Raw genomic sequence first — 144,179 nt, forward strand, 5'->3', positions numbered from 1 at the left:
GTAAAGGTCAGTACAATGATGAATCTATTTAAACTGATCATATTAATTGTGATTAACTTCTAAAAGCTATATGCACAGAGAACAGGCATGTGGTAGTGTAATTTTCTACTCGATTTACACAAATAATCGATTAAATAATCTAAAAATCGATAATCGATTCCAATTAAATTATAGTTAATATTTGCATGATAGAATAATATTCAAAAAAGTAAGCATTGTTAGTTACATACATCAGGATATGAAAGAAGACTAAATCTTTATGCTTTCATCTTACGCTTGGTTGTCTTTTTGCAAGAGTTTGTTTCCCTACACTCGTCAGTGACCCAGAGCTTCTGTGCTTGGGTAACCGAGTACCAGTTGATTGTTTGGGTTTAGTGTCTAACTGGCGTTTTTAGAGGGACGGGCATAACGTAGTTGGTATACGCAGCTCACCTGGGTTCGATTCCCAATCCCGCACATAGGGTTTGAGATTTTTCCAATGGATATTGCATATAAACACTTGTTTTAATCCACCTAGTGGAGCAATTGTGCCTTTCTCATTTTTCCAAACTACGATTTCATGGCTGTACTACTGTTATATGTGTCATCCAGTCGTATAACGAAGTAAAGTTAGTTACTATAAAAAGAGTTGTGTATAGACGTAAACAGTGTTAAGAAATGTAATCTGTTCAAAACCCGAAGAAATTTAACCCGACCCATAATCCGTCGGGTCTAGGTTTCGGGTCCAAAAACCCGAACGCGACCATCTCTAGTAGCGACCAGAGCTGCTGCGCAGAACCTGATGGCTGTTCGTGTCACGAGTTCGTACAGAACGATATCGTCGGAGGCGGTATGCGTAACTGCCGGTATGATTCCCATCTGCATCACTCTGGCTGAGGACGTGGAATGCTACCAGCGGAGAAATGCACGTAATGCAAAGAGACTGGTCCGAGCGAACTCGTTGGCTAAGTAGCAGTAAGGGTGGACAACGCGGAGAAAGGAAGGTGGACCCACCGACTCATCCCAAATGTGACTGCTTGGGTACATAGGAAGCATGGAGAGGTGAACTTCCATTTAATGCAGTTTTTGTCCGGGCATGGATGCTTCCGGAAGTACCTGCATCAGTTGGTACACGCTTCCTCACCCCTTTGCCCGAAGTGTGTGAACGTGCAAGAGACACCGGAACACGTGCAAGAGACACCGGAACACACCGCAAAAGGACCAACAAAGTAGCGCCATTGGCTTGAACGCCACCGTGGGACCACAAATCAGGTATCGGGAGAAATTGTGCCACCGGGGAACTCTCCGACGATGTAGACGGGGTCCAGTTGAGTAGGACGTGACGTAGCACCGGATTTGGTTCGTCGGAGCGCCAGTAAATCGGACGTCAGGCTTCACCGGAATCACCGGACCGACCTCGATACCCTACCGGGTAGCTCGTAAGTAGACCAGATCCACCGCCGGGGATTAGACCGAGTAGACTAGCAGTGTGTCGTTGGAGCGCCAGTGAACCGGAAACTACGCTCCATCCGGAATCTATGGATGGACCTCAGCACCTTCTGGCTGGCCCGTTGAGTAGGCTAGGTCCACCGCCGGGGACTAGACCGAGTAGAGTAGGCTCTCAGAAACGAACATCGCTATCGGAAACAATCTACAGCCGGGGAATTCACGGTAGGGTAGATTCGCCGCCGTGGACTACCCAATTGAATTGTGATGAAACGGAGAGCTAATTGGCTCACGAAACAAACACCGGAACTCTCAGTCGGAGTAAGATAATATCCGAGTTAATCTCGATAAAGCTAAATGATTCAAGGAAGCGGGTATCGGTATCGAGGAGAATTCGGGGAACGATCGATCGGAGTAGGGTAAGTTAATCGTTGGGGACTATCCAAGTAGAAAGTCTCCAACGGAAGCTAAATGACTCTCGGAAGCATGAGCTAAATGGCTCAAGGAATCAGCGCCTAAACGGCTCACAGAGACGAGACCTAAACGGCGACGCAATAAATGGAAACAACAAGCAAGAGAAGAGTCGAGAGTTAAATCAGAGCTTGCAGGTCGAGCCATTTCATGGACCAACGCACAACGACCCCCCCCCCTCCCTACGTTTCTCTTATTGACGATTTCCAGGTAATACCTGCTGGTATTGGAACATCGAAACCTCGGCAAGAGTCGTACAAGTTCAGTGCGATATATGCCTTTATTGACTGCAGTAATCATTTGCATTTTTTTAGTCAAGGTAATTGTTGACCCGTTGCACTCTTGAGTTTTTAAGCCTAATACCAAAACTTTGTCACTTCCAAAAAAAATAATATCCTTTTATCGATAGGGATTCCAGAGTTCAACGGACTTGTGCCAGCTGTTGATTATATTGTTTCGTTCCAAGATTACATGGCTTGGTTAAACAAAAATATATGAGCAGTAAGTGATTCACTCGTGTTTCTGAAAGACATACCTTCAACATTACAATCATATTCATTAAAATTTAAAAAAGTCGAAGAATTAGGGGGGGGGGGCTATAGCCAACCCCTTGATCCCCCGTACGTTCGTTCATATACTAGTTTAGTACACAAATTTAGAATCTTTAAACGATGCAGGAATGAATGAACAGAGTTCTGTTTAAGTCGCTTCTTATGGCATAGAAACAGGAACCCTGTGGATCAATTCTTGGCTTCTGCCCCGGATGCCACGCGGTCTCAAGGCTAGGTTTGTCCGGAGCAAGAAAATATTGATATCAACCTGCTAAAAACACTAGCCCCTGGAAGTTCGAATACCGGGATTTGAAGAAAGCTTGTAGTGACTGGATTGCCAACAAAAGGCAATTTTTCAACAGCCAAAACATCCAGGGCGAAATTGATGCTGTCGCAGCGGTTCGCAACCCTTTCGTACCAGGAATTCCTCCAAAATCACTTTGGATTGATGTGAACCTCCAGGGTTTAACTTCGATTTTGTATGCCATCAGTATATTAATATTTCAATATCCATACGAAAAAAATATTCTTCGCGGGCCCCCAGCATCTACCTCATGGACCCTAAGGGGCCCACGAACACGAGAATCGTTATTTAAAGGAAGAAGTAAACAGCGGAAGCTTCGAAGTAAGCGTATTCGATGTGGATCCGGTGTACGGTTTTGAATGCTTGAATAATCCACTTTAAGTTCGTGCATATTATACCGGTCGGGATGTAAAGGGAAACTCGATCAACGTCAGCGGTATAAACAAGTATAGATTTTTCAATAATTGCTATTTTTGAATCACATAATACGTGACACATTACCCAATACAGCCTTCCGTAATGGCTTCAGCTTTCGATAGATTATATCTGCTCGTTATTCTTATCTGGTGTATAAGATCAGCAAAACAAAATTACTCAAAAAGAAAATGCGATTCCAGCCATGAACACCGCCGTAGATAAGTGAGGTCAATCGTAACAACTTACAGCACTTACAATCACCGCATTTTTCTTTCACACGGCATATAAAACACAATTAACAATATTTTAACTATGCCTCGCGTTCGCAACCGGCCTGTTGTTGTTACACTCGGTAAAACATTTGGAACAATGACCTTTTGTGCGCACAGATCCAGCACTATAGATTTTGGAGCATTTCGCTCGTCGTTGTTTAATATTGTCTGGTGTCTAAACATGCGTTCAGTATCCATCGGTCTCCGGTGGGTAAAGAGAACTAATTGATTTCAAGTTCCTTTTCAAGTAACAGATTGATACGAACCGAACCGTCATTTGAATCGTAATGTCATTAGGCAAGGGTACTGAAATCTACACAGTCTTCACTATTTTTTTTTTATATTGGGAGGTGCACCTACTTAAATCGAATGGTATGTACTAAGCTAAATAAGGAAACGATATTGGACAACTTGTATACGGGTCATCCCACGCGAAGTGATCAAGGCACGTGTAATCGACCTTAACGGATTTGAACCAAATTTGGAGGAATTGTTCATCTGGGGTTTATACATAAAAACCCAAATTTGTGTGTCAATTGAACCACCCCTCGGGCCATGGGAGCACCCTCCATTTTGACAAACTGCCAAATCCCTTTATTTTCTTTTGAGCATATCTCCGGTTCTATTTACTCTATAATCAAACCGCAAGATGGTTTTTGAAGAAAATTATTCAAGGAGTCTAGAAAAAATATTAATTTTTGGCGGCAGTACTGCCAACTATGCGACTTTTTAGTTAAAACAAAAAAGGCAGTGGTGCGCTGACCATTTTTTCTTAAAATCGCCGTCGTGTAAAAATCATCGGTGGCGGCGGCGTGGCGCGATGGCGCACACCTCTAGCTCCTAATCGACCAGAATTGTTGAAAACTCCTCGTCGGAGGATATTTTAACTTGGAATGGATATATTTGCCATAAGAATAAACATGTGAGTATTCAATAAGCTACATTCTCATTAAATACGCTCGATGTTTTCTGTAGGTCGATTCTCAGTTCTATTAGAAGTGCTGTATTCGTCAGCATGCTAAAGTTGGGACGAAAAGCTGTCCAGCTTGTCTCGTAACAGAACTCATCGGTGACGCTCACAACATTGTGTCCGGAGAAGCCATTCGTTTGCGAAACGGTATTAAACGATTTGCAGGAGAAGATAGTGGAACTCCTTTGCGAATTATTCAGATGGTAGCAGCCGAACACCCAGTAACCGTTCAGCAACGAATGTTCTAGGACGCTCAAAGGAAAATAGTGAACAGATCGAAGCCCAAAACACATCCTGAACCATAAACAATGGCAGATTTCATTGTTCCGGAACAGCTACGGCTTACACTGGATGGATTATCCATTTATCGTAGTGATGCCGAAGTTGATGGTGAGAAATCAATAATTTTTGCCAAGACCCGAAGCGATTTGAAATATCTAAATATTGGGAGGCCGATGCAACTTTTGACACTTGGCCAGGACTGTTTCGACAGGTATTCACGATACACGGTAGCATCGGTCCCGAACACAGTAACACAGTTGTTTTGATGACAGCAAAAATAGAAAACTTGTGCTGCGAAACTCTGACACTCGTTTGCATCTTTGTCGGACATTGAATTAAATCCTTCTGTAATTATAACGGATTTCGAGAAATCGATGCTAAATGCAGTCTAGCTCGAATTTCCGGAAGCCAGAAGAGTAGGTTACTTTTTCTGTTTTTCTAAGAATGTATGGAAAAAATACAAACATCCGGTGTTGTGCCATTATTTGGAAAAAAGGGGAAAAAAATATTTTATTTTAAAAAATCGAAATTTTTATTGATCTAAAACGATGTTAACGATCTAAAACGATTGTTAAATGTTCAAATTTTCAATTCTGCCTCTTATGTGTACCCCGAGCGTATTGAAAACTTTAACCGCGTTTTTCTCGAAACCACATTTTTTTAGATGGCCGGAAACATAACTCGAACAAATGATTTTTGTCGTTTTGAAATTTTTACAGTATTTTCAAAATTGATTTCTCCGGCGGCGTACATAGGATTTTAGTTTTTTATTGGTTTATTTTTTAAATCAACAATTATGTGTCAATTTTTATGACATTTTCAGCGGTTTTTTTTACGAAAATGAGCGCCATTTCGCAAAAAATCCAAATATCGAAAAAAATCTACGTACGTCGCTTGCTATTGTTATAAAAATCAAAAAAAAACTCTCGACAAACATATGATTACGGCCTAAAAGCCAACTGTCAAAATCCACTTTGAATGGAAATTCCGGACAAACCGTTACACGCCAATCACAGATGTTGATAATAAACGAAAGAGAAAAGTATTATCTTTGATAAACTGTTGTGAACTGTGTTCGACTAGTAACGGTTTGTCTGGAATTTCCATTCAAAGTAGATTTTGACAGTTGGCTTTTAGGCCGTAATCATATGTTTGTCGAGAACTTTAGTTTTAAGCTCTAGGTTAAAAATTATGGTCGAAAGGTTTCCGGCAAGGGACACTTTCCAAAAAGAGGCGTCTACGGGAAAAAGCTGCACAACCGCCATCTTGTGACAAAATTACTTGAAAAAAATATTTGTTATGCTTCATAACTAGTACTATAAACCCCAATTGACAAGATCTCGATTCACCTCTTTATTGCGCCAAAAAAATTCCTAAAATTTGCCTATTTTGTCATGTTCTACGGTGGTGTAACCTCTGAATTCATTCAACAGAATTATTTTGTAAATCGTGCACAGCTATATTATTCCGGTATTGTACACCCAAATTTATTCCATTAATAACATATGTGGATTATCTTAACATTCGATTGTTAAATATTTCTTTTGTGATATTTTTTTTGTAATGGATACCAGCAAGTCGGAAGCGGCGGTCCCTTGCAAACCTGTGATTCACTCGTTTGCCCGGATTATTCAAACATATGCTCTATCAATTAGTTTAAGTACAACGGAGTGGTGGCGATGTCGGACAACATAGAAATAGAGTGTGAATATGCTAAACATTATAATTATAAAGTTAAAAAAATCTAAAAAAAAACTGACCATTCTTTTAGTTACAACCACTTTATCACTCTCTTTGGTTTATTCGGCCTAATGACCATTCAGCCTTTTGCCTTCGGATGAATGACCACTCGGCCTATTGTCCATTGTTCCACGACTACGATCTCGAATACGTTTTTTTAGAAAACCCGTTGCGATTAATACGATATCCATAGTTACATTTTATAAACAACTAAAAAAGCTTGAACTATTTCTCCTTTTTAAAATAGCTGGTTATTTCACAGACATTACCCACCATTCCTTTTTACCGAAATATTAAATTTATTACGTTGAAATGGATTCGACCGTCAGAAGTTTTGTTTTCAAACCCGTGGAAAATCGAGTCTGTCTTATACATAGAATAGGTACATAAAATATTCTTTCGAAATCATTAATAAAATAGCCACTTGCGATATATGTCACCAAGCAACGTGGCTCCACGGAAGCCATTACGCTTCCCCATATTGTCCTGAATTTGAAATCCGATAAAAGGTTTCCATTTTCTTTCCTTTTATTTTTGCTATACATTCACCCAATGTGCAAAAGCAATTTTCTAAAGCTTTTTTTTCAGCAGCCTAATTAAACTTATCGCAACCGTGCACAAAACAAAAATCGGTGGCACACTCACAAAGAGTAGAACGGTGATGAAAACAACCGCGGTGGTGTGCTGTGGCGATCGCGCCCGAGTGACTCCGGGTGTGTTTTGAGCTTTCGATTCATGCTGTGTAGTTCGGTCAGTCCCAGTGCAAGTATCAATCATAAACGTTGAATCGTCGCACCTGATGCCGGTCTGGTTCGCTAGTATATTGGCTAGAACGATTCGCGTTTTTTTTCTCGTGCTTCTGAGGCTCTAAGCTCAAACAAAGTGTTTGTGGTAGCAGTTGTTTAAACAATTTATTTTTCTCCAACACCCAAGGCCATTTGAATGGAAAACGTCTGGTGAAACTTTAAATCGTTTTCAAACCTGGTGCTTGCTGGGGCCACGTTGAATGGTTAGTGTTTTATTGAAAATTGCTTCTGTTTTCGCTGGGAAAGTGAACCAAACCAGAGCGTGGATGTTGTGCGGTGTAGTCATTTGTGATAAGGTCAGAAAGCGGTGATAAGGTGATAAGGTTTGAGATTGGCAATACGTTACTCTTTTCAAAAATATAACTGAGAAAGGATTGATTTGGCGTATGTTGAGTTGTTGAGTAGCGCAACAACTTGGTGCCGCAATAAACCGATGCCGGTAAGTTTTCAGCTACCCTACTATGCACCTGAGCATATGGAAAGTTATCAGAGCGTGAAATAAGCTTTGACTATAAATAAACAGTGATAATCCGATTTGATCAACTCCCGATTTTTTTAGCTTTTAGACACGATTTTCGCAACCTGTGGCATTCAACCAAATTTGATGTTTATTAACTGCTTAAAGGTCTAGATTTAATGTATTCATTATGAACATCGACTAGTATTGGGGTTACAAAGAGTTCTTAGGGTTTTATGTGGTCCGTCTATTGCGATAGGTGCAAACGAAGCAGATTGTTATGGATTTTTGTCAAAATTTGCGGTGAAAATACGTGCATCGTCTTATGATATAGTTAAAAATACGCTAATAAATGAATAGCAGTTCATTAGATATTAGCACCGAACGACTCCTTAAGGTAAATGGATTCAAAATAATAAGAAATTATTTTGTGGTAAAGATTATAAACTAAGAAAGAAACATGTACATATTTCAATTTTGTCAGTGTCCCGATATTATCAGCGACCTGATCTGAGCCTGCAAAATCTGGTCACCACTGTATAACAGGACGGTTCGGTGAATCATACCTTGCTAATAATGGCAACGATTGAATGTTTGGTGGAATGTTTTTTTCTTCTCAAAATAACACTACTAAAACACATAGTAGCGCCAATGACTAAATACGAATACAGACTCACTGTTAAGGTCGAGCTAATTTCGATTTTTTTCTGTTTGACTAGGTAATCAATTTGCTTTCCTTGCCTAATATATTTCGATACTCTGAATACATGGAGCAATCACGACTTCAACAACATTGTTTGTAATAACATTTTCCGAAAACTTTGCTAAAGACATTCAATCTCGAACTTAATTTATTTAAAGAGTAAATTTTCCATGATTACTTCCAGGAGGATTGTTAGCCAAAATTGTTTTATCAGTAAATGTACTGTTTTACGTTGTAGAATTCGTCGATGATACTAAATCTCCAAAGTTAATAGTTTCAAAATGATGTGATCTTGACCGTTAAAAACTACTTTCGAATATTTAAGTTACTTTTCTTCTCTATCAATGCGCAAAACTTTTATTTCGCTAATCAATTCAGCACTCAAATTCATTATATTATATATTCACTAATTTGAAATATTTCAAAATTTTTCTTCATATCCAATCCAAAGGCTATTCATATAACCGATAACACAACAACAATCAAATGCTCATAAAAATCGATCCTATGCTAGTAAAAACGCTTTTTTTTTTGTTTTTTTTTTGTATGTGATTATATTGTTTAGTTGTTGCATTTCTATTTCAATATATTGAGTGATGACTTTTGATCCCTAATTAATTATGATTAAGCTATAATATGCTTTCGGAGTTAAGTAATTTTTGCAGCAGGAAGTTTTAATCCTACTTGTCAGTTGTCACGGCAATAAAGGAGCTAAACATACTTTAAAAATTAACTTATAAACTATTTATAAAGAGAGCAATTGATGCGACGATTTTTGTCGGAAATTTCTTTAATTCAGTTCGTCATAATGTTTATTGTTTCTATGTTTGCGAGTCTTTGCAATTCGTTTGTGCTAAACCAGAGAAGACGTTTCAGAATTTTGTTCTGAATCCTTTGATGCGTTTTCTTCCTGGTAGCACAACAACTTGCCCAAATTAGTACTAGGGTGATGAGCCCATTTTCGCTATGTTTCTATTATCACCCTACCCATTTGAAGCCGTTGGTTAGATCAGTGTCTGCCATCTTTGTTCAACGCATTGAGTCACATGGTAGCGCAACAATAGGGGCACTCGATTCGAGTTTTCGTTTCGCTCAAACGCGAAAATTTCACTGTTTTCAACGCATTTGTGTGATAATATTGGTTCTTAACAATGAAGCAAAGCTGTTGATGTCAATTTTTACGCATTCCATTGATTGTTGGCCGAGAAATTGATTAATTAGTGAGGCACCCTGCTTAGTATGGTGAAAATAGGCACTTTACCCTACATAATGCATTGCCGGTCTAAATATTTGTTGATAAATTAATAGTTTGTTCTTTGGGCAGAACCTGGAATTCTTGTTTATGAAAAGGTATAAGCATTTTATATATTTGTTCGTAAATCAAAGTCACGTATTCTACTTTATCTGACCACGTTAAATTAAAACCATTAAATTGAATAATATAGTTACTACAGGTGTACCTCGATTTAACATACATTTTCCGATTCAATCATGTACGTTAAATCGAATTTTATGTTAAATCGAAACACAAAAGAAATATTTGTTTTCGAATAGAATTATTTTTTTTGTTCATCATACGAAATATTTACGAGGATATTACTGATTGTATCCACCTAACAGTGACATAGAAGCCACATTCATAATTTAACAATTAGATTGCTCTTCTGAACATAAACAATATATTTATCTTAACCTTGCCACGTATTCGCCAATTCTAACAGATATTTATATTATGAAGTTCGTCGCAAATTTTTCTCAGAATTCAGGATAACTTATAGGAATAGTGTTATTAGCAGTATTAGTTAATTTTTTTTCACTAGATTCTTTCTAACATCAACAAAGTGATTAACCATTGTGTGCATGAAGAGCACAATGCCTAACTTTAGTAAGTAAGAAAATTTGTGTTTCTATTTTGTCTCATCTTTATCTAGGTAGACAAACCTGTCCGTCAGATAATCACGGAATTCATAAAGAGAACACTACTTGAGTTCACGAGCAAACGACTAGTCACGAAGTTTTGTAAGCTCAGGAGTTCTACTGGCTGAAAAAACAACCAAATCGAGCCATTGTAGCGCTGTAGTTCTCCTTAGAGAAAAAGTTTGATTAAATCATTTTGTACACGACAGATGCAATACCTCAGTTTAAAAGACGAACTCATCAGAATGAATAAGACATTTTAATTACAATACAAAAAATATGTAAAAAATTTTGTTTAATCCTTATGTACGTGGAGGTGGAATTCACTAGAATGTTGATGTCACTATTATCGATCTCCAAAGTAGCCGCGTACCATGTAATGGCTAAAGCCAAGAATTGATCCACTGGTTTCCTGCTCCCACGTTGTAAAAGGCGACAAAGACAGAAATCTTCTTTTCATTTTATTGGATCTATCTCCTTTTTCATTTATTGGATCCATCTTCTAGATTTCTATTTAAACGTGAACCTTTATTATGGTACTCCTGGGGACTATGTATCCAGAGTCTTCGATCATCTTGAATCGTACGCAAATGCCAGTGCAGTTTATTCGAATCCCAATCTTTACTAACGACCATTCTCTACCCGTTGCAGTTGTTGAGAGTAATATATACATATATACAGAATACGCAGTAATATAAAAAGAATATAATCACAATCAGCGTCGGACTAACATTGCTTTTTGTGCTTCCTCTGTTTACATTAGGTAATGACCGGCACCGGTATTGATAAATAAACACCGTGAGCTTGCCAGGAGTCCTACATTGAAGGAAGACTTGTGTCTTCCATCATTATCGTCTATTGAATTTTTTGTAAGAGGAGTCGATCCAATCGAAGTTTTTTTTTGAAAAATGTCCACATGCACTGAGAAATTCACCTGTTCAATGCAGCCTGAGAAAAGATATTATCTTAAGCAGGAATCGAGCTTACGTCCTTTCAAGCTCTAACCACTCCACCATCGAGGAATTCGTAATAACCGCTACAGCCCCAATGCCGATTAGTGGGACTCACTGTCCGCCAATATCTCGTCACCGCCCTATACATTCCATCAACCATATCTTTCCAGTTATCAATTTTTAGCTTATACATAAAAACCCATAAAACTATTAACAGGAAATAACTTGAACCACAAATTCGTGTATTCATTTTGTTGTGCGGTATCAAAATAAGAATGTTTTTGTATCTCGGAATCTTAAACATAATCTAACGAAAAAACGAAAATAAATGATGTTTCTTTAATCATTGGAAGCGGATCATAGAATAAAATTGATATTGATTCTTAACATTTCGTTTTAGTAACATTGATAATGAAAAAAAATTAAATTTTTTTGCATGTATGTTAAATCGAGGCAAAAATTACGTTAAATCGAAATATGTTAAATCGAGGGTATGTTATTTTATTTATTTATTTATTTATTGTCGTCAAACAAGAGTAGACCGTTTTGTTACAACGATAAAATATAGTATACACTTAAAACATAAAATACTAATAACTAAACTAAACACTATCTGGTTTACATAGCACTACTTTAGGATGTTCTTTATAAGCGAATAGAATTGAAATATTTTTTTAATTTGCTTTTTGTCATTGTTAAGTCAATAGCTTCGCAGTGCTTGTTGTAAGTTGCCATCATCTGATTTAATGGTCCAAACTTGGCATAATTTGTACGATAATTGTTTGTTATAAATGTATTTCGGATTCGTAACTGCCGGGAAGGTATATAAAAATTAAGTTTAGATAGAAGTTCGACTGAATCAATACGACACGAAATTATATCGTTTAGAAATGAAACCATTGCATATTCTCGGCGCTCTTTTAGTGTTTGGATGTTAATGAGCATACAGCGAGCTTTATAAGATGGGAGAGGAAATCGTGTCCAACCTATTTTGCGAAGTGCAAACAATAAAAATTGCCTTTGTACTGATTCTATTCTTTCTTCATGTGTGATTGAGAAAGGTGACCAAACTATGCTACAATATTCCAGTATTGACCTTACATACGAGATGTATAATGTTTTAATTGTATATGGATCATTAAAATTGTAACTAAAACGCTTTATAAATCCAAGCATGTTATTTGCTCTATTGATGATTGTGTTGTAATGGTCAATGAATGTTAATTTTGAATCTAGAATGACTCCCAAATCTTTAACTCTTTCGCACTTTTGTACCACTTGATTTCCTAGAGTGATTGAAATGTCAGGTGTATTTCGTTTTCTACTAAAAGTTATTGCATTACATTTTTTTACGTTTAGTTGCAGAAGGCTTTTGTTACACCAGAGGTAAAACATATGTATTTCTTCCTGTAATATCTTTATGTCTTGTTCGTTCCTAATTTCTAAAAAGAGCTTCATGTCGTCGGCATAGATAAGAACTTTTATGTTTTTGAGAATGTATGATATGTCGTTTACGAATAAAATGAACAAAAGAGGGCCTAGATGGGAGCCTTGAGGAACTCCTGATGTGACTTGAATGGGATTCGATTTCTTCCCTTTAAATCTAACTATTTGTTGACGGTTAGTTAAATATGATTCGAGCCATTTGAGAAGACCTGATTCAATTCCTAATTTTTTCAGTTTGAATAATAGCAAGGGTATGTCGATACGATCAAATGCCTTGCTAAAGTCCGTGTAAAGAGCTTCAGTGTAGTTTCCATTCTCCATTGCAATCAATGAGTAGTTAACGAATTCTAGTAAATTTGTATTAGTTGAACGTCCTTTGAAGAACCCATGCTGCATGTTAGTAATTCTGTTTTTGATTTGATTGAATAGTTTTTCGTTAACGATTGCTTCAAAGAGTTTAGGCATACATGACATAATGGCAATTCCACGGTAGTTACATATGTCAGATTTTTTGCCACTTTTAAAAATGGGTACCAGGTACGAGCTTTTCCATAAATTGGGGGAAATGCCAGATTCAAGCGACATGTTAAAAAGCCAAAACAGAGGAGCTGTGAGTTCCAACGCTAAGTTCTTCATAAATACGGGTGGGATCCCGTCAGGTCCAGAACCTTTGGAGGCATCTAGTTTGTTTAGAGCCTCCATAATATCTTGCACACTGACATGATTGACGCCAATGTCTGTGGTGAATTCTGGGAAGAAACCGAAATATTCGCGATCACGATCTTCTTCAGAAAATGTGGTATAGATGTCTTGAAAGAAGGTTGCGAAAAGATTGCAGATTTGTTCCGCGTTGACACCGACATTTTCTTTAAGTTTCATTTTTGAAGGGAAGTTTTCCGATTTTAAATTATTTTTAACATGATTAAAGAAATTTTTTGGGCAAGATTTTATTTGAAGTTCGGTTTTTGAGTTATACTCTTCAAATGCTATTTTAATGGATAGGTTTAGTTGATCGCAAATGTCCAAATAGTTAAATAAGTTCCTTTCATTTCTGATTTTTTTATACTTTTTGTGGGCCTTTTGTTTACGATTTTTTAAATTTTTAATTTGCTCGTTATACCAAACTGGATATTTTGTGTTGCCTTGTCGCCTAATTTTTTTCAGTGGTACTTGTTCAACTATTATATCAAACAATTTTGTGTAAAAGACGTCTACTGAATTTTCGATACTTGTTTCATTTCTAAACAACGTTTGCCAATCTATACTGCTTAGTCTTTGTTTTATGTTGTCAAAATTTGCCAATTGAAATTGAAAGGCCTCTTCGTACTCGCAGTCATCGGGTCATCGGGTTAAATCGTGAGTATGTTAAATCGAGGTATACCTGTACTTGGTTTAAGGGAAGAAGCGCTTATCGTGAAACCCAATCTATTGTATTTGCGGCAAATTAGTGGTAATTTTCCATTTTTCAGAAAATCATTGAAAATATTCATTATTCAAGCTTCGTTGCAGTTGACTGCAAATAACTTTCAGATTCTTACCTGAGGCAAAGATGCTAGTATCATAACAGAAAAGTTACTGAGGGAGTCTTGTAAAATCAGAAGCAAAAATAGTAACCTTTGGTAGATCCCAGCTTTAAGGGGTAGCACATTAGATTCATTATTCTGATAAGATACCTGAAAGGTATGATGAATGAGGTACTTTTTTAAATTTTATTTATGTTATTTTGGCAATCAATCCTTTGTGCCAAGCACTATCGAAAGCTTTTTCAATGTACAGAACAGCAACTTCAGTGGTACGGCTCTCTTGAATATTTTCCTTTATCATGTTAGTTACTCTCACAAGTTGATGAGTAGTCGAATGTCCAATACAAAATTGAAACATTGGTATGTGACATCATTCTAGCAGGGCCGTCCTAAGACCACTCGGGGCCCCTGGGCACAACTGAGCTAAGGGGCCCCTATAATTGAAAAAAAAGTTTTCACATTTTAAATCTGCTTTTCTTCAAAAGGAGTCCATTTTATATCGGTGGCGGTGGTCAGTTTTTTATTATATTCAGAATTGCACATATTTTTTCGTATGTAATTTTAAATGTTCCATAATTTGATGGCATTGTAAGGGAACACGTATCCGCCGGTTGGTGCTAATCGAGCTGACATTTCTTTGGGCTGATCAAACTAATTTCTTTGTTTGTTTAGTGTTTATTTGACCAACTGGGAAACTAATCCACAGGGCAATTTAATGTGCGTGGGGAATACGCATGGTCTTGCCTGAGTGAAATGATGACTGCTAATCAGGGTTGTTAATACGATACATTCTTCACGATAATTTATCGGCGTTACTCGTTCACGATAATGTATCGTCATCGGAAACTCCGTTAACGATAATGTATCGTCGCCTTCATCGTCATCGTCGATAATTGTATCGTCGTATTCATCGTCATATTTGGAGAAAAAAATTGTTCTACACATACCATCAAATCTCAACCGTTACAGAGTTATTGAACTTTTAGTGTAAAAAACTTATTTGTCTTAAAATACCTCTAACTTTAAAAGTATACTTTGTATTTTAAATGTTTTAGTTCCATTCGAAAGGTGAGAAAATTTCGCAGAGATTGATGCCCTCACATGTTTCAGCTAATGAGTTTAAGTAGCCATTTCAAAGTAATTTATTGAAAATTAAACAATTTTAAATGATTTTTCGCTCATTTCTTGAAAATTCTAATAGTTAACCTCATCATTTCAATAATTCAGATTGTTAGTCTTGATGAGCTGCCTAATTCGTTCTTTGATATGATACACTTACCTTTTCTTATTTTCATGATTTTGGGTTATTCAACTTGGATATGTTTATCTCATTTTCACTAGTACCAGCTCTAATTGAAAAATTATGGCACTTATTGTACTTTTTTTCTTTTTATTCGAAAGCCAGGAAAATTTTACAGTGAAAAATGTATTAATACATTTCAGTTAAGTGAATTTAGTATTCTTTTAAAAGCTAATTAGTTTAAAGTTAGTGATATTTTTAGCATTTTCGTTATTTTTCTTAAAATAGTAAATAATAAACATCACCATTATTATCATGGAAATAATGCATCTCAGCAAGTTCTACAGTTCTTTCTTTGACTCCATTCAATTATCTCTTTTGGTTTCGACGCAAAATCGATTTTTATCACATCGTTTCATATGCAAAAATAACGATTTCGAACCCACTACATTTGTGGCGAGCTCATGCTGTGTTAACTATTAAACAGCAGCAAAATGAAAAGAGATATAGACAAAATGTCTAATAAAAAGCTATAGAGAACATTAAGGGGCATCAAATGAACAATAGTAACGATAAATTTCGTTGATTAATAATTAGAATAATTAAAAAACTCTCCAAAAAACACAAATTTTGAGTTATTTCGTTAGTAAAAAATCATTTAGTACACTTAACTAAAAGATATTTGCACATACACTGATAGGACATTTTCTCAGCTCTCCAATGAAATCTTGTAAATAACGATATAAAGCATATTTTTTAGATTAGAGTCTTTTAAGCACTTGCAAGTCGGTTACAGGAAAAGTATAGTAATGAAGTTACAAAGAAATGAGAAGAGATAGAAATATGACGTCCAAGAACAAATTATGAATCGTCCTAAAACCCAACTTTTGGATAATGGATATTGCTATAATCATACTCCATTATTTCGAGAAAATTAGCAAAATCCTCCTCAAAAACACTAACTTTTAACTACTTTACAGCTAAAAGGTAATTAAAACTAATTATTTAAAAGATATGAGAACATCATTCAATAGAAAATTTTCTCACCTTTCGAATGGAATTGAAACTTTTAAAATATAAAGTATACTTTTAAAGTTAGAGGTATTTTAAGACAAATAAGTTTTTTACACAAAAAGTTCAATAACTCTGTAACGGTTGAGATTTGATGGTATGTGTAGAACAATTTTTTTCTCCAAATATGGCAGTCTATCACCCCCCGAGAGATTCTTAACCATGAACCAAACACCCTGTATATATATATATATATATATATATATATATATATATATATATATATATATATATATATATATATATATATATATATATATATATATATATATATATATATATATATATATATATATATATATATATATATATATATATATATATATATATATATATATATATATATATATATATATATATATATATATATATATATATATATATATATATATATATATATATATATATATATATATATGTATTGACAACATACCATTCAAGCACCATTTTAATTCTGTCGATTGATGAATTTTTTTTTTACACGATGTCTTCTGAAGAAAGCTTCGTTGACACTAAAGTAGCCTGACGCTTTATCCTATTGAGCTATCGCCGTAATATTATGGAACGTAGTTTTTAATATCATGTTAATCTACAGGTTTTTGGAATCTTTGAAAATCCCTCGGAATTCCCCTGTTCGAAGATCGTGCAAGATGTTTTCATAAGGCGAACTTTTTTCTATATTTTCGTTGATATAAAAGTTCGCAAGCGATCTTTTTTTCTTCCGATATTTGCTTGAACCGAATAATGTTCCCAAACATAGGCACTCTTGAAGTTCACTGACGATTTTTTCCGTAGCGATATTTTATATCAGTGAACTTTTTATTAGAAAAACGGCGATGAAAAGATTCTGTTGTGAACATTGATATTTTGATATTTTCCCCACTACCTTTTTGATAAAACACCTCATTCAAGAAAGCTATAATGAGGAATAATTTATCACACAAAAATCGCTTGTTTAAACTTGAGGAAACACCTTACTTGTTACTTGAAAATACGAAAATTTCATAGAGATTGACAGAGATTCCGACAGATACTACCAGATACCTAATACTTTGTTTTGCTGTTGATATTACGTGCAATGAATCCGTGCATTATAATTACGGTCTAAAATACTAACTGACGCAAAAATCTAGAATACGTATAATAAACATTGTTGCTGCTGACCCATTTATAACATCCTTTTATGGAACACAAGATTCATTGTTCATTTAAAATAAGCGTGAACACTAGTGGCCTTTTTTCTTGACCCCGAAACTGAGCCAATTTATTTCGCTCATTGACGCGCAGAATCCCTCCCATGCTCTTGAAACATTCGCTTTCGCCTGCTGTTTAAACGATTTCCACGCAAAATAATAGATAAATAAACAAATGAATAACGGGTGTACGCTCAATTGTGATGTTGTATGTAAATTAATTATCGTCACAAGCGTATACCTAATTTTACTGAATATGTCAAGCCTGTCGACGAAGTCTAAGATTTCGTTTTAAACTTGTAGGATTAAGTTATAATAAAACAATTAATACTTATAACACGAGTTTGCATATCAGGTGCCTCTGGTCATTATAAAACTCTCTATACGGTTCTACGTAAAAAGTTTTCCCAATTTGCTCCGATGACCGAGTACTTTTAGTTTTGCAGGTAGTGTAACAATACTTTATAAACTCGTTCGCTTTACCAAGCAACTTGTATGAAATCTTCAGTAGAAAATAATATAAGCTTGAAATAAGCCACCACCATCCCCACAACACAACGCAACAACCTGTGCAAATTAAATCAATCTCACCCGCAATGCCGCTTGTAAGACGAAAACAAACCAAAGATCACACGCCAGTGAATACACGCCAGTGAAACCACGCCAGTGAAACCACGCCAGTGAATACACCACTCTGGGGCGCGCGCGGTGGTGACTTTATCTGAGCGCGCCACAGAGAATTTAAAGAGCAAGAGAGCACGATTATCTCGCACCCAACTACCTCAACACCAGCGCACACTTGAAATCGGCTATACAGCTCCGAAAGAAAGAGCGTTCTGCTTTTTTCTGTGGTGTGGTGTGTGATCATTGTATCCTCTGTGTAGGCATCACACTTACGCGCCAGTGCATCACTAGGGTGAAATGCCATCACTGCCCTTGAGAAGTTGAAAAGGTCGTCTTCGACGTTTTTAATGAACGGGCATTCCAATTTAATAAATTTAAATGGTTATTTAAAATCATTGTTACACTTTGAATTCATTACAATTTGGTAAGCAAATTCCCACCCAGTTCGGAAAGCTTCAAACATGGAAGTAGAATTTAGTATAGCAGTTATCAATTGAAACATTGTTTGCTGCAAAAAGTCAATGTTTCTTCTATTATGATATCTAAATCGGTGTGGTAGTCATTTTATAGCCACGTTATCTGCCACTGAAGCATAAGATGGCGCACTATTGTAGGATGGTGTGGCTGCAATAGAAGAGCCTTGTATAGGTAGAGAAGTTGTATTCTCTAGCGAGAAGCGGATTAACCCGTCTAAACATGTTTTGTTGTAATATACTTGAAGAAGTAGATAACTTTTGTATTTTTTTTTTTGCTTGTTGATGAATTTTTATATATTTTCTCCATTAGGACAAGTCCAGAAATTATATTTGGTGTTTCCATAACAATCAGCTCATTTGACTCTGCAGTTGCTTTCACCGGACAAGTGTCCTTTGTGTACGAATTATCACCACAAATCATACATTTGCAATCTAAATGACAATTTTTAGTGCCGTAACCAAAGCCTTGGCATCTACACCCTTGGGTCAGATGTTGAATTCTGCCTCCATGTTGTCTGTAATGTTCCCACTTTACTCGCACGAGGAACATAAAACCAGTTTTTTTTCTAATGCTTTTAAATAATTAGCTTCAATACGTTTGAAATTAGTAACCCCTTAATTACCGTTATATTTTTCAAAGAATCAATTTTTTTTATTACTTTATCTGAAAATACATCTCTTTGAGAATATTTTCTCAAATTTTTATAGAGATTCGAGAAATAGATCGAAAATTACAGCGCTTCCAAGCGCGCTCCGTCCACCAAGAGCAGCGGCAATTTGAAATTTTAAACTCGATTATCTCGAAATGTCGTTTTTCAAAAAATGGTTTTTGTGTGATCACGATTGCCGAAAAACTACTCAAACGAATTTCTTCAACAAAAACAATTAATTCGTGATATAACGACCTTTTTCACAATTATTCGTAATTATCCATCAAGAACGAACATGAAATATGCTATCAGTTATCTTTTGGCACCAATGCGATAGTCTGAATCGTTTAACCGATACAATGAATTCAACTATTTCCTTAGTATCAAAAACAAGCTTCAGGAAAACCTGAATGACCTACAATCATATGTTATTGCCGAAACAAATCTTCCGTTGTAGAAAAATCATCTAAATTTACCAAAAACGATGGAAACAAGTTTTTTTTGAAATGTTTAGAAGCAGCTATATGCAGTTCTTTGCACATATTAATGATTGCAGATTCGTTATATAATTGAATAGAAAAGAAACTGAAGTGTTGCAAAACATGTTAAATAGTCTTAACCATGCCGAGGTAATGTGACAGCAGTTCAATGATCTCAATTCCTATCGTGGCATATTATTGGATACGAACGTGATAGGACTGCTGAATTACTTCAAGTGTCTGTTATCCATAATAGCTGCAAACTAATGGGATTTTTTGTGACACTTTGACTACGATTATTTCTCAATCTCAGATCGGAAATCCAAATTACTGCATAATTAGTTAATTAGCATACGATGGGTACAATCATATTTGATCAGAGGTTGATGAACGGATTGGTCTGGGCCAGGCGATGAACATCGAAAGGTGCTCCCCATATATGGTACATGAATGATGACACTATCTGGTACCTAGGCTTACCAGGACGTCCCGGACTGGTACATAGAGTGATCTATCTCGTACCCGAAGGAAATCTATTAGTTGGGACCTGGCGTGATAGCCATTCTCACAAACGCAATGATTACTCTCAGCAAGTCCTATACGACGGAAAATGTTGTTATTGACATGAAACTGTCTGGCATGCGTTACACAATTTATCTCTTGTTTTACCATTTGTCTTAGCTATTTCCGGTATACAGTATTTAAGAAAAAATTTATCTACCCCAGTCACAAAATCAAAATTTTTGTCCAATATTCCTAACTAAATCGTTCAAAGGCGCCTTTTGCCTTTCTCATATAGAAAGGTTATGCAATCACTCTAAAAATCGCCAACCTAATCCCGGCCCGGAGGGCCGAGTATCATATGCCATTCGACGCAGTTCGTCGAGATCGGAAAATGTCTGTGTGTGTATATGTATGTATGTGTGTATGTGTGTATGTGGAAAAAAATGTCACCTCTGTTTCTCAGAGATGGCTGGATCGATTTGCACAAACTTAGTCTCAAATGAAAGGTACAACCTTCCCGTCGGCTATTGGAGAACTGGGAAGTACCTAAACCCCCCTCCTCTTCTTTTTATTTCCTGACTTCGTCTATGTTATTCAGCAATTAATTCTGAACATTTCATTCAAAGGTACCAAGTGTCTGTTAGTCATCACAGGGCATAGCAAAAAATTTTTTTTTTTGAATTCTCAAAGGCCCCCCATCTCATATTGTGACAAATGTCAAAGTAAGCTCAGATGCCAAATTTCACATCATTTGGACAATTTTAGACCCCCGCCCACTTCGCTTGAAATTTTTTGAAATTGGTACTATGGGAAAATATGGAGGAAAAATACATTAAATGCTATAACTTTTGAAGTAGCAATCAGAAAATTACAATTTATATCTCTTTTGAAAGGAAATAATCATAGCATTTGAATGGAGATATTTTTGTTTCTAGGAAAATACGGGAAAGTGAGTACTGGGTCATTTTGGCCCCAAAATCTCCTATTTTTAATGATTTTTCTACTCCGTGATGCAAATCATACATATTTTGTAGTTTTTCTAATATGAAAAAATCTCAAAAATCGATCGGAGCCTTTTTGACCTTTGTCCGAATACGAGAAGTTGGGGTTAAATGGCCTTTTGTCATTCATATTAAACTACATCATTTTCTCGTGAACATATCTCCATTATTCTTCACTCAATTTTCATAAACTATACCTTGTTGAACGTAGAAAATCCTTAGAATTATAACAAAAATAGATTCGTTACCGGTAAAATTCAGGAACATCAAATTATCTGACATATAGAGTCAATTTCACATTTTTATCATAACATCACACATATTAACTCCATTTAACAACAAAATTCTTATTTAATTTACTACTTTTAGTGTAAAATATGCTTAGGGATCACATGAGAAAAGTTTTATTCCTATAAAATAGGGGAAGTTGAGGTATTAGGACAAATAATGAAAAAAATGAGCTTTGTAGAGTAAATATCACAAAGTTTGATGTTTTTAAATTTTATCTCTAACGTTTTTATTTTTGTTTTATTCCTCAGAATTTTACACGTTCAACAAGTTACATTTTATGAAAAATGAATGAAGAATAATAGAGATATATGCATGAGAAAATGATAAAATTTAATATGAATGACAAAATGCCCTATAACCCCAACTTCTCGTATTCGGACTAAGGTCAAAAGAGTTCCGTTCGATTTCTGAGATTTTTTTACATTAGAAAAACTACAAAATATGTATGATTTGACTCACGAAGCAGAAAAATCATTAAAAATAGGGGATTTTGTGGCCAAAATAACCCAGTACCCCACTTTCTCGTATTTTCCTCGAAACAAAAATATCTCCATTTAAATACTAAGATTATTTCCTTTCAAAAGAGGTAAAAATTGTAATTTTCTGATTTCTACTTCAAAAGTTATAGCATTTAATGTATTTTTCCTCCATATTTTCCCATAGTACCAATTTCAAAAAATTTCAAGTGAAGTGGACGGGGGTCTAAAATTGTCCAAATGATGTGAAATTTGGCATCTGAGCTTACTTTGACATTTGTCACAATATGAGAAGGGGGGCCTTTGAGAATTAAAAAAAAATTTTTTTTTGCAATGCCCTAGTGATGACTATATTCATATTTATTTAAGTTTAAAGTATCGGTGTCGTGGTGTACTGACAGTGTTGAAAGAAATAATGAATTTCTGCATTTAGATAGAACCATAAGTTCTAAAATCTTTATAACTAATTTTTGAAAACTCGTAGGTAGTTACCGTCTTTGAAAAAGTTGTTAACCAAGGTTTGAACTATAGTTTTATAAAGCTGGTTTTTCATATTGAATGAAATAGCGAACTTTATTAACGTAAATGCAAAATAATTGATTTCCCCATATAAAATCCGATACAAACTTTGAACGCAATGCGCAAACCCGGGAAGAAACCGACCGCTCCCAAACTTTGCACAAGCATTTGGAACCACAAAAGAAACTCAAAAAAGGCAGTGCTGAAAAATGCCATATTCGAGCCACTCTAATAACCAGCCATGGAATCGTAGTTTGGACAAATGAGAAAGGCACAATTGCACCATTAGGTGGATTGAAACAGATTTTTATTTGCATGTTTATTTCTTATGCACTATGTTATGCATTACAAGTATATATACTTGCAAGACTCTGTACTATTGAAACTAGTAGTAGGAAATGAAAAGGCGCAAAAAACAGTTTATCCTAATTAATAAACCTAGTTACATTTTAGCATATATAAAGAAGTTGATGTTATTTTATCTATTGTAAACATTGTAATATATGCATCATTTGGAATTATAAAAGCACAAAAAAACTCAGAATTCTGGATAAAATTCCAAACAAACTTGGTAGACAGCTTTGTAACGTTCGATCTACTACTCGGATCACTATGAAAATTTAAACAATTGGTCTCAAGGAGTGTAATTTTCAAATAAAGCAATAAATTAATTCTCGATTTTTTTAAAACGGTACAACCTTCAATAGCATCAACGTGATATTTATATCTAAATATCCATTCACTATATAACCTAATAAATATCAACAACACGCACCCTTGAAGGACTAACCAAACGAAAGAAGGTCGTATCTAGCAATAACGATTCATCGACGATTTCTTGAGCATTGCGTTGTTCACTATACATAAGTATGTTACCGGCTTCTTCAAGCAACGTCACCACACAGGAAACGGTTTGTTTATTGCGCTCCTGTTCCGGCTCTCGAAAATTCTCTCGTTACCTGGTTCTCTTCTCTCGCACTCTCATAACAAGCAATCTGGTATTTTCCTCAATCACCTCTCTCAGGCCAACAACTAACGTGAAAAAAACTCTTCTTTCGGAAACCATTTAGGCCATTCGCCAGCCACGAAGGTCAACGGCGTGGTTTTGTGCGAAATAGAGCAGTTTAGTAGGAGAAACAGGGAATTCCCGATTTTTCGAAACCACTCTCTGCAGATTATTTCATAGATGATTGTTACCGGTAACACGGTGCTACAGTGATTTTGTACTCTTCAAGTGACCTAGTGTAGGTTGTAGATCTCGCCAAATGCAATACAAGACACTATTTGAAAAATGTTGTATAACCTTAAAATATTGATTTATGGCAAAACAACTATTTTTTGATATTTTGGCATTAAAAAAATTTCTACGCCATCATTTTTCAACCCGTTTTGCAGTTTTTTAATTTTTTGGAAAGAAGAAGACCTTTCTAACGGTATGCTATGTTATGTTCTTTTGTCAAAGCTACTTTGCAGTTTTGGGTCAACAATATGAAATAAACCATATTATTGCGATTTTTCCATGAAAATTATGAAAATTGCTCAACATTCTTCTAAAGAAGCGACTTTGTTCTAGTGAAATTTGAGAGAGAGCTTTCCTTTTCGCATCCACCGACTTATTTATTATCAAAATCGGTTGAAAAATACTAGAGTTATTATTTTTTTTCCAAATTAGAAACTTGCTCACACGAACTTTTAAGGGGTTAGTGAGGTAGTATCTCGCACTATAAAATGCTATAATTATATCTTCCGCTACTTTTTCCAATTTCAAGCTCAAAGTTCACACACATATGTTTGAATGTATACATAATCAAGCAAAAAAATCTATTTTTTTGCTCGATTATGTTGATGAGACTGTCCCGTTAAAGATTCATGCGAGCAAGTTTCTAATTTGGAATAAAATAATGACTCGACCATTATCAACCGATTTGAATCACAAATAGGACGTTGGATGCGGAATTAAATTTTCTCCCTAAATTTCTATTCAAACAAAGACGCTTCCTAATAAAAATGTAGAGCAATTTTCATATTCCTAATGAAAAAATCGCAAAATAATGGTTACTTTCATTTTGTTGTCCCAAAACCTCATCGAACTTTTAACAAAAGTACATAATAGCATAACGTTAGAAAGTTCATTTCTTCTTCTTTCCAAAACACTCAGACAATTTAAAATCTGTTGGAAAATGACCGAGTTAAAATGATTGTCATGCGCATGGTCATGCACTTTTGAACCTTTTTCCTGAGGACACGAATCATCTAGGACTATAGAAAAACGAGATGAAATAAGTTGAAGTGCACAACTTCAGATGTACCCTAGCGCCAAGTACTGAAAGAATTCAAAGCTTCATCCATTCCTACGTGATGATAAACTTTTCGAGTAGTGTTGCAATACTTATTGAAACGATTCCAAACGTTTGACGGGAAATGTATCAGTTATATTTATTTAGGTGATGGGCATAGCGTAGTTGGTAAATCGATTATCTTGTACGCAGCTCACCTGGGTTCGATTCCCAACCCCGCATATAGTGTAAGAGATTTTTCCAAAAGAGATTTATGCAACCCGAAAAAAGAGGCGAATGACCCTAAGGTTAAAACCTCTATAATAAAAATTATATGCTTTAAGAGCATACTTTGGATTCCGATTTCAGCTAAACAATGCAATCCTGATTAACATTACAACTAATGTAATCAAAACTTGTGAAATAAACATATGAAAGTAAAAACATCTTTGTTTGTTTCAATAGTTCTAGTAGAACCACTTCTGATTGTGTTACATACCTAAATGTTTTCATGGCACATCGTCTATAAGCATTGTGGATTCTTTCTACAGTTGATAATACGAAAGTTGAATTTGTTTCCATTAAGAATTTGGCGACAATCGCAAATGTTTTGCTATTTCACATGCTAAATGTGCCATATGGCTTTTAACTAGTCAAATGGTGTCTGTCCTAAGATAGCACATTAGCGATGACACCCAATACCAATAATCTGCATATTGACACCAGTCGTCATCAATAATAATCCTACCTGTGATCCGAAAATTGTACTACTCCTGTTCATAATACCAGGTCAAAACAAGAGTGGTACCGAGAGCCAGGTACCGTTTCTTATGTTTTCCTTTTAGCCATAGCCCGCGAGAGGCTCTCGATGTATGTAGATATGAGTGTGTAGGCTCTGGTGCGCTACCAAAAAAAACGTGGCCTCTCTTTCTCCATGTGATTTTGGGGGGTATTCAGGTAGTTGTAAAACAGTGTTTCTTTGAGTAACATCGTGTAGCTCGAGACGACTAGACAGTTCGCTGGCCTGACTTTGGCGGACTACGTCGGAGAACTTTTCTACTGTGTGTTTAAAAGCGCGCGCTCCAACTGAAAAAAAGCTCAAAACGAATCAAAAATAATTCTCATCAATGAAGTGGATTACATAATTATTTTGTACTTCCGATACAAAATCAATTCAGTCCTATGTAATCTCCACTACTGAGTGTGCGGAAGCCGAATTAATCTTCCAGCGTGAGTGAACTGTGTGGTTTTTGTTCTGATTATGCTGTAGTGACCATGCAGAACTTTAGAGTCGTACTCTGGATACGTCCGATTTGTGGCGATTGTGGCTCACTCGCGTACACCGAACAGTGCAGCTATTAGCACAAGGCAGGTGTTTCCTAGAACATTTGCTTGGCCTACGAGGTGAGTGTACTTGGAATAGAACGGTTTTTTGTGTATTTGCAAATAAATAGCGCGCGAGGACAAATGTGCTGCAGTCACGAATGGTGTTTCGTAACTTTGTTTCGGCAGGAATAGAGCACTGGTTTCGGGAAACACTGAATAGATATCAGTATTTCACCGGCGTCGTCAACACAAAGCAAGTTTTTCATTCAGTGTTTTATTTGTTCAATTATTCTGCGAAGTTGTGCTCCCATCATGGAACGTTCTTGGCCGCGCGAAGGCTTCGGTTGTTATGCAACACCTAGAGAGGGTGATTTTCTGTGAGGGGTTGAATAGAGGGTGTGTTTTGAATTCATGTTATATAAGGGACCGCGGGAGAGAAAATGAGAGTTAAAAGTCCTGCGGGAATGTAATGATAACAAGATATGGGATAAGCTCCTTTTTTAGGAAATAATAAGTTATTAAAAGTTGATTCGTGAGGCCTAAAAACCAAAGGTAGGCAATAGAAAGTACTTTTGTCATATACAAGTCAACAAATAGAATATTTTACTGCGGCTTATAGTACAGTGATAATAAAAAATATACTACTTTTGTTATAGACATTGATAATACATTTTTGAAAATCGTTTTCCAAACAGTTCTGCTGTTTGTATTTGTTATTGAAAACTGAAACTTTTTAAGAAACTCACTTCCCAAATAGACATATATTTCCAACCACATGATAAACACAATTGAACTGAAACTACTAAATTTAACTAAATAACTAACATATTTCAACAGATTGTATGTTGACCTGTGTGTAGCTCGCCAGGAATTTGTTTCGTAAAGACAATTTTCATAATATATACGAATTTTTTCGTACATATGATGAATCGTTCGTAGTTCTATTGAAACATTTTTATTTTTTATTACGAATTTTTCGTGAATACCACGAAAAAACTTTCGTTGGCTTATTACGAAACAGCTTCATTCGGCAAACGAATTGTTCGCTGCTATATACGAACATCTTTGTAATATTTACGAGTACTATTCGTCAAACCGTTAACGTCAAAAAAGCTTCAATAGAGTTAGAATACGTCAACAATTCATCACGACGGTCTCGGTCTGACTATTTAGTAGCCGTATCCGTGCCCGCCGGTTTCAGGAAGATTTCCTGAACCTATTTCGTTTCCAGTTGATCCAGAATCCGGAGCTGTACGGATTCAGCTGAGCCATCGCGAACTGCTCGTTGGTTTTGTATGAATCAGATAGAGTTTTTCTCTGCCGGAGCAATATCAAAATAATATGCCATTTTTTCCTGCTCATTATTTTATTTAACAATTTATAAAAAGAACAAGTTAACGCGCATCACTATCTTTAACCTTTTAAATATACGATCAAACATATTCGTCATCGCACCTATCCACCGCCTTCTAACCATCCTTCTCCCGGCGGCTCAAACAATCTAGTGGCTTTCACCCTTCGTCCCAGCCACCCGCTGGAAGTCATGCATCTTAGTCGTTGCAATCGGTGACCCGATGAAGGCCAAATGATCGATAATTGGTCGTCTCGTCACCAGAATGGTTATCCTTCACGAACAGCTGCATATTCTGCACGTTCTGGAATTTAACGAAGTGCAATGGAATCGGCGATCCCGACACAAGATCCTTCTGCCCCAGTACCAGATCCTGCACCGAAACTTGCGATTCGGCCATATCGAAATCAATGGTGCTTGGTTGATTGATAAAGATTCTCACCTTTTTTCGGTCCGTGAGAGGGCGGTGCTTTGAACTTGATGGCACTGATTTTGACCAGCTGATTGAAGGTAATCGAAATGATCAACTGTTCGTCACAATCGGACACCAGATGACCACCGCTGGAACTGAGCGCATTCGCCATCGGGTGGTCGTTCGATTCGTTCAAACATTCGCACTGGTTCTTCTGGATGAAGGTGTTCAAGTCCAACATTCCATGACCGTAATCTTCTCCAGATTCATACAAGCTGGCGACGTAATGTTTCTGTATTATGGCTTCAAGTTCCTTAATATCTGCACCCTGCATCCTGTCAATCTTTGTTCTGGCTCGGTAGAAAATAAACATTGGCATGGTCGACATGCCCTGGGACGGCGCCGTTTCGGTACATCTGTCGACGTCCACCTTGAGAAACACAGCCTTTGGATATTTCGCCGGAAGCTGATCGAACAAATGCGATATGTTTCGGCACGGTCCACACCAAGCTGCGGTAAAATCCACAACGACCAATTTTCCTCCTGCTGCGGCTAGTTCGGTTTGGAAGTGAGCTTCATCGGTGATTGCTTTAACAGCCATGCTGTATGGTTTCTTGTGCTGCTATCGGTTAGATGCAGATTCTAGTTACAGGGCCACTATTTTACCCGGAGAAATTAGCTACTTAATTGACTTTTAACGTTATGCACTTTACTCCTCACAAAATTTAACTAATCGAGAATGACGTTAGATGAACGATGAAAGATGATTACAAAAACTTCTCTTAGATGAACGAAATGAATTCGTGCGACCAACGAGATTGTTCGTAATATACACAATTGCTTATTAAAATAAGCAAAACATTTCGTTTCATTCACGAAAAATAATGTCGTTTTCAACGAAAACATTCGTGCAATGTACACTAAATAAGTAAAATTTACGAAAACTTTCGTTCATCAAGCGACCATTTCTTCATACCACCATAAAATCGATTTTGCCAGATCTGTTTTATTAATTAGAAAGAATCGGTGTTGTCAAACATCGATCCCAAAAGATCGACTGAAAACAATAAGAGGGTAACAAATACGAAAACTTTTCTAAAATAAACGAAATGAATTCGTGCGACCAACGAAGTCGTTCATAATATACGCAAACATTAATTGAAACAAACGAATCATTTCGTTTCATTCGTGCAATGTACACTAGATAAGTAAAATTTATTAAAACTTGTGTTCATCAAGCGTCCATTTCATCACACCACAATCTTTCTAGTCCTCAATACAGGTGAGCAGGTTGAAATAAAATCGATTTTGCCAGATCGATTCTTTTAGTTAGTTAAAAAAATCATTGTCGTCAAACATCTATCCTAAAATATCGATTGCAAAAATAATGAATACGAAAACTTTCCTAAGATGAACGAAATAAATTCGTGTGAGTAATGAAATCGTTCGTATTATACACAAACGTTTATTAAAATAAACGAAACATTTCGTTTCATTGACGAAAATTAGTGTCGTTATCAACGATTACATTCGTGCAGTGTACTTTAAACGTGTAAAATTTACGAAAGCCTTCGTTCACCAAGCGGCCATTCTTTTTCATGAAATGAACGAAACCTACTAGTTACAATTCACGAAAGTACTTCGTTGCAGAAAACAACGAATGAATTCGTGCATTTCATGATCGATTTCATTATATTTACGAAGTTATATTATCAGTGTATATGAGGGAAATATGTGAATTTCGAAAGGGATGATTTTCTTGAAACATCTACATTCACTAGGGCTATCGGTACCAACAGAACTCTTTTTTATACATTGGCTATAACAATTATTTTAAAACGTTTAAAAATTAATTTTCGTCGCAACTCGAATTTTTGTTTAAAGTACCGCCCTTCTCATTGGAAATGACCTGTGCTAGGTCAAAGGGAACTGTGCGTCACTTTGTGATACAGTACCCTGGTTTGGTGTTGCTTTTCTTTTCTTTCGAACGTCCCAAATACGTTTGGCAAACGTTTTTATATGTACTCGCAGAAAAATTAAGCATATTTAAACCAAAAATATGCGTTATTGAATTCTATCAATTATGGTTTATTACTTCAAAAAACAAACTTAATGGTCTAAAAATATTTTTCTTATTGTAACAACAATAAATTTTTGCTTTCAATGAAAACATTTTCAATTTCAGTAATTTTGTTTTAATTTCAATAAAATATTTATTAAAAAATGGAACAATATTTTTATATTGAAGCAATAAATAAATTTTATTGAATTCAATAAATAAATTTATTGTCCTTATTGAATTTAATCCATATTTTCATTGATCCTACAAATCTTTATTCTGCGTGTAACACAGTGACAGATGTAATACAGCTAAGATGCAACTGTCAAACACATGTACAAGGTGCGCCAGCTGGATGTATCCTTTTTCAACATTGAACAACTACGCCATTTGTCAGCCGATTTCCACAAGTAAACGAGTTTTTTATGCAATTTATTATAAAGCAGGTTAGAATACAACGTCGATTAAATGGCCACCCTCATTTGATATACAAAAAGAAGCTCTTTTGCGGGCATTTTGCATGACATTGGCCAGCATTTCGGGCTTAATCGCTCTGCATGAACTTGATTGTTGCGGCTGCAGTGTGGTAAGGTTCCCCGTCTTGTTTAAAATAGAAGTTTTTCAGACCTTTTTTCTTCATTTGTGGACAGACAAAGTGCCCCAAAATCCAACGACAGCGTGCGCCGTCGATGGTCTCTCTCTCTTTGAAAAAATAAGGACCGATGATTGTTTTGGAGCACACTCCGGCCCAAACAGTTGGTTTCTGGTCGTGCAGTGGTGTTTGATGTATAACGTGTGGGTTCTGTGGCCACCAAATTCGACAATTTTGTTTATTTACTCTGCCGGAAAGGATGAAGTGTCCTTCATTAAATTTTTTTCGATGATCACGCACGGTTTTCAGTTTCCACAGCTGAACGATCGTTTTCAATGCAAAACGCTACGATTTCAGCGCGTTCTTTTGGTGTAAATCGACTCATAGCTAAAATGACACTAATTGACGTTTCAGAATTTCAGAATTATCAAAATCGACTGAAAAACGGCGGAGTTGTTCAATGTTGAAATAGAATACATCCAGATGGCGCACCCTGTAGTAAACAGTTGAGTAGTTTGCAATAGTGAGAACCTTATATCCAACGTTTATCAATTTGAAAGTTTACACATGTTCTTAAATAAATTATGTTCTATCCTAAATGTCTGTTATCTGTGGCTTCACAGTGTTGATAAAGTTGTAGCACTATTAAAAATGTCGAAACGTCCGAACAAGTGCGGTTTGAGACATTAAATGGCCATCATAGTCCGTTGGTGCTCGCAAAAAGTGACTATTCATGCCGTGGATAGAAATGATTTTTAACGCTCAACCAAATCCCACAAAGTTGATTTTCATTAACATATTATGACCCAGCGTCAATTAATACCATATAATTTATAATGTGTATGCTCAATAATCTTTTTTTATAAAATTCCATTGTGTTTTCGAAAGTCAAAGTGCAAACCAAAATATGAACAATACATATTATTAAATTTCTCTTCTAAATCACTAATACTTGAACCCATGGCCATGAGAGGTATGAAAGATCTGGCTCATAGCGAAAAAAAGTGTCTTCCACAAAGTTGTAGAACAGGTATTTTGCAAACATTCTTCTAAATTTCTTTAAAAAAATGCAACTCGTATTATGTACTACAATTCTTCTGAATATTCTATTGAGCTAAACCTAACCATTATCTCACAAATATGTGTAGTTTGTGGGAATCGAGTCCTGATATACAACTATGCTGCTAGACCCCACGAAAAAAGTGACTCAGACTTCACTTCGTTAAAAGTTTAATAACTTCTTTCAACAAAGCCGGATTGACTAGCAGACTTCCACAAAGTTGTAGACAATTAAATTATCTTTCCTATTTCCACTCACGATGAAAATACGATGCCTACAGTGCCACCTAGCGGCGAAAATGCCAGTTGTAAATTGTGGACAAATCCCATTCAAACTTCAGGCACGTTGGTCCGGTTGCTAGACTTGCAAACTTACACAATTACGTCGCACATAATTAGATTGAGCCTCGAAATATTTCAGATTAGTACCACTAACACGAAAAAAGAGAGAGAGAGAGAGAGAGAGAGAGAGAAGAAGTGATCGTTTGAGAAATAGTAGTTGATGGTTAGCGCCATACATTTCGATCATAAATTCATATGGCTATGGTCCACTAGGAGGTTGATAACAGTTTATTATCTTCCTCCGGATAAAACTAGCCTAGAGGCCGGGTGGCATCCGGCGAGTTGAAGTATCTCAGCCAAGAATTGATCCACTGGGTTCCTGTTCACATGTCGTAAGAGGCGACTGAAAACAGGAGTCCTCAAGTCAAAGTGTTTCTCCGTGCCGAGGACTGAATGGCCGGCAGGACTAAAATATGCCAGTCGCGCACGGAGTGTCACGAATCTCTGACACAGTGGACGTTTGTTTCTTCGCAAATCGTGGGAATCAAATGATGGTCATGTCCCTAATACCCATTTAGGGGTTCGCTATAGGCGATTATAAGCCAACGTGTTTGATATCTTCTAGTTTCTGTACAACAAGTGCTGATGATGAAATGTGTAGTGCTGTAATCGAGTATGGTTAGAGTAGCACAAATTAATCTTCAGCATAAACGTACAGCAACTATAAATCTATCCCAGAAAAGCTTCTATAGCTTTGGCTCAATTTCCATAAAGGAAACTTCTATGTTGGAGAGTTACTTAACCCCGTCTTCGTAGCTTTCAACAAAAATCCACGTGAAACGCCTCGTGCCTGTATACTTGCAAATAGTGCTATTGACGCATGTCTTATATCCGACCTCACAACTCGCGATATTTGTGCTGTCACGGTAAATATGACTGTTGACAACATGAACAAAAAATACGTCTATTGTTCGACATATTTGACGCATAATGAACCATCACCTTCTGACGATTTCAAAAGGGTTGTATCATACTGCGGCAGAAATGGGTTTCCCCTCATAATCCGCAGTGATTCAAATGCCCACCACATAATTTGGGGCAGCTCAGATATCAATTTGAGAGGCGCCGAATTAATGGAATACTTAAGTTGTACAAATCTTCACATTCTTAATGCAGGAAACCGCCCAACATTTGCACGAGCTGGCAGATAAGAGGTGTTCGAAGTAACTCTCTGCTCTGTTATCTGATCATAAGTACATCGTCTTTGATCATTTAAACGTCTCACTAGATATCGTCACATATCGTAATCCCAAATCTACGAACTGGGATCTCTACGAAGAGGGCTTCGTGACTAGGTTTCATGGGTATCTTCCGACGATTGATTCTCCAAGTGTCTTGGATGAGGTCGTGGATAAAACAAGCTCACTAATAGTAGCAGGATTACAACCGGAGCTCGCCCATTGCAGTTCTTTGACTCTGAAATTGCTATCGCAGATCAATTTAAGTACGTTGGGGTAATTCTTAACTCAAAACTTAATTGGGCAGCTCACGTCGATTTCAGGATCAAGAAAGTTTGCATGGCCTTCGGCTAATGTAGAAGGGCTTTCGGCAAATCTTGGGGACTCAAACCCAAGTACATTCAGTGGATCTACACAACAATTGTTAGACCAATACTGGCATACGGGTGCCTTGTTTGGTGGCAGAAGGGAGAAGTCATGACAATCCAATCAAAGTTAAACCATTTTCAGAGGATAGTCTTGATGGCGATGACTGGTGCGTTCTTGACAACACCTACTGCTGCTCTAGAGGCACTCTTGAACATAAAACCGCTACATGTGATTCTGAAACAAGAAACACTTTCTTGTGCATACCGTCTTAAGGTTACTAGGCTCTGTAACAATAACCTTATAGATCGTGCAACTAACCACACAAGACTGTGGCCCCAAATGATTACTTTGGATGAGTATACACTTGCTCCCAGTGACCTTACACTCACATGTAGTTTTCCTTTTAGTACTTTCAATATGAGAATTCCTCTTCGCGAGGAATGGCTGTCTGGCTGGATGGATCGAAAACTTGAAGAATATGTAGTTTGTTATACTGACGGTTCTTTGTTGGAGGGCCGAGCCGCTGCTGGTGTCTATTGTCATACAATGAGATTAAACCAATCTCATTCGCTTGGCAGATACTGTACCGTATTCCAAGGAGAAATCTTTGCGATTCTGTGTGGCGTACAATCAGCACTTCAACAGGAAATTTGCGGTAAAAGAATCTATTTTTGCTCTGACAGCCCTGAAAACACTTAGTTCGGCAGATTCGAGATCGAAATTAGTAATCGCATGTCGAACTCAAATCTAAGAACTTAGCATTTCAAATGCTATCTACCTTCTATGAGTAGCTGGTCATTCCGGTATTACTGGAAATGAATGGGCGAACGAATTGGCTAGAGCTGGTGCTGCGACTGACTTCGTTGGTCCAGAACTAGTTCTACCACTGTCGATAAGTTGGATAAAGCCCAAGATTCGCTATAGGGCTGCATCCTAACATGCCAACCATTGGCGTAGCTTGTAAACTAGCAAGAGAGATATAAAAACCTAAAACTTTGCTGCGTTCAGGTCTACCATCACTAAGTTGCTATAGCCACTAAATCTTGCGTTTGCGTAAAACCCTGCTTACAGTATCAGTAAAAATTTGGGCATAAGCAAAGTGCTGAAAGAATGCAACACTGTTATATGAAACGAATTCACGAGGTACATGATCGTATACTGACATACATAAATGGAACCAATGGAATCTTTGGTGGCATTCTGATTCTGTTAACCGGCGATCTTCGTCATATGTTTCCCCTTTATTCCACAATCAACACCTGCAGACGAAATCGATTCGATTCTTGCTCAATGATGTATTTTTTTATAGAATGATTCGTCTGTGCTAAATTTATCAAAAGAACTTTTGTATGTTGACAATGGAGTTTACCAGTCGATCGTGAGACTGTTTGCGTTTCAGGTGATGATTTCTTTGGAAGATCTAAGCAAAAAGTAGCTTCAACGCATATTCACAAACTCCTATAATCGTAATTGGATTTACGATCGAACTATATTTCCGAATGAAAATTAACATTGGTATTTAGTGTTTTTTTGCCGTTCGACGTAGAATAAGTCCAGCAGATTTACAATAAAGTAACCATTAATATTACTGTCGAACAAAATCGATATTACTGTACCGTTATAGTGAAAAGTATGGTTTTGATGCAGTGAATTTCCATTCGGCCTGTTCAAAATTACAGCATATTTTTAGGTTATCATCAAATCATAATCTTATTTTGATTTCAGTTTATACTTTTCAAATATGACATCATGCTATCAACAAGAAATTTCAACATCTTAATATCACTGATAGCAGGAATAGTTATTTTTCCGCTCTAAATTAAAGTTTAACTGATAGTGCCACAATATGTGGCCATCTTTGAAAACGAAAAAAGCAGTTTTCTACATTGCACATCATACAATATCTCTGAAAATCGATCAATGTCCCCGAAAACATATTTGTAGTGTACTACTGATTGATTTTGCCAACTGTTTAGAAAAAATAGCCTTTTGGTTTTCAAAGATGGCCCCTTTTCCAGGTTTTTTCAGTTTAAATTTTATTAATCATTATAACGACCAAAATGAGTAATCATTACCGAAAACATCACTCCATTAAGTTTAGTTTTCAATTTGATATCAGATATTTACTCAAGAAACGAATCAATAAACAATTTCAACAACAACTGCTCAATATATTGATGTAATGTTAAGAGACGACGAATTATTCGATCGTGTTCTTGAACTCGGAAATATCATCAAATCAGTATACTCGGCACCAAGGACAATCATTGAAATTTTGCGATATCCGTTTGAAAAATTCATGTTATACCCAAAAGCAGTTATACATTGCTTGCTCCAGGGTTAAACACAAAAAAATACTCCCCAGATGGTGAAACTTAAAATATTGTTTATCTGAATGTTTTAAATAAATGTTGGTTATTTTCACCATTCATAACATTGTTTCTTTTTCTTTTTATTTAAATAATGGAATTTTCGAACAATGCATATTGTTTTATTTTTCTCTTCCATTGAGGCGTAGCAAAGCGCGCCGGGTAAAAGCTAGTATCTTAAAAATTCTTGGGTCAATTCACAAAATGTTTATGCAATCGTTTTCCACGTGGGCATGTTTTCATACAACGTTATCTGAAATCGATCTAGTTTTTCTCCTAAAACACCAGGTATGGAACGGTTTCATCTTTATCAATTGTAAAATGGTAAATGAAGAATACGAAATTAATATTAAATGTATGATATCTCCGCCGTTCGAGAACGGATTTTTTTTTTATTTTGCTTAAAGAGTTTTTACCCTGACGGTCATTCGCCTATAAGAAAAATATTTTCAATCTTTTTTATTTCTAACCCTCTGTGCAGGATTGAGAATCGAACCCATGTGAGCTGCGTACAAGGCAATCGATTTGCCAACTATGCTATACTCGCTCCTTTGAATGGATTTTAACAATCTATGGCTTGTTCGAAAGGTGTTTTTATAGGATTCCTTATGATATACAAACACGACATATTTGTTTTGTTTGAAATTAATAAATCCAAAACACATGATAAAAACTAAAAATCGTAACCCAAAACACATGAATAGCGCAAAATTAACATATTGGGGCTTTCATTTGAGTTTGTTTTTGTCGGTGCAGCCATTGCTCAGATGATTACGCAACATTAGTATACAATGTATAGTATAGCTGCATCGGCCATACGCGAGCGGTGGGTGGCTAATCTAGTTTACACTTGTATACTGATGGCGCCATTCAAACAGGGCTCCTATGATTAATAATAAAATCCACCTGTTTTGAAGTTTGTTTAGTTAATAAATTTTCACAGCGAATTTTCACAATCTTCCAATGTTCCACGAATATGTTCATTAGAAGAGTATTTATAGAAATATATAGTGTTCTGATTAATTCATTGATGAGGTGATTTTTGAAGAATTTATTTTCAATGTTAACCGATTTTCCATACTAATTTCCATATATACTTTGAAATTTTTGGAGGATCAGTAGACTCAACCGATCGGTACCAAAATTTGCACACTTACTAAGGGCCGATTTCTTCACCCTCACTTAACGCTTAAGCCAGGTTTAAACGTACTGGTGAACCTAGTTTAAAAGATAAGCGAGGGTGAAAAAATTGACCCTAAGGCAATAAAAGGAATCAGTAGAGCCTCTTGCAGCTAATAGTCAAAAATTGAACCAGTCTACTATACATACATACATATACACAATATGAACACACTGGCATCCCAATTCGCCAAACTGAGTTAATTGATATATAAGACTCGGCCCTCCGGGCATCGGATACAGATCTCGAATCCTACAATTTCTTTTGTATGAAATGTAAAACAAATTGTAGGATGGCTCTCGTGTTGCACACTCATTGTTCATAATTGCCAAATAAACGATTAAACATAACAAGTTATGTCCGACGCTGACAGCAATTAAACACATCACGACAATACCGACTATCGAGAGGTCATCCGGAAAGTAGAATGACCCTGCTATGCCAGATTTACGAGCTGCGATTTTGTCCCGAGCAGTTGTTCACAGTTACAGATGTGGTTTTTGTGTTGTTTTCTATTTTCCTACTGTGTATAACCCAGTTTCAAAATTCAACAACAATGTGAAGATTTTTATTTTTTTTGGTTTCCCCAACTGCACCGTTGCACTTTCTTGTTTATGCCAGCCAGTTAGCGGGCAGCGTGCAGACAATTATTGTACTTACCCCTATAGCTACAACTCTATAGATGTTTTTTTTCCATACGGAGCTGCAACAACCGTCCGATTGTTGGAAACAAAAATTGCCGTTTTATTTTGGTTTCTACGAAGGTTGAGGTAGTTGCGGAACGAAACTAACCCAGTTTGAAAACGGTCGATTTGAGGCCTGAAGTGTTTTCATCTAACGGTGCAGATGATAGTGACAGTTGATGGAAGTTTCTGGGTTGCACTGCAGCTCGATAAAAAAATCATTTATAGAACTAATGTTCAGTCATACGAACATATATGATGTTATGATATAACATCCGATTGCTGGACGTAATCAAAAAGTCATCCTGCGGAAAATAGGTAGTTCATTGGAAATGATTCTCTAAACGATAAAAGAAACTGAATACTCTACTCATAAGTACTTAGTGAGCTGCAAAAGAGAGACAGAAAGCAAAATCTGCCTGTTACCCATAGAAAATGCAAACAATTTCCACCTTTCCATCGCCCAGCTTATCATACACTCTTCATACATTCCGTCATTAAAACGTTTTTTGTTTCGTTTCTCTTCCACCTGGACTTGGCGCAGCAGATTACAAGCTTTCCCCGCAGACCCAGTGTCTCATGCAAACACCTAGCGGGGCTTAGATTGTGTGGAAAAACCATAATGATTGTTACCAATGAATGTTCATCTACACGGTACTGTGTTGGTGGTATCCATTCATTAGGAATGATGTGGGTGTGTGATAAAAAACGTCAACTTCACCGCCCAACACCTGGGACTTGACATCTGCTTATTAATATGACATCAATAGTCCGACATTTGTACGGCTCGGCTAGCGCCAAATCTATGTAGTGCTTTCATTAGGTCGTATCAGATATGAAATTACATCAAAATTTTCAAGGACATTATTTTAAAAGAAAAACCGGATGCTTAAGCAATCGATGTTTAAACTTTGTTTGTTTCGAGAAAAAGCATTATTTTCGCCATTTTTTCACTCAATCTTTTTGAAAATCAATGAACGTATTGTTGGAGTACTAGGCTGATTCATTTTCATTAATATTTTGTAAGCGACGTGGAATCACAGCTTTTCAAAGCTTTCTCAATTGAATCCAAGATTGGACCATAATATATCCTAAAGAGGATGCTGTAGGAGGTAAAAAGTTGCTAATTTTTCTTTTTCTTCCTAGGAAAAGACCAAATTTCGTGAAGTTCTACTCTACTATATTTGATTATATATTTAAAAAGCACACATATTTTTACATTTCTTATAAAAGAAATGTATAGAATTCGCTCAAACTTTCAAGATTTTTTCCGAGGCCCGGAGGGCCGAGTCTTATATACCAATCGACTCAGCTCGACGATTTGGGACAATGTCTGTGTGTGTGTGTGTGTGTGTGTCTGTGTGTGTGTGTATGTAACGGACAAATTCTCATTCGCGTTTCTCAGCAATGGCTGAACCGATCTTATCCAAACCAATTTTAAATGAAAGAACTAAAAAACAGTATGAACGCTATTAATTTGTTTTTGATTCTGATGTTTAGTTTCCAAGATATGAATGTTTGAATGCGCAAAAATGGCGTTTTTTGCAGTTTTTTTGAATTATCTGCCGAAATTGACAATATAGATTAACAATTTATATGTTTTTAGACAGCTTTAACGAATACCTTTCGAACAAGCTATAGATTGTTGAAATCTGACTATTATCAAAAGAGATATTTAACATTAAATGCGGACGAAAGATTTTTATCATTTCCCATAGCCAGAAATATGACCAAAAACATGTAATCTATTATTAACGACAAAACGGCTTATTTTAGGTCAATAGTATTTTCGGAGAATTTAATGGAGGCAATATGCCCTTTCTTTTGGTATTGTGCTTTTGCTGATTAATCCCCCTATGAGTGAGATATTTTCACAAATTTTTTTGGAAGTGATTATATCGAAATGATGCCTTCAGCAAATTTGTAGCTCTTACTTTTGCGAATAACTTTACTGAAGACTTCAAATATCTATTTTGAATACTTTAAAAGTTATGGCTTGTTGTTTGTTGATTACTCTTTGTCGCCTATTTATTGTTCAATATAGTAATAATCCATTGAAATAAGCCAAACATTATTTCGATAAAACGAATTTTGTATTTCATTTTACTATCTACAACCGCTAGAAATAATCACCGAACACTTCCAAGTTGTCTGGAAGGAACTTGATAACTTATCAGTACAAAAATGTTCATTTGTGCGAACCTTCTGACTGTAATTTTTCCAACTTATAACCATCGGATCGATCTGAAACATATCGGAAAATGAAAAGCGAAATAAATAACTCCAAGCAACGGCGTAGCCAAGAGAAGGTTTTGGGGTTTAACACCATACAACCCCCCTCCCCCCTCCACCACACCCAAAAAAAATATTGGATTGAAGTTGAAAATTTATTGATGCAGACTGATTTAATTCAATATTACAATAACAATTATCTGATCCGTAGATTGATAACCTGTTGTTGTAAACATTATGAGGACTTTTGATAAATTGTCGGAATGGGGTCCTGATATGTAACTGATCTCTTGGTCTTGATTTCACAGTTATCTAATAGCATCAATATCAAATTTCTGCCTGAAAACATTCCAATAGAAAATTCCAGAGTTCTGTAATCAATCATAATCCTCAGATTTATTTTCAAATTGATCTCGTTTTTGTAGAGATGTACTGTAATAAGGGTCTTTATTTAATAGGAAGCGAAGTTAAAATTAATTTAATGTCTATGAAACATAGAACTGCTCACCAAAAAATGCATAAATTTCAACATTTGCTAAAAATGTTTTTGCCTTTCTCATTCACTCTAAAATTCGTCGATCTAATCCCGACCGGGAGGGCCGAGTGTCATATGCTAATCGACTCAGTTCGTCGAGATCGGAAAATGTCTGTGTGTGTATGCATGTCTGTATGTATGTGTGAGTATGTGTGTATGTGGAAAAAAATATGACCTCTGTTAATCAGAGATGGCTGGATCGATTTGCACAAAGTTAGTCTCAAATGAAAGGTACAATCTTCCCATCGGCTGTAATTATTTTTTTTTTTATTGAGTGGACTCCCGGTCCGGAGTTACGAGTTGAAGAGTGCAATCACACAGCAAATTCCAATATAAACTGAAATGAAAAATTTTCAAAATCAAATTTGTATTTTTGATGCCAAATGACATTATAATGCATAAAACATTGAGATTTGATGTAAACTCGAAAAAATTACGTTTGACAAAAATTGATTTTTTTGGACTTTGGTACTTTTTTGCTTGTTACTATTTTCTGAAAAATTAATTCTGCATAATTTTAAAATTTCAAAAATTACGGTTTCGGAATTATGCCGTTTAGACATTAAGATCGATTTTCACCAAACCCCCACCAATTGTAAAATTGGTATTGTAAAAAAACGTAAGGGCGATACTTCAACGCTGATAGGTGGGACCAAAAAAGTAAACAATCGCCAAAGGGACTATATACTATATATACAATCATTTTGTCAATTTCAATAGCAAACACAAATTTTAATTTAATAATTTCAAATACTTCATGAAGTTTTGGGTTTCGATCACTGAATCATGCAATCTAGGATGTAAAAAACACAATAGTTCTTAAATAGGAAATAAAACCAAGTCTAAAAATATGCACTGTTGATTTTCTTTGAATGGTGGGTTTTTTCAAGAAAAAGCGTTGATTTCTTAATTCTCAGTCGCGTTGGAAATTTGAGTAAAGTATAAACTTTAAATCGATTAAAACTAATCGATTTTTTTTTGGTTCAGTACAATATACATAACCCCTTTAGAAAAATCAGTTTTCCCACCACAATGCATTGATTGAGGAATTTAGATATTTTATTAACAGAGCATTAGCAATAATTCGTTTGTATGTCTATTTTATGGGTCATTTTTTCGCCTTCCCATTGATTTGGTTTGAGATTTCTAGCACTGATGTTGTCCTATGCTGATTTGAGTGATTCTCTGAGTCCTGCCACTATCCCATGTAGTATGTGTTATCAAAAACATCGCGAAGCATCAAGTTCTAAATGTTCTCAAACGATATAACATCCGAAGAGAGTGATAAGAGTTATAAGAAATGTCTCATCACACTGTTAGGTGGATTAATAACGTTTTTTCGTTAAAGATAGATCACAAAATGGCGAAATTATGGGTTGATGAATGGAACATCCAATAACTGCAGTACCCAATTGGCGGAGAAAGTATATACATTTATAGAGATGATGGCTTCGAAAAAATGTAGGTAGTAAGTCGCTTTACCACTCTGCTGAAAAGAATATTTTTCTATCTGATTTATTGAAGAAAATAAATTTCGTAACACGCTGCTAGGGGGATTTTCCTTTTTATTTTTCAAAAAAACGGATTTTTTTATTATTTCATCTAAAAGTACAACTTTTTGATAATATTTTCCCAAATTTTTATAGATATCGGAGAAATAGATCGAAAGTTACAGCGCTTCCAAGCGCGCTTCGTCTACAAAGAGCAGGGGTAACTTGAAATCTAAACTCGATTTTCTCGAAATGTCGTTTTTCCAAAAATGGTTTTCCGTGATCACGATTGCCGAAAAACCACTCAAACGATGTACTTCATTTTTTTTTTTTCAATTGATCGTAATAAATTTTACTCGTACCTTAAAGATTCCTTTTTTATGCATAAATTTTTGTTTTGTAGATGAGAATTTTAAATACATTTTTTAGAGCTTAAAACAGCGATGTTTCAGGAAAAACGTTCCCGAATGCAGGAAAAAATATTATTTATTCAACTAATCGATAAGATACGAGGAATACTTATATACTAATGGATTTTTTTTTAATTTAGGGATTTTATTTGATCTATTGGTTTTCAATCGTGATCACCGCAAACCTCTTAAATAAAAAAGGGTTTTGGGGAGAAGGCCATAATTCTGTCAATTGTCAATATATTTTTAAAATCTTATGCTAGTTTATATTACTGAAAAATGTACTACTAAAATACTATAAGTTTGATGTAATGAAATCATTGCTTTATGCCTTTATGTAAATTCAAATTTTCTTGACATTTTTCGCACAAAAAGGTATGTAACCCTTTTAATCATCGATTCGATGAGACAGTAAAAAAGAGGCTTTATGCCAAGAACCCTACTTAGCGACATTGCTGAATTCAATGTTTTCAGCGCAATCAAAAAAGCCTCCTGGGGTTTGGAACACCAATTCCATTCTCTAAGGATAAACCATTTTGCGTGCCAGAGGCCCTATAGCTGTGACTTAGTATGTCAATGATTGCGTTTCGACATCGTTTCATCATTGATTTGATTTGGTGCTATGTCAGTATCAGGGCAAAGTGTTGTTCTGTCTGATCTAGGTTGTTATTGAAGACTAAAAGTGTTGCTTTGCTTGAAACCCTGTTTTATGATTTGTTTCGTTATGATCATTATTTTCAATTCTTTTCATTGTAGCTATTCCATTAAATGAAGATATTATTCACATTGTTTTCATTTCATTCATAACATTTCGTTCAGAGCAATAATAAATTATATTCATTCGAAATATTTTCATTTTAAGCTGAGAAAAATTGTATTTTCAGATATAACAGATTTACAGTTCAAAAGGTAACAATATACCCTTTCCAAAATTGTGCAATATGTGTACAGCAATGTTTAACAAGTATCGTTTTCGAACCCTGCTTTAAAATTATGTTATTTCGACTTTTATCGCTTCTAACCCTGAAAATATACATATAATCCACACATAAAATATATTTTTGAACAGGTTCTTGATTGCATTGATCGGGTAATTTTCTCACGAGATATTGACCAATAACTGAGGAATTCCACGATGATCCTTCCGAAAATCTTTCAAATCGTGACCTTAGATTCCGATGAAACTTTACACATTTCACCGGCATGGAAGAATAAACATTTTCCACAATCAATAAGATTATTTTAACTCAACAGCAACTTGTTAAAAGGGCGTGAAAGTTCCTACATGTAGCATTCTTGAAAAATTGTTCGATTACCGAATTTGATGCAACAAAACTATCTGAGGAAGAGTTACAGAGAAAGAATACTTCTGTGCGAAGAAAAGATACAATGAAAAAATAATGTTCACAGAAACAAAAATTTACGTTAAAAAATTTAACTGTAAAATGCTCTGTTTGGTTAAAAGCAGTTTCGCAATTGTCGCAAATTGGTAATTGGTTTTGAGTTGTTCTTGCGAATTGTCAATTCGCAACCCTCATTCATCTATCTAACTATTTTTTATTTATCTATATAAAAGTCAATGTTTTTATGTATATGATTTTTAGACTCCCAAACGGCTTAACCGATTGTCGTGAATATTTTTACATAGTAGGCATTTGTCATGGAGCGTGTTTGTATGTTATTGGTTGGGGATTATCTGCCCACTAGATGGCGTTTCGGAACAAATTGAGTTTTCCTCCTATTTCGTTGAAAGCCGCAGCAACGTGCGATGGGTAAAGGGCGAACACGAAATTATTGCGACACCGAAAATGTCATGCCAATTTTCTTATAATGTTTAAAATCAAACCAAAATTTTAGGGTAGTTTTATACATATATTTACTTCAAAAATCAAAAGAAAAGTTAATCGATGGAGCCTTGAGTGTAAAATTAAACGCATTTTCGCTTGATGCCCCCAACAAAGTCTTTACAGTGTCATCCGGTACCAGTTTCTCAGTTTTTTTTCCATTTTCTTAACATGTCATTCTCGTCTTTGACAGTCTTCTTGCTCTTCCGAAGTTCCCGCTTCATCATTGTCCAGTACTCCTCCACCGGGCGCAGCTCCAGACAGCTTGGCGGATTCATGTCCTTTGGAACAAAATGGACAGAATTGGCCTCATACCACTCCAGGACACTTTTAGAATAGTGGCATGATGCCAAAGCTGACCAAAATAGCGGAGCTTCGTCGTGCTGCAGCAAGAACGGCAAATGGCGCTTCTCGAGGCAGATTTGAAGATCTCGCCATTTACTGTGCCCTTTGTCACGAAAGGCTCACTTCTCAGTCCGCAAGAGTAGATGGTCTGCCAAATGAGATATTTGGAGGCGAACTGCGACATTTTCTTCTTCTTAAATTTGTCGTCCACATAGAACTTGCTCTTGCCGGTGAAAAACTCCAACCCCGGAATTTGCTTAAAATCGACTTTTATATACGTTTCGTCGTCCATCACACAGCAGCCATATTTTGTCAGCAGCCATATTTTGTCTCGTAAAGCTTCCGTGCCCGAGTTTTAGCCGTCGATTGTTGCCGCTCATCGCGGTTTGGGAAGTTCTGTACCTTGTATGTATGTAGTCCAGCTCTCTTCTTTGCATTGTGGACGTAGCTCTGCGACATGCCGATCTTTTTAGCCAAATCACGGCTTGAGACGTTGGGATTTGCTTTAATCATCCGCTTCACCTTTCCCTCCGTCTTTTTGTTCTCCGGTCCCGGTTTTCTTCCAGCTCCTTTGCCGTGGTCCAACGCCACTGGAACCACTTCAACACTCTGGAGACGGTTAAATGGTGAATGTTCAACATTTTTCCCAACTGCCGGTGCGACAGGTCAGGAAATTCCAGGTGTTTGGAAAGAATTTGTTCTCTCGACTCGCGTTGGTTCACCTCCATTTTCGTTGAATCGAAAAACACGACTTCAAGTTTGACAGCATGTAAACAATACACATCAATGAAAAAGTGTGCAAAATTTGGTTGATTTTTACCTAATGGTAAAAAAGTTATGCCCTGTTGAATGTGTCGCAATAATTTCGTGTTCGCCCATTATTAGCTAATAATTCATAAGTCATCATTCACTCAGACAAGACCATGCCTATTCCCCACGCGCAATAAATACCCAGTGGATTAGTTTCCTAGTTGGTCAAATACAGTTAACTCTCTCTATGTCGATATTCTCTATGTCGATATTTTTCGCTATCTCGATTATTTCGAAAAAACTCCTCTATGTCGATATTTTCTCTATCTCGATATCTCCCTATCTCGATGTACCTAGCTTTATATTTACCTGCATTATTCTCTCTCTATGTCGATGTGTTTTTTTTTCTCTCAGTACATCACAAACCATATACATAATGAAATGAAAATTGGCGATCAGGACACTAGGTTCTATATCAATATTCTGCATGTAGTGGCAGTAAAGACATGATTTGGGATAAAGTGGATATTCAATTTTTCCTACGAGACTTTGTAAAACGAATTCATCTTCATCAGGTTTTCTAGAAATTATGCATTTTACCTTTAACGTGCTATAAAAATATTTAAAATGCAGCCATCTGTAGCACGGAAATCATTATTTCGTCAAAACAATTTCAAATAGGGGAACATGGAGAGACTTGACCAAACGCAGAATTCTATTATTGGCTATGACGTGTTCTATTAGGTTCTTAAACAAATTTCAAAAATATTTTTATACTAGTTTCGGTCCGTCAAAGTAATTTTAAAAGTTTGGAATGAAAAATTCTTTCCTTATAGAAAAGATTCCGTAATTAATTATTTTGCGTTAAATGATGTAATTTTGTATCAAACTTCGTATGGACATATCTACTCGCCTAATAGTTCTAAAGTACTCATACGTTATTTTATACTTTATGAACTAATGATCGGAACATTGAAATAGTTATTACTAAAATTTGCACGAGATTGAACGCAATACCCAATGTTGGAAAGACTTGACCAAGATTTTATGGGGAGATATGACCAAGTGGCAATAAACCGAAGAAAGATGAAAATTTTCTGATATTTACTATGCTGTCGTACCTACTGTTAGTGTTAATCACGTCACAAAAAATCCCACATCAAACATCAGTCTATATCTTTTTGTACTAGTAAACAAAGTTAGTAGTAATATGGCTGATTTCGTGGCGTGTTAATAAGCAATGTAAGCAGTACAGTTAATCCTTAAAAGAAAATGCATTAAACACAGTCGAAATTTATGAAATGCAACCCTCTTATATTTTTTACTGCTACCTAATGACCTAAACAATATGGAAAAAAGGATTACAGTATTATTCATGCCATTATTTTTTGTTCTGATTTTTCAGAATTCTCTTGGTCAAGTCTCCCCAGGCCTTGGTCAAGTCTCCCCGCAGTGGGGAGACTTTACCAAAAAAAAACGATCTCAGACAAACTTTTATAACTTTTGAAAAAGTAAAATTCCGCAAAAAATTATGAACACGAATAATACCTTTTTACATTATATCTCAATGACTTTGGAAGGATTGAAAACTTTAGAGATTTATGCAGGTTTAGCTGAAAACCTGGTCAAGTCTCCCCATGTTCCCCTACATGTGGGGCAGAATGATAAACTGCAAATAAGGGATTCCTTCTCAAACAGTAAACTTGATGTTTTGCAGTGCGAGTGCACTTTACCTCGTCGTCTACTACCCTACTCCCCCAATACGAGTATCTATCTACATTTCCCGATATGCATTATGATGTCCTGAAGGAAAAGTTGTCTCAAAGAAAATCATTGTGTTCAGCGTTGCCAACTTTATTTTCAAAAAAACTGGAACCTCTCTTTAAAAAAGACTGGAAAAAACTGGATGCCCGAATAACCAAATTTATCCTTGCAAAAGGGAATGTAGTTTAGGGATGCAAAGTATTTTAAAATAAAATGGATCTATTTTTAATAAAACAGGATTCTCAAATATGAAGACAAACATTCAATATGAAAACGTTCAGCTATTAGACAAAATACGAAAACAATTCTCATATAGCAGCGAATTTCTAGTTTAAGATAGTATAAAAGCGATCGCTACTATTTAAATATAACTTTTAGATAATTTCACATTACAAGTTTTAAGAAATTTGAAATGTTAAACGAAAAAATTGGTACCTTCAAACTAACGCACTATGCCATGTGTAATTAACAGACTAAAAAAACAATCTTCATTTTAATTAACAATATCTGCTAATCTTGCACTCCATAGCATATGAATTTCTAATGTGTATTGAAATACGACAGGGTGCAGCAAAATATGGTTACTGAAAAACAATTTCCCTTGTTCCCTAGAGAGGTTGTACTCTTCACAATTTCATTTATTTTATTTTATTATTTATTACTAGTTTATATAGTAAACTACTATTGTAATGCAAATAGTGAGGAAATAATTTTGGCGCACACCTCTGGGAAAAAACTGGATAAAACTGGACAATATTTAAAAAAACTGGACGATTTACACATTTGTCTGTTTGACTGGATCGAGTAAAAAAAACTGGAAGAATCCAGTTTAAACTGGAAGGTTGGCATCGCTGATTGTGTTCTATATGTCGATCTCTCCCTATGTCGATGGTCCCTTCAATATCGACATAGAGAGAGTTAACTGTAAACACTAAACAAACAAAGAAATTAGTTTGCTTAGTCCAAAGAAATGTCAGCTCGGTTGGCATAAATACAATGCCATCAAATCAAAAACATTTAGAATTACACACGACAAAATAGCCTGTGATTGCATGATAGCGAACTTATTTGTAAAAAAGTTTTTCTAACTATAACTTTACGCATGTTGTTAATTTTATTACAGATTCTAAGCATCATTTCAAATCAAAATGCATTTAACAATAACAGGAGCGGATCCAGAGAAAAAATTCGGAGGGGTCCAAAATTTCAACTTTGAAATGTTCATTGTGCAATACGTAATATGAAATATCCTCATTTAATTAAAATCAGGTTTGGTAATCGAATCTAATTTTGAATGATTTTGAACTTGGAATGAATTTAAAATAGAAACCATTTTAAAATTTCTCAAGAACTTCAAAATTTTCGCGGGGGATCCGGACCCCCAAGACCCTCCCCCTGGATCCGCCACTGAACAATAATCTTCCAAAATGCGATAGCTGTAGAGATATTTGGAATTTTGCTGCAACAAAAACAAATTTGTTTAAAATAATTACGTAAATGATATAACAAAAACCTGTTTTAATCCACCTAGAGGTGCAATTGTGCCTTTCTCATTTCTTCCAACTTTGATAATAGCTGGTTCGTACAATATAACATTATGGAAATGTCTTTCATTCTTATTACACTTGGAATATATATATATATATATATATATATATATATATATATATATATATATATATATATATAGTAGTGAGTGAGTGAGAGTATATATATATATATATATAGTAGTATAGTAGTAGTAGTATAGTAGTGAGTAGTAGTAGTATAGTGAGATAGTGTAGTAGATGTAGACTAATAGATTATAGTCAGATAGACACAATCACATCATAACACTCTCACACACTAACTCTAGTCGGTCGCTCGTCGTGTCGTGTGTGTAGTGTGTGTGCGTGTGTGTGTAGTGTGTGTGTGTGTGCACACCACACACACGACTCTTACTACACACACTACACACACACGTGTTTTATATGATATATATATATATATATATATATATATATATATATATATATATATATATATATATATATATATATATATATATATATATATATATATATATATATATATATATATATATATAAGAGCACCTTTTTGCATTCATCGCGGTATCGGTTTGAATCGGAGTTTTCTATGTGATTGCACTCCACAACCCGTAACTCCGGAGCCGGAAGTCGGATGGGGATTGAATTTAATATCAGTTTCCGGGGACGCAACACCATTCATTTGAGACTAAGTTGATCAAATCGGTCTAGGCATTTTCGAGAAACCAATACAACCGTTATTCTGAATTTGTATACTTCAGGATCCGTCGATGGTGGCCAGTGTGGCCAAAGAGACTTTGAATGACTGTTGGTGACCTAGATCTACAAATTCAACAGTTGTGTTTACACTTTGGAAAAAAAATTCACCTTTTTACATTCATCACAGAATTCGTTAGAATCGGGATTTGCTGCGTGATCGTACGTATCACCCTGTAATTCAGGAACCAGAACTCGGATCCACACAAAATTCAACAGCAGCTGATGGACCTTTCATTTAAAATCAAGTTTGTCAAAATCGGTTCAGAAAATTCCGAGAAACCGATGTGGACAAATCAACAAATTTTGTTCTGTAACCATTGAGTTCTTGTCGGCCAGTCTCACGAACACCAGGGCAGCTTACTGGTTGAAAACAATCCCATTCACTTTTGCCGTCTTTGTTTACTATTTTCCACCAGCTAGTAAAGTAGTATTTGTGTCATGTGACGTGTAGGTACATGAGCCGTAGAAAAGTCTATACTCTTCAACTCGTAATCCGAAACAAGATGTCGATTGAAAATGAAATTCAATAGCAACCTATGGGAATATTATACCTTTCATTTGAATCTTAGTTTGTAAAAATCGGTTCAGCCATCTCGGAGAAACCGATGTGGACATTTTGTTAACAAATCTGCACATACACACATACATACATACATACATACATACATACATACATACATACATACATACATACATACATACATACATACATACATACATACATACATACATACATACATACATACATACATACATACACACATACATACACACAGATATTTTGCGATCTCGGCGAACTGAGTCGAATGTTATATGAGACTAGGCCCTCCGGGCCTCGGTTAGAAAGTCGGTTTTTGGAGCAATTGCATAACCTTTCTTTATGAGAAAGGCAAAAGAATAATATTTAATTAGCTTAATCAGCACGAGTTCAATGTTATCTTCATGTGATCATATTTTGAAATGTTGGTGGAATGGGTTTGAAAGTGGAGGGAATGGGGGGTTAGTGGAGTGGGAGTGGAGAATGCGTCAGAAATCCTTCATCTTATTTCGGTATACGGGTGGATGAAGAAAATGCGGCCATGAGGGTGGTCCAAGGGGAGGAGAGTGATGAAGGAGGGAGGTGTAAGGGCAAGGCGAGGGGAGGGGTGCCGACGCAATACTCAACTGCATATTTTGCCTTCCATTTGGGACTTGGTTTGAGAAAATCGGTTCAGTCATCACCGAAGAACCGATGTGACTTTAATTGTGGAATATGCCCGGAATTTCGGACTTCCGGAATCGTCGATAGAGGACAATATATTCAAAGAATGTTTGATTGGCAATCAGTGATCTAGATCTGCGATTAGAAGTAATTTGGTGACCATTTCAATAGTTTTTAGCCTCTGAGGTATTACGATTAGTGATCCAGACCCGCAAACTAGAGTAATGTTACATCAATTTTAATATCTTTTACATCATTTGAACATCATGGTGGTCCCAGTTTACATGGGAATTTGCTGTGTGACCGCACTCTTCAACCCGTAACTCCGGAACCGGAAGTCGAATCAACTAAAAATTCAATAGCAGCTTATGGGAGCGTTATACCTTTCAGATAAAACTAAGTTTGCGAAAATCGGTTCAGTCATCTCTGAGAAAATTGTGTGAGTTTAAATGACACACACACATACACACACACATACACACATACATACACACACAGACATTTGCAGATCTCGACGAACTGAATCGAATGGTGCATGACACTCGGCCCTCCGGGCCTCTGTTAAAAATCGATTTTTTACAGTGATTGCATAGCCTTTCTTTATATGAGAAAGGCAAAAATCGTGAATTTTTGCGATAAGCTCACGCGAAAACGCAATTTTTTTATTTAATTTTTTTTTCATACATCGATTAGTTTCCGAGTTATCAGTGATTTAAAAATGTTCAATTTGATATATTTCATGAATTTAAAAAACTCATGACTTGAAAAAAAATCATATTCAGCCAAAACAAAACATACGTGTCAATTTAGCTAATAAATGCAAGATATTGTTTTGGGAGGAATTTTGATTGTGAATCTAACATGGAATGACCAATATATTATAAGTATCCTGAATATAACGAACATAGTTTTTTAAGCATTTTGCGCACTGTTTAATCTAATACCAAAACTTTCTTGAATGTTCAACTCAAACTCAAACTCAAATCTAGCGACTAGCGGTTCGAGAAGAGATTCGCGAGGAAAGTATATCGGCATAAAAATTCACGTGAAATGTCTCAGGCATACATGCTTGCGAACATAGACGCAGGCCTCATTTGTGAGTTCAGGGATCGTGATAGTATTTCTATCACTGTCAATCTAACTATTAACAAACAGGATTTGGTATTGGTCTAAAATCAATTAGAAGCTGGTGAAAACTGGGAAACCCGACATAGGAAATGCCTCTTGGATTATATAATGTAGATAAATTTATTAAATCAAACTAGGCGCTTTAATGTCCCTTTCCATGTTTCGTATTGGATATCCCGAAAAAGTCAACAAAACTGGTGTAGATGGTCTCAACCAATTAATTTTTTTCTGGGCTGGATCAAGTTATATGTAGAAAAATGAAAGTATTGTGATCACGTAGAACATTGAATAATGATACACCTATTACCTATAGGCCATTTCCATTTTAAAATAGTATACTGAATGCGATCCAGTAATCGATATGAATGATAGGGGGACCGAGGAGATTTGAAACAGAGGAGACTTGCAACAGTGCTCATTACTAGCGAAACAGTACCGTTAGGGATAAAACAATAATGCAGTTGTTTTATTTATATCGTGTCCACAAACCCTGCAATACACGCCAAATACGTTAAATGAGTGATTGAGTATTTACGGTAAACACACTACAAAAACCGATTTAATCCACCTAGCAGTGAGATGAGACATTTCTTACACATATCACTGTTGGATCATTCATTAGTGTGCAGAACTCATGTAAAGTAGCAAATCAAAGTTATAAAATACACGAATCAAATTATATTAGCTTAATTAATGAAAATTTATTAGAAATAAGTATAAGATTAATAGAATAAATTGACTCAAACTAACAAATTGAATGAAATAAATAAATGGAATGACTGAACCTGAAATGAATAAAATTAAAGATATGAACAAAATGAATTAAATGAATCAAATGAATCAAATAAAACAAATGAATCAAATTAATCAAATGAATCAAATGAATCAAATGAATCAAATTAATCAAATTAATCAAATTAATCAAATTAATCAAATTAATCAAATTAATCAAATTAATCAAATGAATCAAATGAATCAAATGAATCAAATGAATCAAATGAATTAAATGAATCAAATGAATCAAATAAAACAAATGAATCAAATTAATCAAATGAATCAAATGAATCAAATTAATCAAATTAATCAAATGAATCAAATGAATCAAATGAATCAAATGAATCAAATGAATCAAATGAATCAAATGAATCAAATGAATCAAATGAATCAAATGAATCAAATGAATCAAATGAATCAAATGAATCAAATGAATCAAATGAAACAAATGAATCAAATGAATCAAATGAATCAAATGAATCAAATGAATCAAATGAATCAAATGAATCAAATGAATCAAATGAATCAAATGAATCAAATGAATCAAATGAATCAAATGAATCAAATGAATCAAATGAATCAAATGAATCAAATGAATCAAATGAATTAAATGAATCAACTTAATTTAAGAGTTCAAATGAATAAAATGAATGGAATGAACAAAGAAAATAAAATGAATAAAAAATAAATTAAATGAATAAATGAAACAAACGAACCAAATAACCAAAATGAAGTGAATTGACAAAATGAATAAAAAAGAAGAAAATGCATTGATTGAAATGATAAATTAATCGATGTTGTAAGGTTACAAATTAATAGAAAAAATAAATTGTGTCAAAAGAATTATTTGGAAGAAATGAATAAAACTGAAAAAATAGGTTAATAAAATGTTCTTCATTTTAAACAAAATGTATGAACTGGAAAAATGAATAGAATGCATTGAATGAAAACAGTGAATAAAATAAGTGAAATGAATGATATGACTAAAATGCACGAAATGAATAAACTGATCAGAGTGAATCCAAATGATGAAACGAATAAAGTAGATTAGATGAACGCAGATGAACAAAATTTATGAAAAGATGCTGAATGAAACAATTAATTAAAATGCAATGATCATTTAAAGTTAAAGTTAAAAAACATTTTTGAATAAAATAAGAAAATAGATAATCCAGATTGTACGAATTTGAGAACCATTGCATCAGAAAGTTATGAAATGATTTTGAAATTGTATCTTCCGAGAAAAAGCTAATTAATACACAATGGGATTTCTAGGGCTTCTATCCTTTTTTTAATCTTTTCGTTTTCACGCTTCTTTACTTGACGGCGTCGTTTTAAGATTATTTAGTGTTTCAACATTATTGATGGACCTTAATTAGTTATCAGAAACCCGGAACGTTCAATTTGCTTTGGAATTCAAAGTTTACTTTTTGGTCACATATTCTCGAAAAAAATTGTGCAGAATAGAATTTGCTGATTCAGTAATTTAACGCGCAACTGAATATAGTAAAGTGAGACAAGATAACATGACACATTCTTTCGTGACGTTTACAACGATTTGACGAATCTTCATTCGACAAATATGTCATAACTTTATCAAATGAACGCCTACATCAAAATTTATTACAGATTCGGAAAGTAGACAAAATCTCACGAAAGCCCTTTGAACAGAGAGCAAAAGATGGAGAATGCGACTCGTAAAGGAGACAAGTAGATATTTCAAAGTTTTCATTCGAATTAAAATAAATAGTGTGAAGTGTCTAGGCTATGTCGATAGCATAAAAGGCGTGCATTCAGTTGATTATAATGCAGTCTCTTTCCAGCCATCCTTATATCTTGCATATTGTTTCGTTCGAAATTCTCGTTCAGGAAATATGGATAAATAAGCCCTGTACAATCCTATACTGTGAAAAAGAAATGGTTCAAACTGTCAGGATGGCAAAAATATAGTCAGATCAACTATCTGTCCAATGCATAAACTCTGATTGTAATCCTCGCTAATTTACTTGTACAATATGGAAAACTCGAACGAAACGTGTGCTGAATTATCCAATGCCTCGCTACTAATTATGACTTCCATTCAAACTTCAATTGAAGTGTACTCAGTGTAGAGCAGATATGGACAACGATAAGTTAGAAGACACCTTGTACTCGCACCCCCCATTGCGAGTGGGGGCTTTGAGAGACTTCTTTTCCCGGATCTAATTCGTGGATATTTTTGGGCTTTGATCCGTTATTTTTCATGAAAGTTCATACCAATACAATGTATGTGCATTTTCAATAATATCATCACAAAAAGATGTTTTTAGTTTTCACATGACATATTTGAGCATATGTTTGATTCAAAATTCAATAGAGATACGAAGAGTTGAAATATCGCATGTGGAATGTCCCACCTCCCAGTTAAGCCACATATTTTTCTGAGATAGCTATGAATTTCCTTTATTATAGTGTTTATACAAGCTTTGAATGGAACTGAATTAAATTTGAGTTGATGTAGTTTTAGATGGTCACCTGTCTACCCATAGTGCAACGTTTCGAAATACCAATTTCACCTTGAAAATAGTTATAGTTTTCCCATTAGGCAAATATTTTGCAAATTTTCTCGGACTGCAAATATTTTATTTGACATGTAGGATGTATTATTAAACTTGTTTCCGCGAGTCTCTTGTACACTAAAATGCAAAGAAAATAATAAGGTTACAGACAAAAAATAGTTTTGTTTTCTCAAACCATCACAATTACATCGCACACATGAAATTAGCTTGAAGATTAATAAAGATTAGCAGAGAATCTTATCACACAACTTAGAAATGGATAGAGAAATAGCAAGATAGATGTGAGTCGTGACAGTTGCCACAAACATGAAGAAAGAGAGAGAGAGAGAGAGAGAGAGAGAGAAAGAGAGAGTGAGATAGAGATGGGGAGGGCATGTGAGGAATGACAAATGATGGTTCATGCCGAGACCTTATTTTTATAGGTATATTATGCGATATATTGATTCCTTACATCCTTATTATAAATAATGTAAGTAATAATTTTTGCGCCATAACCAATATAATCTAAATTTTGCAAAGAGCTAAATTTTTGCTAGAGTTTTGGGATTCAAAAATATAGTTTCTTTCGGTGATGCCACGAGTATAATTGTATGAATATCTTTTATCTCACTAATAGGTGAATTACTTGATGATCTGTATAGTTATATACTATCCAATATTTACTTCACGATTGAACGCAACGCCTAATCCATTTTATTTTATTTTTGAAGTGAACTTACATATTGATTTTTGAGAAATCGTTCAATTATTATATAGGTAATTCACAAAATGTTTTCAAAATCGAATTCCTTGAATCACGTAGATGTGTTTTCATACCTCGATATTCAAAATCGGTTTAGTTTTGTCCCTAAAACACCAGTAAAGCAATTCGGTCTCCTTTTTAATAAGTGAAAATTGGTAAGCGAGGAATAGAAATACAAAATGTTTAATATCTCCGTCGCTCGTAAACGGATTTTGACAATATATAACTTGATAGAAAGGTATTTTTACAAATTTCTAATTATGCACAGGTTGTGGGACAACGTTGCTTTGCTTGAAAGTTATTTACTAAAAACCTGCAATGTTTTGACAAAATGACCTATATCTCAGAAAGTAAACAACATATCGAAAAACAAAAATAATAGTGTCAAATGGGCACGTTAGGCTTTTCATTTCAAACTAGTTTCATTAAGATCGGTTCAGCCATTGCTGAGATAATTACATGACATTTTGTTGTTTTGTTGTTTTTTTGTACATACAGACATTAGGTCATATCAACCATTTTAAAGAATGCAGAATGTTCTAGGGGAAGAACATAATACATAACTAAATATATGAAACAATGGGTTTCAAATTTATTGATTTTACAATAATTATTATAGTTATTATAGTTAATTAGTGGTTAGGTAAAGTATCTTACTGTCATTACTGTTGGGATAAGTTCAGAAATTGCTGCATTTGTGATCAAAATTTAACATTATTTTCAAAACAAGTGTCAGTTTATACGTAGATATACACTGTGAAAAATGATGATAAGGATACATGTCATTTTAAGGAATTATCTTAGTGTGAACGAATAAAAATGACACAATTGTAACATTTGATGCTTTAGAAAAGGTTTTGATAATATTTAAAATAATTGGTTACGTGTTTCAACTCACATTCATTGCTGTTTCAACCTGCCTCGGTATGAGGAGAGTTGAAACAAATAGAATACTGTTACAAAAATCAATATATTGATGCTTTGTTATTGATTTGTACCAGTTATTCTGATGTAATTTGATAAAGCAAAAAACGGAAGTAAGAAATTTAAAAACAAACGATCATCGAATGTCAGTTTTTGACGATTTATCTAACAAAAACAAAAAAAAATTGTTTCAACACTCCTCGGTCTCCCCTACCGTATGTACATACAACATAATTGCATTCGCGCGGACTGCCGTTGATTTTGCACTTATAGGCAGCTGATGCGTTAAAAGAAAACTCATCATATCGGTATCCCACCGAATCGGTTGTGCAACAGTAACGTGATGATGTGATTCAAAGACCGTCTCAATTTTTCAATACAAGATAATATAAAATGTGAAATTATGAAATATAATAATTGAAAATCATAAATTTTCTGCGCAGTATCGTCTTCTTACATGCTGGTGAATTCGAGTTTTACAGTATGTGCCATACAAAATATAAAAACCTCATCACCTTATTTCGAATACTTTGAGACAGTTAATATTATTTGTGGGATCACCTGGATCTCAACTGTCAGTAGATGTAAACAAGCCAGCATTTGGTTCGAAAAGACAGCATATACAAAAGAATAGTTATTTCCCAGTATTGCGCTCGTCCAAAGATTCGCAAATGAATAATTCTAAGCATCCAGAAGTTCTTTTAAGTAAACATGATATTCAAAGCAATTCCTTTGCCTAATCTAATTTAAGTAACTATGTGAATTGTCAACATTAGAATCAACTATCATCAGTGCAAATTTAACTTTACTCACAGTTTGTCAGATGTATCAGTAGGAAGTTGGTAACACTTGATACCAACCAATGTATACTGATTCGATAGGAGAAAGAAAAGTGGTGATGGGCAAGACTAGACACAGCTGCTGCAGCGAAAAACATTACTTTTCGATATACATGCGCACGACTTGAGATACATTAAGTTCAGTGGACTCTATATTTTCGCTTCTACCATCACACGTTTCAAATTCAACGCCAATCACCGCTAGCCACAATGGAACTGGAAGGTATTTAAATGCTTATGAGCAGGTATGGATCGAGTATGGAAAAGAAAACTTTCATTTCATTCCCTGCGAATTCACTCTCATTTGTCAGTGGATAACTACCAAACATAAGCAGTGTTTAATAGTACGTTAAACCCTGGCACTCTTGTGTATCGAGTATCAAATTTCTTCTCTATTAATTTCCCCTATACATAGTGCTCCTTAATAAGATGTTGCTTCAAACCTGTTTCATGTTAAAACTTTGAATGATCGTAATGTAATTTTGACTTTACTACTTTTTTGTTTTCTTTGATCTCAAGACCGTTTGCTTTATTTTTAGCGAGAGAATAAACTACATATATGTGCGAGGATTTGTAATCTTACCAATTACGTTATGCCGCCCCTTCATACACAACCTTGCCGAATAGAAGAAATTTCATAACCAAGGGAGTTTCAATTCTAAACCAAATTAACAACTCATGATGAGAGATCGCTACGAGTTTTAAATTAGCCTTTCTGTAGGCATACAATAGGCTTCTTGCATTTCATCATACGTTCGCTGGTAGCGCATTAAATTGCGTATCATAGCTGCAAGTGAAGCAAAACGCGAAAAATGTGTGCAACATAATCTCGTCTAGGATTAAAATTTACATACACTGCCTGTTTATTTACATTTTTAAATAGCAATACTAGGGTCGCGTAGTGCAGAGAAAAGTAATGGCAACGCACATTAATTTCCTTTCTTTGGTCAACCTATAACACATAAACCCCCAATGAGGTTAAAAACAACTTGTGGACCACCAAATTCGATTTATAGTTTACAAATGTTATAGAATCTGGACTAGACCAAATATTTTCAACTCTATTTAATGCCAGTCAGCATAAACAAACACAATGATTATTTTAAAAAAAAACAATAGATTTGTAAATATTTCATTTGTTTGTTTTTCATAACGTAATAATAATTTCAGCTGACCCGCAACGTGCTCTAATACTTTAAGATGATCCATAAAGCAATAATTCATTTGTCTACAAAAGGTTACGCGAATAACTGCGATCGGTCTGTTTTCATCCATGCACAAATCGACAATCGCCATGGCACTCGGATGCGTTTAATTTGAAATACACAACAACAAAGTCAATGAAGGCGTGCCGCTTGCATCAGCGGTAATCTCACCAACCCACTGCGCGCCACACCGTCACGGTCATCAATCGCGTTTGGTGTCCACGGTGACGCATCCATTCGTGATGGTTTCTGCGAGTATTCGAATCGTGGAAAGCTTCACCACGGTCATTTTTCAGTTTCCCCGCAACTCTCAACGATGCGTAAAATATCGTGGTTTACTAATGTAACCTTTTTTCATCTTCCGCCATTTATTCCAGATCTGGAGAACGTCCGGATCAACTGCAACCGACCAGCCCCGATGGTGTATGACGTCCAGGTGTCGCTACTAGATAACACACTACGTCATAATGTCCTCGAAGCCAGCAACTCCGCTCGAACTACGACGTGCCTTTCCGGGCGAAAGCGAAAGCACTCGGATTCCGGTGCTTTCGCCAACCCCCTTTCGCCGATCCTATTCGCTGCGTATGCGCACTAGCCAGAGCTTCCATGACTACCAACATTACCGTTTGTGCGAGTGTGGTAGTGAAAATATGCATCATCCAACGAATCTGTCCAGTCCTTCGTCGTCCGGCTTAAAAGTGAAAAATTCGTACGCCAATGGGGCCAAATCGAACAGTCATCATCATCACACATCACCGGGCGCCTCAGCGGAGCCATTCGGCACAGGAGACCATCAGTCCAGCTGCAAGGATACTTCCACCGGCGGTAGTACACTGCTACCAAATGGAGTAATCTGTCACGGTAACAGCGCTGGCACGACACAGTCCGGGCAAAAATCTTCATCCTCGCAGTCGACCCGCAAGAATAGTTTGCAGAAAAATGAACGGGGAATGGTAAGTATTGTTTCTTATTTGGTGAAATGCCTCCCGCTTAGAAAATATGCATATCACAAAAAATTATATAATCCGTGCTGAGTTAAAAGGATACCTTGAAGTGACTAGCTGAGTAGTGTAGTTTTCCTCGTTTGACCTATATTCTGCGAGGGGTTTCCCGAATCACCCACACAGCCTCCGTTAAATAGGATATGATAACAAATGGTGTCATTGTGTCGGTGTTATATTTACAGAGCTAAGACACCAGCATTTCAAAAGGAAATTATATTTCAAAGTACGTAATTCTACGTAGGGATTCCAACATTTGCATTCTATATTAATTGAGTCCGGTTTTGTGTTGAACTGATAGAGTTGTCATCATTCGTAAGGAATTGTCGAAGTTCACCTACATCAGAGTGCAGAAGCGGGCTAAGTAGCATTTGAAAAAAAAAAGCAGTAAAAAACTCTGAGCCTAGAGTCATACTAAAAAGTCAAACAAATACCCAAGTGTATCATCGTTACCGTATTGTCGAGAAAATCGATTTTCCTGAATAAAAATGTCTTTCAATATAACATGTTTCCACATGGATAGAAGAGCAGCGAACACGCAAATGTAGCGCAATAGCAATGACTGCTAACGGTCAGCATCACAACAGTAGTGACGCAAACGAACGCACGCAGTTTCTTTGATACGGTAGAATTGGGTAAATTATCGCGTGATTGGTGATGAGCAGTTATGAAGCATTCAAATACTTCGCAATCAGTTGGCGATCCACCGATCTAAAGCTCCCCATATTCGACAGTCGAAAAGGCCAGAAAGTAATTGAGATTTTTTTTTTTCCAAAACAACATAAATCGATTGTAGGGGAAGCTGAGTTCGTTAAAAAACACACACAACTTAACTATCAATTTTATCAAATATAAGTTATATTATGGTAAAAGGCACATAAATGTTTGTTACGTTTAAGATGAGATAAATAATTTTTTTCATTTTTTGACTATAGAGGTGTAAATCTTAGGATCCTTCACCTCTTGTCTGGTTAGATAAATCTCTTTTGGAAAAATCTCTAACCTATGTGTGGGGTCGGGAATCAAACCGAGGTGAGCTGCGTACAAGACAATCGATTTACCAACTACGCTATGCCCGTCCCCCAGATAAATTAATAAGTATTTACACGCATTTAGCAAACGAAAGCCTTGAACCTTGATACTTCAAAACAATACCGCTTGATGAACGAAAGTTTTCGTAAATTTTATATATTTAGTGTACATTGCACGAATGTTATCGTTGATAATGACATTATTTTTATTGAAAGAAACGAAATGTTTCATTTATTTTAATAAACGTTTGTGTATATTACGAACAATTTCGTTGGTCGCATGAATTCATTTCGTTCATCTAAGAGAAATTTTCGTATTTAATAGCATATTATTTTGACATTGCTCTGACAGAGAAAAACTCCAACTTATTCATATAAAACCAACGAGCAGTTCGCGATGACTCAACTGAATCTCAACTGCTTCGGATTCTATATCAACAGGAAGCGAATGAGGTTCAGGAAATTTTCCTGAAACCGGCGGATACGGATACGATTACTAAATACTCAGACCGAGACCGTCGTGATGATAAATAATTATTTGACGTATAGCAACAGGGACTCCATATTCTACCTCTATTGAAGCTCTTTTTACGTTGACGGTTTGGCGAATGGTGCTCGTAAATATCATAAAGACTTTCGTATATAGCAGCGAACAATTCGTTTGCCTAATGAAGCCGTTTCGTAATAGTTTCAAAAGAACTACGAATGATTCATCATATATACGAAAAATTCGTACATATTATGAAAATTGTCTGTGCGAAACTATTTCGTACGATTTACGAATTTATTCTATCAGTAAACGAGACGAAAAGTCGAGTACAACGCACTCTTATTCATCCTACCATTTGTGCTAATCTAATGAATTGAGATAGCAGACACTGCTCTAACTAATGTGTGAAAATGGATGTGATGAATAGAGGTGCTGAGATGAATTAGGTCACAGAACCGTGCCAAAAGAAAACAAAATGTATTAGTCGAAAAGTGTCTCACTCTGCCTTTGTCCTATGTTCATCTTTACCAATACCGCATGTCCATTAGAAATGGTCGGCTTCGGGTTTTTGGACACGAAACCCGAATCCGACGGATTTCGGGTCGGGTTCGGGATTTTTTTATTTCGATTATAGAGGTTTTAACCTTAAGGTCACTCGTCTCTTCGGGTTAGAAAAATCTCTTATGAAAAATTTCTAACCCTATGTGCGGGGTCGGGACTCGAACCCAGATGCGCTGCGTACAAGGCAATCAATTTACCAACTACGCTACGCCCACCCCCTTGGGTTCTGGTTCGGGTTCTGAAATTTAAACTTCTTGGGTTTGGGTCGGGTTCCAGGTTTTCAAACTTGGAATTTTCGGGTTCGGTATTTTTGTTTATGTATACAATTCAGATTTGCAAACTGCCCGAATTATTTTGGTTTTTAATCGAGCACTCATGAGAGAACATTAATCAATAAGTGTTTCACATCAAAAAGCTCTATGCGATTTGTTTTTCGTGATAATCATCAATAAGCCAAGACAAAGAAAATGGAATATGAATTTCGACTTACTATGAAGTCGATATTTAGGCCGCGGACGGAGTAAACGAGCGAAACTCAGCTAAAGCGTACAGCGAATGAACATCATTTTGATGTAAAACTCAGACTGAATGAAGTAGGGAAAAGCGGCCAACTCACATTTTTACATGTGAATTGGGACGCTCCTTTTATATGCATCTTACAAGACGTAAAGTTACAAGACTGTGTAAGATTTAACTATGTACATTGTTAACAGCCTTCACCATATGAGTGTCCTGGACAACGATGGCACTCACGATAATGATATACTAGCGCCACGGCTGAGCCATTGCATGATCAAGATTCTTTCATGAACTTCCACGCTCTTAAAGAATTGATCGTAATAATATTGTGTGTTCTGTTTAAGGTTTAAGCCATAAACGGATTTGTAGAAGTTTGGAGTCGTTCCGAGAACTCCATTGAAAATGTCGAAGCATCTAAGCTGACCAACTCTGACAAAAAAATCCGGACACCTTTCAGCAACGAAGCGTGATCGTTCACAATACTCAGGTAGACGGTCTGAGTGATTGTACGATTTTAGATGAGCCTAGGGTCCAGCTCGGGTGCCTAAAATTTTAAATCTTCGGGATCTTTGGTTGATTCTCTGTATTAAGAAGTCGGGTTCGGATCGAGTCGGGTTCGGGTTTTCAAATTTTTAAATTCTCGGGTTCGGGTCAGGTTCGGGTTTAACAAAATTTTCATTCTCGAGTTAGAGTTTTTCAATTTTCAAATGGTTGGGCTCGGGTTGGGTTCGGGGATTTCAAATATTAAAATTTTGGGCTCGGGTCGGGTTTTTCAATTTTCAAGCTCTCGGATTCGGGTCGGGTTCGAAAAAATTGAAACCCGACCATCTCTAATGTCTATCTTACCCATAGCACTTTTGAAATTACAATTTGAACAAGATTCAAACATTTGGAAGGTTCCAGTAAAGGTCATTCCACTTTTGTTGGATGATTTAAATATATGGTACATTCTTCTCTCAATAGTAGTACATATCCAGTTGAGTTGATGGTGACTTTCAGCATTTTCACACGAATTGACTATTTCTTGTTTGATATTATCATAAGGAATTGAACAATAAAAGCGTGAACTCTAAAAATCACTTTTTTGTTTTGCAGTTCACACAGGGTCCCGCACTCGAAGTGTAACCAACTCAAAAGTCCATAAATTCAATTTGAAATATTATTTTTATTTAATTCAGTATGTGTAAAAATAATCAAAAATTCAGAATCAATTCACGTTAGCTCTAGGCAAAAATGCTGGGCAAGACTATTTTCTGCTGCTCAATGCATTATTTTGCATCTATAATTTAAGGGAAACTTGATGATGTTAAACACATTTTCCATAAAAAAATCCACATTACAGTGCGAAATTTGTTTTCTTCTCGTTTGGAGAATAGGAGAGCCATTGTGTGGTTGTAATGCAGTTCGGAACGTTGGTTTTCAGCCTTTTCACCTATTTTACAGAGCATATCGAAGGACGGTGCTTTGACTTGCATATTATTGGGATAAATCCAGAGAATTCTTTTTTCGATTTTTACTGCGTCACTATAGCGCTTTTCATTTACTTTACAGTACTTATCGTTTTGACAGGTGGTTTTGACTAGCATATTATGCAAAGAGTTGAGGAATAAATGTTAAAGCGACCGAAATATTAACAAAAGAGAGGGTAAACAATGAGAGTCTCTCATCATAGATGTTGTAAGTAGGGGTTTGCCCACTACTCGGGTTCTTGTTTGCCCGGCGAACCCTTCTTTTCAGGGCGGCCTAGGTGCCTCTACAGAATTTCGGATTCTCGTAACAACAAAAAAAACAATAGTAAACAAACAAGTAATTTACTAAATTTACCGACTTGTATTTCGCCGCTTCTCCACTTCACTGCTGCTGCTGCTTTTGATGATGGCGGAAGGCGGGGGTTTATCCGACCGGCCGGGACTCCGACGGCCGAGTTCTCCTGCTGGTATCGTTAGGTGCTATCGCAGCGGTCCTTTTCAATTAGCCAGGGAGGTGAGCAAGGCTCTTTTGTTGGAACCTCCCAAGCGACGTGGCGAGTAATCGCCGGGTCCACTCACTCCCCGTGAATGGCCCAGATAGATACCGCAGTAAACTACCTCAGGTGGATCCGTTGTCCTGCCTGCTTCGCCCTCCTTTGCGATTAACTGTGGAGGAGAGCTATGCTCGTTCGGCTGATCCTCCACAGTGAGGGCGGCGTGGTGTCACTGGGTTCTTTGTAATTAGCCGGGGGAAGCGAGTGGCTCCTTTGCGATTAGCTTCCCGTTCCCGGCGACCCAACACCGCACTATACACTGTGCCCGAACCACGGGCCGACACTTTCCGACGGTCTTAGTTTGCCGTCGCACGCGCGCACTGAAACTTTTCTCTAGTGGCGGAAACTGTCCCACAAAAACTTATTACGGACGTCTGTTATTCGCCGTGGTTCGTCACTTTCTAACCTTTTCACGATGGCCGGCTTCTGCACGACCAAAACAAAACGACATACCGCCTCGATCACTAGCTGTCATCTCCCTTGCAGCATAACCAGCAACCAATTCAACAGCAAGAAGAGAGCGGTGACCTACCTAAGCCCTATGTTATTTATACAGAAATATGAAACAAAATTTTCTACACCTATCTAGACCAACAAAATCGTTCACAAAAGCTAAAACAAACAAAATTTACGAGAAAAAGTGAACGATCATAAGGAACAGCGGTGAGCATTATGTTACATAAATTTTCGTAAACAATACACTCTACGGAGAGAGTACGCACGAAAGGGTATATTTCCACCCAGTGCTAAATTGTTACCCTGACGGGTTACAATATCTTTTTGAAACAAGCCTCAAGCATGGTCTGTGACCGAAATGTTTGTTTGCCCTCGACTTCGAAGCAGTCTGACGTCAAAGTAAATGCGACATATTATCGGGAAAGCATGTTCACGATAATATGTCGCATTTACTTTGACGTCAGACTCGATGAAAACGATTGGAAAGTGGCCATCTGCGGTTACAGCGACCCAAACCATTATTTGTGGCGGGTGCTGCCTCCTGGTGGCTAACCGATGACTCAAATTCTCGTATGAACGGTTGGTCAAGTAAACCATATCGTTTTGAGAATTTGTGAATTGTTTGATTTGAAATTTGAAAAGTTTCAGATTTTCACCGCTTTCGGCCAAGCGAGCCACTTCTTCGCTCTCTCAAGTCTAACTTACTGCTTCGGTGTGAGATAACGGGTATTTTGGAACTTGTAAGGCTTGACCTCCGTTGAATGCTCAATCGCATATTTTCAGTTCTTCAGCCATTTGATTGGCACTTCGTTGCACTATGGGTCACAATTCGACATGTTCTAACTCCAAAGGTGGCAAAAACGGGGAATCATCATTATGACCATCTAAAAAGACTACAAAATAAGGGGCACATGGTTTGTCTCCTAACGACTCCTAGTGTGAAATGTTTGCTTGTAAACTGCTTCTGTACCATGGAGCAAAACTCGATTTTTTGTTGAAAATCAAGTTCTTAAGTTTTCTGTAAGTGCTAAATATTCAGTAGATATTCGGTGTCTTCAAAAAAATGTCTCCACAATAAGTGCGCTTCATTTCGGTGTAAAAATTAGGGTGGGCTCCTAGATCTGAAAAAATAAAAATCTGAAAAAATGAAGAATAAAAATAGAAAATTAAAAGTATTTCTTTACATTTTAACGACATTCAATTAGCTAGAGATTACTGGGTAGGGAAAGTTATGAAAATTAGAGCCATAGTACTCAAGTGAGAGCAAGGATGTGAAGTAAACAGATCGGAAAACTAGAAGTGGCAGGGTCATTAGAACAGGCTTAATATCGTACGGGCTTAATCTTTTGCTTCTGTTAATGAAGGTCGAGCTTAGGCAGTATAACTACGAAACACCCGAGTTCACTAACATGTGTCCTGGTAACGATAGACGTGTCCATCTTTACCGTGACAGCCGACACTCGTTCAGTGAGCCATACGCGCGACTTCAAGAGGTCCAGACATACAGCTTTCAACAAGGTATAACTTCTGAACGGATAATTATGGACAAACGTTTTGCCTTTGTTTTGTAGGTGAAATCCAGGCCTATTAGAATAATTGATAGTATAATTACAGTTTTTGCCGATAGGAAAGCTACACGGGTTCGAAAAGAGGTTAAAATAAAATTAAAATCAGCCATAAGTCTTTACATAGCATTCACAGCTATTTTGTTTCTTCGAAAAAGTTGTGTGTTCTGTAATGATAAAAAAATACCTTCGAACATTGTTAAAGCGAAAAATTAGAAACAAAAAAGTTATAAGTAAAAATAAGAACTGTAGGTCTTCGTCATAGAAAATATTTTATAACTCAATAACTGTGAGTGACAGAGACAACATGTCTTCCGTACAATTTATGAAAATACTCTCCTCTACAACTTTGTTGAAGACGGCCAAGCGCTGTCTCTTTCGGTTCAAAAGTTCAATTTTTTATAGCCTAATATGATCAATTTTTTAAAACAACAATGTTGCCAAAAGATGGCGCTTTTTACACACACACGCACATTGTAGAATATGTAAAATCGCTAATATGAACAGTTTTGACTCCAATGAATTAAGTACCTCAAAACGCTGTTTTGAGCCACTGTGCACTGTGCAAACGTGGGATTAACATGATAATGAAAAATGTTTACACTGTTAAACTTTTTGTTTTAATTTTGATTATAGAGGTTTTATCCTTAGGGTCATTCGCCTCTTTTCATGTTAGAGAAATCTCTTTTGAAAAAATCTCTAACCCTATGTGCGGGGTTGGGAATCGAACCCAGATGAGCTGCGTATAAGGCAATCGATTTACCAACTACGCTACGCCCGTCCCCTTGCACTATTATAGGTATGTACGGTTTTGGCAATCTTATTGCTCACAGCTATTACACTCATGTTCAGCTTCCAAATATGAAAAATTACGTTCAAATAACATCCATTAGCAAAAAACACAACAAATAATCAGGTGTACCCACAATTCGCCATTTAAACACATTTTTGTAAAGTAAACGATACCCTGTGTTTCGCCGCGGAGCATAAAAAACTCGTACCATCAATTAAATCATTCCATTAGGAGAAATAACGAAATGCATATTAATTCAAATAAAACGACAAAAAACAGAACAGTAAATCAGAGTACATAAATTGAAACGAAAACGAATAACCTCAGAATAAAACAATGTGAACAGACCAAAACAGATCCAAAAAAATAAACCGATCAAAAAATACCTTACAAATAAACGCAAACGACATCTCGTTTCCTCTCTAGTGTCTATTTCACATCGAAAATCAGATTCACACCGCCATTAATTATATGTCCTGAGTGCCATGAATTTACTGTTACTTCGGGTATATATCTGAGCATCATTATTGTGCCTCAAACAGTTATTATTCCATGTAATGGACCCGGACACAAAACTAAATAATGTGAGAATGCCAAATAAAGTGAATTTTTCACTTCTCTCACCGTTACTCAAAACTTTGGCTAGCTTCGCTTTTCATGGCAAGATGATTTCTAAATTTAAAATGAGAATTTTATGTGCTCGTTTTTGGTCTGGAAAAATGTGACCAGCTATTCGACATAATTTGCTAATAAATTAAGACATTTATATCCACAATGGGCTGCGTTTCACAGAATAATTGATTCACAATCTAGCCGAATACCAAAGCGTATGCAAATTTCCGCGGTCAAATCAAAATACTTTCCCTCGTGCTGCTAGGCATGTTCGAGTACAGTCAAATATCGCATGTTGTTTAGGAACACGAGTGTTGATCAATACTGGACCTTTCACAACACGTCTTAATGTACCTCACCATTCTCACTGGCATTTTCGTTTTGATTGCACAAACAATCCGTCAGATGGAAAATGAAACGCTCACGTGAGTTGTTAGTGGATAAAATCGACCCAATTTTCTCTTCTTTTTCCAACCAGCCAAACGTAGATACATGTAACTATTTTGATGTTTTTGTTGTGTTTTATCTTGTTCGATACGCCTATCATTCGCACGCATTTTATGCTTCTATATACCACAATATACCAAAACAATGATTAAACCGATTCAGCCGAATAGCGCCAGCTGATCAGTTTCGGATATCTGTGAGGAATGGTGAGGATGGTTTTAGACAAAATTTTGTTAGGTTAATTTTCGAAACCTCTCTTTTTCTCTGAAGTCAATTGGTTTCTTCGACCTTCATGGTTGCGAAAATCATGACCGAACTCTTGAAATTATGAATAATGAACCCAGTTTTTATGGAATGGTATCTCCACAAACCTAGTGCACGTTCAAAAAATCCTGACGTTTCCCTGGAATGCTTGGTTGAGATGGCTTTCAATGTTTCTGTTGTTATACGAACTGAATTATCCTCGAAATTAATCTTGTTCATGATTTGATAAGATAGTTTTCTGAGTTATAACGTCTCTGGAAAAACATGATTTGCGGTGTTACCTGCCATTCCAAATCTACTGAACCGATTTCTTTCGATCTTTGCATACACATTCTATGTAAAAATACCTAATCACTACGTTAAGTTTTTGAGATAAATTTTCAATTAAGAGGGTTTTTTACTTTTTTTATTTCAATTAAGAAGGTTTTAACTTTAAGGTCATTCGCCTCTTCAGGCTAGAAAAATTTCTTATGAAAAATTTCTAACCCTATGTGCGGGGTCTGGTCTCGAACCCAGGTGCGCTGCGTTCAAGGCAATCAATTTACCAACTACGCTACACCCACCCCTCTGGTTTTTTACTCATTTTAAATAAAAATTACTATTTTTCACGAAAAAGAAATCCGCGTTTTTATGAGTAAACACCTCTTTAAATGAAAAATTATCCCAAAAACTCATCGTAGGGGTTAGATATTTTAACATAGAATGTGTATGCAAAGTTTGAAAGAAATCGGTTAAGTAGTTTTTGAATGGCAGGTAACACCGCAAATCATGTTTTCCAGAGACTTCTACAAAAAGCTTTGTCACCGAGTTGTTTGTCGATATTTTTGCAAAGAAAAATTAAAGCGTGTTTTTGAAATGATACACTATAATGTACGAAAGTTTTGATAAATTTGCTTCACGCAAAGTTCTAAAAAAATCGCAAAAAAGTGTTTATTTTTCACGCTGAAACCTTTAAAACACCCCCCTCCCCCCCTTAAAAGCGTTGTTATTGGTAAACAACATGAGCATGAATGGGTAAAAAAATACGGAGAAATGAAATCTGTTATAAACGTACTTGAGGAATTTTTTTCAATAGTATTCCCAAAGGCGTCCGTATAGTAAAAATGCGGTTGACCAAATACACTCCTTCCTATCTGACTTTGAAAGCCAAAAGAAAAAGAAACATTAACTATAAAAATAACGCTGTGCACCTGATTTAGATTTCTACGTACCAGTTCTGTAATCAGGTCAGGAAAGCCATGCTCCGAAGTCACGAAGCGAAATCAACCTACTACAATAATTATTCTCGAAACTAACTGGCTGTACCAACAACGAAGTGTTATTTCACTTAGTGTCTCCAAACCAAAAACCAGCACAAAACTACCGAGATAAATGAATTTGAAACAACGACCCGTAAGGACAAGAGACAAAAAAGAACTTCAATGAAAACATAGACGTAAGCGATAACACGAGAAAACGCAAATGCTCCTGATGATAAATTGTGGGGGTTCGCTTCAACCCAGGATGATTTTAAAGGGGTGCGAAACAGGTTGAGAAGTAATCACTCTGAGTTGCTTCGGAGCCCCACCATAAAATATCGATTTTGTATGTTATTATTATTATTATTATTTTCAGTCTGTTAGGAAACAAGACTTGAAAGTTCAATATCGGAAAATATTTTTTTCTTCGCGGACCCCAGCAACGACTTCACTAGGGGTCCGCGGGCCCCAACTTGAGAATCACTGTATGGGAGCTTATTTGTGATTGCCGTGATTTTTTGTATGATGTCGCATTGTGTTATTCTTGAACCGTATTTTTTAGACCGAGTACTGTGACTCATATAAATCGAGCACGTTTTGATCGATGGACGGCACTTTTCTGAAATTATCGACGTCAGAACCTATCGTGGCACTAACATTGACTCGGACCTGGTAATGGTAAAACTGCGCCGAAAACAACGTAATTAACAATGAACGATATGGACGCCCGCCTCGATATGATTTTGGGCGACTGAACCAACCAGAAATCGCCACAACATACACGCAGAATCGCATCGAGCACACCCTCATACGCAGCGTTGCCGTATGAGGGTGTGCTCGATGGGGCCCATCTTGAGGACTGCTGGAACACTATTAAAGCAGCCATAGACAACACAGCTGAAAGCGTCGTCGGGTATGTGTGAACTGAACTACTGGTTCGACGTAGAGTGTAGAGGGATTTCACAGGACATTGCTGCAGCAGCATGGAACGCGGCTGAACGCAGAACGATACCGGCTGAAGCGAAAGCAATAGACCCGCCTATTCCAGAAGAAAAAAACGTCTGGAAGAAGCAGAGTGCGAGGAAATGGAACAGTTGTATCAGAAGCGCAACGCATCCCGCCAAAGGTTCATTCCGCGAGCCGAAATGTGTAGAGATAAAAATGGAAGATTTCTGACGGATGGACGACACTACTTTCAACACTTTAACGGCAATGAAGAAACGGTTGCAGAAGGCTACGTCAGCACGGGGGACGTTGGAAACCAGCCTATCCACGCTGGGGGAAGTTAAAGATGCCATTCAACAGCTCAAGGACAATAAAACAGCTGGTAAACATGGTATTGGAGCAAAACTCATCTAAATAAGCCAGGAAATAGTATTTTGCCATTTGCCTGCACACACCGATAGTTAAAATCTTGCAAACCGAGCAGCTACCGAAGGAGTGGAAGCAAGGGGTTATTTAGTCCATCTATAAGAAGGGCGACAAGCTTGAATGTGAGAACTCTAGAGAGATTACCATCCGGAATGTCGCCTACAAAGTGATATCCCAGGTTTTCTTCCCACGCCTATCACCTTCGTGGGAAGAATTTATCAAGGGGCGTTCATCAACAGACCAGATCTTCAGCGTGCGGCAAATCCTCCGGAAATACCGTGAATACCAGGTCCCAATGCACCACCTGTTCGTCGATTTCAAGGCGGCATATGATATCATGAACCGCTATGGAAAATTATGAACGAACACGGCTTCCTCTAGAAGCTCACAAGATTCATTAAAGCGACAATGGAGGGAGTGCAAAACTGTGTGAGAATATCGGGTGAATTCGCAAGCTCATTCGGATCCTGCTGTGAACTAAGACAAGGTGATGGTCTTTCATACCTGGCTATACATTGCACTAAAAGGTGTTATACGGAGAACCGGGTTCAACAACCGAGGCACGATTTTTACACGATCCAGCCTAGTTGTATGCTTTGCGGATAACATGGACCAAATTGGGAGAACATTTAAAACAGTGGCTGAGCTTTACACCCGACTGAAACGAGAAGCAGCAAAAGTTGGATTGATGGTGATCGCGTCTAAAACAAAGATCATGTTGATAGAAGGGACGGAACGGGAAAAATCCCGGCTAGGAAGCAGTGTTACGATCGACGGGGATGAATTCGAGGTAGTGGAGGAATTCATATACATCGGATCTCTGTTAACGGCTGATAATAACAACAGTCGGAAAACGGGAGAACTCGGTCGTTGTAATCCCGGCCGGTCGGATGAAACCGTCGCCTTCCTGCCAGCATCAGCAGTATCGGATCAGTTGTGACCACGAACAGCCACAAGGGAAAGTAGGTGAATAAAATCGGTAAATTTAGTAATTTATTTGTTTATTTATTTGTTTGTTTACCTTTTTTTGTTATCTTACGAAAATCCTAAATTCCGGTCCCTACGTTGGGCGCCAAATGTAAGTAGAGGTTTGCCCACTACTCGGGTTCTTGTTTGCCCGGCGGACCCTTCTTTTCAGGGCGGCCTAGGTGCTCCTACCGGAATTTCGGATTTTCGTAACACAACAAAAAAGGTAAACAAACAAATAAAATTCTAACTTTACCGTTTATTCTTCCACCGAAACTCTCCTATGCTGATCGTTCCTTCTAGTCCGCTGCTGCTGAAGACGAGAAGGCGACGGTTTTGTCCACTGGCCGGGACTACAACGGCCGAGTTCTCCTGGATTGTCGGTGGCTGCTCCGGCAGCGGTCCTTGGCGGTTAGCTAGGGAGGTGAGCTTGGCTCCTTTGTTGGAACCTCCCTAGCGACGTTGGCGAATTATCGCCGGACCGCAAGCGGTTCCGGAAGTCACCGCAGTGATATTCCCAGGGGGAACCTTTGTCCGCCCTGTTTTGTTCTCCTTGGCGATTAACTGTGGAGGAGAGCTAGGCTCGTTCGACTGATCCTCCACAGTAAGAACGGTCGGTGTTTGCTCCCTGTTGTTCAGCCGGGGAAGCGAGAGCGCTCCTTTGCGGTTAGCTTTCCCTCTATGGCGAGCCAACACCACACACTTTACTTGTGCTCGAACCACGGGCCGGCACAATTTGACGGTTTTTATCGCCGTCGCACGCCCGTACTGAATACTACCTTCTAGTGGCGGGAAACTGTCCCAAAAAAGTCAAAATTTATCTGGAGGTCTGTTTGATGTTGTCTTATTGCAGCAAGAAGAGAGCAGTGGCCTATCTAAGCTCTATGTTTTTTGTATACAAACATAAAACAAAAATTACTACACCTATCTGATTGCACAAAACCGTTCACAAACGCGAAACTATATAAAAATTTACAAACTAAATGTGAACGGTATCGAACAGCGGTGAGCATAACTTTAATGTAAACAATACACTCTACGGAGAGAGTACGAACGAATAGGTATATTTCCACCCAGTGCTAAATTGTTACCCTGACGGGTTACAAATGCTGGACTAGAATCCTGCTAAAATTGTGTTCTGCTCAAATCCGGCAGGTACAATACGACGAGGAGCACAGTGGGCTAGGTGGGCTGACCAGGTACAGCAAGATCTAGAAGGTATCGGACGCAACCGTGGGTGGATTGACGCAGCCGCGATCCGAGTGTTTTGGAAAAGAATCGTATATCAAATTAATTGATGTAACATCATATAAATAAATAATAACTGTGTCTCATCTTCATGATTTTAGGAGCCTAATCATGATATTCGTGATATCAATAGCTTATTGGCGATCTTCGTAAATTCTCTTTGCGTTACCGTTTGCCATTTTATTTTTGAGTTTGCTATCGAATTTTTCACGCGGAGTACTGACTTGTTGTCAAGAACTTAGTCACAAAAAGTAGTCATCATTTTCGTAAAAACTCTATGAATTGTCGTGATATTTATTCTTGAGTTTGCTATCGGATGTTTAAGGTGGACAAAAGTAATTCCTATTTATGATTTCAGTGTTGTAGCCATTTTCGCAATTATTATTTACATTATGGTGATATTGTGACCAACCACGGAACAAAAGTGAATCCGTGAATAATATTCCATATTTTGTGAAATAGTTCACGTGAAAATTGCCATGAGCAAAATTGCAGGAAAGCGAAACTAATTAGGGATGTTTTTTTAAATCTATGAAATTATTCGTCAGCACGCAAGGTAATTCGTGAATCATCATTACCATATTAATCAAGAAGCAGTTCACGAAGCAAAAATGGATCAATTATGGATATTCTTAAATCTGTGAAATGCTAATCGAGTGCATGCTACATACACTATATTATAAAAGTCTAATCGTATTTCATCGTTTTGTGAGTTATTTACCAGATCATGATCAATATTTTATAAATTAGGAACCAGTTCACGGAAATTTCAAATTCCGTGAATAATATTCCAAATTTTGTACAATAGCTCATGTGAAATTACTGCAAGCCGAAATCTGTAATAATAATTTTTAATTACTCTTTTGAACTTGTAATACTAATGTATATTTTTGGAATAATCCATAACCTTTTTTCTTTGCGAAAGACAAGAACTATAAAATTAAGTTGCAAATTGCTAAATATATTTTCATCGATTTAACATGGCTGGAGAACACTTACACACCGCTTTTGCTCATCTATAACTTACACCCCATATCGATCATGTGAAAACATCTTTCACGCCCATAAACACAAGATAAACGTGCTTTCGTTTTCTGTCTAAAGCGATCTACTTGTCTATGCAGTTATTTCAAACACGTGTCATTTTGCGATAGTATGCTTTCACGTTTTTTTCTCCCATCAGGATGGGGCAGGCTAGCAAACATAGTTCACGTGCCTATCGCTAGTATCTATTACCCACCAACAAAAGAAGTAACAAAAACACGACTGTGTAGGTAAGCTTTTTTCCAACAAAAACCCGCCGATACTCCAATGTGCAGTGGGTACGATCTGTCCAGCTGTTGTGGGTGATGCCTTTGATGTTATGGTTGTTTTTTATACATATTTTATTTGCACAGACTATTCTGCAGCAAAGCTACTTAGCTGACTACTTTTCACATGTTCGTTCTGCATTCGTGCAAACGAAGCCCTGTAAAGATCTAGTACATATTTACTATTATGAGCAACCGTAGGACCATGAGCTAGTTTTTCTTTCTCTACTAGGGATGGTCATATCAATTGAGGAATTCGACCACTAACAAAAAAGACTGCAACCCGAGGTGCTTTAAACGTTTTACCGCATCGTATCCGAATGAATTCAAAAGCTCTATCGATAATAGATCTTTCGCGCCAAAACTATGTGCAACTTTTCTTGTTTATCATACACAGTCTTTTAATTTATTAGTCGACATCACTCTCACGGTAGCAGATTTTTCAGTTTTACATCATATTTTAGAATTGCCAGAAAACGTCTCTGACTTTGTACGATGGTGTCATCAGTAAACCGAAATACACGAACTCATCGACAAGCTTCTTCTCCATTTATTGATATTCTCGGCTAATGTGTAATGAGTAATACTTCTTACTTCGAAATTCATGCTCTCATGTATTTAGGCTTTAACACATTTATGATCAGTTCAATTCACTTTGATTCAACTATCAGTCGGATGTACGTCGACTCAAAGTCACGTGCCACAATATCAATATTGTCGCTAAACCGAACAGACTTCTGGAAAATCGTGCCACTCGTTTTAATTCTTGTTTCTCTAATCACACCTTAACATCTCGTCGCGGGCAACTGTCACAGATACGCTTCCTCTTCTCGCGAAAAGCCTCTTCATCCTCGGGTCTCGCTTCGTGTGGACAGCGCACGTTGATGATGCTGTAGTTTTTGAAACGGCCTATGATCCTCACGCCCATATCGTTTATCGTCCACCCCTTCATCACGCGTTGGCGAAGCCGTGTGGTGTCCGGCGGGCTGAAATCTTTTTGCACTATATCAACCAAGAATAGAACCTCTGGGAACTGCTCCCATGTCGTAAGAGGCGACTAACAACATGCTAGGAGTTCCTAGGCCGAGGTTTTGTTCCGTACCGAAGACTTAATCTGGGCGGACCTTAAGGTTTTCCATATTACCCTCTTTCCAGTCTGTATTTAGTGAATCACTGACATATACCTTTTCTGATTCGCCTTTCTTGATTGTGTACCAACGTTTTAAGTTTCTTCTGGCGGTTGTATATTAGCCGTAAATGACGAAATCTAATTCTACACTAAGTAACAGAATATATTAATATACCGGCACTTCCACGCCAAGGTTTAACTTCCAAAGCTTTGGCTTAAAAACCGTTTTTAAAAAATGGAAACTTTCATGCAGGAAATTTATTGAATTGGCCTAAGATGGAGCTGTCGAATTTCACAAAAAGCTTTTTATGTTGCAAGTGATCTGTAGTTGTGTTAAATTAGGTATTTTTCTATTATATTTGGAACCGTCTACCGACAAATCTACATTTACGAATACCTCCAAAAGTGACTTCTTGAGGTCTCATGAAGGCCTGACACTAGCTTTATGATACTTTTGCTTTTCTAAACAGTAATAAAAATCTCAACATTCAAGAACTTCACTTTGTCAGAAAATGTAGGGCCATCGGAAGCTAAAACTTCGTAAAATCGCACTCCTGGTCCTTTTTTCAGTGCAGTACTCTACGTCACTCGTTCAAATTTGCACCGCTCTTATGGTAGTCGGTATTTGCTAGTATTACTGTTCTCCCATCCATTCTGGTAGTCAAACGGTGGGATAGCAAAATTCTTACAAGTTTCCTATCTCATGCCTCCACGCGATTCTAAGTCTATTGATGACATTTGGTCCTTAGACCGCAGAATGAGAGGGTGCGAACAGAATGAGAGGGTGCGAACAGATCTAGTCGAGAAAACATTGCCGTAAAAATGAATAGTTGATCGGAAATTAGCCCCAATACGACTAATCTGACTAGTATCTATGAACACGGCTCAATACGTATTGAAAATTCGCCGCGTCTGTTTTTATGAACCTAATTTAAAGCTCCGTTATTGCTAACAAGCCCGTGCATCAGATTAACAATCCTTTATATTTCCCTTCAGTGTTCGGTATTATCGCTCGTATACTTGTATTCCACAAACAATCCGATATGGAAAATAAGAAATATTTTCCTTGATTTATAACATCTCGCGCTATTTTTGCCAGTATAATATGCTGTCACTTGGTAGTTTTCAAGCCAATAAATATATCGTAGAGAAGAAGTAGCGAGTTCTGTCCAAATACTGTTGCAATAAATAGTGATCCGGCCCATTACGCAGATAAGATTAGCTTTTCCAGGCAATACTCCCACGATCGGCTGTGTGGAGTTCAAATTGTTTTTGTTTAGGGAACATAGTATACTCTCGGTAGCCGGCTGCCCAGAGTTTAAAAATAACCAAAAACTAAACAAGATCATCTCTTTTTCGAGTGATCGTGCACTCGAAGACTAACTAAACAACTACCTAATAAAATATGCTTTACAGGTCGCATCGTTTGCTTGGAGCGAATCCTAGACCTGATACCCTTCCAAACCACCAACTCCGCGACACCTATGGAAGAGTCTGATGAATCGTCGTCCTTCCGTTAAGTAGGTGGAGCATCAACACTTCCTGTCTACCTTATCCTTTATCCTTCCCCGTGAACGATGGAGATGGGGGCGGCCGGCAATGATGGCTATCATGCTGTTGAGGTTTTAATATGGGTCGGATTGGTATGAATTCCTACTTACCACTTCCTAAGCAACTCTTATTAGATAATCAGCAGTCAAACATGATGAAGTCAGTGTGCAATCCGCCAAAATCATCGTCACAACGCAACGCAACGCAACGCAACGCACCCCTTCATCACGCGTTGGCACACAATGAACCCGGTTATCAGTTCGTCCGTTGGTAGTTTAGCGGATCCACACCGTCAGCCCCGACAAATAAAGTTCATGCAAATTAAAAATTTGCAACATGCCGTGCAACATCCGGTCGAACATAGGAAAGCCAGCGATTCCAATTCCATGCTACAAGTTTCCAATCGTAATTTTTGTTCGCCTCGAGCGTCATTGTCAATTGTTCTGATCTATATTCCCTTCTCGATTGTAAACAACGTGGTGTTTTTCGGGCCGGCACCAACTAGCACCGCGGTATTTAGTTCTGTCGACGGTAGGTTTCATTCCCATGCTTTATATGAAAAAATAAGGTATTAAAACAGCTGCTGCTGTAGGTAAGACTTTTTTAAAACAATTAATAAGGATGATAACTGGAACGATTGCCTTACGTTCGAGCATTAACAGTTATAGGTATTATCAGCAGAATTGTAGATGTTGCAATTAGTTTGATTGGAATCCGCTGTAGCAGTGCTGCCAGGGATAGATTTCATTATCGGTGAATAATTTAATTTAATATATCTTCGTTGTCCGCAAAATCACTAAGGGGCTTGTCTTCGACTACTTTCTTCATGCAATTGGCATATTCTAATAAGCATCGGAAGGTAAAAATTGACCAGCTTCTAGCACTGCAAAAGAGGCACCTGTCTTGATCAAAAATGTTGTTCCAATTTTTTTATTGGCCTATTTTTTTATTGGCGGTCTTAAAAATGATATTTAAACCTATGAAAGGCGACAATAATAATAACAAATGATTTTTGATTATCCTGAAATTTTTACAAAATATTCCAAATTACATTCTCTAACAACATACGTACATTGATTGTGTAATTTTTTTAATAAGCAATTTTGGGTTGATTTTGAATGATTTTCAGCTTTTTCTATTAAAACGTGTGCCATTCCGCGAAAAAGCAAAACATGCAAAAACGTACGTACGTACATACGTCGCTTACTATCATTCTAAGGAACTGGAAAAAACTTTGGTTTTTGGCTGTGCAGCAGCCGCCATCTTGTGATAAAATTACTTGAATACATTATTTATTGTATATCACAATTAGTATTATAAAATCCATTTTACAGGATCTCGATTCATCCCATTGTTGTGCCAAAAATGATTTCCGAAACATGCATATTTTTTCGTGCTCTACAGTGATGTAACCCCTTAAGAGAAAATAGTTTTGGAACCCCATAGGGAAACTGTGTCTAAGACGACTCCGACTGCTGCTCTTGAGGCACTTCTAAATATCAAACCATTACACATACACTTAAAACAAGAAGCACTATCATGTGCATACAGACTGCAGGTTACTGGGCTTTGGAACAATAATCATGTTGATCTTGCTACCAGTCATACACGATTGTGGTCACAAATGGTTACATGGGGTGAAGATATTCTTGCTCCCAGCGATACTACACTCACTTGTGGTTTTCCTTACAGGACATTCCATGTGAAGATTCCCTCTCGAGAGGAGTGGTTGTCTGGCTTTATGGAAAGACAACAACAAACGCAAGTGGTTTGTTACACTGACGGTTCTCTGATGGAGGGACGTGCTGGTGCTGGTGTCTACTGTCGTGAAATGAGACTGGAACAATCTCACTCACTAGGTAGATACTGTACTGTATTCCAAGCAGAAATCTTTGCGATTATGTGCGGGGTGCAATCGGCCCTTCAACTGAGTTTGTCCGGCAGAGTTATAAACTTCTGCTCCGATAGTCAGGCTGCAATCAAGGCCCTTAGCTCAGACAAATCCCGGTCCAAGCTAGTGATCGCGTGCCGAACCCAAATCGAAGAACTAAGCATTGTCAACACTATCTACCTTGTCTGGGTGCCCGGACATTGCGGTATTACTGGAAATGAATGGGCTGACGAATTGGCCAGGGCAGGTTCAGCGATTGACTTCGTTGGTCCTGAGCCCGCGCTGCCAATTTCGACAAGTTGGATAAGGGAAAAAATACGGTCCTGGGCTTCGTCCGAGCACCGCAATTATTGGAGAAATCTACAAACGTGTCGCCAAACAAAGGCGTTTCTAGAACAACCATGCCCAGTGGTTTCGAAAAATCTCTTACATTTTTCGAAGCTCCACTGCGGCATGCTGACCAGGGCTTTAACCGGCCACTGCAAACTCAATTATCACATGGCAACTATTCAACGCGCTAAGTCTTTTTCATGTGATCTTTGTGAATCCGACTACGGAACCTCATATCATCTGATATGCAACTGTCCAGCGGTAGCGCAATTGCGATTTCGAGTCTTCAGCCGTCCTTATATAGACGAAACCATGTTTGGTCGACTGAAACTCAGAGACATACTAAAGTTTCTTATCCAATGTGGTAAAGAGCTTTAGGCTTATTCGCAGGCAAGTTGAACTACTTGTGATTTTAACTTACCTGTTGTTTATTTTTGTTTTGTGCTGTTATTTTCCCCACCCTTCCAATTTTACTTCCCCACACCTCCTTGTCCTTTCCTTCCGCTCAGGAAATGATGAAAACACACGGCAAGGCACAAATCCCCGACTATGTACGGGGAACGTGCCATTTGAGCCGATATATTCTGATTCCTGATTCCTGGGTAAGATGGACAAATTGCGTTTCTCACAAAATGAAAAATGAATGATGCTGATACTATATGATTTTTAAAAGATTTCAGATGATTCTGAAAGATACTGCAATTATTCAATATGCGAATTATCAGATAATTAAGCAAAACATTTTTTTGCCTTTCTCATATAGAAAGGTTATGCAATTTTTTCTCGAATACACGCTAATGGACATAATTTTTTGACGCCAGAAAATAACAATTTAAACCTGAAACCTATTGATCCCGGTAAAAAAATCAGGTTGACATGATGTTCTGGCTATTTAACACTTGACAGTTTAAAAAACAGAAATTAATAAGTCGTTCATGATTAAGAAACATTTTTAAAATTTGGTATCATATTGGGTATGACGGACACAGTACGGTAGGGAAAGATGGATATATTTCTTAGGAGCAGTCTTCCCAAATAGACATCGAACACCATGTTCGCTCTAGTTCTGTGCTCATCTTTTACCCACATTTCGTGTGCAAACTCGAATACGCTAATGCGTACCAAAACACAAACGTGCACGTGTTCGTCTACACATCCGAACCCCATGTACGTACGCGGTGTTCGTACACACAGGATCTTGACACTAGTTTTGTGCTTGCCTTTCTTGTGTACGCACATGGCATACGCACTCGGTGTTTAAACCTAAGGCTTGTACATCGTTCGCTTGGGTTCGGTGTTCGGTGCAAACCCGTACACAAAGGCAAAGCATGCAAATTTTGCACACGGGTGCAAACTTGTCGATATTCATGGGAAGACTGCTTAGGAGAATACAATGCCGTCAAACTGCATACCCTTGGGTTTTTTTATTATCTCTAGATTGTGATTTACCGACAGAAAACAAAATTTATTCGCCGAGAAGCGCCTCTCATTACCTTTGTCCCTTGTTCATCTTTACCAACGCTGCATGTCCATCTTACCAATACCACTTTCGAAATGACTATTTTGCGCTTCATTTTCACAACAATTTTAAACATTTTTCTGTTTGAAATTTTGTTATCAGCTTTTTAATGGAAAGAGATAGAAAGATGGTATCTACGACAAAGTTGTACGTCAGGAATCTATAAGGAAACCTGGAGCTATTCGGACCTACCTAAGCAAATCGCCGTTTTAGGTGGATAGATGTGAAATCCTTTGGCCTTTTGGTACTGATTGTTAGCTTGAAACCTCAGCTACATTTTGGAGCCATAAAAAATCATGAGCACTACTCTATGGCAGCATTAGACGACAATTTGCACAACTCAACGTTTTTCCAGCCTTTTACAATGTTGTCGTAATTCGGACCTCCCTGTGGGCAATTCAGTCATGTTTAATGTTATTTGCAATGGAATTATATTTACCTATGAAACACTTATTGTAGAAACTCCTCCAAAAGCGGAAAAAAATTGTGTTAAAAAAATAATCTGGCACAGCAGTCGATTGGCGCATCATGTATTTTCTTTGCTGTGATGCAAGCAATCGTGTGCGCAGCCGCTGAACGGCGGTTGATGGAATAGGGGGTCCGAATAGCTCCGTACGCTCATTTCGCACAAAAGTGATGAGAATCGTTTTGATTTGCTGCTTGTAGACGACGAATTGCGACCTGTATCGTTCCCCCAGCTGAGGTCGGTTTTAAAATCACCTTTTGCTGTAGCCGCCATTTTGGACGCCATTTTTGACACCCTACACTCGATTTTTTTATTTTATAGATGAAACCTTAATAAACATTTAACATTAAGTAATAAACATTTTTCAGAAGAGCGCACATGTCTAAGTCATTTTACTTCTTCAAAAAAAATTATCAAGCATTTGGTACTTTTGGACAATTATATAAAAAGATCCTTAACATCGTATAGTTAGACCGTAAACAATGTTCATAGATTAATAAATAAATTCGCGAACCAATATTTGGATTACGAGTGATGTTCATAAAGTTGGTAATGACTTAGTGAAAACCGTGAACATGATTACAATAGAAAGATTTTTGTTCACGGTCCTGCTTTCGTTATGTAAAAATGAATCATAAGTTATGGCGCTTAATTCACGAGCTAAGGAACATTTTTTTCCGTGCGATGTTTTCAACATAAATACGATAGAAGCAAAGCGAGTAATCGGGAGCAAAGAGAACTGATTCCTAGTAGTTTGACTTATTTTGATAAAGGATAATTCGATAATCGTCATGGGAAAAAAAGTGTCAGCGGCGCGCCACCGGCCTATCGTTCGGCGTCACTGTATGCTAAAAATTACCGGCGGTGACACACAGCTAATAAAACACATATTTAGTGTAGTTGGTATTTCCTCAGAATAGGAAATTCTATTATTCCATTTGAGAGTAAGCATTGAATGATCTTTTCAACATGAAGGAAAATAGTTGCTTTAAATTGCATTTCAACGCTTGCGCTTCAACTCTTCGTTCTTCAAAAGCATTAATAAAAGATCGAGTGTTACTCTTTCCACCACATACAGTGTACCTTCCCCACTTAATCATCTATGTTTCAATGGAAAATTAGGTATATACAATCTGAAAAATATCAGTGATTTAAGACTAGTTTCATGTATATCTGTTATCTGTGAAAATCATGATTTTTTGCATACCTATTCCAAGAACCACCAAACATCGCTGATATACCAACTACCCTTTAGCAGTTCTTTTTTGTAATTCCATGTTAATAATTTTACGGATTTCCCGGTATCCGGATTTGTCATAAAAATACATGCACCAAGCTTTCTTTCTAAAAACCAATGGCGAAGATTAAATTTCGTTCTAGATCAGATTCTCTTACTAAATCACGGAAAAAAGATTTCGACATCTCGACACCTCAACCGTCAACTTCTCTAATTGAACACCCCCACATCGCGGCCAGTTCCTTAGCTAATCGAGCACGACTAAGAAGATGTACCTACAACACCAACTACCAGCTCTCACACCAGCCGACCATGTACCAGCTCTAGTAAGCCAACAACAACCGGTGCCGTGGTGTGCCTCCCCCAATCCCGGACATTTTATCATTTCAATTCCGAAGCGAGAAGAAGCTCGTGCCTACGTTAGTTTCGTTAAGGCACTCGCAGCAGTGAAACTGACAACGCCTTTCAGGTCCTGGCGTAGGAGGATTAGTGCTAATTTAACGCTACTGTTGCCAAAGTTTCGCGTTACGCGTCTGCCGTTTTACGCGGTCCTGTGTTTGGCCGGAATCGCCAATCGGTTTGTTGTTTTCGACTTTCAACCAATCATCGGTCGCGTGTTGACGCAATTGTTGGCGAATTTTCGCGTTTCGTTGAGAACTTTGACTCTTTCGGAGCGTGACGTGGTGAACCTCAATCGGATGGATTTTTTCTGCAATTGATGCTCCTAACATCAGTGCCAACCGAGATAGCCTTGCAGTAGCATGTGCTACCGAATTCGACCACCGTGGCCTCGGGGTCGATCCCCGAGGTGGGAATAAGTGCAATTAGCGAGTTCGGTTGTGGTTTAATACAGAATATTTAGCAATTTGAGCGGAAGTTGAGTGCACTGTTCAAGTGATACAAACGACCAAATATATTAGTGTGCACCCGAAAATAAATTAAGAGCAATCGAAAAATTTGAGTGACCCTGCCAAAATCAAGCTACCAAAAATCTAACTTTAACTCATTGAAGTGAACGGCGAAGAATTTGCTTTACTTTTTATTATAAAAGTTTTCGCGTAATTTTTTCATTGATCGATACTCAGACAATAGCTGTACAGCGTAGTGAGTTGTGCCTTTGTTCAACTGGAGAAGTGTAGTCTCTAGCTCGTTTCTTGTTAAAGAAAATTCTACAATTACTCGTGCAACTTCTCAGCTGTAGTGAAGTTTGGTATTTGAGTGATTCCACGAAGGCTGTGTAACGGAGGTGTATTTTTGGAAGGCAACAAATGATTATGGATGGATACAGCAAATATGAGGGTATGCTTTTATAACCTGTAACAATCTGCAATGATAACAAATTTTTATAAAAATGTTAAAGGTTTTTTGATATCTACCATATGTAATTTTGGTGGACTCGATTTCCTGAACAAAATTTTTGATTTTCGTAAATCACATGTCATGTATTTTTCCAAAGATTTTTTGCTGTGACCACGATCTCAGATACCAATTTAGCTAAGAATCTCAAATCTAAAGCACATTCTTTCTACTCTTTGCTGGAATTCTCATGTAGATCGGTAGTGTAGGGTAGAGTGTGTACACTTGATTCCACTTTTGTTTTTTTCTCATAATTTTTCTATCAAATTAAAAAAATTATTGCAGAATTTACAATTTTCTAGTCTATTCGAAGTATAAGAGATATGAATAATGTGTAAATCCGAATACTATGTCCTATCAGTAATATAAACAGTTTTCAAAATTATGCCAAAACGTAAAAACGTGTGATAACTTGATCCCCCGCCGACTTAGGCTAAAGGCACAAAGCACACTATGACTAATGTATACAAAAGTTTAGCTAATCACCCATCCTGACAAATTGATTAATTTGACTACCTTCTTAGATACACGACAAACTTTAACCACAGTACAAAGTTAAGACAAGTATTTGGGGTAAACCAGTGCTGTTCAACTGGCTTTTCCAACCTTCAATATAATAATACCATAATTTGTTCACGGAAAAAAACATTTTTGATCAAATAATAGTGATAGATACATTATGAAAATGATGTTTTCCTATATCTATACATTTCGAAAGTGTTTGAAAGAATTAATGATAGGAATCAAGAATACCCAGTGTTACAGGAACCAGAGATACCTGTTGTAAAAGGTGAACAAAATTTATTTATTTTTTTGCATATGCGTTAAACTTTTTATTCGAAAAACCTGTTTTTCTAGACAAAAGCCCTTAGAAAGTAATCGTACTTGAAAATATTCATATATAATTAGTTCGACGATCTCATACAACCGTTCAAAAAATTTGTAAAAAGTTGTTCGAGATGGATTTAAACACATATTTTCTAAAATATTATATATCTTTTCCAAACCAATTGCAATATATTGGATTTGTTTTTTGAACACCATAAACCGCCAAATATTTCCATTTCTTTTTATATTGTGATAACTTTCTGTGTATAGATTATGAGATATGACGAATCTGTAAAGAATTGATGAAAGTTTTCGCAAAATAGTGGCTTAATTCTGCCTATTTCGGTGTGCAGTAATATTATGTAGAGGGCTAAGGAAACTATGGTGCTAATAGGTTAATTAGTAGAGTGTTGTAGATAGAAATGGGCCACCCGATTTTTTTTTGAATACTAGTGACATTAATGTCAAACGATGAATATCAACTATATTTTGAGGTGAACTCACTTTTTGTAAGCATTTGGAGGTTGTAGACCTGCACTCGCATTGTGCAGGATGTCGGGCTGCACATTTTTCCGAAAAAGTTCCTAAACTTGCTTGCATTAATGCAATTTCTCATTGAGCTAGAATCACAAATACAAACAAGTCGGGAAATAGTTTATTATTTTTTTCTTAATTTAGATATCAATGTGATACCGGTTTATATGAGAATTTCATGTACTCTCTCTCACTCTTCAAACCGTAACTCCGTACCCAGGGATCCGATCCAAATAAAATTTTATTGAAGGCTATGTCGATATCACCTTTCATTCGAGTATAACATTATTAAAATCGGACTAGCCACACACACACATACCAACTTTTTCCGATCTCGACGAACTGAATCGAATGATGTGAAAGACTCGGCCTAAAGGTACCGAATCATCAACTTTGTTAAATCGCATCAAACCATGACCTTTCTAATCTTCAAACTTACAGCCAATACATATAGGGTAATTTGGGGAGAGATGCCGCACATTTCTTAAAATCGATCCTGCATCGAAGTTAACCATTCAATATTTGATAAAATCATTTTTATCAATTGCGACAAGTATCGAAAATCCTGTGAAATGGTTTTTTTTCTTAAAAAAAATCATCAAATTTCCATGAACATTTAAAAAAAAGGTCATTGCGGGAGAGATGCCGCATGTGCGGGTGAGATGAGCACCATGGTCACAAACTGAAAAATGGTGAACAAAAATATTTTTACCTATCATTGATGTTTTTGTGATAAGGGGTCTTCAGCTGAGTTTTATGAAGTTTGATTACACCTATAAATCGGCCAGCACCTTCATTTTTCTTAATGGGGTAATACCGTTTCTAGAAACATTTTTTTATTCAACATTTTAAAAATATTTTGTTTTTGCAACCTTGTGTAACGGTTTAGTTGGAGTAACTTAATTAAGGGTACTGTTTATTTATATGTTTGTACGAGCGATATATTGGTAGGGGTTTAAAAAAAAGCATCAATTCGTCGAAATTTTCATTTTTATGCCAAGATTGACATCACTACAAATTAATTCCGTTTACTAAAATTAGTACCTGAAACTTTAAAGAATAAACCGAAGAAACTAATACTTAGATACATATCGCCCGCTCAAATATATAAATAAATAGACTCATATTCCTATATGCCGCTGTTTTAGGTCCGTTAGTTTGTGGAAAAAATGCATTTTAGCTACGTATCCTCCGCCATCGAGTGCGGCATCTCACCCGCAATATTGATGCGGCATCTCTCCCAATTGTATGGGAGAGATGCCGCACGACGACATTTTCCTCTGAAATTATGGATGACCGTGCTCATGATCAGAATGCCTTCTAAAAGGTCCCAGCTACTCAACCGATACACGATTTACCAAAAAAAATCGAACAATTTAAAAAAACGAAATTTTAATGTGACAGTGAAAAACTTTCGACACTCCGTAATGCAACTGGACGCACATAATCATTAATAAAAATTTTGTAAGTTAATAATCAGGATTATTTTACACCTCCAGTGTTGTAATTCTTCAAAAGACAAACTCACAATATCATATTACCGTATAAAAGTGACCCTATATACAAAATATAGAAAGTGCGGCATCCCTCCTGACGCGGCATCTCTCCCGAAATTACCCTATGGATCCTGGAAAATTACAAACGTTCGCCTATATTTTTTCTTCAAAATGTAGACTAAATATGTTGTTTAACAAAATTAAGATTACAAAAAAACTGGTATCACACAAAAACTATTGCTAAATAATTTGCGGCCAATTACAGGACGTTTAGTATAAAGTTGCCGTACTTAGTTATAATAGTAGCTACTATCTCGTAAAATACCCCGAAAGTTTTACATAATCTTCCCAACATGAAAACTGACCCAAGCAGGGGCGGATCCAGAAAAAAAATCGATTTTGAAATGAACATTGTACAGTACGTAATACGTAAAAACCTAATTTAATGAAAATCTGTATTGATGATTGAATGTGGTTTGAAAAAATTTTGAGTTTGAAACTAATATAAAATTCAAACTAATTTAAATTTCTTAACAAGCTGAAAATCTTCAAGGTGAGGGTCCAGATCCTCAGGACCCTCCCCCAAGATCCACCACTGGATCTAATGGTTTATATGCAGCAAAATTTTCATTCCCTCATGGCATTTTCGTTTATGACAGTACCCTACACCGGTGTAGTCAGTGCTACACTCATTCAAACTTGTGCGTAATCAGTCTAACTCTTTTTTCCACTTCACGAAAACGCTATCAGTCGTGTCTCCAGAAAAGAGAGTAAACTCTATAAGCAAATGGTTTTTGCTATAGAGTTTGGATTTTCCCCGATCAAACCATTCGGAATTTCATTCGGAATCCTGAAGGGAGTCAGTATGGCTTCCAGCTCAAATGCAGCAACCAATTCCGAAACCGATTGAATCGGATTCGTTTTTTTAATTCGGTTATTTGATACGGTCTATAGCGGTCGCTTAACGGAGCCGTGAATCTTTGATATGTTTTCAATATGTAAAAATAAAACTAAAAACAAATATTATTGATTATCCATTGGATCTCGTGCTCGATCTTTTTATTGTGCGGATACCTTCTTTCGCGGCGGGTAAACATTTGTCTGCACGCCTACTGCGTTATGGGGGTCATTAAATTCTCTCCTGTGTTTTACGTCAAGGTCATCATCATTGTTTAATATTTGTTTAATAAATCAACAGGCATATCAATCACATTAAATCTGTTTCGGTGCTCTCGAGCAGATGTTCTCCCCTGAGTCTAGTACTTTCTAGTAACCATACATGTACGTCACACAGAGGAGTAATTGGGGTCGAATCCTGGCCAAAATTATTTGCTGCTGCAATTGATATTATTATGTCTTAATATGAACTGAAAATAGACAATTACTAGTTTTTGGAACAATTTGGTATCTACCCACCTACCAGTGCAGAGGCCAATTTTCTATATCCTTTCGAATACTAGTAATTTCTAGGTGATCTTTGTTTTCCAGTTGCATAAACATTTGACCAGTGGAAAAGGGAGAACAAAAGGGACGCCTATGCATATTTTCATAGATACATTTTGGCAAACATAGTATTTGGCCCAGCATTTCGGTGTACCTAAAATTAGTAAAAAATTTAATATTATTAAATCGCTTGGGATTGGTGGATCGGATAAGATCGTAAAATCTGAAGCTGAAATCTTGTTTTGTTATATTGCTTCAGCAACTTTGCCGGATCTAGCCGTATAATTTAATTTTTTTATAATTAAAATTTGGAATAAAATGTTTAAAAAAGGTATTTTTTAAAGTTGGTGCAATGCACAGCTAGTCTACTTTTTTAGTTAGTTTTAAGCAGAAGTTAAACAAACGGTTGTGTTGAACTACGTTTGTAGTAATATTGTCTTATTTTACAGTCATCATCACTAGAAAGCGATTTTGCTGCATATACAGGGTGTTTGGTTCATGGTTAAGAATCTCTCGGGGGGTGATAGATTGCCATATTTGGAGAAAAAAATTGTTGTACACATACCATCAAATCTCAACCATTACAGAGTTATTGAACTTTTTGTGTAAAAAACTTATTTGTCTTAAAACACCTCTAACATTAAAAATATACTTTGTATTTCAAATATTTCAGTTCCATTCGAAAGGTGAGAAAATTTCCTATTGAATGGTGTTCTCGTATCTTTTAAGTAATTAGTTTTAATTACCTTTTAGCTGTAAAGTAATTAAAAGTTAGTGTTTTTGAGGAGGTTTTTGCTAATTTTCTCGAAATAATGAAGTATGATTATAGCAATATCCATTATCCAAAAGCTGGGTTTTAGGACGATTCATAATTTGTTCTTGGACGTCATATTTCTATCTCTTCTCATTTCTTTGTAATTTCATTACTATACTTTTCCTGTAACCGACTTGCAAGTGATTAAAAGACTCTAATCTAAAAAATATGCTTTATATCGTTATTTACAAGATTTTATTGGAAAGCTGATAAAATGTCCTATCAGTGTATGTTAAAATATCTTTTAGTTAAGTGTACGAAATGATTTTTTACTAACGAAATAACTCAAAATTTATGTTTTTTGGAGAGTTTTTTAATTATTCTAATTATTTATCAACAAAATTTATCGTTACTATTGTTCATTTGATGCCCCTTAATGTTCTCTATAACTTTTTATTTGAAACCTTGTCTATATCTCCTTTCATTTTGCTGCTATTTAATAGTTAACACAGCATGAGCTCGCCACAAATGTAGTGGGTTCGAAATCGTTATTTTTGCATATGAAACGATGTGATAAAAACGATTTTACGTCGAAACCAAAAGAGATAATTGAATGGAGTCAAAGAAAGAACTGTAGAACTTGCTGAGATGCATTATTTCCATGATAATAATGGTGATGTTTATTATTTACTATTTCAAGAAAATTAACGAAAATGCTAATAATAGCACTAACTTTAAACTAATTTACTTTTAAAAGAATACTAAATTCACTTAACTGAAAGGTATTAATACATCTTTCACTGTAAAATTTTCCTGGCTTTCGAATAAAAAGAAAAAAAAGTACAATAAGTGCCATAATTTTTCAATTAGAGCTGGTACTAGTGAAAATGAGATAAAAATATCCAAGTTGAATAACCCAAAATCATGAAAATAAGAAAAGGTAAGTGTATCATGTCAAAGAACGAATTAAGCAGCTCATCAAGACTAACAATCTGAATTATTAAAATGATGAGGTAAACGATTAGAATTTTCAAGAAATGAACGAAAAATCGTTTAAAATTGTTTAATTTTCAATAAATTACTTTGAAAAGCCTACCTAAACTCATTAGCTGAAACATGTGAGGGCATCACTCAATGCAAAATTTTCTCACCTTTCGAATGGAACTAAAACATTTAAAATACAAAGTATACTTTTAAAGTTAGAGCTATTTTAAGACAAATAAGTTTTTTACACAAAAAGTTCAATAACTCTGTAACGGTTGGGATTTGATGGTATGTGTAGAACAATTTTTTTCTCCAAATATAGCAGTCTATCACCCCCCGAGAGATTCTTAACCATGAACCAAACACCCTGTATAATGAAAACGATTAAAATATCCCTTAAAATATCACCATTAGGCATGCATGCAAATATTCATTAACAATTTTTGATATACTCATAATTTTGCCACGTTGTACAGTAGGTTCTTAGGTATGTAAAAAAATATAACGAAACAAAAAAATCGAAAAAAAAATATTTTGGTTATTGGCCAATAATTTGTTTTAGTTACTCCTCTGTGCGTCATATGTTATAACATTTTTCTTCGATGTTTCTTACAATTGATTTTGGGTGCTGGGTTCTTTTTTTGGGGTTGTCATTATGGCCAGAACATCTGCCACAAATTTGGCTATCGTTTGTAGTTCAGGTATTGGTATTGCATTGGGTTGGTTTACCGTAGATGCGTTGGCAATAGGTTGAGACTAATTCTCCTCTGCATTTTCCGCGTAAGGTTGTCCATGTTGTGCTATCTGGTTACAGCACTTGCGCGTAGAAATTTGCCTTTGATGGATGCATAACGCAGTTTGTTTAGTAGTAGCTCCGTGAGTTTTGAGTTTTATAGTGCAGTAGGAGGGAATAGGTCTTTCGACACGCATCCTCACAACAAGAACACCGGTAGGAATACCCGGGTAGAAATTTCTCGACGTATTGTAACGGATTTCACTTCTAGATTGCCATATGCATTCTGCAATTAGGTCTGGAAAGGTACGCGATGGTAGGTTATGTAGCCTTACCTCTATATGTATACTACCCATGATCGCATATTTGTCCCGTTTTCTATGAGATTTCCTATCTTTATGGGACTGACTTACGATCATAGACAGTATACCACCCTTGATCACAAATTTGTCTCGTTTTATATAGGATTTCTTATCTTTATGGGTCTGATTTGCGATCAACGTACTTTAAGTTGTTCTGTAAAACGAAACGTTCGGCTTGAACTAATTCGGGGATGATGACTGAAGTTTTTTCACGCTGAAAACCTTAAACTGAAAGTCAAAAAGTGATTGGCGTTTGAAAGTCATCGAGCTCAAGGGGCTCATTAGTTGATTCCTGTGGATACCTAGAAAAAACATACTTTGAAATCCAATTGAAATTTGTTTTTTGAATTCATATGTTATGAATGTTTTTAATGAAATAAATGTGTTAGATGTTGCGCTTGTTCCATTCAGCATCAATTAATTTGTGTCGTTGTGTGTTAGTTGCTATCTTCTTGGAGGTCATCTCTGATGTATTCAATCACATTATCTAATGATTTTTTTAGTTAGTGATAAAGCGCAAGTATCGTTTTTTTTTTCTTCTGGCGGCTTATCCATTTCCTGTTTTATGTGAAGGAACTATTCAAAAAAGTAATTAATCGCAAAAAGAACACCAATTACATACTTTATCACAAAAATCAACTTTAAACTGGGAGGAAACAGCCAACTTTCGTGAACCGCAAAATATTTCTTTCGATTACACGGTGCTGCAGTGATTATGTATCCTTCAGGTCAAGCAAATTTCCAATTTTTAAAACGAACAACTCTGGCATTTTTCAACCGATTTAGATTATTAACAAGTTGTTGCCTGCGGAATGAAATTTTCGCTCTAAACAATTATTCAAACAAACACGATCCTTTATAAAACTATCGAATAATTTACATATTTTTCACTAATCCTCAAAAAGGCAAGGGGTCTCAGAGGCCCGGCTAATTACAGTTCTCTAGTTTCAATGAACTTGTGATTTGAAATCCAAATGAATGAGCGATTTCGAGCTTTTGATTTTCTCACTACTAAAATGACAAAAAAGTGGTTTTTTTATTGACGTAGGACTACGTCTTTGTTTTCGATATGGGGGTGCACTGTGCAAATTCTACAAAAATGGTATGTAACGAAAAGTGGTCCAATTTTAAACGCATATAATTCAGCCATCTCACGATAAATTTTCAATTTTTTTGCACAAATCGCCCCGAAATACTTCTAAGAATAGATTCCAATAGACAAACCCAAAGATTTTTGATATCATAGCATTAAAAAATTAAATAATATACAACCTTGTCAAAATATCGCGCATTAACACACAGAAGATAGCGCTTCCCAAGCCCTGTACGACGGATTGGTGTACCTAGCGCGCAACGCTTCTATGAATGACGTCATCATCGACTATTTAAAGAACGGGCTTGACCAGACACGCTCAGTTCCCTGTTGAACGGCTGGCGAAGCAGATCACTGCGCTGTGTTTTTTACAGCCAGTGTAGCTGAGCTAGAAGTCCGTTACACTGGCTGTGGAGGGATGCTACCCTGTGTCGTCCTACAGGCGACCGCTCCAACTGCTTCCCAAATGCCGCTGTAATGTTGCCAGTTAATTTTTGGTTTAACTAACACATGTATTTGCTATTTTCGCTTGAAATTAAGTAATGTAGTGGTAGTAATAAGCTTCCCATTTTGGTTTAAACGCAAGGACAGTTTTTAAAACAGGATTTGATTAATTAGTTTAGCTCATCTAAGCAATTTTATCAATTCTGTAATTTAAAAGGAAGTTTACGGAACTTGGTGAATTTGGCCCCACTTGCAACTGGTATAATCAACCTGCACAAAGTGTTGCATAACGCAGGGCTGTTTTTGGAACAAAATCATTCAGCCTTTCGCTATGCAAAATCACGATATTATGACAGATGGGCTAAGCGCGGCCGTTCCTTTCAATCGGGAAAGGCCGCGTGAAATTTTGGTGAAACTGTCTGCTAATAGTGTCGTGGTAGTACTAGTTGTTTCTTTCGCTCTACCCATCATCATCAGCGTTGACTCATTTTGCATTGTACGCTTGGGTTCAATGTTTGGGGCGAATGTGTTGGTAGGTAGGGAAACTGGCGGTAAAATGAACAGCAAAGTCATTATTTTCTAACTAATAAGTGACTGAGATATTACAATCACCTTATGTTTCTTGTTAGACATGTTTTGTACATATCTGGTAAAAATACTTCGCCATAAACACATTTTTTCAAACATGATTCTTGATTTCTGAACATGTCCAAAAATGAGACATGTTTATAGCGAGTGGGTAAAATGAACAGATTCTGGTGACCTGCAAAATGTCCTGTATGTATGCAATGCGCAGCGTTGAAAAGCTTCTTCCGATCCATGCTAATATCCCAACAAATCATGAGCTTTGCATACACACAGAGCATTTTGCAGGCAAAAAAAATTGTCAGGAAGAATTGAATTTTCATGACGTAATATTAACCATTTTACAATCCTGTGGCATCGAAACACATCTACAAACTTGGGGTTATCCATGGGTGTTTAAACTTTTAGGATCTGTTTGAGAGCAACTGGAAAGCTTGTTCTATACATGAGATGTGATTATGTTGCACAAAATTTGATTTTTCTTCACCGGTCCGGGTGTTTTTTCCCACACACTAAGTACTAAGAAAATAAATATTTTACATTAAGTAGTATAGTCCTACGTCTACAGTTCGTGCAACCCCATAGGGCTGCCCCTTGTAGTTTTTTATTGGGTCTTAGGAGCGATGCTTCTTGTAGTTTTTAGCTTGCCTTTTTGAGGGTTAAAAACGCAATGTAATTTATATCTTCATATTGTTGTCCTAAAACTGCATGGTATTTCTATCAAAAGAACATAACATAACATCCCGTTAGAACGGTCTGTTCTTCTTCTTTCTAGAACAATGAAAAAATTAAAAATCGGTTTAAAAATGATAGCGTAGCTAATTTTTTAGTACCGAAATTTTTGAAAGTGTTTTTTTGCTATAAACCAAAACTTTGCAAGCATATTAAATTATTCAAAGGTGGTTTTGAGTAGTATTTAACCAGACCTACAACTGAAACACATCACAAAGTACATTCAATATTTTTATTATTTTGTATCAAGATATTGATTGATTCATTCTCCGTGCAATTTTATTTTTTTTCCTTTTTTATTTTGACTATGTTAGTCACATTTTCTTTTTTATGTTTTAACGACATTCAATTAGCTAGAGATTACTGGGTAGGGAAAGTTATGAAACTTAGAGCCATAGTACTCAAGTGAGAGCAAGGATGTGAAGTAAACAGATCGGAAAGCTAGAAGTGGCAGGGTCATTAGAACAGGTTTAATATCATGCGGGCTTTACCGTGACAACCGGTCGGTTGTCACGGTGAAGATAGATACGTCTACCTTTATCAGGACACATGATAGTGAACTCGGGTGATTCGTAGTTATTCTGCCTAAGCTCGACCCTCATTATCAGAAGGCAAAAATTAAGCCCGCATGATATTAAACCTGTTCTAATGACCCTGCCACTTCTAGCTTTCCGATCTGTTTACTTCACATCCTTGCTCTCACTTGAGTACTATGGCTCTAAGTTTCATAACTTTCCCTACCCAGTAATCAGGCACGTAGCCAGAGGGGGGGCTAGGGGGCTAAAGCCCCTCCCGAAATTTTTCAAAAATGAATTTCAAAAACCGGCGATGTTTAACAAAATTTGTTGCTCATTTGGTTTGAACAAATCTTTGAGAAAAAGTTGAAGAAGGCTATTTCTAACCACCAAAGGCAATGGTCACGAAATTCAGTCACTTTATGCTTTTACTCGAGCCAGTGCGACGCGAACGATAAAAATAGTAACTTTTATATTGTGTGTCTTGTCTAAAGAATAAAAGAAACTGTTACTATAATTGTTGCTGTAGTAATCTGTCGAGAAGCAAGAAGTGGTGCTCCAGCCAAATACGGTGATTATAAAATTATTGATGATTCGCTTAGGACCGAGTATTCATAATGTGGAACATTTCCTGAAGGTGTAAATGGAGGTTGGACTTTCGGAAGCGAGTTCTACCATGTCAGGCATTTAGCGCTCAACAAATTAGCCCAGATGAAACCATTCATTTCGAACAACTTAAAACACATGGTTGAAAGTGACAATGCTATAATTAAGATCCTCCTATATATGGACGATGAGAACATCAATGTTCCGCTACAAGATCGGATATCGCTTACTCGCAGATTAATGTCATATTTGGGAGAAATGGAATCCATTCGGAAGGATAATTATTGAGAGCGAGAAGCAAGGAACAAATCAGACATTCGCAAACATAAAGTCAAAATTGACGAATTGACATAAAGTTTTGCAAAAGTTTCACAGGAAACGGATAATTTGCTGTGATTTGAAAACAGACAACTCTAAAAGAAAGCCACTTTTGAAAATTAGATGTAAGTGCGATGTGTTCTCTTCCATGTGTCGGAAGCAAGTGATGCTGAAATTATTAAGCTCACTTGTGTTTATAGTTTCTAGTTATTTTGGTGGTGATATATTTACTTAATTTTACGTAAATTAGAAGCATTCAGAATCAGTGCTAAGTAATTTTCTTTCGATTAGTGAACAAGTTCTGAGCAGTTTCGCTCAGTAGATTAAATTCTGGGTAGTTTTCATTAGTAGATTAAATCATTGAAATATATATTTTACATTGTCCAAAAACCCATGAAATCCGAAATAATACCTTCAAATGTTCAAATATAATATTTACTTAATCTAGGTAATCTTCTCAAGTTCCAACGGTTTTGCAAAATTCTGAACGTCAATGAGCTAATGAACTTATTCTTGCATTGTAGTGGAATCAGTAGTTCTTTGCACTCACTTTACATTTTGACTTTTACTATAGTTTCAGGGATCTAGGAAAATCAGTCTACGATATTTTTAATTCATAAGTCCAATGATATGAAAGTATCTAAAAAGAATCTACTTAAATAAATAAATAGATAGTTATTCTCAGTTGCCTGATAATATTGTCGAAGATAGCGTTTAACCCATTCCCCACGAGAGTCAAATGAAAAAAACATGTGTTTTTCTCAGGATTATAATTACGCATACTTCGGATGAAGTCACAGAACTAGTAATAGTAGCCTGATCATGAAAATAGGAGTTGAAGTTCACTTTGTTCGGACATTCTTTGCAACGATAAACTTGGATTTCACACTGATATATTCCTATCCATTGAGACAACCTTGACGTTGGTTTCGTTCTCCTGTTTAGCAAATGCGTGTAAAGTTTCGTTAGGCGGGTTTTTGGATATTTTTGTACTCATTCCAATTTAGCGTCTTCTACACCTTGTAAACGTGTAGTCTAGAATGCGTAGCATTTTCAATCAGCCCTAAATACTTTGATCTCTTGATGAATCTTGAGAGAAATTTCTAACTTATAAACTAATAATAATCAAATTTAATTCGTCGATGCACTATAGCTTTTCTTGTAACAGACAACATATTTTTAGGGTTTTTAGTGTCTATTGTCTTAGTTATGGAATTGTTTTCACTAAGAACATTTCATAATTACATTCAGTTTACTGTGACTATCTCAAGTCATCAGAATTTATACATTTATGCAATAATTTTCAAGCCCCTCCCGAAACAAAATCCTGGCTACGGGCCTGCCAGTAATCTCTAGCTAATTGAATGTCGTTAAAACGTAAAAAAGTGCAATTTTAGATAAAAAATATTTTTTCATAATTGTAATCAACAGAGTTTCCTAAGTTTTACTTAAAATATATTAAAGCCCATTTTAATTAGAGCAGTTATTCCAAAGGCAATAGATATCTAAAACTGGCGGAACTGATGTTTTAGATGTTTTAGATATACCTTTTTTGTACCACGGACCCATTCGAAGTTGTCCCGAACCTTCATGTTTAAAAACGCTTTTGCATTTTTGGAAGATTATATCTTTAATTTACTATCCTAGCAAAGGATCTTTCAAATGTTGTGCGATTACAAATATAACATTCATAGAGCGATAATATTGAAACGCACAAATTTTTACAGACTCGTTCAGCCAGGAGCAGATGGTCGGTTTTAAGTCAGACCGGATTAAGTCGCCAAACATCAAAAAATGAGATAACGATAACACCGGATAAAGAATTTCTTCAGCTACATTCGACTTTTGACAGATTTGAAATATGTAACCATAAACGAAAATTATTGCAAAAAATAATTTTCAATTATAACGTAGAGGATGCTACGATTCAAACTTTAAACCCGTTTTTTCGAAATCAATATTTTGTCACTTGGTCCGGTCTGACTTAACAACAACCAGATGTAAGATGAATATGCGTGTTTACCCACGCAAAATACACAGCCTTAAATATTCTTCATCACAGTATGCCGAAACCTACCATTTAAAATACTCTTTAAGAACTCTATGCAAACACTTAGAAAAACATACGCTAAAAAATCAATTCTGTTTTCCGTTCCCTATTTCTAGTCTTTAAATCTGATCAACTCTGGTCACAGTGCCAGTTGTAATAGCAGCGCCCAACGATCGCCGCGCAGGCCACATACGCCCTGTGATTCGGGACACAGCTCGGGACTGCACAAGAGTAGCCTCAGCCCGAAGACGCCACCGGTTTCTCCGGAATCGCCTGTGACCAGCTACTTGGATGACGATCTAGACTCGCTTCACAGCTACAGCAGTTCAATTGCAAGCGGTATGTCGTGTGACCATCCATATGTTGCACGCAACGGAACTACCTTCAGTGGTCGTAAAATGAAATACGTAGTGCACTGTTCGAGCCATGCTGGTCAGACGGGGGAGGACTACCTCACCCCGACCCAGCGGGCTCAGCGTCAAATCAGGCGACTGAAAGAGCTACTCACCCACGCCCGGATGGATCTTGAGCAGCGTGATAGTGAAATCCTAAGACTTACCAAAGAGGTTGTAGAGCTGCGGCTCTTCAAAGCGTCGCTCAGTTCCCCGGAGGAACGCTCGAACTCTAGTGATGCCGTAACAGTACGAGAGAACACAACCAATGATGCGAACACCCCTAGTTCCCAGGGCATTTCGCCGATTGTTGATCAAATCGATGATGGAGTAAAGGCAAGCCCACGACATCATCTTCATAATCATGGCATCCATCAGGTGCAATTCATGGACAAAATGTCCACTTCGGAGATGCAGAGTTCGTTTGCCGATTCAGGCCATTTTGAGGATATTACGACTTCGTCGATTCACTCTAAGGACTCGTACGTGCACACGCAGGATCGTGCTTGCGGAAGTGACGAGGACATAAACGCCGAGAAGCAACGCTTGATTGAGATGTACGAAGCCCGCATTGAGGAATTGGTAAAAGAACATCAGGCCGAGGAACAGGACATCCGCATGTCCAATAATGACCGCGTTGAGGCACTGCTTCAAAAATTGGCTGAATCCAATAGCAGATACTGTGATCTGGTTCCTGACTATGAGCAGGTTAGTGAACAACTGTGGTAGTAGTGGTAGTTGAGTCTAAAATTAGCTTTAAACGACAGTAGGGTTTATTGTTTCACTTTAATTCAAATCTCGTTAATTTCCACTTACATTTCCAGGCTAAGGAGCGCATCCGCGAGCTAGAAAAGCAGCTCGAAGAACTCCACGCGCAGCTCCAGAATCAGGAGCACAAAGCAAACAAAATATATCTGCACATGTACGCCAAGGGTCAGAATGGAGAAAATTCGCAGCATACTGATCGTGCTATTGAAATGGCACGTCAATCCCCCAGTCGGGTTTCGGTACCGGAACTGATGCAACAACTGCAGGTGACCCAGGAGGAACTGGAGAACATACGCGTAAGTTAGCACTGACGGGTAACATTTGGTCAGCAAGTTGAGACTTCGAATAGGGGGTCTAGTTCGCTAAGCGTTGCCTAAACTCAGAGCTGACAGCCATTACTCGGAAGTTACAAGCGATGACGAGCTATTTCGTATTATTTATCTTTTACCATATACCTAACTGCTCTACCTGGGGTACCGTACGTTTTTATTTTTTGTAAACTCACGTTGCTCTTGTCGTGCTATTTTTGCTCATGTTTTGGCAATGAATCAGCCATTTACTCAAATGAAATTTACCGTCCAGTATGTTTTCTCATATTTGAGACGCCAGATAACTCAAATATTTGTACTATTTGGGTAGAAATACAATTAGTCGTTATACAGTGATGGCCCGTTTTCATTAGCCCCATGGTACATTGACAAAATCGGGAGATAAATTTTAAAATATTATTCTTTGGTCCCTAAACAAAATCTTATGCTGTCTGATTATTTAGAATAATTTTCCCTCAAGGGAGTCTTCCAGTGTAAAATTTAAAAGAAAAAAACTTCTTTGTTTTTAACGCAGTTTCAAAATGCACATCTTCATGCTTTGACACCTGTTAATTGAAGACCATTTCGTAACGCATGTAATTTTTTTACTATTTGAGTAGAAGTACAATTAGTCGTTATACAGTGCTGACCCGTTTTTATAAGCCCCATGGTGTACTTTACATTTTAAAATATTCTTTGGTCCCTGATTATTTACCATAATTTTCCCTCAAGGGAGTCTTCCAGTGTAAAATTCAAAAGAAAAAAAATGTGCGCGGTTTTAAAATGCACATCTTCATGCTTTAACACCGGCGTAATTAAAGACCATTTCGTAACGCATGGATAAACGTTACACGTTTAATATGATAAATATTTCTATTTAATAATTGCTCAATTCGGAGATTGATGCAAACCCACGCATGAATGCTTCCTAGCATGGTTCCAGTATATCGCCACTGTTGTGCTATCTTATGACAAACGCCATTTAGTACATTTCTAGAAAAAAGATTTTTTTTAATTTAAAATTTGAGATTGAGTATTAGACCGGCAACAATTTCAACTTTTTTCGGAACACTGTTAAATCTAACGGTAATTGACTACACACACCATTTGTCAAATATGAGCTTTTTCCGAAAACTTTAGTTCATTCACAAGAGTTTTCAAGTTTGTATGTGAAAATATAAGAAACATAGATAAAAGAAACAACAAATTCAGTAAAAATGTCAGTATCATCTTGTGCATCCCATAATCCACAGATATATAGCTTAAAGTGTAAGGATCAATATTGCCGAAGACTCCAAATTGATCCGATTTTGCAGTAAAAAGATATTCTCATATAAAGTTATATGTTTATTTATTATTATCATATCAAGCAGCGTAAGACTATTGTCTTTTTATTGCTACAAAACTATTTACCGGTAAATTGCCTGTTGCCTCTCTTTCTCGCACATGCTTAGAATAGGAAATTTCAAAAAAATCGGTTGGTCTTCAAAGTTAAATAACTTTGTCGGAGAAACTCCAATCAATATGCAATTTTCAACAAAGCTGTTTGTTATAAAATAAGCTATGTGACCATAAGTTTTGAGGTATGTAGAGTTACTGTGGAATTTTTTATTTGATTTTAAGTTTTTATCTCCGAGTTTCCATATATATGTTACCATAAAAACTTGAACCCTCTTGGGTGTGAGCTAGAGTTATCGGAGAAAACTTATAGTTTGCATATGATTTGTGCATCCAGTTACCATTTGAATTAGTAGTGTTTTCAAAAAAAGTCAAAATTGTTACCGGTCAAATTGAGTATCTAGAAACTTATAAATGGTAGAAACAATTCAGAGAAGATACTTGACGCTTCTATCTATTTTGTATTAATCTCTCAAATATTACGAAGATCGGTTGACTATATTGAGAGTTTTTGCTAAAAATGTGAACAAAAGTCGCCCTCATACGTGTCATAAGTGATGACAAAATGTGTATGACGTGTCATAACTGCGCATGGAAAATTTTCTACATAAATAAAGCATCAAATATTAACTTTTATTCATATCATCGGCTTTTCTTGGTCTAGAAACAATCGGTGAGATGCATTTTACAAAAAAAATTTCAAGGAATCTAGAAAAAAATAGAAATTTTTGACTACAGTGTTGCAAACAGACAATTTTCTCGCAATACACGTATTTGAATTTTGAAATTTGTTATACCATTATGTTCCTAAATTTCAAAATTCTGAAAGCGCCATCTTGTAGAGATTTTTCAGGCGAGTAATGTGGCTATGTAGCTCAGTTTACCCAAAATGGCGTTTGTCATAAGATAGCAGAACCGCAACGATATAGGATGTAGTGTACGACCATCCAATAGGGGACCTTACACGCGCAATAAAAGTGTCCTTAATAAGTAATGACATGACTGGAATTGTACGGAAATTCCATCGTTACTCACCTTACACGATCATTAAAGATGACATTACATCTCAATAATGACATTACTAGCGCCCCATGTAAGGGGCCCTAATGAGGTTCAAATAACCATCTGTGAACTAAACAATCTCCTTTGAGGTGAGAAAAATCAACAAATGTTTGCACCATTGGTTTATCAATAGGATTTGACATAAGAGGAAAGGATTAACTTTGCTCATCAGTAGAAAGAGAAAGTCTGGTTCCATCAGTGGTCCTTACCCGTAGCGCTAGATAAAAAGTCACATTCATTTGTCGTTTTTGTATTGATAATACTGGGCAGTGAATTTAATTGGTGTTGTACTTTCAAACAGAAGTGACAATGACACATGACTAGACAACTGGAACTTTGCTCGAAAGTGCAATCATTCGCAACGATGCTTTTCAATGAAAAACATAAATTGAAGCCTACTTGTACAATCTAGTGTTACACAGTGTTTAATAACAACTTTTTCTACACAAGAATTTGTAAATTCATATTTGCGAAATAATATGAAATGCTGACATTCAATTGAATTAAATTTAGGATAATGTGTATATTTTGGCATTTGAGCCTATTGGTACTCTATTTCGTAGCTCTGGATTTCGCTCCAAGCATATAACATAAACAATATCAATCTGGGTATGCAATAATAATTGAAAGTTATATTCTTGTTAAGAACTATCGACTAAATCCAACTTTTAGTTGAAATCTAATTACCTTCTGCTACTTTCACTGGTACGTTCCCCATGTTTATCGAAGACTTGTGCCTTGCCCTGATTTGTCTTTTCATTGAGCAATTCATGAAAATGTATAACCTCACTTTTCTGACAGCTCAGAGAGCTTGTTTACATGGACTTAGAAAATGTTTGGTTTCACCCAGTACAAGAAACTCGGTTTTACTCATATGACGTCATCTTGCAATGTCCCATTATTTTTGTGATGGGAAGGACTGACGAAGTGGTAAGGTTATGGATAAGAAAAATAACGAGACAGAGAATATAAATAATACGGAAGTATTCCTCATTCCCAAGGGAATAAAAGACACTTGTCGATGACCGGATATATCAACACCCCCGAGGGGATATTAAGATAATAGACAGACAATACACCCGAAAAGATATTATCATTTAAATTCGGCTTAAACCGATTTGGGTTTATAAATTTTAGACACCCGTGAAGATCTTTAAGCAGATCATCCTTCAGCACATTCGAAATGTCACCTTGCTTGTACTCGATTAGTATTGAGACTCGAAGACTCTATACAATGAGCCGATGCATTGTTCGAGAGAGCACCTCTATGGTGCTTTTTTCTTTTATTTTTATCAAAATGTTACCCATTGTTGGTCATTATTCACACCTGATGTTGTGGAAAGTGACTCAATTTTCGATTTACTGAAAATCCAAATAGAAGTGGAAATTATCTCTACGCGTCAGCGGCTTGATCAAAAAGAGTGAGAATTTACTAGCAAAGTACACACAATTAAATCCAATTTTGTACTATTACTACTACTTATTCAAAACTGAATTATTACACGTTTAAATGATTAAAGATGTATGTATGTACGTCAGTTTGCTAACTTGCTCGTAATTTAGTCAGAGCAGAGAGTTACATTTAACACCTCTGCCAAATCATGCAAATTGGGGCAATTTTCAACATGAAGTATATGCTACTCAAGTGTACCATCAATTCGGTGTTTCTCAAATTGATATCTGAGCAGCCAAAAATTATGTGATGGTGGAAACATATTTCTGCAACAGTATGATGCAATCTTTTTGAAATGATCAAATGATGTTATCAACACTCATATTGACTGTGACAGCACAAGTATTATGAGTTGTGAGGTCGGATGTAAGAAGCTTTCCTTCACTGATAAAATATATTCGTAAATCGCTAGGCATTAGTTTCGTACAGAAAACTTTAATAAAATATACGAATTTTTCGTACATATCATGAATCGTTCGTAGTTCTATTGAAACAGATTTATTTTTTGTTACTAATTTTTCGTGAAAACCACGCAACGACTTTCGTTGGCTTATTACGAAACAGGTTCGTTCGGCAAACGAATTGTTCGCTGTTGTATACGAATATCTTTATAATATTTACGAGTATTATTCGTCAAGCCGTCAACATCAAAAAGCTTCAATCTGGAGTTATTGTTGTTATACGTCAGATAATTGTTGATCATAACGACGGTATCGGTCTGACTATTTAGTAGCCGTATCCGTGTTCGTCGGTTTCAGAAAGATTTCCTGAACCTCTTTCGCTTCCAGTTGTTCCAGAATCCGGACCAGTACGGATTCAGTTGAGCCATCGCGAACTGCTCGTTGGTTTTGTATGAATTAGTTTGAGCTTTCTCTATCGGAGCAAAGCCAAAATAATATGCTACTTAATACGAAAACTTCTTTTAGATGAACGAAATGAATTCGTGCGACCAACGAGATTGTTCGTAATATACACAAACGTTTATCAAAATAAACAAAACATTTCGTTTCATTCACGAAAAATAATGTCGTTTTCAACGACAACATTCGTGCAATGTACACTAAATAAGTAAAATTTATGAAAACTTTCGTTTATCAAGCGGCCATTTCTTCATACCACAATAAAATCGATTTTGCCAGATCTGCTTTTTAATTAAAAAAAATCGGTGTTGTTAAACATCGATCCTAAAAGATCGAATGCAAAAATAAGAGGAAAATAAATACGAAACATTTCTAATATGAACGAAATGAGTTCGTGCGACCAACGAAGTCGTTCGTAATATACACAAACATTTATTGAAATAAACGATTCATTTCGTTTGATTCACGAAAAATAATGTCCTTATCAACGATAACATTCGTACCATGTACACTAGATAAGTAAAATTTACTAAAACTTTTGTTCATCAAGCGTCCATTTCTTCACATTATAATCTTTCTAGGTCTCAATAATGATGAACAGGTTGAAATAGAATCGAATTTACCAGATCGATCCCATTAATTAATAAAAAAATCGGTGCTGTCAAACATTGATCCTAAAAGATCGAATGCGACCAACGAAATCATTTGTAATATACATAAACGTTTATTAAAATAAACGAAACATTTTGTTTCATTCACGAAAAATAATGCCGCTATCATCGATCCCAAATGATCGACTGAAAACAATAAAAGGCTAATAAATACGAAAACTTGTCTAAGATGAACTAAATGAATTCGCGCCACCAACGAAATCGTTCATCATATACATAAACATTTATTGAAATAAACTAATCATTTTGTTTCATTCACAAAAAATAAAGTCGTTATCAACGTCGTCCTGCATTGTACACTAAATGTGTAAAATTTACGAAAACTTTCATTCATCAAGCTGCCATTACTTCAAACCACAATCTTTCTAGTCCTTAATGGAGGTGAGTAGGCTAAAATAAAATCGATTTTGCCAGATCGATCCTTTTAATTAGTTAAAAAATCGTTGTTGTCAAACATCGATCCAAAAATATCGATTGAAAAAATAATATGCTAATGAATACGAAAACTTTCCTAAGATGAACGAAATAAATTCGTGAGAGCAATGAAATCATTCGTTTATACATAAACGTTTATTAGAATAAACGAAACATTTCGTTTCATTCATGAAAAATAATGTCGTTATCAACGATAACATTCGTACAATTTAAACTAAATAAGTAAAATTTACAAAAACTTTCGTTCATCAAGCGGCCATTTCTTCGTACCACAATAAAATCGATTTGGCCACATCGATTTTTTTAAATTAAAAAAAAATCGATGTTGTCAAACATCGACCCCAAAAGATCGACTGAAAACAATAAGAGGATAACAAATACGAAAACTTTTCTAAGATAAACGAAATGAATTCGAGCGACCAACTAAATCGTTCGTAATATACAGACACGTTTATTAAAATATACAAAACATTTCGTTTCATTCAAGAAAAATAATGTCGTTATCAACGATAACATTCGTGCAGTATACATTAAATGTGTAAAATTTACGAAAGCTTTCGTTCACCAAGCGACCATTCTTGCTTATGAAATGAACGAAACCTACTATTTAGAATGCACGAAAATACTTCGTTGCAGAAAACGGCGAATGAATTCGTGCATTGCATGATCGATTTTATTACATTTACGAATATATATTATCAGTGTTTCTGCTCAAGACGGGATAGATTCATAGTTGCTGCACGTTTATGCTGAAGATTTATTTGTGCTACTTTAACTTTCATCATCAGTACTTATTGTACAACAGCTAGAAGATACCAAACACGTTGGTTTATAATTGTTTTTGAATCCCGCGATTTGAGAAGAAACAATCGTCCACTGTGTCAGAGATTCGCTTAACACAGCAAGCGTAAGACGCACTCCATGTTATGTCAGCCAATCAGTCGAAGAAACACCTCGACTTGAGGACTCCCGTTCTCATTCGCCTTTTACGACATGGAAGCAGGAACGCAGTGGATCAATTCTTGACTGAGATACTTCAACCCGAGGGATGCCACACGGCCTGAGGCTTATAGAATACTGATATGTTATACTTTTTGAGGAAATTTTTCGATTTTTTTGGAACAGTAACTACAAAAAAAAACAAAATTTTACTTCACCATATTTTTACGAAGTGTCTATTTTCTAGAAAACAAATAAATCTTAGATTTTAACAAGAGTAATAAATTCCAAGCGAGGCTTTAATTCTCTTTAGAGTAGAATAGGTCAAACTTATTTTTAAGAGTTTGCTTGTTTTAAAAACATTTTTTGTGAAAGTAGTTCAAGCTAAAATTCATAATGTTTTGTTATATTCAATACTCAAACGTGATAAAATGGATGAAACTCTTTGTACATTGATAAGCCACTGAAATAAAACAAGTTTAAAATGTTTTCAGATTCTTTTATATTATTGTTTTATTTATTATTTTATTTTATTGGTTTAAACAAACAATTGAATGGTAAAACCATTCAGTTTTGTACATGATTTAAAAATATTAAACTTGAAAAAAATGTGTCGCGTCGAAAAATATGTTATAATTACTTCTAAAAGCGATCAATCTTACCCCAGTTTACGGAATTTGTACCACGTTGCGTCTGTGTTAACTAATTTATTATTATTATTAATTTATCACATTCGAAAATAAACCTTATATTTCACATACTTTTGCTGGAATAATTGTCAAAGAGGCCAATTTCTGAGACTAAAACAGCTGTCTAATAACTTCGTGTCGTGTCTTAACTAGTATCACACGGTTTCGTCGAAAATCAAATCGTTCTGAAATTTTTCCGAGTTGTATGGAAAAAGAATATTGTTACATTTGGAATATAGAGCTCCATTGAATAGATTTTGTTCTCAATTTAAAGCCACTATTGACTATTAACTCTTTTCCATATCAATTGACGACTCGCGATATAAAAACAATTACCATGTCAATATGTTTTTGTAGGAACGTTATTTGAGGGATTATTACGATAAATTGTTAAGGTGGTGTGTCCAGGCTCATATACGGATACGAGAAACTCGTTTTTTCATGCTGTGTTAAAAGGTTTAAGCTCAGCTGATGTCGGATTATAAGCAACTGATACCTAATCACTTTGTTTACAGATCTCGTGTAGTAATTCAATACGTAGTGAGGTAATTGAAGGAGCTTTTAAAAATACCACTTTTAGATCTATAAACAACCCAAGTAACAATTGAAGTTTTATAGCACGCTACAAGTGCAATCTAAGTTTTATCAGTGGCTTTAAAACTACCATAAAACCTCAATTGTTACTAGGGAAATACTTTTCATAAAACTTTAATTTACTTTTTTAACTTTCCTGCAAACGCGCCAGGGCAAAGAGAAGTGCATGCAAAATCCTAGAACTTCATCCTACTTTTATACCTTGATTTCATTTTGAGGCATAAAATAAATATTTTTCGGAAATCAAAGTATACATATAATTTTGTTAAAAATAATCCAATATGACGCTTCGGCATCAGATTGTTCGGTACCCAATAGACCGCTTTACATCCATCATTGTGTAATTGAAACGAAAATCAGTTTTGAAGACGTTTCGTATTATGTTTTCGCCAGTAAAGCGAGGAATAAAGACTTTTTAAAACAATTAATGATTAAGTTAATGATTAAGAAAATTAATCAGCAGCGCTCCTTTATTTCGTTTTCAAAAATGACCAATTTTTAGAGCATCCTCTTTCGCACCTTAATCTGAACTTTACTATTCTTGATGTAAGAATAATCCTATCATATCTGAAAAAATCGCTAAATTTATGCATACACATTTTTTAATGCTTACTGTTTGTTCGAACATGAGTGGTGTGATTTTCATGCGTCCCTTGCGTAACCTTTCCTATAAATATGTTTTGTCAATTGTTGAATTGCCAAATTTGAGCAATTTCAAAGTTTTCTTTAAGTTTATTTGCATGGAAAAAAATCGTTTATTCAAAATGTTTTATTATATCTTAGTTTTTAACATTTTTGGCGCATAGCCCTGAGACATATTCCATTGCGAATCTTGTTAATTTTCAGCACGTACAACAATCATTCGGTAACCGGGCACTCTTTAACTGGTTGCTTTTTAACTGAGCGATCGGTAACTGCGCTGCACTGCCCATGATCGCATATCAGTCCCATAAATATATGAAATCCCATAGAAAACGGGACAACTATGCGGTCATGGGTAGTGCAGCCCAGTTAAAAAGCAGTTGACCACAAAAAAGACACCGAAAGTGCTTTGATATTTTGATGTTAAATTTTGCGAATGGAAAGTAAGAATGATAGATGAATATAAATACAATAGAGAACCGTTTTTATCAGCCGCTGGGTGAATTTTAGACTGATAAAACGGGAAGTGACAAAATCGGTATATATATTTTTATTTTTTTTAATAAGCAGATACTCTTATAACAACCCTTTTTGATTTTTTAGTTTAAATTTCCCTTATAGTGCAAAATTTAAAAAAAAATTTAAAATGCCGTTCGATGAATGAAATGAAATCGTGCGACTGACGAAATATTCGAGCTTTAGTAAAGCTTTAGTAAAATAACGAATAATTTCGTTTCACTCATGAAAAATAGTTTTGTCTTTGGCGATAAATGTTATGCAACGTACACTAAATATATGAATTTAGGAAAATTTTCGCTCAAATCGCGGTGTGAAATGAATGGAACCAACTATTTACAATGCACGAAAATTCCGAGGAAAATGTTTCGTTGCAGAAACGACGAATGAATTCATGCATTGTATAATCGTTTTCGTGTATTAGACAAAGGCAGTATTAGTTTGATCGCTGCTGACCGCAACGTATCGTGGGATCGTAGTAATTGTCTTACGCTATGAATCAAATGCAAATTCTATTGAAGCAGTAGGTTAAATTCCACAACGGAAACATTCACGAATATAAATACAGGACTTTTTTCATTCATTCGCTATATTGCCACACTGATAAAAATGTAAACGTTATTCCTATTGATTTTACACATAAATTTTTGCAATTAGCGGTGGCTTATAGACACTATTTGCTGACTCATAAACCCAATGTGTGTATTTACAAGAAACACTACATTTGCCCTGTAGATTATTTTTTTGTTACGAGCTTCTAGCACTGAGGAACGAAGTGCCTCGTATGAACCGCAGCGGCATACTAGAATAAATTGGTCAACCAAACCACAATCAAATCCGTTAGATGTAGTACTTAAGCGCACCGTTTTCCTAAAATCTTTCGATCTATCTGTCTTTTACTTTAAAATTTTTGTATCGATTTCAAGTCAGCTGAAACACATACGCAAACTAACTCTAATGATTTTATTCTAACTTTTACATCCTTTTCCTCGGTTCCCGTTACTTCTCCCTACAGGATACAAACTATCAGCCAGAAAGTGGAACTTCGCAGGTTTTACTGAGCGCAAAAGAAGCAATCTCACTTTGGCTTTTGGGCGCCCGGAAGGTTTGTAGTCAGAAAGAAATAGAAATCTTATACAGAGTATCAGAAACGTTTCGTTTTGCTTAGAATTGACCGATTTTATTTTAGTTGACAACTTGTTTGTTTCTCAATAAACGTCCTCAGTTTGACCCTTTTGCGAGACCTGCTCTACTGTGGATTAATGCATGTGTTATTATCAGCTCAAGATATAATATTCGAGATCACAATGCAAACCTATAGGTTTACTTCAGCCACCTGGCATCTACTCTGGCATGATATTTTCTATGATTTGTCAAATTTCTTAACCTCTATGCCCTATGGTTAACCTAACTACCTAAGCACTTTTCCGTTAAAACTTTCCTACTTTCTGCACTTCTATCGCTTTGCATATCGTTTGAAAATCGCATGCATATTGTAGCCTTCATTTGAAAACACTTGTTTTCACTTTCCCTTCCAGACCATGTACAAGCGGCTGGTAGATGCCCAACAGACAAAGAACAAGGTCGATCCGGAAGTTACGCTACAGTTCCTCAAGAGTGCTATCTACTACTTTCTCACGGACAAGGAAAACTCCCAGGGTCATTTGAACGCAATCGAGAGCATCCTCGGGTTTTCCGACACGGAAAAATCCAACATCGACAAAGCACGGACTTATAAGTGAATGAACACGTTCGCCCAAATAAGGTGAAAACGAATTGAAGAGAATGAAAAAACAACGTTGTTATCTTAGATAAGATTTTAATGTTCATTATTAAAAAAGGCAAAGAAAAAATAACAGCAAAATACTAGGTGGTAAACTCACTTGCAATAGTAGACAGAATAAAATGAAACAAAATATTCCAAACTTTTATGATATTGTGATTGTTTATGTTGCTTTATTTCTATTATACGATATTTTAATAAGTTCCTTTTATTTATGGTATACTTTACCCAAAAATGAAGAATAGTAAAATTCGTTCAGCGATTTTAACGACTGCGTGTTTATGCTGTAGATTACAATATATTTTAACTTGGTTAACGCTATTCAACAATTTGGGTTCTATTATTCAATAGATTATCTTATCTTGATGAGAGTATTATAAGCGACATTCTCCTTCTTCTTAACCGTTTAGGTTAGGTTTTTGCAATTATTTAAGCAAATGCAGAAAAAACACATTAAATTATTGCAGTTGAACTTAGCTACCGACAGTGATTACCATAACACTATAAGAATTATATTTATATATTATCGCTTATCACATCTCGATAAAAAAAAATTAACAGATTCGTCCATTAGCTGTCAGGAAACTAAACCTCAAAGCAGATTGTAGTGGCAAAACACGTTATAATTTTCTAGAAGTACACATAAATGCTAAGCGTGCTGGTTGTTTTGTATTTAACGAGTGATCTCAATTTTTGGAGGCAGTCGAGCTCTCGACGTTTTGTAAACTGTTTTCAACAAAGAAAAGCCGTAATTGACTAAGATGTGGTTTTGTTTGTGCCGATTGATTGGTATTTCCGTGGAGCACTATTATATAGAGCTGTTCATTCATTTAATTTCAATTTTGTTAAAAAGTGTTTCACAATTTTTGGTTATTACACTTAAACGGTGCCTAGTTTAGGAAAAACTAAAATAATGCAAAACATTAATCTATTCAGAAATCCTTGTAACAATGTTCGATTCAATGTTTTTTGCAAAATCTTAAACAAGTAATGAAGATATAATGAAACCAATACAAGCCTGCAAAATGTTTCACTCGAAAGTTGCAAACATGAAAGCTAAACTAGTTACAAATGTAGAGATTTGAGGATGTGAAGAATAGAATATCAAAAACGATTAACATCGATGCAAGAGAGAGCGCGCTGGCAAAACATGGAATATTGCATTGAAATGTATCAAATGTTGCATACACAGCACACACCAAGATAGGACAATGAAAGTTAAGTAAAGATGAATAAGTGAGTTATTTATTTTATCCGAAATTCTTGGCGTTTAAGAAATAAATCGTCTATTAATCCATTCATATCCAACTTTCAGAAGCGGATCCAGAAAAAAATTTCTGAGGGGGTAGAGAATTTCGTTTGGAAATGAACGTTGTACAATTGTAAGACGTAATGACCTCAATTAATGGAAATCCTGGTAAGATCCTAAATCCGGCCAATATAGAACAGAACAAGGTCCTAGTTGCGATGTCTACAAGCCACAAGAACAGATTGCCTTCCCCAAGAGATATTTCATTGCAAACTTCGGCGGCTTAATGTATTTGATAATCTCTGCCACCTTTTTATTAATAAACAAAATTATAATTGTCTTGTTCATAGTCTGCCTTGGCGTAGGATCTGTCATCCTGTACCACACAATCAAACTTCGTAAGCACCTTCATGAACACCCAAATAGCAAATAAAACATGCAAAAATCAAAATTATCGAAAGATGAGGCTCATTAAAGGTTTTTATGTTCAAAAAGTTCAAATTGTTTCAGTCAAATAAAATACAAACATGTATTCGTCCCACTGCGGTCCATCCGAAAAAATCTGAAACAAACCAATATTATGTTCTATAATGATATCAAACTCTTCAAAAACCTAGTTGGGCTGGTACCAAAAAAATTTCATATACCTAATTCATGAATTTTGTAAATTCTACCACTCTGAAAATCAATTGTACAACCGTACAATCGGAGGATCGTATCTCATGTACCATTCGGCTCAGTTCGTCGAGATCGGCAAATGTCTGTATAACTTCAAAAATGAAAATACTATTTGTGTTTCTGAGCACAAATAGTATTTTGTGAGATGCCCCGCAAGCAAAGGAGTTCTAATTAGACCTGTGCGCCGCCGCGCTTAGTGATGTCTTTTTTTACTCGATTAACGCAAATAATCGATCAATAATCTAAAATAATCGAAAAATCAATAATCGATTACAAGCTTTCGGTATAATCGAGCAAATCGAGTAACTGCTATCAATTAATCCAGAGCATAATTAATGAAGGGTGGCATTGAAAATGAAAGTCGCAAAGCAAAAATAGTATAACCAGACTTCTTCAAATTTTTCAAAATGTGTCGAGCGACCTTTTTTTTGGGTTGACAAACTAGGATTTACTAAGTAATCGATTATTGATTTTAATCGATTATCTTGTTCGATTAATCGAATGAATTAATCAAGCTCTCAAAAATTATTCGATTAACGGATAATCGATTATTTGCAAAAATCAGACATCACTAAACGAACCAAACATTTCATTCATAGCGACGGGCATGAATTGAATTTTGTTTTCTTTCAAGTTCACGCAGGGATGTCAATTTTTCAAGCTCGGGCTCAAACTGATATTATTTACACCAAGCTATCCGCCAGTTTTCATATAACAATCGATTAAACGGAGAGATTGTTGGTAATAACGGTAGGTTTAGCAGCTCTCAAATCAAGAGATAATCGTTGTGATTGGAAATTGCCAGGTATAGCGCAGGGAAGCTACTTGGGATCGCTGATGTTTCTGATTTACGTCAATGTCGTGTTTTAGTACTGAAAACTCGCCGGTTCTGCACAGACCATCTCAGCATGAAACGTTTGCTGATGGTGGTGTAGCAAGAACTATTTATTGTGTAAATCCGTAAATGTAAGTTCTTGGTGATCGAATTCCGATAAAAGACTTTCTGACAGAGCTCTTCCTCCCAGACTCCGAGAACTTTTTTACTGTCGAAGCTCTGCCAGCCAGACCCCAGAACTTTTTTTACTGTCGAAAACATGCGGAAAAGACAGTGTCGATTGAGGGGTAACGGGGGGAAGCAGTACCCTTTTGACTGTCCTGGTTTTTTACTCGTCTGATATGGTCACCCTATATTATATAGCGCGAATATGAAAATAAAATGAAACTGCGCGAGTGAATCCATGCGCGCTGGGAAAGGATAGAATCGAGATGCATTATAGTATAGGTGTTCACATTCGTCAAGTTTGAGTGTGTTGGTTTGTTGTTAGTGAAATTAATCATGGCGGCCCAGGACCGCAAAGCACATAATCAACAAACTGACCAATCGAAACGAAGCTTGTAAGCACGTGGTAAAAATAAGTATGGCGTCCGGGATCGCGAAAGAGCAAATGTTTACATCACTAACCAATCAGAATGAAGTATGGGACCACGTGCTTCTGTTTTCTTCATCATTTCTTCTTGTTTGCCCGAAAAAAGTGACAGCTGATGCACACATAGAAAAAAATGTGTACACCTGTATACACCTCGGGATAGAATAAAACTAAATTTACACCTATCCGATCCGCATCAGTGACGATTTAGTACCTCGCACGGACACCAACATTCTTTCATACACATCAAATGCGAGCATTCACACTGAATCGGATCAGATAGGTGTAAACTGAGACAAGACATGCATATAGCAAAAAAATCGAACGTCAAATGCAGCAAGGGAGTACTGTCAAATGCAGTCAGTCCATTTAAACTATGTGAAGCAAAAAGAGAGGCAATGTGAGACGAATGATAGAATGCACAGAAAAAAAGATAAAGAAAACATCTATCGACAAGTCCCGTCCCAGGGTGTAAATAGTACTTAAAGAAACAACCGATGTGATGTTTCGTTGGTTGTTATAGGTTTGGCTGCCGTGTGACCGCAGTGACAGGTTGATATGCATCATTTACAGCTAACAGAATGCATCACAACTCAACAAAACGTGATTGTGAAGTGCGAATCCCGCATCAATGTGTACCATATGCCAACCATTGAATCATGCGTTGAAAAACCATTTTCAATTTGGTTCGTTCAACAATAAATTAACCATTACCTGGTATAATATTGAACATAACCAATGTCGTTTTTCCATGCTCGACAATACATACAACGGGTCGTGAAGAACAGTCACCATACCAAAACATGCTGTTTTCCATATACATTTTGACAACATACCGTTTTAAAACCATACAGATTACGGTAACATGCATATTGTAGATCAAGCGAGCCGTATAAATAAATACCATTCCAGAAATCTTTGGAACCATTTTCAAACTATTCATATAATACTCACCATATTGGGAATACTACTGATATATTCCACCATTATAATTGAACTATTATACTATACCATACTCATTTTAGTTACCATTTCCAATATCTTCCGTGTATCCTATATTGAAGATTTGTATACTACATTTTACTTTTGCGCCAGAGGTTAATATTGCTTTGGTGATCTTTGTTATGCGTATATCTGTTTGGCTGCTCAAAAAACCTGTAGCTTAACATGATCAAAAATCCTTGTATTACAATATTACGGCGATATCTCAGTTCGATAAAGCGTCAGTCCACTTAGTATCAACAAAGCTCTCTTCAGAAGATGGCGTGTAACAAGATAAAACTTCATCATATGATCTAATATGATAAACACTAGCGCCGCCACACCAACCTATCCCAACTATCCGTCAAATCCATTCCGGAACCGGTTCGAAATCCTGGCTGAATTCAGTATGGAATCTTGCTCAAAGAAAACAACCGATTCCGACTCTATCGGTTGCTGTATTTGAGCTGGAATTCATGCTGGAAGTCCGAATCGGTTCCGGACTAGTTTGACTGTGTAGAGTAATAACCGCTGTCAATTCTGTCGAACTCAGCCACAAAAAAACATAACCACAGTAGCGCACCTGGTTTGGTTATCCCAACTACCTTCGAAACCGTTAGAGATTTTACACAAGTTGAATGCTGAAGATGTACGTCTGTTCTCTATGGTTCAATTATAATGGTGGAATATATCAGTAGTATTCCCAATTCCCAATGGTGAGTATTATATGAATAGTTTGAAAATGGTTTCAAAGATTTCTGGAATGGTTTTTATTTATAGGGAATGAACGGCTCACGATGCTATTTTACCCTGCTTGTGTAAAGCGCCAACAGATCTTCTCACAAAATAAAATGACACAGCAGGCCCTAGTAACAATTAAGATTTCATGGTAGTTTTATAGCTGCTCATAAAACTTAGATTGCACTTCTAGCATGCTATAAAACTTCAATTGTTACTTGGGGGGAGGGGGGGGGGTGCAATCGAGATGCATTATAGTATAGGTGTTCACATTCGTCAAGTTTGAGTGTGTTGGTTTGTTGCTAGTTAAATTAATCATGGCGGCCCAGGACTGCGAAGCACATAATCAACAAACCGACCAATCGAAACGAATCTTGTAAGCACGTGGTAAAAATAAGTATGGCGTCCGGAATCGCAAAAGAGCAAATGTTTACATCACTAACCAATCAGAATGAAGTATGGGACCACGTGCTTCTGTTTTCTTCTTCATTTCTTCTTGTTTGCCCGAAAAAAGTGACAGCTGATGCACACATAGAAAAAATGTGTACACCTGTATACACCTCGGGGTGCAATGATGTGCGGAAGGATTACTTGGCAATATCCATACAAAAGAATAAACCTATAGCATAAAATTCTTTTGTATTTTACCAAGTATTTTACACTACGATTTCGTGCTATCTTTCCCTTACTACATGATGAAGGTACAAAAAGCACATGTGTGCATCACACATATTTAGGTTCACTTTATTACACACGTACATATCTCATTTTTAGTAAAAAAAGTGGAGAGATAAGAAATTAAAGGGCATGTCGATCTGACCCTATTAATTAAATTAAATACATTTCTTTCCATGAAGATACACATCCTTAATATATTTTGTGTTGCGTGCAATGTATTTTGCGCTGCATGCAAGACGTGAAAACCTTACAAAACAACTAGCCCTACATTCAACAAAACGTCAAATAAAGTGGATCAGGGTAGGACATTTGATAAACAAATTTTTCTGCGAGGGAGTTCAAAGTTGATGCAAAAATGGAAATTAAATGCATTTTTTTCTAATTTGATGCTAATTTCTATACATTCCTCGAGTGATCTGCCTCTAGATCTTAGCCCTATGGGGTGTCAGTTTTACCCACAGTGCCTGGAAGAAGCCATTTTATTTTCCAAGTTTAGCAACCAATTTTTTTTATTAAAATTGAAATTTTTAAAGTGCTGACAAAATTAGGCATTGTTAATAATTTTCCAAAGAAGAATTCTGTGCATAAACTATATTTTTTGGTTTTGTGGTTGCTTAGAAATATGTGCTTAAGGTGTGGATTTTAGCCATAATTCCCCAATGGTTGTGCAGTTTTTTGGTCTCCAGTGTAATAACAATGGAATATTTATAATGGGTGCAGCAAAACATGGAGTCTTAATTTTAATAAATGAGAAAGGCAAAATTAAACCATTTGGCGGAATTAAACTGATTTATTTTCATTTTTTTCTTAGATTTGTTTTTGAAACCTTTGGTTATATGCTCGAACTCTACTATGTTGAAAAATTCGAACAGCAAGAATGAGTGCCACCCTTGGCAATATGCACATTATGTACCGTAAGGAAATTAGAGAATTAGTCTTCGTATGTTTTAGCGATAGTTTAATAAATTTAAATGGCTATTTAAAGTGATTTTAGAATTTTAAACTCACTACTATTTTGTTTGCAATATCGCACCCAATGTGAAATAGATATATCTCGAACATGGAGTTTAGTTCATGCGACTTTTTGAAATATTGTGGTCTCATTTTAAAAAACGCCCCTCGAAAACTTGCTCGCACTCACAGCATTTAGTGTCACTATGACATTTCCAACTCGACAACCAGTGATGACAGATTTGCGGATAAATCAGTAAATCTACCGATTCTTTAATTTTCTAACGAATCCCCGCAATTTTTGCACCGCAGACATTAGAAAAGTTGAGCCCTCAGCAAAGGAATCCTTAGCCGAAAAGTGACATTTGGTTTGCTGTGAGCTGAAAAATATTTCGCTGAAAATCAGTAAACTAGAATCACTTCGATTCATGATAAAAAATAATCAATTAATACTCGTAATAATTATTAATTAAATCAACAGTATATCGATATATATTTTTTACATGTGGTGCTGATACTTTCTCTAGCATGGCGAAATTTTCTAATCAATGTGTTCGAAAAAGAAATAAATTTTCTGTTGATTATTTTTCGTTTCTTAGTTTGCTCAATCTGTCACAAATTTCTTTTCAATTTCTGAAACTCAAAGTAAGTCATATGAAACTTTGATAACGTTGCGCAGTCTGTATTCTGTATTGTTAAGATACACAACCACCTCTATTTTGTACTGTAAAAGTCGATTTTTTTGCAATGAGATTTACTATATAAACGTTAATTTTCTTTGTTTTTACGTTTAATATATTCAATGTTATGCTACACATTAAATATTGCTGTCAATTATTGTAAAATTACTGTACAGTCAAAGTGAAAATTATATCTTTGCAACTGTATATTAAAAGAATTTAGTACATTAAAGGAAAAGAAATTTTCTATTCTGGTATACATTTCGGTTTAAACCGTATTTAGTATTCAACAATTTTGGCTAGCTTTTCTGAATCGTGCGCTCGTTATTTTTAAAAACAAATCTGGCATCTATATGGGCAAATTGCCACTGACAGCGTATCATAGAATGTACACATACCACCGAACACAAATAACCTGCCAAACCGACACGGGGCGATATGTAATGCTTTCAATGCGACTGCAGCATAGCAGCACTGATCTAGTGCGCTCATAAAAGTAGTGAACGTGAAAGCGAACGGTACGGTTGTTACGGTGCTAGGTGTGGTGTATTTTCTCTATCGCGAATTGTTCCAATTAGATTTTTCATAAACCGTAACGTGTTGAACTGGATGAACTAATTGATGGCCCAAGTACCTAATCAAAATAATTGTTAGCGATATTTCTGAAAAAATGTGGAGAATGCTGTGAAAACATGCTGTTTCAACGTCATATTTCGCATTTTTATTGACACCGTGTCAAATACGACGGTTGCTGTGTGTAAGTGAAAGAGTTGTAGATTTATTTTTTGTTTTCTTTCGTGTTGAGAGAAGGTGCTGGTGTGCAACTTGGAATATTGTTGGAAACGCGTAGGCTATGATTGGTATTGCAACGCAGAGATGTCTATAGTAAAATTTGAGATATACCTATAATGTTGCGAATGAATACTCTTGGGTGATTATCGTTTAAAGGTGAATAGCTCGTTCCAGCAGGAAAACCCAATTCCACTTGGAAAATATAAATTGTGCAAGGTGGAATCGACTAACCGCTGTAGTGTGCCGAGAAAGTAGACAGAAAAGAGAGAGCAATTTTTGGGAATAAGGTAAAAATAATACCTACTACTTAAATATTTGAGTTTAAAAAGTGATGATCATTGAATCAGTGTGATGATAATTTCTATTTATTATTGACACTTCACAAATATTCAAAAAGTAAATAAAGTGTACATATTAGCGAGAAATTAGTGGTTTTCGAGGCCGGCACCAACTACAAGCAACGAAGAGAGTGTGTTAATTGAAGCAGATGAAATCGGAGTGATGGGGGTGAAAAGTTGATTAATTCTTGCAGCAAATCTCCGAAAAGATGTACGTGGTTATCATTCGACAGAGCAGTAGTGTCGAGTTGCCGACGTTGCGAGTTGCATTCGGAAGTGCTCTTGAACCGAGCGCTCAGTGCTTTCTGTAATCTGCTCTCCTCGGCTATTATTGCGGTAAGTGTGTTGAAGGTTAACCGCATTATAAAACCAGACGATGATCGTATATTGTCGGGGTCATTATCTCATCTAATAATTTGGCATATCCCGCATACAAGAGAATGTACTAAATTCACTATTACCGTTAGCGTTGTATTTATGTGCCTGTATTTTGAAGGTGTTGCAGTAGATGGGCAGATAATATTGTCAATAGTTAAGAAAACCGTAAATGATCAATAAACCTTAAAGTATAAAATCCTCTCATTTTTAATGCCTTGGAATTGTTTGTATACAGTAAAGACTCGTTTTTATAAGCCCCTTGGTAAATTTTAGGCTGATAAAAGGAGGACATTGATATAATAGGGACATATATTTTTCTTTCTTTTTAAGAAAAATATTCTTCTTTAGTCCCTAGATGTAGCCTTAAAACCTTTCCTGATTATTCAGCTTAAATTTCTTCGTAAGGGGGTCTGATAAAACAAAATTTAAAAATGCATATTTCGGATCTCTAAGATAAGAAAAATATGCTCAAGAAAAGATTGACTCGAATTCAATTTGATTCGTCTGCTAGAGCTAATCAAGCTTTCAACTACTAATTTTTATATGAAGCTGATAAAATCGGGTCAAAAAGCTGATAAAATCGAGAGTTGATAAAATCGGGGGCTGATAAAATCGGGTCTTCACTGTATTACGTGGCAATTTGCTAGCGTGCAAGAGGCGATTTGATTTTGTAACACGCAAGCAGTTATTTGATACTTAACATCACGAACAATGTTTTTTTACGCGTATGATCTAAGAAATAGAAAATTGAATATTACTAAATAGATGGTCAAGTTCCATTGGTAATGTGTAAAACTTGCCCTATTTACATTTAAGAAGGTTGAAAAATGCGCCAGATTTTTTTTAATTGTGGCATGTGATACGTAATTCTGGTTAGTTCCGTAGTTTTTGCAATTTTAATGCTGAATATTTGGCATGCTTGCTTGCCTCAATTTATCGAGACAAATTGAAATTCAAATATTAAACCAAATAAACTGGCTAGGAAAGAAAATCTTATTAGTCTATTCGCAGTAGATTCTTCGGAGGAAAAACGTGTTTTGCAAGCTTGAAATTGAACAAATCGAAAAACTTGCATATCCCATAACCGCATGAAGATTGTACTTAGCCCTGAAATTTATTTCGCAATTTTAAAGCAAATGGTATTTTTCGTTACACACTCAGGTTTTTTGCAGACCGCGTAAATTGAAGAATCCGCGTTGATAGAAACCTCGTTAGTGGATACCACGTAAATTCAAAAATCCGCGTAAATAAAAACCGCGTGAATTTCAAAAACCGCAAGAATTGCGTGAATTCACAAATCCGCGTAAAAAAACCTGAGTATATTTTCAGGTGACCCACAATATAATCCACCGGAACTCATTTTAGGCACATGTGCATACCAGACTTTAATAAGCGGTGTATGTGTTGTTAGCTCTATTGCTAATTTAACATCACACGCATTTTAATGGCGTTAAACGTTTGTTGCCGACTTCAAATATATTTTCTGTAATGATGGATGACTATGTACATTTGTGACACGGACTTTATTGATATTTTGTATAGGAGAAAATAAAAGAATAAACGATTTCCTTTGGTTTGGTTCCACATGTTTTTATAATAGCTCCACCTTTTCACGAGGTGGGTTATTTATATTTTTAACGCCATTACACATAGTAACGCGTTGTTTGTCCTTTTATGCTCGTGCATAAAGAATACTAAATCTCATCACAAAACCAAAAGGTTAAAAAATGTAATTAATAAAAAAGTAGTTCATCTATCCCCACTCTCCCGTACTCCAAACCTGTATAAATGTACAAAGCGAAGGAGACAACAAACCATTATTTCCCAAATCGTACTCAAACAAAACAATTGAATAAGCTCATCTTCCGCAAAGTTAATTAGCGGGTTGGATCTCTGCCGTCGTGGCCCTGGAAATAGTGTCACACAAGAGAAAGTATATTATTCGGGCGGCAGCATAACCCACGCAATTCGCCGTCACAGACTCGTGCAGAACAGCCCCCGGTTAAGTATCAAGTTCAAGTCTGAGAATACGATTGTGCATTGTTTTGTGTTTGTTGTTTCCCCTGTCAGACTGTGAGAGGTTGGAATCGTTTCACACAGCTCACGGCCGCCAGCATCATGTTTACAAGCCAGATTGCTCCAAACATGTGTTTAGTTATGCTAAATTTAACTGTATTAAAACTGCCAAATGGAAGTGGATCTCATTGAAAATGGCTTTCATGTTGCACAGCACATTTTATAGCTCGGATGTTTCAATTTATTGACCGCGGTTTTCCTTGCTTTGATTTGATTGGAGAAAGTACGTGCTATTGTCAGTTGTTATACCGAAGAGTGCATAACTGATTGCACTTAATCAATGTTGATAAACGGCTGGCGTCAAACGCAGTATGTTGAAAGTGTGTTTTGCTATGTTTCAAAAAAAAATCATTGGGAAAAAAAGTCAAACCAGCAAAGATAACGACCAATGTTTATAGTGATGCCTAGATAGATAGGAAGAGCTAGTGATAGATTTATTCATAAAAAATAACACACACTTAATTGCATTCTTTAATGTTGTCTTTTATCGGATTCACTTATCTTTCAGGAAACGAATTTCTATTAATTAGTCATGAGCAAATGATCCCCATGACGTAGCAGGCGAGCCGTGAAAGAAGGTCTCCATTCGCAATAAAAAGTTGCGCGCACGAGATATAACGAATAATCAATTATATTTGTTTTGTATTTTTATTTTTACATATTGTAAACACATGAAAGATAAACTACCGCTATGAGCCGTGTCAAATAAACGAAACAAAAAAGTCATGATTTACATAAGCTATTTAATTCCATTTTTCTTGCTTTTCTCATATAAAGAAGGCTGTACAATCACTCTAAAATCGACTTATGAACCGAGAGCCGCAGGGCCGACTCTATTTGATTCAGTTTCGACTTCCAGTTCCGAAGTTACAGATTGAAGAGTGCGGTCACAGCAAATTCCCATATAAACTGGTACCACCATGATGTCCAAATGATGTAATACATATTAAAATGGGTGCTACATTACTTGAATTTGCGGGTCAAGATCACCAAGTAGCTCTGACAACATTGGCCACCTATGTCTGTTTATGATGCCCCCGGGGAATTCGCCACGTTCCTAAGCTGGTAACACACCTAGCCCTAGGAATCTAGCGAATTCTTGACCGATTTTTACAAACTTGATTTCGAATGAAAAATATAGTAATTCCATTGCCTGCTATTGAATTTCATTCAGGTCTGACTGAGTTCTGGAATTATAAATTGGTTACAGCGGTCACAATAAAATTTTCCGTGAAAGCCGGTACAATCGTGGTGACTCGGCCATCTGGACCTCAGATGGTGGCCCATCATAACACATTAACCTGGACCAACGATTTTACTTCACGTTCGAAGGAAAACGTTGGAAACCACAGATTGTTCACCTCTGAAAATCTCAACGACCTCAATTGGAATTGAACACAGAGCCGTCGGGGAGAGTAGCGATCAAGCTTAGCACTCAACCACCAGCATCGTCATCATGGGTTTTGCCTTTCTCATATAGAAAGGTTATGCAATCACTCTGAAAAACGTCAACCTAATCCCGGCCCGGAGGGCCGAGTGTCATATCCCATTAGACTCAGTTCGCCGAGATCGGAAAAAGTCTGTATGTGTGTGTGTGTGTATGTATGTATGTGCGTATGTGTCAAATAATGTCACTCATTTTTCTCAGAGATGGCTGGACCGATTTGCCCAAACTTAGTCTCAAATGAATCCCATCGGCTACTATTGAATTTTGGATCGATTGGAATTCTGGTTCCGGAATTACGGGTTTCAGAGTGCGTCCACACAGAAATTTCTCATATAAACTATAGGAAAAATTAAAAATAGAATTTTTATTTTTGATGCTAAATGTGTTCAAGGTGCATGAAACGTCGGAATTTGATGCAAACTCGAAAAAAAAACTTGACGACGATTCACTTTTTTGGATTTTAGCACATTTTTGCCTTTCTCATATAGAAAGGTTATGCAATCACTCTGAAAAACGTCAACCTAATCCCTAAATTTTTTTTTCGACTCGCATAAGGTTTCTGGATTTTAACAGGGGCGTAGTTGATGGTTTACGGAGAGGGGTTACACCCCCCCCCCTCTACTGTTCACTCCCCTCAGTTAAAAATCTCCTTAAATCACCCCTCAGACCACCACCCCATCCAGCCCTCATACCCCTCCCTTTCAACCTCATCATCTTTAAACCACCACTATATCACAAAGCATACCAATTTAAGCTGGAGAGTCGTTCGTTCATGGGACTTTCGACCTCCTCACATACCCACCCCCGCATGACAAAATGAGTTAGCAAGCAGATAACATTGATCTAATGGAGTATGATATTTTTTTGTTTCAAGTGTTTCACCGTCGACACGTAGCTCATCAAGTTCGTGGCTGGCATGCCATTGTGTATAAGTGCAAAGTGTACTAAGAATGTAATGGACATTTCCACAATTATGTTGAACATAAAAAGCCTCCGTGTTTAGAGAAATGAGAAAGGCACAATTGCACCGCTAGGTGGATTAAAACAGGTTTTTTATTATGCATTTGGGAAAGCACAAGAAAAATTATTCGCAACTTTTCCGGAACAATCATTAAGCGTTTCGTTGTTTACGGTATCCTGTATTTCTTGCACTTTATTACCACATGGAAAAAAGATTGTTCCCGAAATCGCGAATGAAGTGCCATGAATTCTGAAACAAAACAGGACTATGAACAAAAATCATGTGCTTTATAATTATGTTAAATTTCTCTTCAGTAACGAACGCATAACGCTTTTATTAGTGTAAAATACAGACACTTTATATGACAGACTTGCGGAGAGAAAAAAAGTAAAACTAGCAACCATGAATGTAAAATGGCGTCACGGAAGCTCCCATAAGCTTTGCATGGGCTTCCTTTTGTACTTTCTTTCTCAAAACCATCATGCTCGTTTAGCTGCAGTTTTTTAACAGTCCGTTTGGCTGCAATTTTTCGCTAGTCTGTGTATAAAGTGTCTTTAGTGAAAACATTTATTTTTGTTTTGCGAACTTCAGTCGCGGTATCCCTCTCGCAGGTTGATGGGATTGACAGTATTGTAAACATCATCAAGCCACAATAGATTCAATAGAGTTATGTAAATATAAGGCCCTTCGCTTTTTTAGTTTCTATTTGCACCAAGTTCTACTACTAGAGGTTAATTACTTATCATGTTAATCCATCAATCATTATGACTACTCAGGATTTGATTTATATAAGAAGCCCGCTACAAGATGTTGATTACAATACGCCTCGATAGTGGCGATCGAGGAGGCCAGGAGGGCTGATGTGAGCCTTTTTTTCTGTTCTATACCTTTCCTCTATTTACCCGCTCATAACCAACAATCGACCAGTAACAAATAGATAATTGAGAAAGGATGTGCTATGTGTAGTGGTCTTGGCGACATGACCGGGAACCCCATCGATATAAGGGATGGATCGCTCTCTGCCAGAATTTTAACCACACACCGAAAATTTAATATCAGACTCACGATTCAAGAACACACGCAAATATGTTACAAAATCACGTCAGCATACAAACGTTAGAGCCACTCGCGATTTTCCAAGCAACCTACGCCCACGAACTCGCAAACATGATTACATGATGTAATCATGTTAAATCATGTCAAGGTAAACTTACCAACGCGATCTCAAGCGTCAACCTACAAACTCCCGTGCTTGCGCCATCTTGAATCAGGATCGTCCGGAAGTCTCTATCCTCGGTACCAACAGTCTAGGTCCATGTTAATCATTAAAAATAATAAGATTGAAAAATTAAGAAAAAAAATAACTCCAACTTTATCAAATGAACGCCTACATCAAACTTTATTACGTATTCAGAAAGTAGAAATTTCACAAAAGATTCAATCGACATAAACTGAATATACTGGAAGAGGATTGTTTTATGACCAATAATGTAACGTGACGTTACAACGCGTCACAAATTAGAACCTTCAGCATATTTCATTAAAAGTCAAAATATCTGCTCTAAGATTTTTTATCAAGATCCAATCTTCTATGAATTATTTCTAAATAACTTACGAATAATTAGGTGTCATTAAACATACAGTTTAGACACATTCCAGCGTTAGGGGACAACGTTTGCACGCATCATGCAACTGTTAACAGCTCGTCGTTTGAAAAATCCTACGATGTACGCTCAAAAAACTTAATTGAATACTTTAAAAGTCCTAACACAACGTTAATGTTATGGGTTTGATGTTTTTCAGGTTGTCCTTTCATTCTGAAAGGTGAAAATGTCGCGTTAGGGGACAACAGCGCAAAAAATTGATTTTCCAACCTACACTTGTATTTATCAAAAAACCTGCTCTGTTTCAAACTTTAGAGCATCTATTTGTTCTAGAAATTTGATCATCGATAGTCACAGAACAATACTGTATACTTAGATTTTCGAGCTTTCTGTAAATTTTTTTCACGACCGCTGCGAACACTGCGTTAGGGGACAACACCAAAATGAACACAAACGGTCGCATATGAAGTGTTGTCCCCTAACGCGACTGAAGAATTTGTTGAAGCTCAAACAAAGTGATGTATATCACCTCTAAACCTGTAAATAACTCAAAATAAAGATTTGAAACGCCAAACCAGATGTATTTCTAGTTTCACCTTCATGTGTTTTATTAAGAAATCAAATTAATATGAAATGAGAACAGGACACACCGCATACCACAGTGTGGCGCGGTATAGAAGAGATTGTAGACCACAATCGCCACTTTCTAATGGATCGAAAAAGGTGGTTTCAAGTAGTTTTGGTAAGTTTAATATATTATTGACATCAGTGGCGGATCCAGAGGGAGGGTCTTGGGGGTCCGGACCCTCCCCCTCGAAAATTTTTCACATCTTGAGAATTTTTAAAAAAGTTTCTTTTTTAAATTCATTCTAAGTTCAAAATCTTTGCAAACCAGATTCGATTACCAAAACTGAGTTTAATTAAATGAGGGTATTACATATTACGTATTGTACAAAGAACATTTTAAAGTCGAAATTTTGGACCCCCTCCGAAATTTTTTTCTGGATCCACTCCTGATTGACATAGGAAAAGATATGAAATAAAATTAACTGTTTCTTAGGGTGACTCAATTTTTTTTTTATTTTGTTCACCAACTAAGTTTTTTCATGTAAGTTTGGTGCACTGACTTTGTTTTTTGACCTTATAAAATCTTGAAAATAAAATTGACTGGTGATTAGGGCAGATAAAATACGTCATAGGGTTGTTCAATATTTATTTTCTTGTTACGTTACAAATACACAAATTTGACTCTGAAGCAATTCAACAAAGGAAAGACTGTCAAACGATTATACTCAGTCGAGCAGTTATTATATTTACATATTGTATATAATGTTGTCGCGAAATACTAGTAATACGGTTGAAAAAAAAATTTCGAAAGAGAATATCGCCCTTCCAGTTCATCCTCTGGCGTTTGCACAACTGTTTTTACTCATAGATCTGCAAGATTATTAGTGATGATTGCGGAAATTAATCAAAATGTAGCCGTTTTACGCAATTTTTGGAAAAGAAGGGTAAGATCCAGCTTTTCGAAAATTTTGATATATTAGAGTACAAAAAAATTCGTTAAGAAATTTCACACAATTGCGGTCTTATGGCTCAGATGGCTGGCTTGTCATTGAATTATCTAAATAATAGAAAACTGGAGAATTTCGTAAAATTGTATCTTTTATTAGCGAATTCTAAGAAATGTGTATCCTCAGGATAACAATTTGAATTTAAAGTGCTATAAAACATCAAAAAACTGCATTAAACTACGATGTTTGGTTCATGTTGAAGAAAATCTATCCCGAAAAGACAAACCGGGTTAGTTCCAAATGGTCAATAATTATCCCGCTAATTTGAAAGAATGTGACGACGAGTGAGTGTTATTCCCTATGACGATATTCTTCCGCGCGCTCTCATGCTTATTTGGTATTCTAAAGCGTTCCATTCTATATCTTTGAAATCACTTCGAACTCTGTTCTGAAATTGTTGATATATCCTTAGATAGTTTATTTACTGATATATGCAATAAAAAACTTGATAATTTTTCGATATTATAAGGCCACCCCCTTAATGGAACCCCCCTCCTCTCCCCGCCCCTGAGACCACCCATGACACTGCATAGCTGCGGTATTGCTGAAATAGGTTGGTTATATCTTTTATGTCCATATACTGTTCTGTAGGCTCTCAAAGTAACTCTGCAGAAGGATTTATCGTATTGCAACGGAAAGCGTTAGGAGACAACACTTCAGTGCACCCCTCTGAAAGAACGATTCCAAAGCTTGTTATATACAAATAGCATATTTTTAGAAAGGTATTGATGAGTACTAATAGCTTCTGAAAAGATTTCATAGATAGCGTGCTTTGTTTTTGTGAAAAATTGAAAAAAATGATATTTGCGTTAGGGGACAACGCAAAAATGGTCAATTTTTGCCCCCCTTTTATCCGACGATCAATTCACTCAATAAATCTGCGTTCGAAGATGAAATCTTTGTACAATATGTGAACAATAAAATGGAATTTAAGATTATTCCAAATAAATTTTATTACAAACCTGTCGGTGTGGTACGGGAAAATCAATTCAATTATTAAAAACGAGTCATAAATATATTACTGGTTTTCATCGACCACCGTCATAAAATTCTTTTAAAAAATTTCTATATATCTATGATTTGGGAGCCTTAAACCTATACCAACATATTTCAGAACAACTTTTACTTATATTAGCAGATTTATTTTTATGAGGTAAGCGATACAAGTGCGTGGAATGTGTCTTTATCAGAGTTAAAAATATTCAAATTCATTGAATGAAAATTGATCATATTCAGCCGTATTCATTTTCAATATTCAGTGACGCAGCTGAAAACGTCAAACGAACAAACCGCCCATTCATCCATGCAGATTTTCATTCGTCTCCGATTGTTACACGAAGCGACCGTGCAGCAACGAATCAATCGCATCAAAGTAGGCCCTGGCACAATGTAAGCGATGATGATTGTTGTTTCATATGCTTCACCGGCATTTGAAAACATTTTCCTAGATAATTAGTGAAATGAATATGTTGTACGATATTCAACTGAATGAATAAGCAGGGATATTTGAATGAATATTTTTTCTATTCACCACGAGTCGCGTCGGGTTCATTTTCATCCGTCAAAAAAGAGCTTCGATTATGTTTAACTCTGGTCTTTATTGTTTTGTTTCTTTTTAAGCATTTTTTACTTTCGTGATGTTACAACGCTCCTTTCCCAGGAAAAGCGATATCTCATTGCGTTGTAACGTCACGAAAATCTTTAACTTTTCTATAACTCTGTAAATCACGCTGATGTTATTGTTTTGAGAGAAATTTTAAATATTTGTTAAATTTAGCCATGTAAATGATATTTTACTTGAATAAACATATGGGGTTATCCAAAAATCCCGATTAAGTTTATTTTTTAAATTGTGGTAGAAATAATCGATCAAACTGGTATGGTCAATATGGTAGTTTGACGGCGCCAGAATAGTAGGTGAAGCGAGCACAATTTAAACGCCAGACAGCTAATTTTATCGCCACAACTTTATATATAAGCCCTTAAAGTATGAATAACACACATCATCTTAGATTAGCTCTTACATAAATGTATTGTGCAATTGTCCAAGAAGAAAATATGTGCTCTTGAAGAACAGCTCATGAAAGAAAGAATGATGCATTTTATTATTTATTCAACGAATATAAGAATATTGCTGCTTCAATATTGATTATCTCCTATATTATTAAGTTCAATGATTATATTCTTAAGGCCATCAAAATAGAACTACGAAAATTGTCTGATACGAGAGAGAGTTTATTTGTGTACCGTGACGAGGTACCGAAACGAAAATGGTATCGTCACAATCGTAAAATCTGTAGCCTTAGGCTGATGCTGTACAAAACAGTGCAAGTTTCCATAGGCTCCAACACTAAATGTTTGTTCATTTTTTGGCTTTTTTAATCTTTGGATACAACTGCATTGGTTATACTATACATATAATAGGCTTGAAATGTGCTTGTATAAACTGTTGACTCTTCATCTCGTCCACGGGAAAAAATATTAAAAAAAACCTACAGTTGCAAGGGATAAATATGTCGCATGGTATTTTTCATTTTGGATACTCGTTAAACTCGAAAAACAAGTGTAGAATTGATATCTCTATAATAACGAAAGCCTTGCGATTACTTTTATATTTTTGTGAATTATGCCTATCGTCCATTATGCCTAACGTATATTATGCCAATCGTCCATTATGCCTAACGTATATTATGCCAATCGTCCATTATGCCTAATGTACTTATGCCTAACGTATGTATGCCTAACGTACCTATGCCTAACGTATTTATGCCAAACGTCGTGCACCCGTTATAAGCATATTTGTCCCATGTTCTATGGGATTCCCTATATACATTTGACAATTATGCGAATAACGGCAGTAAACCCCTTCTACAAAAACTTGCATGGAGAAAAATGTTCGCCATCTTGTGATGAAATTGCTCGAAAAAAATATTTGGTGTGATTCAATACTTATGTTATAAATCGCAAAAAAAGGAAAAAAACAAGATCTCGATTCACCTCTTTATTGCGTCAAGAGAAATTCTCGAAATATGCTTATTTTTTCATGCTCTACAGTGGTGTAACCCCTTAATGTGTTATTCTTTTTCTAGGTAAAATTTGAAAAAAACTCCTGTGAATTCATTTTCTAGGAAATAAAAATCGTATGCGCAATACAATGCTATTTCTTGTTTTTTCATCTGCTGTTATTCCTACGCGCAGAAATATAGTTCAGAGCAGTTCAGTGGATTCTCCCTAGGCAGAGAAAATGTATCAAATTACCAGTGCGCTCACAAAATAATGGCATAAATTCCGGCCAAAATAGTGTTTTTTTTGTGTTAAGCTCCAAAATTTGCTAAAGGCCAGTCGAATTTAGCGTACTTTTTTCAACCGAATGGTGCTTTTCACATGGCTCCAAGTGTTTCCCTTTCATATTGGCGCAACAAAACACAACAAGTTATAAACAATAGACTTCAAAGAAAACCTATGCATAGTTTGATTAATTTTTTGCAATATGGAACAAAATTGCAGTCGGTTATAAGTATTCGCCCTTTACAATGAACCAGCCATGGAATAATCACTGCGCACGAAAAGCAACTAGTCTCAACCTTCACATTCAATCGGGTTTCCGTTCTTTGCCTTCTCTCGATCACCGCACCGGTTCTTTTTGCATATTTCTTCTGTTTGAGTTCATAAACATGCTCTTTCGAGACCCATACCCATGTGAGGGCAACCCGCACCCATACGACAGTCTCGTGACTAACCGGCAAATAATTTCGTCTTCAACAAACCGCGGGGTTTCTTATGCATTCGCTGCCATACGTCAGCCGATAAAGTAAGATACATCGTAAATGCCAACTATGCCCGCAGCTCGTTTGCAAACAGTTTTTCTTCTAGCATTATCAATCTCTTCATGACGCTACAGTATGTTACCCACTCAGTTGTGTGATAGCGGTGGCACCCTCGGGTTGTTTTGTAGCAATTTCCGACGTAACGAACCGGTTATCATCATCAAGGTGGTACAACCCCGAGCGTGCCATCCGCCAGCCAGTACTGATAGTGTGTGTGTATGTGTATTTGCCCTTGAGTTTACACGCAGATACCGACGAACCGACCAAGTTCAATCGAACCCAATTCTAAATATTACGCTGTTGTTTAACTGAGTTCAGCTCCGGCAGTTTTCAGTCTGGTCGCAATCGTTCATTCACTTGTGGTCATCATGAGCATCATCATCATCATCAGATTAGTCTGCTACTTTTCTGCTGTTCGAAACTCCGCGCTCTTAGCAAACACATTCATAAACTTATTAGATTGTTTATGATTCGAATTTTAACATCAAACATGCCTGGCAAAAGTCCAACGACTTTCGGGGATTAGAGAGCATAGAAATGTCACATTACCATTGTTATTGTCTAAAACAAAAAAAAGTCCATTTCCATATCGCAAATTAATATAAAATGTTTTATAAATGTAAAAATCCAGAAGATTTTTAATGCATTTTGGCTTTATAATAAAGGACTAATAGAATCCGGTTACAGGTAGGAAACTAAATTGATATAACCTTACTTATAGAAATATTCACCCTAAAACTATATCTTCCTCAGAGGACGATCACATCATATGCTCAAAAGGTTATCTATTATCGCTTTACGGCTACTATACTATTACTAAAAACCCTCTCAGTTTGTCGTTAATAGCCTGCGGCATGAGATGGCAGACGATAACTACTTATCAATTATTTATTTTTACGAACCTGTCCCCGTTGTGGGCCGAGCAGTTTTCTCGTCGATCATATCGCGAGAGACCCGAAGAGTCTGAATAGTCCATGCCCAAACATTATGGACACGTAAGAAAAAGAACCCGCTAGCATCGCAAACTTCCGCCCGTCCTTTTATCTGTGTTTCGCACAACGAGCGTGTACGATTTATTTTTCAAGGATTTTCCTCTCTTCCCGTCAGCTTACCGATATTTATCAGGATGAATAGCAAAGTAAGCAACTGGAACCGTCCGGTAGTATAGCCAAGAGGACACCAATCTTCAGCATAAAAATCGGCACTCCGAGGAAAGCGTTTTCTTTCCATACAGTCCATTAGTTGGACTCAGACGCTGCCCTAATTGGATATATCTTCTCAAGGATGGCTGTTACTGATTCCATTGTCTACTGTTCTTGCTTGGCGATGTGTTTCAAGTTCTTGGGGAAGATGTTTGTTCTTACCAGAGCTTCCCATACTTTTCGTTTTAGTGAACCAACTTCACCTACCTATAATAGTTGGTGGTTGCTGGTTTTGAATCGAAATTTGAACAAATCTAATGCTTTCCGAGTTTCAGCTGTTTTCGGTGAACATATCAGAATGATTGACTGGAAATTCCTCGTTTAATATTAGCTTACCGGAGGCTTTGCCTCTTTTATGTAGCAACTGTAGACTATAAAAGAATTCAAAGAATTTATCATACTTGAATAACTTAAATAAGAATTATTTTTATTTAGTTTATTTAGTATCATTCTGCTGGGACCTCCGCAAAGCGGATTTTCCTGAAATATAACGAAATCATCCAATTTTGTACAGCAGGTTTACAAAAGTGGATCAGTTCATATTTTCAAAACCTCTACACCAAAATTCGAATCGGTTAGAAATTGCCCTAATAATGAGCGCTACGCTGTCCGCCTCTTGAGGAATAAAAATAACCAAGAGCCAGATCCACTTACTACATCGTCAATTTTTATGTTACTAAAACTTAACTTACTGATGTACTGAAATGTCACTAATGCTGATTTCGTTTTTAGAATCGAGTCGCTCTAGGTTCGCTCTGAGCTGTCACTTTTGTATGGATTTTGTAAATATTAGAGCGAATCTAGGGCGACTCTAATATAAAACCGAAATCAGCATAAGTCTCCAGTTTCAGTTATGGAAAACACATAGAATTTTTTAAAATGAAATCTGCAAAAGGTACCCGTATACCCTGCCAATACCTGGCGATAATGCTTTCATCCTCTGCCTAACTATTGAACGTCATCAGTGTAGAGTTTCATTCAGTTCGATGGAACTGTATTAAAATGGCTTCCGTAAGCTCCAGTATCGCATTTTCATCTTCAGCGAACAGGAAGACGGATAGGATAATATTTAAAATCAACAGCTACTGTGTTGAACCGATTTGTACTCCCATTTTTCTGCGAAGCTTCCTTCATTCGATCAACATGCGGCATGCAGACAAACGATAACAATCGCAAAAATAAAATCAACAGTATTTTATCCCTCACGTTAGATCGTGACTATTGTTATCTGTCGATTGCTTTACTTAATTATGGCACTCGCTTTGACAGAGGTAGAATGGTGCTATGCGTATTATGGTTTGCTCCTGTTGCAAGATTGCACCTATAAACATTTTTAGAGGGTACTCATTATATACATTGGCGAATTGGTGGGATAAATCATTAGTAGATAAACGAGAGGCTAATGAAATGTTTGTATCAAACTTAGCAATCTTACCAAAAAACCGTAGATCATTTAAACAATTGAGTGAAATATTGTAATGATTTTTTAGTTTTTCTCTTGATTATCCGACTTTCAATAATTTTTCCGAATTTTAACTCCGTTGTTACAATCGTGAAAAGGTTGATAAGAGTCTAAATTTATTATATTGACAGCGTAATTTACTTGAACATAAAGAAGTATCGTATAGATTCCAAAAATGTCAAATAAAATAAAATCGATTTTTCAAACCGCCTTGAATAACATTTCATGCAAACGAAATTGCTTAAAACATAAAATGTCTAACTTCTATAACTGTCATATTATAAATCATTTTCTGTGATAGAATCTTCAAAATCTGTTTTCCATGATAACCCTTTCTTTACACTTTATGTATTTTCTAAAGTAGTAAATAAATGATGCACAAATAAGCATTTTTACAAACCCCCTCCCCTAGGTTGATGAGTTTGACGGTATTGCAAACATCATCAAGCATATTTTGTGCATCTGTGCTAACGAACATTTGACAGACAATTGCCTTAAGATGGTTAATGCATTACGCCTCGATAGTGGCGCCTTTTTAATGTTTTGCTTTGTTTTTTTTTCGTATTCTGCACCAACCTCAACTAACGATGAATCCTGTGCTCGCTGGCTAGGTCGACTGGCGGGTCGACGTGGATTAACCTTTGCTGTGGGCCGTGTATGCAAACACTGCTCCACACTTTAATGGTGGTGTTGGTAGACACAGTGAGTCGCAGGGGGTTTCATTGTGTGTAAATAAATGTAAAAGCAGGAGCCTATCAGTGTTCGTTTTGCTAAATTTAGTTTTTAGTACTAGTGCATAATTGTTACATGCTAGTCATATGGCTATCTGTGTTTGTGTTCGCCTGAGTAGTTGTGACCAGTGGTGCAAATTTTCATTTTCAAATGCCAACTTTCAGTTCAATCAAACCCAACCATGATTCAAATTCAAAGCCTTCCTCAATCATTCACTTTCAAGTTGGCGGGATTTTCATAACTAAATCGTACGTCTTCATTTCAAATTGATGTTTTTTCATTCACCAACCAAAGCTGTCATCTGCTCTGTAGAGGCCAGTTTAGGTTAAATGTCGTCATGTTTTGCGTTTTCAAGCTTACATGGACAGTAAGAACTATGTTCAGAGTAGTTTTGCTTGAAAACCTAGTCAATACCCCAGTAAAGAGATATTCACAGGGTCAATGAAATTGAAAATGAATGGAAAATGATTGAGCAGGGCGTCTGTTTGAATGAATAATGGAAACGAACAACTGCGAATTGAACATAGTAGGGCATGATTTGAGAATTTTTCCTCCTTCAAGTTCAAAACAAACTGTTGAAAATTTGACGCTCTGGTTGTGACAGTTGGGTCAGAGAATGGATGCAGAACTGGCGTATATGATAGAATAGTGGGTAATCCTCCCTAGGATTCGTGGGTCAATTTTTCTCGGTGTTCAATTCGTGCATTCGATTCGACTCATTCGGGAAGATAGGATTGAATAAATTAAGGTACGATTAACCGATTACCGACGCACGTGAATCATCCATTCTCGACCACCTAGCATGATACAATTCTAACAGAATGCAATTTTCGTTAATGGTCATTAAACATCATGTGCTAGCATTTAGACGAGTTCAAGTAGTTGGATGATATGTTACATATGTTATTTTCTTCTACTTCATTAGTTTGTTCTTGTTGTACTTTTAATTTGCTTTTGTAATTTTCATGTATACCAAAAATAATCTCGGTCATTTAAAACACATCTAACTAATCTCCTAGCATTTTTGTTATATCTCCTATTATTACAATATCTTAAATTATTATAATTATTCATTATTAACATTCCATTAACCCTCCGGAAGTCGCGCATGTGGCCCACTAAACGAGCAGCCGCTGGTGCCCTAAGACGATTTCGCTAGATTTTCAGAGCAGCGTGCACTCAGTGCACCAGCGCGACTTTCGGAAGGTTAAACAATTAATTGCATATTCTCTCATATACAGTCACAATCTCTCCCGAACGTTCAAACGCTTGTGGTCTTCGCGATAGCACAACGTGCAGTTGCAATCATCCACACATACTAAAGCCTGCGATCTCGCCAACATTAAAACACCCCGGTAGTTAAGTGAACATTTTAGTACCAACAAATTTACAAACGCAGTCTCAAGCATTAACTCGCGAATTTCGCAATTATGAATCGGTCATGTCCACAAGGTTATAAATTGAATTTATCCATGTGAAGTTACATGTACGTTAGCAGACGCGACAAACATGTGAACATACAAGCGCTTGAACTTCGTCCACGCACCACTGCGATCTCGCAAATATGAAGGTAATTGCGTGAACGTTTTAACAATTATGACCTCCAAATCTTGCCAAGCGTGGACCTACAAACACATGTGTTCGCGCGATCATAAATTGGTTACGTCCGTAAGTTCTTTGCCCTCGGCCCTAGCATTCCAAATATCTCGACAACTATCGCATTTTGGAAGATTTTGGCTAAATGCATTTTGATTCAAAACGATACTTCGAACTATATTATGTAATGATATTAGTGGTTTTTATATCAATTAGTATGACATTTAAAAACATGTATAAAGTTATTGTGAGAATTTTTTTTACCGATAAGTTCTCCATCATGCAATCACATTCAAAATGTTTCTTTCCTCTTTAAGTTTTTGTTGACAAAATATAAAAAATTAAATTAATGTTTTTTTGCAATTTTAATTTTTAACATGAATTTTTATTTTTATGACAAATGACACATTTTTTTCGGTGTGTATTTTTTTCGAACGGAAGTATTCTTTCCCTGTATCTCGTTTTTCGATAGTTTAGCTGTTTAAAATACAGTAATCGAACAAAAAATAGTTGAATTTTATGCACGTAGAAACGTCTACGCCCTTCTTAAAAATTGCTCTTGTATCAAAATATTGCGATTGTATCAAAACATTGCAATTGGCATTGAGATTCATAAACCGAACGCAACTGCAAAGTCATAGTTTGTTTCGATGGTCATAGTTTGCGCTCGTCCGGTTTCTCATGGAATCCCTCATCTGTACCATACACTAAAAATCAAGCATCATAATCACGGTCCGCACAGGATCAAGAACACACGCGAATATGCAAATAGCTACACTGTTATAACATCGATTTTATGCACGCTAAGTTATATACACGCGAGCGCAAGCGTCAACACGATACCATACAAATGTTCGAGCCGTTCGCGTTCATTCACGCACACCTTCGCCCGCGATCTCGCAAACATGAGAACACCCCGGTGACTAAGTGAACGTTTTAGCACTTATAAAGTTACAACCGCGGTGAGCCTACAAACGCCCGTATTCGCGCGATCATTAATCGGTTACGTGCGGAAGTCCCTACTCGGCCCTAGCAGCCTTCAGAAGGACCAATATAAAATAACGCTCGTATCCACTAGACAACACGTGCCAATGCGACTTGATCGGAAACTCTAGTGATATGGAAGAACTCACTCTTCTAGCATCTGAACCGTTCCACTAAAATTAAGTATCTGATTCACGGTTTGCGCGCGATCATCGAGGAACACACGGGAATATGCGAATGGACTCATGGTTATAAAATCGAATTTATACTCGCGAAGTTACATATACGCTAACACACGCGACTTACAAACGCCCACGTGGTCGAACGGATTATCGCACAAACGCTCGAGCCCTTCACGATGATACAGGTAATTATAATTTTCTGCTAAGAGATCATTCATAAATTACGTAACGCAAAAATTGCCCAAAATTGACTCCCATGTACTGGGGGAAGCCTAAAAGTGTCTCGTAATTTATAAACAATCCCCAAAAGATGAGGCTTTTTTATCTTAGACATAACTTTGTTAAAATCTTAAAAAACTTTAGTTGTTAACGAAGTTGTGGACAATTGAATTGTCTATCAGATTCACTTTTAATGTTAATCGAATGCCTAAAGCACCACCTAGGGACCGAAATATCAACTAGTTCAATGGTGAAACCTGTATTGTTACGAGAAAAAACTTAAAAACGAAGTTGTTGTGGACCCCCTCGACTGATTATTTGGATGTTGGTCGCAAATGAAAGTCCATTCTTTCATATCCATTCACATTCGTATGTTTCAAAGATGCTGATATTTTTTGCATAAAGTTGTTCTTAGGGAGCGTAAGAGACGACTGAAAACAAGGACAAGGTGTCACTGTGTCTCTGGTAGAACAATATTAAGACAAAAAAATCACTACTCAATTATCAAAAGCTTAGATACTCCTCTTTCATCTGAGACTAAATTTGAAATGTTCTATCGGGGTCTAGAATAATATTTTTTTATCATTCTGATGATTATTTTTGAAGATTGCGTTTCAATTAATAGCTCTCACTTTTAGGGGAATGAATCTCTAGACATACAGTATCAGAAGTAAGGGAATTGTTACACTAATAAATACTTCCAAAGACACCAATGACCGTCCTTTAGCCAATTTCGCGTTAATTCAAATTTTAAATTTGAATAATATTTTTACTCGGTATATTTTTTGTCTCTGGTAGAACAATATTACCACAAACAAATCAATATCACTGGTATACTTACTATGCGGAAACTTGCTTTTCTTTTAGAGGAATCAAGTTTTGAATTGTTCCTCCTAAGGATCTAGAACTTTTTTATTTTGGAAAAACAAATATCTAAGTTTATATAATGTGGATACTCGTGATATTGACGCATGTTTTGTATCCAACCTCACAACTTGCAATATTTGTGCTAATCGGAATACTATATACATATATATTCGTTCAAATTTCCAACGTATTTATTATAAATTGTTGTTATAAGCACACTTGTAAGGTCAAGTTAATTTAGCCTTGACATGGATTTGATTTGTGAAAAGCAGTATTCATACCCCCAAGGACACACTTTTAAAACAAGTCGGTCGGATGTTATAAATAGCACCAACGGCGAGAATCTAACCAATCCTCTATCTGAACATTGCTTTACTAGTTCAACTACAACAGACAGTAGTCGGGCTATAACGTTAAACATGAAAGTGCTACTGCCGCTAATAAAAAGAGCAAAGGGCAGTTCCGATGTACAGTGGCTCCTTCCCTGCTGAGCTAACTTACCTGAACTATGGCCACCAGTATCATCGTCGTGCAGTGAAGATCTACGATGAACAGGGCAGGCTGATAAAATATTCATCATAGAGTCAAAAGAAGTGTCGACATTCGCTCAGTAGTATAGCTAGCTAGTCTCGTATGCTGTTTCAGGGGAAATTTCATTCAGAAGACAGCGTGCAAGTTAGCCGGTAGGGTGTTAATTAAAATTCTGCCAGCTGGACTTATGGCAGGACGTTTGAGCAGCCAGACTCAATTATTTCGGATCCTGTTTTCACTATCGCTGCCAAGTCAATGTCGTTTATACAGGTGTAGCTAAGATGGCGCTTTGGTATTCGTAAGATGAATCACATGAGTGGTGTGAGTGATCTCAGAATAAATCGACTTGATTTTGTCATACCGTTCGTTCCGCTCCCATTGAATCGTGTGAACGCTATGACGTCGACCCGTTATGCTTCTGGATTGTTTACATATTTTTGGCTGCGAACATTAGCAAATCTGTGTTCTGCCACACCTATATATACTACATTGCTGCTAAGTTACCTGGAGTAGTGTGATGAATATGTTTAATATTATTTTCTGCGAGGATCTGCTTCCACGGGCATTCATACTATGTGAAGGTGTCGGAAAGCTCTGCTTCGATTTGCTTAATTTGAACTGGCTTTCTCATAGCCCCCCTTCAACAATACGAAACGATTCCATTGTGGTTTATGCATAATGTCGAATAAAAGTTTTTAGTTTGACCTCTAAAGCGTTATTCTTGAGCTTCCATTCTTGTTTCGCCCGTCGACACTGCGCCAAAAGTATTTATCTCTACCTAATAAAAAAAATCCAAAGAAAACTTTATTTTAGTTTTACTGCCTATATCTCTTTCGAGATTCACGTTTAAACGCTATTTAATTCTGCTATCAGTTCATCCGTTACGTAGTTCGCATACTACTTGCAAACTTATTCGGTGTCTGTATTGTAGGTAAGAAAAAGATATAAATAGGTAATATAAAGATATGGTACAGGAAAGTGATAGTGGTATTAAAGATAAACTTCTTTGTTTTATGGTTTCATGCTTGTTTATCAAACCTAAAATCTCACGAAAGGTATGTTGTTGCATTTTTCTATCAGTTATAAGCCGAATTGATTGGGATTATACTCCAGCAGTTGACAGAACAAAAGCATGCCCCGACAACAACAAAACAAAAACTATAATTCTACTAACTAAACTACAACCAGGACGATACTGATCCAAAGTAGGCTCTAACGAATCTGAATGAATACTGATTACTATTCTTTACCGGGCTCATGGAAAACGGGAGCCTTTGAAGCTGCGATGGCAAAAACATGTTACAATCCCTTTTTGCTTTTGCGCTTATCGCTTCAAGCCATACATTCCATTCGGGTTCGACTATTCACGTTCGAGTCTAACACGTTTTTCCCTAGCTGCCAGCACCCCACCCGTGATTATTCTGCTCACACATATTGTCCCAACGCCAACCCTTCCCTTCGCGAAAGAGATCATGAACCTTCCGGATCTCACGGTAATCCCAAGCATATGTGTTTTTTTTTTGTATGTCGTTGTCGCTGTGCAATACGGCATGTAAACTGCTTCGAAAAAGTAGTTAAGCTCCAAATATCCGTATACTATGCTGTGGCAAATCCGTTGTAAAAACACTGGCAGTGTTGGGTGCAGTTGAAACTGCCTAACAATAAAATTTATTTCACGATTTTTGCTGTACTGAAAGAAATGGCATATATTGAAGTATGGTTTTATCAATGCATTTGACTTGTTCTTTCGAATCTTCTTTTTTACACAATACATAATTAATAGGGAACATAAATACCGCACACTGGATTATATTGTATGGAAAGAAATTAAGTGAACTTTGATACGTTTTTGCGAAATTAGTTTTTTTTTATCAAAGGCTGATGGTTTGAAAGACTTGTAAAGCAATTTTAGATACACTACCCGTCAAAAGTTTGGCCTCACTTCGATAAGGGTGTTGCAATCCCATATTGAAAACAAAAGGGAAGGGTGAATTCATGATGCTGTATCATGAAATCCTGATTATTTTCATATTTGCTGTCTCCTGTAAAGTTGGTCTAAAAGGGGCTGACAGGTGAACATTTTAGTTTGGAATTTCGTAACTGAATGGCGCTAGTGTACATGTGAAGTTGTGCACTTAAACTTGTTTCATCTCATTTCCTTACGTCCTAGAAGGTCGAAAAATCGTTCAAAATAGCATGACAATCCGTGTGACATTCTTTTTAACTCGGAACTCTACCATAGCGTGTCGCTATTGTATATGTACAACAATACAGTATGGAACACATTCGTAACCCAACTTTGTACCGGGAAACAAGTGCTTTTTGTTCTCTCCGGTGTAGTTTAGTTTTTTCGGTAGTACGAAGGTGCTTGCTGTGGCAGAGGCTGCAGTAAAGCATTACTAATAAACAGTCCCGCAAGTGATAATTATTACCTGCGATATCGGTTAAAGTAGTGCAGTGAAGTGCGTTACTAAACAGTTTTCTTACCTGAAAGACGGCTTTGTTTAGACGAGCTATACCAGCTCTCTACTGTGTGAAGGTCACGCGGGTGACGGATAAAACAAACGAAGGATCAATTCACCTACCAGCTCATCAGGAACCAACTGGTGAAGTGTTTCGTTTTTTACTTTTCTTATCGATTTTTTTATTATTGTTTTTGATTTTTTATTTTGATTTAAATTAAATAGTGCGGTCGAGCGTGTTGCTCCCGCAACAAAATGGAACAAACAGAAGAATCACCCTCCGAAGACGAATATTATGGGGAAGAAGAACGTATATCTGATACTGAGACAGATAATGTTATGGTCGATCCACTTCCCCCACTTTCCCCCAATGTCTCACAGCCCCCCCGAGTCAAGGTTTACCAGGATGGATCCGCTGGTCCTTGGGTGGTATACTTTCGGCCCAAAAATAAACCGTTAAACAGCATAACTGTTGCACGGGAGCTGACAAAACGTTACTCGGCCGTAACCGAGAGTTCCGTCAGATAAACTGCGCGTAGTCGTTACTGACTTGAAACAGGCCAATGATGTCGTTAGCAATAGCCTCTTTACGCTGGAGTATCGCGTCTACATCCCTTCTCGTGATGTGGAGATCGACGGTGTGGTAAGTGATGCGGGTCTAACTATCGATGATCTGATGAATGATGGGGCTGGCCGCTTTAAGGACCCTAACCTTCAATCAGTTAAGATTTTGGAGTGCAAGCAATTGCACTCAAAGTCCATCGAAGATGGTAATTACTATCCATCAGACTCGTTTCGCGTAACCTTCGCCGGATCTGCACTTCCGAGCTACGTTGAAGTGGGAGGAGCTCGTCTACCTGTACGCCTGTTTGTACCGCGGGTCATGAATTGTTCCAATTGCAAGCAGCTAGGTCACACGGCCACCTACTGTAGCAACAAGCAACGGTGCGGTAAATGTGGGGAACGCCATGCGGATGATACTTGCAGTAGGCCCGCTGAGAAGTGTGTTTACTGTGGGGAGAATCCGCATGCACTTTTGACATGCCCAACGTACAAACTTCGCGCGGATAAACTGAAGCGATCCGCCAAAGATCGCTCCAGACGCTCTTACGCAGAAATGCTTAAAAGAGCTGTTCCACTTATCTCCGAAAACCCATTCGCTCTCTTGCCAACTGACGATAACGCCTCTAACGACCCTTGCGAGGGGCATTCTTTGGCTCCGCTTGGAAACTCTAGGAAAAGACCTAATCAAAACTCACCTGAACTTCCTCATAAGGGTCCTAGGTTGTCCCAAACAAGCGTACAAAATAAAAATAATTCATCAACTGGAAGTGCTGGTACAAATCCGAAGATAATACCTCCTGGTTTTGGGAAATTGAGATACAACCAGGAGTTCCCAGCACTCCCAGGGGCACCAAAAATCCCAAGTGCTCCAATTTTACAGTCAGAAACTCAACCTAAAACGGGATTCCTTAAATTTTCTGACATTGTGGACTGGATATTCACAGCTTTCAACATTACCGATCCTATGAAAAGCTTGCTGGTTGCTATTCTACCAACAGTAAGAACATTTTTAAAACAGTTGACTGAACAATGGCCCCTCCTTACAGCGATCGTATCCTTCGATGGCTAACTTATTAGACGAAATCAGGGATCTGATCACTGTTTTACAGTGGAACTGCAGAAGTATTATCCCCAAAATTGATTCATTAAAACACTTGCTAAATTACATTCATTGTGATGCATTTACCCTATGTGAAACATGGCTAACTTCTAATATAAACCTCAACTTCCACGATTTTAACATTATCCGCTTGGATCGAGAAGACTCATATGGGGGGGGGGTACTTTTAGGAATCAAAAAGTGCTACTCCTTCAATCGAATCAACCTCCCTTCGACGCCAGGCATTGAAGTTGTCGCTTGTCAAACAACAATCAAAGGCAAAGATCTTTGCATTGCTTCTATTTACATTCCTCCTAGGGCCATGATGGGATATCAAAGATTCTCCAACGTGATTGAACACCTTCCCTCGCCCCGCCTGCTTCTTGGAGACTTTAACTCTCACGGTACGGGGTGGGGCTGTCTATACGACGATAATCGATCTTCTACAATTCAAGACCTTTGTGACAACTTCAATATGACAATTCTGAACACAGGGGAAATGACACGGATTCCTAGACCACCTGCGCAAGTGCACTGGACATATCTTTATGCTCGACATCACTACAGTTAGATTGCAAGTGGAAGGTAATATCTAATCCCCACGGTAGTAACCACTTACCAATTGTAATTGCAATCACCACTGGTTCAAGACCATCGGCACCAATCAATGTTCCCTATGACCTCACACGAAACATTGATTGGAAGAGCTACGCTGCTGAGATATCCAAAACTATCGATTCAACACAGGTACTTCCCCCGGAGGAAGAATATAAGTTTTTGTCCAACTCGATTCTCGATAGCGCGATTCAAACTCAGACGAAACGAGTACCCGACGTGAACACCCAAAAACGTTCTCCCAACCCGTGGTGGGACAAAGAGTGCGCAGACGTGTACGCGGAGAAAGCTGCCGCGTATAAAACCTTCCGGAACGACGGGTTAGTTGCTAGTTATCGAGTGTACGCGATATTAGAAAAGCGAATGAAAAATTTAATGAAAGCTAAGAAACGCAGTTACTGGCACCGGTTTGTCGACGGGTTAACAAGAGAAACATCGATGAGCACTCTTTGGGGCACGGCCCGACGTATGCGAAACCGAAACAGTACTAACGAGAGCGTGGAATATTCAAACCGTTGGATATTCGATTTCGCCAAGAAGGTTTGTCCGGATTCCGCCCCGGCACAGAAAATCTACCGCGCCGCGTCGCCTTACAATACCGCGAACGAAACACCGTTTACGATGGTGGAGTTCTCACTTGCTCTCTTATCATGTAACAATAAAGCCCCGGGGCCAGATAGAATCAAATTCAACTTGTTGAAGAATCTTCCAGACTCTGCCAAAAGACGCTCGTTGAATTTATTTAATAGGTTTCTTGAGGGTAACATTGTCCCACATGACTGGAGACAGGTGAGGGTCATCGCCATCCAAAAACCAGGAAAACCAGCCTCCGACCACAATTCGTATCGTCCGATTGCAATGCTGTCCTGTATCCGGAAGTTGTTCGAGAAAATGATCCTGTTTTGGCTCGACAATTGGGT

General features: G+C 36.6%; 2 protein-coding genes and 1 pseudogene across 11 annotated transcripts in view; 2 read left to right on the forward strand and 1 right to left on the reverse strand.

The window, feature by feature from the left end:
* The first annotated feature begins 7,522 nt into the window (after positions 1-7,522).
* LOC131681846 (protein quick-to-court) lies at positions 7,523-111,601 on the forward strand. 4 transcript variants are annotated; one of them, XM_058962901.1, is made up of 7 exons: positions 7,523-7,677; positions 59,382-59,957; positions 97,972-98,955; positions 99,072-99,311; positions 107,346-107,375; positions 109,598-109,687; positions 110,121-111,601. In XM_058962901.1, exons 2-7 carry the CDS (start codon positions 59,472-59,474, stop codon positions 110,322-110,324), a joined length of 2,034 nt encoding a protein of 677 aa, XP_058818884.1. In that variant the 5' UTR covers positions 7,523-7,677; positions 59,382-59,471; the 3' UTR covers positions 110,325-111,601. The 4 variants fall into 4 exon arrangements, with proteins under 4 accessions (XP_058818884.1, XP_058818883.1, XP_058818885.1 ...); XM_058962900.1 differs by lacking the exon at positions 7,523-7,677 and adding an exon at positions 26,017-26,441; XM_058962902.1 differs by lacking the exons at positions 7,523-7,677; positions 107,346-107,375 and adding an exon at positions 26,017-26,441.
* LOC131681848 (thioredoxin-like protein 1) lies at positions 27,865-28,736 on the reverse strand (annotated as a pseudogene).
* A 6,623-nt stretch (positions 111,602-118,224) lies between the features above and the next one.
* The window catches only part of LOC131681850 (polypeptide N-acetylgalactosaminyltransferase 5), a 212,824-nt gene continuing 186,869 nt past the window's right edge, over positions 118,225-144,179 (forward strand). For 2 of the 7 annotated variants that reach the window (XM_058962911.1, XM_058962912.1), the window contains exon 1: positions 118,226-118,504. The gene's annotated coding sequence lies outside the window, so the exon portion shown is untranslated. Of the gene's footprint in view, positions 119,214-144,179 lie in introns of all 7 variants that reach the window. The other 5 variants (XM_058962907.1, XM_058962910.1, XM_058962906.1 and 2 more) reach the window with 5 other exon arrangements.

This window comes from Topomyia yanbarensis, chromosome 2 (assembly GCF_030247195.1).
Source record: "Topomyia yanbarensis strain Yona2022 chromosome 2, ASM3024719v1, whole genome shotgun sequence".
Taxonomy (NCBI): domain Eukaryota; kingdom Metazoa; phylum Arthropoda; class Insecta; order Diptera; family Culicidae; genus Topomyia; species Topomyia yanbarensis.

Coding starts and splice junctions, on each gene's coding strand:
- LOC131681846 (XM_058962901.1), top strand. CDS start 59,472: ATGTCCTCGAAGCCAGCAACTCCGCTCGAACTACGACGTGCCTTTCCG. Junction 99,312..107,345: donor AGGAACTGGAGAACATACGC/GTAAGTTAGCAC, acceptor CTTTGTTTACAG/ATCTCGTGTAGTAATTCAAT. Junction 107,376..109,597: donor GTAATTCAATACGTAGTGAG/GTAATTGAAGGA, acceptor TTCTCCCTACAG/GATACAAACTATCAGCCAGA.